Raw genomic sequence first — 144,179 nt, 5'->3', positions numbered from 1 at the left:
TATTTTATTAACGTACAATAGGTTCGTCGGACGCTTCAAATCCCGTAAAGAGCGCGAGGCTGAGCTCGGAGCCAGAGCCAGAGAGTTCACCAACGTGTACATCAAGAACTTCGGAGAGGACATGGACGACGAGAAGCTGAGGGAGCTGTTCGGGAAATATGGTAAGTGTCTTCCACGTGTCGTTGTTCCACGCCCGGGGGGGGGGGGGGGGGTGTGTTCATTAGGAAGCAAACAGCACCAAGCGAGGAGGGAGGGACCTACCTGATTAATGTCCCAATAAGTAAATGTTTTGTCACGGCACTATAATGGAATCTAGCCCAGATTGTCGATTTGTTCCTCGTGTAGTTAATTGTCGGTTCCGTAGAGTTAGAATTTGATGCCGTTTTTTTTGTGTTGGGCTCTACTGTTCCAGGACCGGCCCTGAGCATCAGGGTGATGACGGACGACAGCGGGAAGTCCCGGGGGTTCGGCTTCGTCAGCTTTGAGAGGCACGAGGATGCTCAGAGGGTGAGTTGTACCGTACATTTCCTGATTATCGCTTATCTGGCGGTTGAATAAGAGCTACGTGTCCTGTAAAAGACGGGGATTTTTGACCTCATGTATCCGTTACATTCTCAGGCTGTAGACGAGATGAACGGGAAGGATTTTAACGGCCGTCAGGTCTACGTGGGCCGAGCCCAGAAGAAGGGAGAGCGCCAGACGGAGTTGAAACGCAAGTTCGAACAGATGAAGCAGGACCGCATGACCCGCTACCAGGGGGTCAACCTGTACGTCAAGAATCTGGACGATGGCCTCGACGACGAGCGTCTGAGGAAGGAGTTCTCTCCTTTCGGTACCATCACCAGCGCCAAGGTAACCTTCCTACAACCTTCCCCACCTTCCTACAACCTTCCCCACCTTCCTACAACCTTCCCCACCTTCCTACAACCTTCCCCACCTTCCTACAACCTTCCCACACCTTCCTACAACCTTCCCACACCTTCCTACAACCTTCCCACACCTTCCTACAACCTTCCCACAACCTTCTACACCTTCCTACACCCTTCTACACATTCCTACACCCTTCTACACCTTCCTACAACCTTCCCACACCCTTCATACACCTTCCTACACCCTTCTACACCTTCCTACACCTTTCCCACACCCTTCCCACAACCTTCTACCCCTTCCTACACCCTTCCTACACCTTCCCACAACCTTCCTAAGTCAACATCACCCTCTGATTGAGCCATTACGGTAGTGTGGTGGTACGCCTGTTGCCTGTCTCTATATAGCGGTGTGGTCTATAGGCCCCTGTCTCTATATAGCGGTGTGGTCTATAGGCCCCTGTCTCTATATAGCGGTGTGGTCTTTAGGCCCCTGTCTCTATATAGCGGTGTGGTCTTTAGGCCCCTGTCTCTATATAGCGGTATGGTCTATAGGCCCCTGTCTCTATATAGCGGTGTGGTCTATAGGCCCCTGTCTCCTATATAGCGGTGTGGTCTATAGGCCCCTGTCTCTATATAGCGGTGTGGTCTATAGGCCCCTGTCTCCTATATAGCGGTGTGGTCTATAGGCCCCTGTCTCTATATAGCGGTGTGGTCTATAGGCCCCTGTCTCTATATAGCGGTGTGGTCTATAGGCCCCTGTCTCTATATAGCGGTGTGGTCTATAGGCCCCTGTCTCTATATAGCGGTGTGGTCTATAGGCCCCTGTCTCTATATAGCGGTGTGGTCTTTAGGCCCCTGTCTCTATATAGCGGTGTGGTCTATAGGCCCCTGTCTCTATATAGCGGTGTGGTCTATAGGCCCCTGTCTCCTATATAGCGGTGTGGTCTATAGGCCCCTGTCTCTATAGCGGTGTGGTCTATAGGCCCCTGTCTCTATATAGCGGTGTGGTCTATAGGCCCCTGTCTCTATATAGCGGTATGGTCTATAGGCCCCTGTCTCTATATAGCGGTGTGGTCTATAGGCCCCTGTCTCTATATAGCGGTATGGTCTATAGGCCCCTGTCTCTATATAGCGGTGTGGTCTATAGGCCCCTGTCTCTATATAGCGGTATGGTCTATAGGCCCCTGTCTCTATATAGCGGTGTGGTCTATAGGCCCCTGTCTCTATATAGCGGTGTGGTCTATAGGCCCCTGTCTCTATATAGCGGTGTGGTCTATAGGCCCCTGTCTCTATATAGCGGTGTGGTCTATAGGCCCCTGTCTCTATATAGCGGTGTGGTCTATAGGCCCCTGTCTCTATATAGCGGTGTGGTCTATAGGCCCCTGTCTCCTATATAGCGGTGTGGTCTATAGGCCCCTGTCTCTATAATACGGTGTGGTCTATAGGCCCCTGTCTCTATATAGCGGTGTGGTCTATAGGCCCCTGTCTCTATATAGCGGTGTGGTCTATAGGCCCCTGTCTCCTATATAGCGGTGTGGTCTATAGGCCCCTGTCTCTATATAGCGGTGTGGTCTATAGGCCCCTGTCTCTATATAGCGGTATGGTCTATAGGCCCCTGTCTCCTATATAGCGGTGTGGTCTATAGGCCCCTGTCTCTATATAGCGGTATGGTCTATAGGCCCCTGTCTCCTATATAGCGGTGTGGTCTATAGGCCCCTGTCTCTATATAGCGGTGTGGTCTATAGGCCCCTGTCTCTATAATACGGTGTGGTCTATAGGCCCCTGTCTCTATATAGCGGTGTGGTCTATAGGCCCCTGTCTCTATATAGCGGTGTGGTCTATAGGCCCCTGTCTCCTATATAGCGGTGTGGTCTATAGGCCCCTGTCTCTATATAGCGGTGTGGTCTATAGGCCCCTGTCTCTATATAGCGGTGTGGTCTATAGGCCCCTGTCTCTATATAGCGGTGTGGTCTATAGGCCCCATGTCTCTATATAGCGGTGTGGTCTATAGGCCCCTGTCTCTATATAGCGGTGTGGTCTATAGGCCCCTGTCTCTATATAGCGGTATGGTCTATAGGCCCCATGTCTCTATATAGCGGTGTGGTCTATAGGCCCCTGTCTCTATATAGCGGTGTGGTCTATAGGCCCCTGTCTCTATATAGCGGTGTGGTCTATAGGCCCCTGTCTCTATAATACGGTGTGGTCTATAGGCCCCTGTCTCTATATAGCGGTGTGGTCTATAGGCCCCTGTCTCTATATAGCGGTGTGGTCTATAGGCCCCTGTCTCTATATAGCGGTGTGGTCTATAGGCCCCTGTCTCTATATAGCGGTGTGGTCTATAGGCCCCTGTCTCTATATAGCGGTGTGGTCTATAGGCCCCTGTCTCCTATATAGCGGTGTGGTCTATAGGCCCCTGTCTCCTATATAGCGGTGTGGTCTATAGGCCCCTGTCTCTATAATACGGTGTGGTCTATAGGCCCCTGTCTCTATATAGCGGTGTGGTCTATAGGCCCCTGTCTCTATATAGCGGTGTGGTCTATAGGCCCCTGTCTCCTATATAGCGGTGTGGTCTATAGGCCCCTGTCTCTATATAGCGGTGTGGTCTATAGGCCCCTGTCTCTATATAGCGGTGTGGTCTATAGGCCCCTGTCTCCTATATAGCGGTGTGGTCTATAGGCCCCTGTCTCTATATAGCGGTGTGGTCTATAGGCCCCTGTCTCCTATATAGCGGTATGGTCTATAGGCCCCTGTCTCCTATATAGCGGTGTGGTCTATAGGCCCCTGTCTCTATATAGCGGTGTGGTCTATAGGCCCCTGTCTCTATATAGCGGTGTGGTCTATAGGCCCCTGTCTCCTATATAGCGGTGTGGTCTATAGGCCCCTGTCTCTATATAGCGGTGTGGTCTATAGGCCCCTGTCTCTATATAGCGGTGTGGTCTATAGGCCCCTGTCTCCTATATAGCGGTGTGGTCTATAGGCCCCTGTCTCTATATAGCGGTGTGGTCTATAGGCCCCTGTCTCTATATAGCGGTGTGGTCTATAGGCCCCTGTCTCTATATAGCGGTGTGGTCTATAGGCCCCTGTCTCTATATAGCGGTGTGGTCTATAGGCCCCTGTCTCCTATATAGCGGTGTGGTCTATAGGCCCCTGTCTTTCTGGTTCAGAAACCCCTTTTATTTCATGTGCCTCTCTCTAGGTGATGATGGAAGGTGGTCGCAGCAAGGGCTTCGGCTTCGTGTGCTTCTCCTCCCCGGAGGAGGCCACCAAGGCCGTGACGGAGATGAACGGGCGCATCGTGGCCACCAAGCCGCTGTACGTGGCGCTGGCCCAGAGGAAAGAGGAGCGCCAGGCTCACCTCACCAACCAGTACATGCAGAGGATGGCCACCGTCCGGCCCGTACCCAACCCAGTCCTCAACCCCTACCAGCCTGCCCCTCCCTCCGGGTACTTCATGGCTGCCATCCCCCAGACTCAGAACCGCGCTGCCTACTACTCCACCAATCAGCTGGCTCAGCTGAGACCAGGCCCACGCTGGGCCACCCAGGGTGTCAGACCACAACGTAATGATCTACATTGTTTTTTATTTTAGTCAACAGTTTCACTCCAGACTAGAACCCAACAGCTCCATCCAGGAAGTGGTTTGATGTTTTAATTGTCCGTTCTGCTTCCAGACTTCCAGAACATGCCCAACGCCATGCGTCCGTCCGCCCCCAGGCCGCAGGCCTTCGGTGCCATGAGGCCCTCGTCCTCCCAGGTGCCACGTATGATGGCCGGCCAGAGAATGGGTGAGTTTACCTGGTTAACCCAGAGAATGGGTGAGTTTACCTGGTTAACCCAGAGAATGGGTGAGTTTACCTGGTTAACCCAGAGAATGGGTGAGTTTACCTGGTTAACCCAGAGAATGGGTGAGTTTACCTGGTTAACCCAGAGAATGGGTGAGTTTACCTGGTTATCCCAGAGAATGGGTGAGTTTACCTGGTTAACCCAGAGAATGGGTGAGTTTACCTGGTTAACCCAGAGAATGGGTGAGTTTACCTGGTTAACCCAGAGAATGGGTGAGTTTACCTGGTTAACCCAGAGAATGGGTGAGTTTACCTGGTTAACCCAGAGAATGGGTGAGTTTACCTGGTTAACCCAGAGAATGGGTGAGTTTACCTGGTTAACCCAGAGAAGGGGTGAGTTTACCTGGTTAACCCAGAGAAGGGGTGAGTTTACCTGGTTAACCCAGAGAAGGGGTGAGTTTACCTGGTTAACCCAGAGAAGGGGTGAGTTTACCTGGTTAACCCAGAGAAGGGGTGAGTTTACCTGGTTAACCCAGAGAAGGGGTGAGTTTACCTGGTTATCCCAGAGAATGGGTGAGTTTACCTGGTTATCCCAGAGAATGGGTGAGTTTACCTGGTTAACCCAGAGAATGGGTGAGTTTACCTGGTTATCCCAGAGAATGGGTGAGTTTACCTGGTTAACCCAGAGAATGGGTGAGTTTACCTGGTTATCCCAGAGAATGGTTGTTTTTTCTCGGTTAACCCAGAGAATGGGTGAGTTTACCTGGTTATCCCAGCCCTGTATATACCGTTATGGTTTTCACAACCACCTTTCAGCTACTATTTACTCGATTTATACCGTCGGTTGAAGGATTTAAGCCTTGAGACATGGGGTGTGTGTGTGTGTGTGTGTGTGTCATTCAGAGGGTGAACGGGCAAGACAAAATATTTAAGTGCCTTTGAACAGGGGTATGGTAGTAGGTGCCAGGCGCCCCGGTTTGAACAGGGGTATGGTAGTAGGTGCCAGGCGCCCCGGTTTGAACAGGGGTATGGTAGTAGGTGCCAGGCGCCCCGGTTTGAACAGGGGTATGGTAGTAGGTGCCAGGCGCCCCGGTTTGAACAGGGGTATGGTAGTAGGTGCCAGGCGCCCCGGTTTGAACAGGGGTATGGTAGTAGGTGCCAGGCGCCCCGGTTTGTGTTTGTCAAGAACTGCAACGCTGCTGGGTTTTTAATGCTCAACAGTTTCCCCTGTGTGTATCAAGAATGGTCCACCACCCAAAGGACATCCAGCCAACTTGACACAACTGTGGGAAGTGTTGGAGTCAACGTGGGCCAGCATCCCTGTGGAACGCTTTGTAGAGTCCATGTCCCGGCGAATTGAGGCTGTTCTGAGGGCAGAAGGGGGGGGGGTACAACTCAATATTACGGTGTTCTTAATGTTTAGTACGCTCACCATGTCTCGAAGTATATGACTGTCTCTTGGATTTTGACCAACGTCCTCTTCCTCCTCTCCCCTCCTCTCTCTCCCCTCTCTCTCCTGTCCTCTCCCCTCCTCTTCCTCCTCTCCCTCTCCAGCCACCCAGGCCCTGGGCCAGCGTCCTGCCGGTACGGCGGCTGCTGCAGCCCCGGTGAGGATGCCTCAGTACAAGTATGCAGCGGGCGTGAGGAACCCCCAGCAGCACATGGCCAGCCAGCCCCAGGTGCCCATGCAGCAGCCGGCTGTCCACGTCCAGGGACAGGAGCCTCTGACGGCCTCCATGCTGGCGGCTGCTCCTCCTCAGGAACAGAAGCAGATGTTGGGTGAGTCTCTTTTTACTGACCTTCCCGTCTCCTTCAGTTAAAGGTGCTTTCTCTGCATTGCAAGGTCAGGAAAATGTCCGTAATATATCTGTAGTAATAGTGGAATGATAGTTTCATAATGTTGCTTAACCGGGCGGCGTTGTGGATTGGCTGATTTTCACCGGTTGATTTCTCCCGGCCAGTTCCCGGTTGCTAAAATTCAAATATTTAGGTTAACTTCGGTTTTATGTGGTAAAATAATCGGTCATTGTGTAGAGAATCATTGTTCCGTCTAAAACCGCTGTGAAATATCTTTTCAATAATAAAATATTGTCTTTTCAGTTATTTGAAGCTGGTGCACAAAAATACTAAATTAAAACACACAAAAAAACAACTTAAGAACAGGAAGTATAGAAATAGCGACATAAGAGATCATATCTACCTCTTCTTAGACTTGCTTTCGATGAGAATGCCAGATCTATAACGCCCGTTTCTATGTGAATCTGGTCTGGTCGCCCAAAGAGTTACACACCGTTTGCAGCTTCTTCTTTTCTAAACGACGATCAACATTTTTATGTGCTCTTTGTCAATGATGTATTCTATAAAAATGTCTGAACTTATGAATTTCAGTGATTCTTATTTATTTTTTAACTGAGACAAAGAGCCCAACCTATCCGTCACGAACCACTGAAGAAGTAGCATCTGTTGTCCTGACTGCTGGCCCTGCTGAGCCTTTTTCTGGGTCCTTTACTGATGCTGAATTCTCCTCTCTCTCCCCCTCTCCTCATTCTCCAGGCGAGCGTCTGTTCCCTCTCATCCAAAACATGCACCCCAGCCTGGCTGGAAAGATCACCGGCATGCTGTTGGAGATAGACAACTCCGAGTTGCTCCACATGCTGGAGTCTCCCGAGTCTCTCCGCTCCAAGGTGGACGAGGCTGTTGCTGTGCTGCAGGCTCACCAGGCCAAGGAGTCCGCCCAGAAGCCCACCAACCCCGCCGGAGTCCCCAGCTAAGAACCGGTAAGAACTATATTTAGACTGTACATTTATTAGTTCATCTGTTTTCTTTTTAAAAGTGTTACATCGATGTTGGCACGCTACTAATGTTAACGTTTGTTTGTTTGTTTGTTTGTTTCAGAGACGGTAATCCTTTTAACTTTGCTTCACCGAAGAAAATGGTAGAAAAAATTTAAACATGGAAAAAAACCCTGAAAACTCTGAAAACATTGCAAAAAATGAATAAAGTTATTTCTTTACAAAAAATGAATACAACATCATCTGCCGGGTCTAGAGAAGATTTAAGCTAGTCCTTGTTATTAAAAGTTACAAAAGTGGACAAAAACAACAACAAAAAAATAGCAAAAACGATCTTAATTATTGAAAAATGTTTGACAAAATGTGACCATAAAATAAAAGACATTCCATTGTTTTATTTCCTCTTCCAGTATCAGTCCTCAGAATATCAGCTGTTGTGTTCAGAGATCAGATAGCTGAGTGCTTTGTCATTTGGATTGAAAACTGCTAAATAAAGATATCAAACACTTTAAAATGGCCGTCTGTTCCTTTGAGCCGGTGCACGAAGGTTCATCCTGACCTCTTTGTAGATGGCGTTCACATTATAGTCAGTCCAAAAGGCAGGATTATTACCATGATGAGCTATAGGTTTTTCCCCCACACTTTTTAGTGCACTGTAGTTGCTAATGGAAACGCTGACCTGTACTTTTGAGATGATGGTTACTGCAGAGCACTAGTGTGGAGTAGCAGGAGCTGTGGTCTGCCACTAGGTGGCGCTGTAGTTTAGTGATAATGGAAGTGACTCGTGAATGTGTGATGTGCAGCTCCAGCTGATCACCAGTTGTCTTTACAGCCTCCCAAATATGGCCTCTCTTTGTAAACTAATGAGTTTTCTTCTGAGGTGAGCCAGTGATCTGACACCTGTGACCCTCCAGTACTCTGAATGACTGGTCAGCCAGTGATCTGACATCTGTGACCCTCCACTCCAGTACTCTGAATGACTGGTCAGCCAGTGATCTGACACCTGTGACCCTCCAGTACTCTGAATGACTGGTCAACCAGTGATCTGACATCTGTGACTATATCACTAGACACCAATATCACTAGACAACTAGCCAACAGCTAGACACCAATATCACTAGACAACTAGCCGACAGGAGATTTACCTTGCAGGAGATTTACCATGCAGGAGAGTTACCTTGCAGGAGATTTATCTTTCAGGAGAGTTACCATGCAGGAGAGTTACTTTGCAGGAGAGTTACCATGCAGGAGAGTAACCTTGCAGGAGAGTAACCTTGCAGGAGAGTTACCATGCAGGAGATTTACCATGCAGGAGAGTTACCATGCAGGAGAGTTACCATGCAGGAGATTTACCTTGCAGCAGACATAGAGAAAAACCTTCCATATGCACACTGATACATGCTGTGATGCTGTGTAGACACACTGATACATGCTGTGATGCTGTGTAGACACACCGATACATGCTGTGATGCTGTGTAGACACACGGATACATGCTGTGATGCTGTGTAGACAGTGATACATGCTGTGATGCTGTGTAGACACACTGATACATGCTGTGATGCTGTGTAGACACACTGATACATGCTGTGATGCTGTGTAGACACACTGATACATGCTGTGATGCTGTGTAGACACACTGATACATGCTGTGATGCTGTGTAGACACACTGATACATGCTGTGATGCTGTGTAGACACACTGATACATGCTGTGATGCTGTGTAGACACACTGATGTGATGCTGTGTAGACACACTGATACATGCTGTGATGCTGTGTAGACACACTGATGTGATGCTGTGTAGACACACTGATACATGCTGTGATGCTGTGTAGACACTGATGTGATGCTGTGTAGACACACTGATACATGCTGTGATGCTGTGTAGACACATTGATACATGCTGTGATGCTGTGTAGACACATTGATACATGCTGTGATGCTGTGTAGACACACTGATACATGCTGTGATGCCGTGATGCTGTGTAGACACATTGATACATGCTGTGATGCTGTGTAGACACATTGATACATGCTGTGATGCTGTGTAGACACACTGATACATGCTGTGTAGACACATTGATACATGCTGTGATGACACACTGATACATGCCGTGATGCCGTGATGCTGTGTAGACACATTGATACATGCTGTGATGCTGTGTAGACACATTGATACATGCTGTGATGCTGTGTAGACACATTGATACATGCTGTGATGCTGTGTAGACACATTGATACATGCTGTGATGCTGTGTAGACACACTGATACATGCTGTGATGCCGTGATGCTGTGTAGACACATTGATACATGCTGTGATGCTGTGTAGACACATTGATACATGCTGTGATGCTGTGTAGACACACTGATACATGCTGTGTAGACACATTGATACATGCTGTGATGACACACTGATACATGCCGTGATGCCGTGATGCTGTGTAGACACATTGATACATGCTGTGATGCTGTGTAGACACACTGATACATGCTGTGATGCCGTGATGCTGTGTAGACACATTGATACATGCTGTGATGCTGTGTAGACACATTGATACATGCTGTGATGCTGTGTAGACACACTGATACATGCTGTGTAGACACATTGATACATGCTGTGATGACACACTGATACATGCCGTGATGCCGTGATGCTGTGTAGACACATTGATACATGCTGTGATGCTGTGTAGACACATTGATACATGCTGTGATGCTGTGTAGACACACTGATACATGATGTGTAGACACACTGATACATGCTGTGATGCTGTGATGCTGTGTAGCCACACTGATACATGCTGTGATGCTGTGTAGACACGCTGATGTGTAGACACACTGATGTGATGCTGTGATGCTGTGTCGACACATTGTCAAACTGTAAAAAAATGAAGCTCACAACATCATCAGATGCAGGTATACAACTCTGCATTGTGTGTCCCACAAATCAATGTCTGACCTTCAGATGAATCCTGAGGGACAACATGTCTGACCTTCAGATGAATCCTGAGGGACAACATGTCTGACCTTCAGAGGAATCCTGAGGGAGAACATGTCTGACCTTCAGATGAATCCTGAAGGAGAACATGTCTGACCTTCAGATGAATCCTGAGAGAGAACATGTCTGACCTTCAGAGGAATCCTGAGGGAGAACATGTCTGACCTTCAGATGAATCCTGAGGGACAACATGTCTGACCTTCAGATGAATCCTGAGGGACAACATGTCTGACCTTCAGAGGAATCCTGAGGGAGAACATGTCTGACCTTCAGATGAATCCTGAAGGAGAACATGTCTGACCTTCAGATGAATCCTGAGAGAGAACATGTCTGACCTTCAGAGGAATCCTGAGGGAGAACATGTCTGACCTTCAGAGGAATCCTGAGGGAGAACATGTCTGACCTTCAGAGGAATCCTGAGGGAGAACATGTCTGACCTTCAGAGGAATCCTGAGGGAGAACATGTCTGACCTTCAGATGAATCCTGAGGGAGAACATGTCTGACCTTCAGAGGAATCCTGAGGGAGAACATGTCTGACCTTCAGATGAATCCTGAAGGAGAACATGTCTGACCTTCAGATGAATCCTGAGGGAGAACATGATCCCACGTGGTAATAGGATTCCAACCAGGGACATCTGAAACACACGACCAACGTCAGAATAATACATGATGCACCAAACCGTCTGCAAGTCATCTCCAGTCCCTGTCCGACAGCACATCTGAATTACACAAATACAGTAGATAAACAAAGCACCCAAAGTCCTCCTCTGTCTATTTCCATCTCTTTGTCTCTGTCTCCCTCTCTGTTTTCATCAGCTAGTTGCTAAGGAACAGTTGAGTGACGGGCAGAACTGATATAGAATTGTTGTTTAATTGTTGACAACACTATCCATAGTTGTCACATGAGCCAACACAACAGGTGTTGACCTTACTGTGAAATGCTTACTTACAAGCCCTTAAACAACCCTGGTAGAGGTGGTATACAGACCTTACTGTGAAATGCTTACTTACAAGCCCTTAACCAACCCTGGTAGAGGTGGTATACAGACCTTACTGTGAAATGCTTACTTACAAGCCCTTAACCAACCCTGGTAGAGGTGGTATACACAGACCTTACTGTGAAATGCTTCCTCACAAGCCCTTAACCAACCCTGGTAGAGGTGGTATACAGACCTTACTGTGAAATGCTTCCTCACAAGCCCTTAACCAACCCTGGTAGAGGTGGTATACAGACCTTACTGTGAAATGCTTCCTCACAAGCCCTTAACCAACCCTGGTAGAGGTGGTATACAGACCTTACTGTGAAATGCTTCCTCACAAGCCCTTAACCAACCCTGGTAGAGGTGATATACAGACCTTACAGTGAAATGCTTCCTCACAAGCCCTTAACCAACCCTGGTAGAGGTGGTATACAGACCTTACAGTGAAATGCTTCCTCACAAGCCCTTAACCAACCCTGGTAGAGGTGATATACAGACCTTACAGTGAAATGCTTCCTCACAAGCCCTTAACCAACCCTGGTAGAGGTGATATACAGACCTTACAGTGAAATGCTTCCTCACAAGCCCTTAACCAACCCTGGTAGAGGTGGTATACAGACCTTACTGTGAAATGCTTCCTCACAAGCCCTTAACCAACCCTGGTAGAGGTGGTATACAGACCTTACTGTGAAATGCTTCCTCACAAGCCCTTAACCAACCCTGGTAGAGGTGGTATACAGACCTTACTGTGAAATGCTTCCTCACAAGCCCTTAACCAACCCTGGTAGAGGTGGTATACAGACCTTACTGTGAAATGCTTCCTCACAAGCCCTTAACCAACCCTGGTAGAGGTGGTATGCAGACCTTACTGTGAAATGCTTCCTCACAAGCCCTTAACCAACCCTGGTAGAGGTGGTATACAGACCTTACTGTGAAATGCTTCCTCACAAGCCCTTAACCAACACTGCAGTCAAGAAAATAGTGAAGCAAATATTTACTGAATAAAAGTTTAGAAAAGTAACACAATAATGAGGCAACATACAGGGGGTATAGGTACCGAGTCAATGTGTGGGGGTACAGGTACCGAGTCAATGTGTGGGGGTACAGGTACCGAGTTAATGTGTGGGGGTACAGGTACCGAGTTAATGTGTGGGGGTACAGGTACTGAGTCAATGTGTGGGGGTACAGGTACCGAGTTAATGTGTGGGGGTACAGGTACCGAGTCAATGTGTGGGGGTACAGGTACCGAGTCAATGTGTGGGGGTACAGGTACCGAGTTAATGTGTGGGGGTACAGGTACCGAGTTAATGTGTGGGGGTACAGGTACCGAGTCAATGTGTGGGGGTACAGGTACCGAGTCAATGTGTGGGGGTACAGGTACCGAGTCACAGAAGTCTAAACTGCAAAGTAGAGTTCAGGAGGAAGTCATTGTGTCAAAGTCATCCATTCTGTTACCAACATGGGATTCTATTCAAGGTTGTTGTGAAGGGGGAGAAATCATGAGCAGAGCGTCCAACCCTGAATACCAGCCTCCTCCACTGTTTAAATGCCCAAACACACAGCCCATCAGGACACACCTCTCTGCTGCTGTGACGGCAGATCTCCTCCTCTTCGTCTGAAAAGGAGTAAGGATCGGACCAAGATGCGGCGTGGTAAGTGTTCATGACAAATTTTAATAAGAAAAGCCTGAACACTATGAAATACAAAACAATAAACGATAACATGAAATAAACCAAACCGAAACAGTCCCGTGTGGTGACAAACACTGACAAGGAAACAAACACCCACAAACCAACAGGGAAACCCAGACTACCTAAGTATGATTCTCAATCAGAGACAACTAACGACACCTGCCTCTGATTGAGAACCATACTAGGCCGAAAACAGAAACCTAAACATACAAAACACAAAACATAGACTGCCCACCCCAACTCACGCCATGACCAACACTAAATAAAGACTAAACATAGACTGCCCACCCCAACTCACGCCCTGACCAACACTAAATAAAGACTAAACATAGACTGCCCACCCCAACTCACACCCTGACCATACTAAATAAAGACTAAACATAGACTGCCCACCCCAACTCACACCCTGACCATACTAAATAAAGACTAAACATAGACTGCCCACCCCAACTCACGCCATGACCAACACTAAATAAAGACTAAACATAGACTGCCCACCCCAACTCACACCCTGACCAACACTAAATAAAGACAACATAGACTGCCCACCCCAACTCACACCCTGACCAACACTAAATAAAGACAACATAGACTGCCCACCCCAACTCACACCCTGACCAACACTAAATAAAGACAACATAGACTGCCCACCCCAACTCACGCCCTGACCATACTAAATAAAGACAACATAGACTGCCCACCCCAACTCACGCCCTGACCATACTAAATAAAGACTAAACATAGACTGCCCACCCCAACTCACGCCCTGACCAACACTAAATAAAGACAACTTAGACTGCCTACCCCAACTCACGCCCTGACCACACTAAATAAAGACAAAACATAGACTGCCCACCCCAACTCACGCCCTGACCATACTAAATAAAGACTAAACATAGACTGCCCACCCCAACTCACGCCCTGACCATACTAAATAAAGACTAAACATAGACTGCCCACCCCAACTCACGCCCTGACCAACACTAAATAAAGACTAAACATAGACTGCCCACCCCAACTCACACCCTGACCAACACTAAATAAAGACTAAACATAGACTGCCCACCCCAACTCACGCCCTGACCAACACTAAATAAAGACTAAACATAGACTGCCCACCCCAACTCACACCCTGCCTGCTGACCCCTTTGAGTCCTTCAACCCGTCTCTATTGATCAGACTGAGTCCTTCAGGTAAACCCATCTCTATTGATCAGACTGAGTCCTTCAGGGAAACCCATCTCTATTGATCAGACTGAGTCCTTCAGGGAAACCCATCTCTATTGATCAGACTGAGTCCTTCAGGGAAACCCATCTCTATTGATCAGACTGAGTCCTTCAGGTAAACCCATCTCTATTGATCAGACTGAGTCCTTCAGGTAAACCCATCTCTATTGATCAGACTGAGTCCTTCAGGCAAACCTATCTCTATTGATCAGACTGAGTCCTTCAGGTAAACCCATCTCTAGTGATCAGACTGAGTCCTTCAGGTAAACCCATCTCTATTGATCAGACTGAGTCCTTCAGGTAAACCCATCTCTAGTGATCAGATTGAGTCCTTCAGGTAAACCCATCTCTAGTGATCAGACTGAGTCCTTCAGGTAAACCCGTCTCTAGTGATCAGACTGAGTCCTTCAGGTAAACCCATCTCTAGTGATCAGACTGAGTCCTTCAGGTAAACCCGTCTCTAGTGATCAGATTGAGTCCTTCAGGTAAACCCATCTCTAGTGATCAGACTGAGTCCTTCAGGTAAACCCATCTCTATTGATCAGACTGAGTCCTTCAGGTAAACCCGTCTCTATTGATCAGACTGAGTCCTTCAGGTAAACCCGTCTCTAGTGATCAGACTGAGTCCTTCAGGTAAACCCATCTCTAGTGATCAGACTGAGTCCTTCAGGTAAACCCGTCTCTATTGATCAGACTGAGTCCTTCAGGTAAACCCATCTCTATTGATCTGACTTCTCTTACTGTTATATATAGTTATTACAACTATTCACAAATAATAAGACATTTCCACTGTACAATTTCTAATGCCAGAGAAAATCACTTGTTTTCACTTAGGCTCTCTTTCAGGATGTTAGGTCTTCGTGTGTAGGCACCTTGATCTCCCTGTTCCTGTGCGTTCTCCTGATCTCCCTGTTCCTGTGCGTTCTCCTGATCTCCCTGTTCCTGTGCGTTCTCCTGATCTCCCTGTTCCTGTGCGTTCTCCTGATCTCCCTGTTCCTGTGCGTTCTCCTGATCTCCCTGTTCCTGTGCGTTCTCCTGATCTCCCTGTTCGTTCTCCTGGAACCCGTTGAGGGGTCTCTCACGCAGCCCTGTCAGCCCATCAACCAGACTGTGTCTCTGGAGAAGGAAGGCTACCCAACATGCCTAGTCATTCAAACCCCTATCTGCCCTGGCCACTGCGTCACCAAGGTACAATGAACAAACTGGCTCTAACTCTGACCACTTTCAGTGTCCTCTTTTTTTAAAGGGACTCCGGGAGAGAATGGGAACAAAAGAGGAGAAAGAGTGATCTCAAATATCCACATTATCAGTTTATTGAAGGAAACAAGTCCATATTTTTCTGAAAAGCTGCAATACAAGCCCAACACAGATAGCGCAATGCAGAATAGGGCTGTGTACAATACAGTATGTCATGTATTTTATATAAAAAAGCAAGGCATGTACTCTTCACATTTTAACTACAACAATAAAACAATACATTTTTTAACCCCCTTTTTCCTCCCCAATTTCGTGCTATCCAATTGCGATCTTGTCTCATTGCCTCCCCCGAGCCCGTTGGGGAGTTGCAGCTAAGGTTGCATCCTCCGAAACATGACCAGCCAAACCGCACACCTTAACACCCGCACGCTTAACCCGGAAGCCAGCTGCACCAACGTGTCGGAGGAAACACCGTCCACTGGCAACCGAAGTCAGCCTGCAGGCGCCCGGGCCGCCACAAGGAGTCGCTAGAGCGCGATGAGCCAAGTAAATCCCCCCCTGGCCAAACCCTCCCCTAGCGGGACAATGCTGGGAAAATTGTGTGCCGGTAACTTGGGACTCCCGGTCGCGGCCGGTTATGGCACAGCCTGGAATCAAACCCGGGTCTGTAGTGACGCCTTAGACCACTGCGCCACTCGGGAGGCCCGTAAAGGTATAATTTTAACAAAGAAGAGAACACTGTTAAAGCTTCGTTTCGATCCGATAATTTGAACAAGGAGTTGATAGGAGTTATACATAGTGAATCGTACAGATACAGTCCATTAGTGGTTAGAGTGTAGAGGCGGCAGGGTAGCCTAGTGGTTAGAGTTGATAGGAGTTATACATAGTGAATCGTACAGATACAGTCCATTAGTGGTTAGAGTGTAGAGGCGGCAGGGTAGCCTAGTGGTTATAGTGTAGAGGAGGCTGGGTAGCCTAGTGGTTAGAGTGTAGAGGCGGCAGGGTAGCCTAGTGGTTAGAGTTGATAGGAGTTATACATAGTGAATCGTACAGATACAGTCCATTACCCTAGTGGTTAGAGTGTAGAGGAGGCAGGGTAGCCTAGTGGTTAGAGTGTAGAGGAGGCAGGGTAGCCTAGTGGTTAGAGTTGATAGGAGTTATACATAGTGAATCGTACAGATACAGTCCATTACCCTGCATCTGTCCTACCTGGAGCCTTCTACTACACTATCAGTCATGGTCATAGTGTTGGTGACCTGACTCTGCTCCTCGTCACCCATGAGCTTGCCGAAGCAGGGGAAGGCCAGAGTGTCCTTAGCTCCCTTTCTCATGAACACATAGAGTAGGGGATCCACAAGGGGGCTGAATCTCTCAAAGAGGGTCCCGATCTTTACATTTGTTCGGCCTGTTACCCCTGATATCAGATATTGTATGATGAGGGGTAGGAACAGGACTGTGTAATTGCCCAGCACAAGGGCCAGGGTACCAATAATCCGTCTCTGTTCGACAGCTGGCACAGAGATGGAGACGGACAGAGCTTTCAACGTGCCCACGAGGAAGAATACGAGCAGTGGAAAGGGTATGAGGAGGTTAACTGCAAACAGAATCAGTTTCCTCTCGAAAGTCGGTGTGAGGTACAACATGCAGATTTGGATGAAAGGGATAACCCAGATAAAGGAGGACATTATGAGCGAGTATTTGATGTTACGACGAAAACGGTACCAGAGAGGAAATGCAATCACAAGATATCTCTCCAGAGCAACACATACCATGAAACTAATGCTTGCACTGATACCAAAGAAATCAATCAAAAGTACAATCATTTTCCAGGTACCAGACGGGTTGAACGGCCTCATGCAGATCTGAACGAGATCTGCAATAAGAAGGTTGATAACGTAGACCGGAGCGATGTGATCAGCTCGGATCAGGAAGTACATGGCATAAATGGACAGACAGATCAGAGGAAAGCCGATGGAGAACGTTGTCCACTGTACGACGGTTTCAACGATGCTCCAAGTGGACGGGACGTCGTCCGTGACATTGTAGAGGTTTTCTCCAGCCATCCTTGGCGATGCTTGTTGTTGCAGGAACAGGTTGATGGCAGGGTTCTTCACATTCCCGAGTTCAAGGGCCTTAATATTTTCCTGTTGTGCTCCTACACTCAGAGAAAACAAAGTGAAAAGGCTGCTGTTTTACTCTATAACATCTAAGATTCCAGTCATGATTCTTTAAAACAGGTCTAGTTTTGAGCTCAACGATGCATCTTTACTCTAAATCTAAAAGCATTTCCCTTCTAAAGAAACAGGAAGTATGCTCAATATACTTCTACGTTCTGCGTATTTTTAGTAAAAACTGAACATGTAACACAAAGTAGAGCTGTCAAAGTGCCTATAGACATGAACCTTCTCACATTGTGTAAATGTTAGGACGCCTTAAAACGTCTCTTCTTTATGCAATGAACTAATCAATTGAGCCGTTACTACGTTTTTTAAATGAATATCATATAATAGAAAAAAACGAAGTCATCACGTGAAGCACAAGAACAGTTGAAATAGCCATTTAGCAACCATGTGGAATCTACAGTATTGTCTTACCTGGTGGGTCAATTAGATTAACTGGCGTTCGTCTTGTAGCGCCTATCAAATCAACTAATTATCAGGAAGTGGAAATGCAAGTTAGAAACGTGCCATTCTTTTTTACAGCACAGATACAGATACTCACAGATACTCACAGATACAGATACAGCACAGATACTCACAGATACAGCACAGATACTCACAGATACAGCACAGATACTCACATGTACTCACAGATACTCACAGATACAGCACAGATACTCACATGTACTCACAGATACTCACAGATACAGCACAGATACTCACAGATACAGCACAGATACTCACATGTACTCACAGATACTCACAGATACAGCACAGATACTCACATGTACTCACAGATACTCACAGATACAGCACAGATACTCACAGATACAGCACAGATACTCACATGTACTCACAGATACTCACAGATACAGCACAGATACTCACTGATACTCACAGATACAGATACAGCACAGATACTCACAGATACAGCACAGATACTCACATATACTCACAGATACAGCACAGATACAGCACAGATACTCACAGATACAGATACAGCACAGATACTCACAGATACTCACGGTGCACACCCAGTGACAATACAGCATGTACGTCTGAGCCTTAAATACTGTGAGACAGGAAGTCCACCACTCCAGGATGTCAAAAGTCATTGCACAATTTGTGTTACTGTAGCATTTGTCTTCGATAGCTGATTGGTCAGGGAGATCATGTGACATTACTACCAGTGGTTAAAAGATCCCGGACCTAATCTATTCCACACTAAGTTTCTACTTCGATGTATTTCAGAATGACAACAGGAATGTGACATCTGACCTGTAACATAATACACTTCATGCACACATCTTATAATATGCATTAGAGGTCGCTTTCAGCTTCCTGTGTGAACCGGAAGTGCCTTAAAATGACGTCATAGGTGCCGTTTCAAAGGGTTAAAAAGGTCAGATCTTTTCAAAACTTAATATGTGTGATTAGGCAACCCCCATGAACTGTAAGTCAGTCATTTCTCCCAACAGATGTCTAAGAAAAGCTCTCTCACACACACACACACACACACACACACACACACACACACACACACACACACACACACACACAGCAAGGATGGAGTGACAAAGTGCGGTGCTTAAAGACACACAGAGCCTGCAATGGCATTTCCATTATCTCTAGGCTGTGCCGAGTTCAACGAGATGCCCCGCTTGACCGTAGCTCGCTCTGAGTGCAGCGACCGTGAAAAAAGTAGGCCCAAAATGAAGCCTGGCCCTAAATGTCATTTGCTTTTGGGTGACAGTGAGAGAACCGTTAGGGTGAGAAGCACAATTCGACCTCAGGTACGTTCCTGAGGTCCTCCCGATCCGTGCAAGCCTAACCTTGGCCGTGTGGCATTAACCCTTAACAGTAAAACAGGGTTTTTTTGGTCTCACAGATTACAATGACTTCTCTCCCCATAGGAATACATTGCCTGCTCCTCTAAAGTCAACCTGAAGCCTATGTAGGTTATGAATGCCTTATGAACCTGTCTTCAATGACAGTCCATCAAGCCACTATGAGGTCTACCTGTGTCGATTCTAAGCTTCCTGTAGCAACCGGAAGTGGTTAAAATCACCCTAAAAGTGTATATCCATACCCTGCCTGCAGTTTGACAGACATAGTGCATTCAAGCCTGTGTAAATCAGTCAGTTCTTAACGTAAAGACTTAAAACTCAGGATTCTGTAAAAGCATACCCCAATGAGGATATGTGTTTACTTATAGCTTCCTGTGCCAACCGGAAGTGCCATAATTGGTGTCACAGGGGCTGTTTCGAAGGGTTAAAAAAGTCAGATCTGTCCAAAACTTCATATGTGTGATTAGGCAACCCCCATGAACTGTAAATCAGTCATTTTTTCCCATAAAATTTCAAAGGAAAACTCAATCACACACACACACAGCTTGGAAGGAGGGACCCATTGGGGTGCGTAGAGACATACACTGCCTGCATTAGTTAACCTTGTTTGAACTATTAACCTTTTGTAACTAGGGGGCAGTATTTTCATTTTTGGTTAAAAAACGTTCCCGTTTTAAACAAGATATTTTGTCACGAAAATATGCTCGACTATGCATATAATTAACAACTTTGGATAGAAAACACTTTAACGCAAAGATATTGTCTGTGAGTGCAACAGAACTGATGTGACAGGCGAAACCCAGATAAAAATCCAATCAGGAAGTGAAACCGCCTCATGCCAATGACTCCTTATATGGCTGTGAATGAGCTACGAATGAGCTTACGTTTTCCACGTATTCCCCAAGGTGTCTACAGCATTGTGACGTCTTTTTACGCATTTATGTTGAAGAATAGCTGTAAGGGACCATATATAGCAAGTGGTCACATAATGGCTCCCGCAGAAAATCTTGCGTAAAGTACACAAGTAGCCATTTTTCCAATCGCTTCTTATGAGAAACCAATTGTCCCGACGGGTATATTATCGAATTGTTATATGAAAAACACCTTGAGGATTGATTCTAAACAACGTTTGCCATGTTTCTGTCGATATTATGGAGCTAATTTGGAAAACAGTACAGCGTTGTAGTGACCGCATTTTCCGGTCGATTTCTTAGCCAAACGTGACGAACAAACGGGAGCTATTTCGCCAACAAAAATAATATTTTTGGAAAAAATTAACATTTGCTCTCTAACTGGTCTCCTGAGTGAAAACATCCGAAGTTCTTCAAAGGTAAATGATTTAATTTGGTTGCTTTTCTTATTTTTATTATGCCATGATAAACTTACACAAATGCTTGTCTGCTTGTCTGGCATATTTCGAAAAACGGTCTAGAAAGCACTTTTTAAGGGTGTGAAGTTTTTTCAAAATTTTTGCTATTTTTGACTTTTGACTTCCGGTGCCGTTTCAAAGGGTTAAAAAGGTCAGATCTTTCCAAAACTTCCTATGTGTGATTAGGCCTCAACCCCCATGAACTGTAAGTCAGTCATTTCTCCCAACAGATGTCTAAGAAAAGCTCTCTCACACACACACACATACACACACACACACACACACACACACACACAGCAAGGATGGAGTGACAAAGTGCGGTGCTTAAAGACACACAGAGCCTGCAATGGCATTTCCATAATCTCTAGGCTGTGCCGAGTTCAACGAGATGCCCCGCTTGACCGTAGCTCGCTCTGAGTGCAGCGACCGTGAAAAAAGTAGGCCCAAAATGAAGCCTGTCATTTCTCCCATAACATTTAAAAGAAAAACTAAATCACACACAGCTTGGAAGGAGGGACCCATTGGGGTGTTAGGGTTAGGGTTGGGTTAGGGTTAGGGTTAGGGGTTAGGGTTAGGGGTTAGGAGGGAAGGAGGGACCCATTGGGTAGTAGAGACATACACTGCCTGCATTAGTTAACCTTGTTCGAACTATTAACCCTTTGTAACTAGGGGGCAGTATTTTCATTTTTGGATAAAAAACGTTCCCGTTTTAAACAAGATATTTTGTCACGAAAAGATGCTTGAATATGCATATAATTAACAACTTTAGATAGAAAACACTTTGAAGTTTCCAAAACTGCAAAGATATTGTCTGTGAGTGCAACAGAACTTATGTTACAGGCGAAACCCAGATAAAAATCCAATCAGGAAGTGAAACCGCCTCATGCCAATGACTCCTTATATGGCTGTGAATGAGCTACGAATGAGCTTACGTTTTCTACGTATTCCCCAAGGCATTGTGACGTCTTTTTACGCATTTATGTTGAAGAATAGCCTAGACCAGTTAACCCACTGTTCCTAGACCAGTTAACCCACTGTTCCTAGACCAGTTAACCCACTGTTCCTAGACCAGTTAACCCCCTGTTCCTAGACCAGTTAACCCCCTGTTCCTAGACCAGTTAACCCACTGTTCCTAGACCAGTTAACCCCCTGTTCCTAGACCAGTTAACCCACTGTTCCTAGACCAGTTAACCCACTGTTCCTAGACCAGTTAACCCACTGTTCCTAGACCAGTTAACCCACTGTTCCTAGACCAGTTAACCCACCGTTCCTAGACCAGTTAACCCCACTGTTCCTACACCAGTTAACCCACTGTTCCTAGACCAGTTAACCCACTGTTCCTAGACCAGTTAACCCACTGTTCCTAGACCAGTTAACCCCCTGTTCCTAGACCAGTTAACCCCCTGTTCCTAGACCAGTTAACCCACCGTTCCTAGACCAGTTAACCCACTGTTCCTAGACCAGTTAACCCCACTGTTCCTAGACCAGTTAACCCACTGTTCCTAGACCAGTTAACCCACTGTTCCTAGACCAGTTAACCCACTGTTCCTAGACCAGTTAACCCACTGTTCCTAGACCAGTTAACCCACTGTTCCTAGACCAGTTAACCCCACTGTTCCTAGACCAGTTAACCCACTGTTCCTAGACCAGTTAACCCACTGTTCCTAGACCAGTTAACCCCCTGTTCCTAGACCAGTTAACCCCTTGTTCCTAGACCAGTTAACCCCCTGTTCCTAGACCAGTTAACCCACCGTTCCTAGACCAGTTAACCCACTGTTCCTAGACCAGTTAACCCACTGTTCCTAGACCAGTTAACCCCACTGTTCCTAGACCAGTTAACCCACTGTTCCTAGACCAGTTAACCCACTGTTCCTAGACCAGTTAACCCCCTGTTCCTAGACCAGTTAACCCCCTGTTCCTAGACCAGTTAACCCACCGTTCCTAGACCAGTTAACCCCCTGTTCCTAGACCAGTTAATCCCCTGTTCCTAGACCAGTTAACCCACTGTTCCTAGACCAGTTAACCCCCTGTTCCTAGACCAGTTAATCCCCTGTTCCTAGACCAGTTAACCCCCTGTTCCTAGACCAGTTAACCCACTGTTCCTAGACCAGTTAACCCCCTGTTCCTAGACCAGTTAACCCACTGTTCCTAGACCAGTTAACCCCCTGTTCCTAGACCAGTTAACCCACCGTTCCTAGACCAGTTAACCCCCTGTTCCTAGACCAGTTAAACAGTTACAACATACGTACAGGTACCGAGTTAATGTGTGGGGGTACAGGTACCGAGTCGATGTGTGGGGGTACAGGTACCGAGTCGATGCGCAGGGGGACAGGTACCGAGTTGATGTGTGGGGGTACAGGTACCGAGTCGATGCGCGGGGTACAGGTACCGAGTCTATGCGCGGGGGTACAGGTACCGAGTCGACGCGAGGGGGTACAGATACCGAGTCGATGCGCGGGGGTACAGGTACCGAGTCGATGCGCGGGGGTACAGGTACCGAGTCGATGCGCGGGGGTACAGGTACCGAGTCGATGCGCGGGGGTACAGGTACCGAGTCGATGCGCGGGGGTACAGGTCCGAGTCGATGCGAGGGGGTACAGGTACCGAGTCGATGTGCGTGGGTACAGGTTAATGGAAGCAATTTGAACATGTAGGTAGGGCTAAAGTGACTATTCATAGATAATAAACAGCGAGTGGCAGCAGTGTAAAAACAATTGTTAATTGTTCTGCAGTCTTATGGCAGTAGTAGAGAGAACAGTCTTTGACTTGGGTGACTGGAGTCTTTGACAATATTTTGGTCCTTCCTCTGACAACGCCTGGGTTGAGGTCCTGGATGGCAGGAAGGTTGGCCCCAGTGATGTACTGGGCCGTACGCACCACCCTCTGTAGCGCCTTATGTTCGTATGCCGAGCAGTTACCATACCAGGCGGTGATGCAACCGGTGAGGATGCTCTCGATGGTGCAGCTGTAGAACTTTTTGAGGATCTGGGGACCCATGCCAAATCTTTTCAGTTTCCTGATGGGGAAAAGGCGTGGTCGTGCCCTCTTCACAACCTTCTTGGTATGTTTGAACCATTATGGTTTGTTGGTGATGTGGACACCAAGGAACTTGAAGCTCTCGACCCGCTCCGCTACAACCCCATCGATGTTAAAAAAAAAGGTGGGCCCTTTTCTTCACAAGATTTGACTTCACGCTGACCTATCGTCCAGGTTCTAAGAACACCAAGGCCGATGCCCTGTCACGTCTCTACAATTTGTCAGTCTTCGATAGCTGATTGGTCAGGGAGATCATGTGACATTACTACCAGTGGTTAAAAGATCCCGGACCTAATCCATTCCACACTAAGTTTCTACTTCGATGTATTTCAGAATGACAACAGGAATGTGACATCTGACGTGTAACATAATACACTTCATGCACACATCTTATAATATGCATTAGAGGTCGCTTTCAGCTTCCTGTGTAAACCGGAAGTGCCTTAAAATGATGTCATAGGTGCTGTTTCGAAGGGTTAAAAAGGTCAGATCTTTTCAAAACTTCATATGTGTGATTAGGCAACCCCCATGTACTGTAAGTCAGTCATTTCTCCCAACAGATGTCAAAGAAAAGCTCTCTCACACACACACACAGACACACACACACAGCAAGGATGGAGTGACCAAGTGCGGTGCTTAAAGACACACAGAGCCTGCAATGGCATTTCCATATTCTCAAGGCCTTTGCCGAGTTCAACGAGATGCCCCACTTGACCGTAGCTCGCTCTGAGTGCAGCGACCGTGAAAAAACGTAGGCCCAAAATGAAGCCTGGCCCTAAATGTCATTTGCTTTTGGGTGACAGTGAGAGAACCGTTAGGGTGAGAAGCACAATTCGACCTCAGGTACGTTCCTGAGGTCCTCCCGATCCGTGCAAGCCTAACCTTGACCGTGTGGCATTAACCCTTAACAGTAAAACAGGGTTTTTTTGGTCTCACAGATTACAATGACTTCTCTCCCCATAGGAATACATTGCTTGCTCCTCTAAAGTCAACCTGAAGCCTATGTAGGTTATGAATGCCTTATGAACCTGTCTTCAATGACAGTCCATCAAGCCACTATGAGGTCTACCTGTGTCGATTCTAAGCTTCCTGTAGCAACCGGAAGTGGTTAAAATCACCCTAAACGTGTATATCCATACCCTGCCTGCAGTTTGACAGACATAGTGCATTCAAGCCTGTGTAAATCAGTTCTTAACGTAAAGACTTAAAACTCAGGATTCTGTAAAAGCATACCCCAATGAGGATATGTGTTTACTTATAGCTTCCTGTGCCAACCGGAAGTGCCATAATTGGTGTCACAGGGGCTGTTTCGAAGGGTTAAAAAAGTCAGATCTGTCCAAAACTTCCTATGTGTGATTAGGCAACCCCCATGAACTGTAAATCAGTCATTTTTTCCCATAAAATTTCAAAGGAAAACTCAATCACACACACACACAGCTTGGAAGGAGGGACACATTGGGGTGCGTAGAGACATACACTGCCTGCATTAGTTAACCTTGTTTGAACTATTAACCTTTTGTAACTAGGGGGCAGTATTTTCATTTTTGGTTAAAAAACGTTCCCGTTTTAAACAAGATATTTTGTCACGAAAATATGCTCGACTATGCATATAATTAACAACTTTGGATAGAAAACACTTTAACGCAAAGATATTGTCTGTGAGTGCAACAGAACTGATGTGACAGGCGAAACCCAGATAAAAATCCAATCAGGAAGTGAAACCGCCTCATGCCAATGACTCCTTATATGGCTGTGAATGAGCTACGAATGAGCTTACGTTTTCCACGTATTCCCCAAGGTGTCTACAGCATTGTGACGTCTTTTTACGCATTTATGTTGAAGAATAGCTGTAAGGGACCATATATAGCAAGTGGTCACATAATGGCTCCCGCAGAAAATCTTGCGTAAAGTACACAAGTAGCCATTTTTCCAATCGCTTCTTATGAGAAACCAATTGTCCCGACGGGTATATTATCGAATTGTTATATGAAAAACACCTTGAGGATTGATTCTAAACAACGTTTGCCATGTTTCTGTCGATATTATGGAGCTAATTTGGAAAACAGTACAGCGTTGTAGTGACCGCATTTTCCGGTCGATTTCTTAGCCAAACGTGACGAACAAACGGGAGCTATTTCGCCAACAAAAATAATATTTTTGGAAAAAATGAACATTTGCTCTCTAACTGGTCTCCTGAGTGAAAACATCCGAAGTTCTTCAAAGGTAAATGATTTAATTTGGTTGCTTTTCTTATTTTTATTATGCCATGATAAACTTACACAAATGCTTGTCTGCTTGTCTGGCATATTTCGAAAAACGGTCTAGAAAGCACTTTTTAAGGGTGTGAAGTTTTTTCAAAATTTTTGCTATTTTTGACTTTTGACTTCCGGTGCCGTTTCAAAGGGTTAAAAAGGTCAGATCTTTCCAAAACTTCCTATGTGTGATTAGGCCTCAACCCCCATGAACTGTAAGTCAGTCATTTCTCCCAACAGATGTCTAAGAAAAGCTCTCTCACACACACACACATACACACACACACACACACACACACACACACACACACACAGCAAGGATGGAGTGACAAAGTGCGGTGCTTAAAGACACACAGAGCCTGCAATGGCATTTCCATAATCTCTAGGCTGTGCCGAGTTCAACGAGATGCCCCGCTTGACCGTAGCTCGCTCTGAGTGCAGCGACCGTGAAAAAAGTAGGCCCAAAATGAAGCCTGTCATTTCTCCCATAACATTTAAAAGAAAAACTAAATCACACACAGCTTGGAAGGAGGGACCCATTGGGGTGTTAGGGTTAGGGTTGGGTTAGGGTTAGGGTTAGGGGTTAGGGTTAGGGGTTAGGAGGGAAGGAGGGACCCATTGGGTAGTAGAGACATACACTGCCTGCATTAGTTAACCTTGTTCGAACTATTAACCCTTTGTAACTAGGGGGCAGTATTTTCATTTTTGGATAAAAAACGTTCCCGTTTTAAACAAGATATTTTGTCACGAAAAGATGCTCGAATATGCATATAATTAACAACTTTGGATAGAAAACACTTTGAAGTTTCCAAAACTGCAAAGATATTGTCTGTGAGTGCAACAGAACTTATGTTACAGGCGAAACCCAGATAAAAAAATCCAATCAGGAAGTGAAACCGCCGCATGCCAATGACTCCTTATAGGGCTGTGAATGAGCTACGAATGAGCTTACGTTTTCTACGTATTCCCCAAGGTGTCTACAGCATTGTGACGTCTTTTTACGCATTTATGTTGAAGAATAGCCTAGACCAGTTAACCCACTGTTCCTAGACCAGTTAACCCACTGTTCCTAGACCAGTTAACCCACTGTTCCTAGACCAGTTAACCCCCTGTTCCTAGACCAGTTAACCCCCTGTTCCTAGACCAGTTAACCCACTGTTCCTAGACCAGTTAACCCCCTGTTCCTAGACCAGTTAACCCACTGTTCCTAGACCAGTTAACCCCCTGTTCCTAGACCAGTTAACCCACTGTTCCTAGACCAGTTAACCCACTGTTCCTAGACCAGTTAACCCACTGTTCCTAGACCAGTTAACCCACTGTTCCTAGACCAGTTAACCCACCGTTCCTAGACCAGTTAACCCCACTGTTCCTTGACCAGTTAACCCACTGTTCCTAGACCAGTTAACCCACTGTTCCTAGACCAGTTAACCCACTGTTCCTAGACCAGTTAACCCCCTGTTCCTAGACCAGTTAACCCCCTGTTCCTAGACCAGTTAACCCACCGTTCCTAGACCAGTTAACCCACTGTTCCTAGACCAGTTAACCCCACTGTTCCTAGACCAGTTAACCCACTGTTCCTAGACCAGTTAACCCACTGTTCCTAGACCAGTTAACCCACTGTTCCTAGACCAGTTAACCCACTGTTCCTAGACCAGTTAACCCCCTGTTCCTAGACCAGTTAACCCACTGTTCCTAGACCAGTTAACCCACTGTTCCTAGACCAGTTAACCCCCTGTTCCTAGACCAGTTAACCCCTTGTTCCTAGACCAGTTAACCCCCTGTTCCTAGACCAGTTAACCCACCGTTCCTAGACCAGTTAACCCACTGTTCCTAGACCAGTTAACCCACTGTTCCTAGACCAGTTAACCCCACTGTTCCTAGACCAGTTAACCCACTGTTCCTAGACCAGTTAACCCACTGTTCCTAGACCAGTTAACCCCCTGTTCCTAGACCAGTTAACCCCCTGTTCCTAGACCAGTTAACCCACCGTTCCTAGACCAGTTAACCCCATGTTCCTAGACCAGTTAATCCCCTGTTCCTAGACCAGTTAACCCACTGTTCCTAGACCAGTTAACCCCCTGTTCCTAGACCAGTTAATCCCCTGTTCCTAGACCAGTTAACCCCCTGTTCCTAGACCAGTTAACCCACTGTTCCTAGACCAGTTAACCCCCTGTTCCTAGACCAGTTAACCCACTGTTCCTAGACCAGTTAACCCCCTGTTCCTAGACCAGTTAACCCACCGTTCCTAGACCAGTTAACCCCCTGTTCCTAGACCAGTTAAACAGTTACAGATTTCCAATTGTTGTGAAAACTTGAAATCGGCCCTTCCGATTAATCGGTCGACCTCTAATATGCACACACCTTTTTGGGTGAAGAAGCTGTTAGTTTTATATTCACAGACTTGATGTGCTGGAGTACAGGCAGCTACTTGAGAATAAAACAAACTTACTAGTGATATTCCACCAGACTTTTATAGGTCAGTCACAATGTCTAGGTCCGTCAGACTTAACACCAATATGTTGAGACAATGATGAAACGTGATAACAGTCCTCCACCACACACACACAAATGCAACAAATGAAATATTGTGCAAATACTTCAGAAAAATGACTTCCTTGTCACTAATGTTGAAATTGTGGGGTTACATACAGTGCCTGTCAAAAGTTTGGACACACCTACTCATTCAAGGGTTTTTCTTCATTTTTACTATTTTCTACATTGTAGAATAAATGGATGACATCAAAACTATGAAAGAACACATATAGAATCATGTAGTAACCAACAACAAAAAAGTTGTAAATAAATATTTTATATTTGAGATTCTTCAAAGTAGCCACCCTTTGCCTTGATGACAGCTTTACACACTCTTGGCATTCTCTCAACCAGCTTCATGAGGTAGTCACCTGGAATGCATTTCAATTGACAGGTGTGACTTGTTAAAAGTTCATTTGTGGAATTTATATCCTTCTTAATGCATTTGAATGCGTTTGAACCAATCAGTTGTGTTGTGACAAGGTAGAGGTGGTGTACAGACCTTACTGTGAAATGCTTCCTCACAAGCCCTTAACCAACCCTGGTAGAGGTGGTGTACAGACCTTACAGTGAAATGCTTCCTCACAAGCCCTTAACCAACCCTGGTAGAGGTGGTATACAGAACTTACAGTGAAATGCTTCCTCACAAGCCCTTAACCAACCCTGCAGTTAAGAAAATAGTGAAGCAAATATTTACTGAATAAACTAAAGTTTAGAAAAGTAACACAATAATGAGGCAACATACAGGGGGTACAGGTACCGAGTCAATGTGTGGGGGTACAGGTACCGAGTCAATGAGTGGGGGTACAGGTACCGAGTTAATGTGTGGGGGTACAGGTACCGAGTCAATGTGTGGGGGTACAGGTACCGAGTTAATGTGTGGGGGTACAGGTACCGAGTTAATGTGTGGGGGTACAGGTACCGAGTTAGTGTGTGGGGGTACAGGTACCGAGTCGATGCGCGGGGTACAGGTACCGAGTCAATGTGTGGGGGTACAGGTACCGAGTTAATGTGTGGGGGTACAGGTACCGAGTTAATGTGTGGGGGTACAGGTACCGAGTCAATGTGTGGGGGTACAGATACCGAGTTAATGTGTGGGGGTACAGGTTAGTCAATGTGTGGGGGTACAGATACCGAGTCAATGTGTGGGGGTACAGATACCGAGTCAATGTGTGGGGGTACAGGTACCGAGTTAATGTGTGGGGGTACAGGTACCGAGTTAATGTGTGGGGGTACAGGTACCGAGTCAATGTGTGGGGGTACAGGTACCGAGTTAATGTGTGGGGGTACAGGTTAGTCAATGTGCGGGGGTACAGGTACCGAGTCAATGTGTGGGGGTACAGGTACCGAGTCAATGTGTGGGGGTACAGGTTAGTCAATGTGTGGGGGTACAGGTACCGAGTCAATGTGTGGGGGTACAGATACCGAGTTAATGTGTGGGGGTACAGGTTAGTCAATGTGTGGGGGTACAGGTACCGAGTCAATGTGTGGGGGTACAGGTACCGAGTCAATGTGTGGGGGCACAGGTACCGAGTCAATGTGTGGGGGTACAGGTACCGAGTCAATGTGTGGGGGTACAGGTACCGAGTTAATGTGTGGGGGTACAGGTACCGAGTTAATGTGTGGGGGTACAGGTACCGAGTTAATGTGTGGGGGTATAGGTACCGAGTCAATGTGTGGGGGTACAGGTACCGAGTCAATGTGTGGGGGTACAGGTTAGTCAATGTGTGGGGGTACAGGTACCAAGTCAATGTGTGGGGGTACAGGTACCGAGTCGATGCGCGGGGTACAGGTACCGGGTCAATGTGTGGGGGTACAGGTACCGAGTCAATGTGTGGGGGTACAGGTACCGAGTTAATGTGTGGGGGTACAGGTACCGAGTTAATGTGTGGGGGTACAGGTACCGAGTTAATGTGTGGGGGTACAGGTACCGAGTCGATGCGCGGGGTACAGGTACCGAGTCAATGTGTGGGGGTACAGGTACCGAGTCAATGTGTGGGGGTACAGGTACCGAGTTAATGTGTGGGGGTACAGGTACCGAGTTAATGTGTGGGGGTACAGGGACCGAGTCAATGTGTGGGGGTACAGATACCGAGTTAATGTGTGGGGGTACAGGTTAGTCAATGTGTGGGGGTACAGATACCGAGTCAATGTGTGGGGGTACAGATACCGAGTCAATGTGTGGGGGTACAGGTACCGAGTTAATGTGTGGGGGTACAGGTTAGTCAATGTGCGGGGGTACAGGTACCGAGTCAATGTGTGGGGGTACAGGTACCGAGTCAATGTGTGGGGGTACAGGTTAGTCAATGTGCGGGGGTACAGGTATCGAGTCAATGGGTGGGGGTACAGATACCGAGTTAATGTGTGGGGGTACAGGTTAGTCAATGTGTGGGGGTACAGGTACCGAGTTAATGTGTGGGGGTACAGGTACCGAGTTAATGTGTGGGGGTACAGGTACCGAGTTAATGTGTGGGGGTACAGGTACCGAGTCGATGCGCGGGGTACAGGTACCGAGTCGATGTGTGGGGGTACAGGTACCGAGTTAATGTGTGGGGGTACAGGTACCGAGTTAATGTGTGGGGGTACAGGTACCGAGTTAATGTGTGGGGGTACAGGTACCGAGTCAATGTGTGGGGGTACAGATACCGAGTTAATGTGTGGGGGTACAGGTTAGTCAATGTGTGGGGGTACAGATACCGAGTCAATGTGTGGGGGTACAGATACCGAGTCAATGTGTGGGGGTACAGGTACCGAGTTAATGTGTGGGGGTACAGGTACCGAGTTAATGTGTGGGGGTACAGGTACCGAGTCAATGTGTGGGGGTACAGGTACCGAGTTAATGTGTGTGGGTACAGGTTAGTCAATGTGCGGGGGTACAGGTACCGAGTCAATGTGTGGGGGTACAGGTACCGAGTCAATGTGTGGGGGTACAGGTTAGTCAATGTGTGGGGGTACAGGTACCGAGTCAATGTGTGGGGGTACAGATACCGAGTTAATGTGTGGGGGTACAGGTTAGTCAATGTGTGGGGGTACAGGTACCGAGTCAATGTGTGGGGGTACAGGTACCGAGTCAATGTGTGGGGGCACAGGTACCGAGTCAATGTGTGGGGGTACAGGTACCGAGTCAATGTGTGGGGGTACAGGTACCGAGTTAATGTGTGGGGGTACAGGTACCGAGTTAATGTGTGGGGGTACAGGTACCGAGTTAATGTGTGGGGGTATAGGTACCGAGTCAATGTGTGGGGGTACAGGTACCGAGTCAATGAGTGGGGGTACAGGTTAGTCAATGTGTGGGGGTACAGGTACCAAGTCAATGTGTGGGGGTACAGGTACCGAGTCGATGCGCGGGGTACAGGTACCGGGTCAATGTGTGGGGGTACAGGTACCGAGTCAATGTGTGGGGGTACAGGTACCGAGTTAATGTGTGGGGGTACAGGTACCGAGTTAATGTGTGGGGGTATAGGTACCGAGTTAATGTGTGGGGGTACAGGTACCGAGTCGATGCGCGGGGTACAGGTACCGAGTCAATGTGTGGGGGTACAGGTACCGAGTCAATGTGTGGGGGTACAGGTACCGAGTTAATGTGTGGGGGTACAGGTACCGAGTTAATGTGTGGGGGTACAGGGACCGAGTCAATGTGTGGGGGTACAGATACCGAGTTAATGTGTGGGGGTACAGGTTAGTCAATGTGTGGGGGTACAGATACCGAGTCAATGTGTGGGGGTACAGATACCGAGTCAATGTGTGGGGGTACAGGTACCGAGTTAATGTGTGGGGGTACAGGTTAGTCAATGTGCGGGGGTACAGGTACCGAGTCAATGTGTGGGGGTACAGGTACCGAGTCAATGTGTGGGGGTACAGGTTAGTCAATGTGCGGGGGTACAGGTATCGAGTCAATGGGTGGGGGTACAGATACCGAGTTAATGTGTGGGGGTACAGGTTAGTCAATGTGTGGGGGTACAGGTACCGAGTTAATGTGTGGGGGTACAGGTACCGAGTTAATGTGTGGGGGTACAGGTACCGAGTTAATGTGTGGGGGTACAGGTACCGAGTCGATGCGCGGGGTACAGGTACCGAGTCGATGTGTGGGGGTACAGGTACCGAGTTAATGTGTGGGGGTACAGGTACCGAGTTAATGTGTGGGGGTACAGGTACCGAGTCAATGTGTGGGGGTACAGATACCGAGTTAATGTGTGGGGGTACAGGTTAGTCAATGTGTGGGGGTACAGATACCGAGTCAATGTGTGGGGGTACAGATACCGAGTCAATGTGTGGGGGTACAGGTACCGAGTTAATGTGTGGGGGTACAGGTACCGAGTTAATGTGTGGGGGTACAGGTACAGAGTCAATGTGTGGGGGTACAGGTACCGAGTTAATGTGTGGGGGTACAGGTTAGTCAATGTGCGGGGGTACAGGTACCGAGTCAATGTGTGGGGGTACAGGTACCGAGTCAATGTGTGGGGGTACTGAGTCAATGTGTGGGGGTACAGGTACCGAGTCAATGTGGGGGGTACAGATACCGAGTTAATGTGTGGGGGTACAGGTTAGTCAATGTGTGGGGGTACAGGTACCGAGTCAATGTGTGGGGGTACAGGTACCGAGTCAATGTGTGGGGGCACAGGTACCGAGTCAATGTGTGGGGGTACAGGTACCGAGTCAATGTGTGGGGGTACAGGTACCGAGTTAATGTGTGGGGGTACAGGTACCGAGTTAATGTGTGGGGGTACAGGTACCGAGTTAATGTGTGGGGGTATAGGTACCGAGTCAATGTGTGGGGGTACAGGTACCGAGTCAATGTGTGGGGGTACAGGTACCGAGTCAATATGTGGGGGTACAGGTTAGTCAATGTGTGGGGGTAGAGGTACCGAGTCAATGTGTGGGGGTACAGGTACCGAGTCAATGTGTGGGGGTACAGGTACCGAGTCAATGTGTGGGGGTACAGGTTAGTCAATGTGTGGGGGTACAGGTACCGAGTCAATGTGTGGGGGTACAGATACCGAGTTAATGTGTGGGGGTACAGGTTAGTCAATGTGTGGGGGTACAGGTACCGAGTCAATGTGTGGGGGTACAGGTACCGAGTTAATGTGTGGGGGTACAGGTACCGAGTTAATGTGTGGGGGTACAGGTACCGAGTTAATGTGTGGGGGTATAGGTACCGAGTCAATGTGTGGGGGTACAGGTACCGAGTCAATGTGTGGGGGTACAGGTTAGTCAATGTGTGGGGGTACAGGTACCAAGTCAATGTGTGGGGGTACAGGTACCGAGTCGATGCGCGGGGTACAGGTACCGGGTCAATGTGTGGGGGTACAGGTACCGAGTCAATGTGTGGGGGTACAGGTACCGAGTTAATGTGTGGGGGTACAGGTACCGAGTTAATGTGTGGGGGTACAGGTACCGAGTTAATGTGTGGGGGTACAGGTACCGAGTCGATGCGCGGGGTACAGGTACCGAGTCAATGTGTGGGGGTACAGGTACCGAGTCAATGTGTGGGGGTACAGGTACCGAGTTAATGTGTGGGGGTACAGGTACCGAGTTAATGTGTGGGGGTACAGGGACCGAGTCAATGTGTGGGGGTACAGATACCGAGTTAATGTGTGGGGGTACAGGTTAGTCAATGTGTGGGGGTACAGATACCGAGTCAATGTGTGGGGGTACAGATACCGAGTCAATGTGTGGGGGTACAGGTACCGAGTTAATGTGTGGGGGTACAGGTTAGTCAATGTGCGGGGGTACAGGTACCGAGTCAATGTGTGGGGGTACAGGTACCGAGTCAATGTGTGGGGGTACAGGTTAGTCAATGTGCGGGGGTACAGGTATCGAGTCAATGGGTGGGGGTACAGATACCGAGTTAATGTGTGGGGGTACAGGTTAGTCAATGTGTGGGGGTACAGGTACCGAGTTAATGTGTGGGGGTACAGGTACCGAGTTAATGTGTGGGGGTACAGGTACCGAGTTAATGTGTGGGGGTACAGGTACCGAGTCGATGCGCGGGGTACAGGTACCGAGTCGATGTGTGGGGGTACAGGTACCGAGTTAATGTGTGGGGGTACAGGTACCGAGTTAATGTGTGGGGGTACAGGTACCGAGTTAATGTGTGGGGGTACAGGTACCGAGTCAATGTGTGGGGGTACAGATACCGAGTTAATGTGTGGGGGTACAGGTTAGTCAATGTGTGGGGGTACAGATACCGAGTCAATGTGTGGGGGTACAGATACCGAGTCAATGTGTGGGGGTACAGGTACCGAGTTAATGTGTGGGGGTACAGGTACCGAGTTAATGTGTGGGGGTACAGGTACCGAGTCAATGTGTGGGGGTACAGGTACCGAGTTAATGTGTGGGGGTACAGGTTAGTCAATGTGCGGGGGTACAGGTACCGAGTCAATGTGTGGGGGTACAGGTACCGAGTCAATGTGTGGGGGTACAGGTTAGTCAATGTGTGGGGGTACAGGTACCGAGTCAATGTGTGGGGGTACAGATACCGAGTTAATGTGTGGGGGTACAGGTTAGTCAATGTGTGGGGGTACAGGTACCGAGTCAATGTGTGGGGGTACAGGTACCGAGTCAATGTGTGGGGGCACAGGTACCGAGTCAATGTGTGGGGGTACAGGTACCGAGTCAATGTGTGGGGGTACAGGTACCGAGTTAATGTGTGGGGGTACAGGTACCGAGTTAATGTGTGGGGGTACAGGTACCGAGTTAATGTGTGGGGGTATAGGTACCGAGTCAATGTGTGGGGGTACAGGTACCGAGTCAATGAGTGGGGGTACAGGTTAGTCAATGTGTGGGGGTACAGGTACCAAGTCAATGTGTGGGGGTACAGGTACCGAGTCGATGCGCGGGGTACAGGTACCGGGTCAATGTGTGGGGGTACAGGTACCGAGTCAATGTGTGGGGGTACAGGTACCGAGTTAATGTGTGGGGGTACAGGTACCGAGTTAATGTGTGGGGGTATAGGTACCGAGTTAATGTGTGGGGGTACAGGTACCGAGTCGATGCGCGGGGTACAGGTACCGAGTCAATGTGTGGGGGTACAGGTACCGAGTCAATGTGTGGGGGTACAGGTACCGAGTTAATGTGTGGGGGTACAGGTACCGAGTTAATGTGTGGGGGTACAGGGACCGAGTCAATGTGTGGGGGTACAGATACCGAGTTAATGTGTGGGGGTACAGGTTAGTCAATGTGTGGGGGTACAGATACCGAGTCAATGTGTGGGGGTACAGATACCGAGTCAATGTGTGGGGGTACAGGTACCGAGTGAATGTGTGGGGGTACAGGTTAGTCAATGTGCGGGGGTACAGGTACCGAGTCAATGTGTGGGGGTACAGGTACCGAGTCAATGTGTGGGGGTACAGGTTAGTCAATGTGCGGGGGTACAGGTATCGAGTCAATGGGTGGGGGTACAGATACCGAGTTAATGTGTGGGGGTACAGGTTAGTCAATGTGTGGGGGTACAGGTACCGAGTTAATGTGTGGGGGTACAGGTACCGAGTTAATGTGTGGGGGTACAGGTACCGAGTTAATGTGTGGGGGTACAGGTACCGAGTCGATGCGCGGGGTACAGGTACCGAGTCGATGTGTGGGGGTACAGGTACCGAGTTAATGTGTGGGGGTACAGGTACCGAGTTAATGTGTGGGGGTACAGGTACCGAGTCAATGTGTGGGGGTACAGATACCGAGTTAATGTGTGGGGGTACAGGTTAGTCAATGTGTGGGGGTACAGATACCGAGTCAATGTGTGGGGGTACAGATACCGAGTCAATGTGTGGGGGTACAGGTACCGAGTTAATGTGTGGGGGTACAGGTACCGAGTTAATGTGTGGGGGTACAGGTACAGAGTCAATGTGTGGGGGTACAGGTACCGAGTTAATGTGTGGGGGTACAGGTTAGTCAATGTGCGGGGGTACAGGTACCGAGTCAATGTGTGGGGGTACAGGTACCGAGTCAATGTGTGGGGGTACTGAGTCAATGTGTGGGGGTACAGGTACCGAGTCAATGTGGGGGGTACAGATACCGAGTTAATGTGTGGGGGTACAGGTTAGTCAATGTGTGGGGGTACAGGTACCGAGTCAATGTGTGGGGGTACAGGTACCGAGTCAATGTGTGGGGGCACAGGTACCGAGTCAATGTGTGGGGGTACAGGTACCGAGTCAATGTGTGGGGGTACAGGTACCGAGTTAATGTGTGGGGGTACAGGTACCGAGTTAATGTGTGGGGGTACAGGTACCGAGTTAATGTGTGGGGGTATAGGTACCGAGTCAATGTGTGGGGGTACAGGTACCGAGTCAATGTGTGGGGGTACAGGTACCGAGTCAATATGTGGGGGTACAGGTTAGTCAATGTGTGGGGGTAGAGGTACCAAGTCAATGTGTGGGGGTACAGGTACCGAGTCGATGCGCGGGGTACAGGTACCGGGTCAATGTGTGGGGGTACAGGTACCGAGTCAATGTGTGGGGGTATAGGTACCGAGTTAATGTGTGGGGGTACAGGTACCGAGTTAATGTGTGGGGGTACAGGTACCGAGTTAATGTGTGGGGGTACAGGTACCGAGTCGATGCGCGGGGTACAGGTACCGAGTCAATGTGTGGGGGTACAGGTACCGAGTCAATGTGTGGGGGTACAGGTACCGAGTTAATGTGTGGGGGTACAGGTACCGAGTTAATGTGTGGGGGTACAGGGACCGAGTCAATGTGTGGGGGTACAGATACCGAGTTAATGTGTGGGGGTACAGGTTAGTCAATGTGTGGGGGTACAGATACCGAGTCAATGTGTGGGGGTACAGATACCGAGTCAATGTGTGGGGGTACAGGTACCGAGTTAATGTGTGGGGGTACAGGTTAGTCAATGTGCGGGGGTACAGGTACCGAGTCAATGTGTGGGGTTACAGGGTCCAAGTCAATGTGTGGGGGTACAGGTTAGTCAATGTGTGGGGGTACAGGTACCGAGTCAATGTGTGGGGGTACAGATACCGAGTTAATGTGTGGGGGTACAGGTTAGTCAATGTGTGGGGGTACAGGTACCGAGTCAATGTGTGGGGGTACAGGTACCGAGTCAATGTGTGGGGGTACAGGTACCGAGTCAATGTATGGGGGTACAGGTACCGAGTCAATGTTTGGGGGTACAGGTACCGAGTTAATGTGTGGGGGTACAGGTACTGAGTTAATGTGTGGGGGTACAGGTACCGAGTTAATGTGTGGGGGTATAGGTACCGAGTCAATGTGTGGGGGTACAGGTACCGAGTCAATGTGTGGGGGTACAGGTACCGAGTCAATGTGTGGGGGTACAGGTTAGTCAATGTGTGGGGGTACAGGTACCGAGTCAATGTGTGGGGGTACAGGTACCGAGTCGATGCGCGGGGTACAGGTACCGAGTCGATGCGCGGGGGTACAGTTACAGAGTCGATGCGCGGGGGTACAGGTACCGAGTCGATGCACGGGGTACAGGTACCGAGTCGATGCGAGGGGGTACAGGTACCGAGTCGATGCGCGGGGGTACAGGTACCGAGTCGATGCGCTGGGGTACAGGTACTGAGTCGATGTGCGGGGATACAGGTTAATGGAAGCAATTTGAACATGTAGGTAGGGCTAAAGTGACTATTCATAGATAATAAACAGCGAGTGGCAGCAGTCTAAAAACAATTGTTAATTGTTCTGCAGTCTTATGGCAGTAGTAGAGAGAACAGTCTTTGACTTGGGTGACAATATTTTGGGCCTTCCTCTGACAACGCCTGGGTTGAGGTCCTGGATGGCAGGAAGGTTGGCCCCAGTGATGTACTGGGCCATACGCACCACCCTCTGTAGCGCCTTACGTTCGTATGCCGAGCAGTTACCATACCAGGCGGTGATGCAACCGGTGAGGATGCTCTCGATGCTGCAGCTGTAGAACTTTTTGAGGATCTGGGGACCCATGCCAAATCTTTTCAGTTTCCTGATGGGGAAAAGGCGTGGTCGTGCCCTCTTCACAACCTTCTTGGTATGTTTGAACCATGATGGTTTGTTGGTGATGTGGACACCAAGGAACTTGAAGCTCTCGACCCGCTCCGCTACAACCCCATCGATGTTAAAAAAAAAGGTGGGCCCTTTTCTTCCCAAGATTTGACTTCACGCTGACCTATCGTCCAGGTTCTAAGAACACCAAGGCCGATGCCCTGTCACGTCTCTACAATTTGGGAGAGGGTCCTGTCCCAGAATGCACCTATAATCCCATCCTTCCGAGTCGTAGCTCCTGTAGTCTGGGACGTAGATGTGGACATCCGCCAGGCTCTGGAGAGGGAGCCCGCACCCGCTAACTGTCCTCCCGAGCGCATCTACGTTCCCACGGGGATAAGGGACCCGCTGCTTACCTGGGCACACACAGCTGTCGTGGCTGGACATCCAGGTATTTCTCACACTACCCAATCCATCTCTGAGAAATACTGGTGGCCCACAGTGCAGGATGTCACTACCCAATCCATCTCTGAGAAATACTGGTGGCCCACAGTGCAGGATGTCACTCGCTACTTCAACTCCTGTTCCCTATGTGCCCAAACCAAATCCTCACGGAACACTCCAACAGGGAAACTCCTTCCCCTTCCCGAGCCTCAGTGTCCCTGGTCTCATCTATCCATTGACTTTGTTACTGTTCTCCCCTCCTCTGACGGTTTCACCACCATTTTGACGGTTGTGGATAGATGTTCTAAATCCTGTTGTTTAATCTTTCTCTCTGGTCTCCCTACTGCTCTCCAGGTCACTGAGGCTCTGTTCCAGCAGGTCTTCTGGCATTATGGCATTCTGGAGGACATTGTCTCTGACCATGGCCCCCAATTCACATTACGGGTGTGGAAAGCCTTTATAGAGAAGCTCAGGGTCACAGTCAGCCTCACTTCCAGGTACCGGCCTCAGTCCAATGGGCAGGTGGAGAGGATGAACCAGGAGCTAGGGAGGTTCCCGAGGAGTCACTGTCAGGACCGGCAGGGAGAGTGGGCTCGATTCAGCACTATCGGGGCGTGGACTCTACAAGGTGTCGAAAGCGTTCCACAGGGATGCTGGCCCATGTTGACTCCAATGTTTCCCACAGTTGTGTCAAGTTGGCTGGATGTCCTTTGGGTGGTGAACTATTCTTGACACAAACAGGAAACTGTTGAGCGTGAAAAAACCCAGCAGCGTTGCAGTTCTTGACACAAACCGGTGCCACAAAGGCACTTAAATATTTTATCTTGCCCATTCGCCCTCTGAATGGCACACATATATAATCCATGCCACAATTGTCTCAAGACTTAAACATCTTTTAACCTGTCTCTTCCCCTTCATCTACACTGATTGAAGTGGATTTTAGTTGCAGTAGTTTATGTGCCGGGGGGCTAGGGTTAGTCTGTTATATCTGGAGTATTTTTCCTGTCTTATCAGGTGTCCTGTGTGAATATAAGTATGCTCTCTCTAATTCTCTATTTCTCTCTTTCTTTGTTTCTCTCTCTCGGAGGACCTGAGACCTGGGACCTTGCCTCAGGACTACCTGGCATGATGACTCCTTGCTGTCCCCAGTCCACCTGGCCGTGCTGACCTGTTGCACCCTCGACAACCACTGTGATTACTATTATTTGACCCTGCTGGTCATTTATGAACATTTGAACATCGTGGCCATGTTCTGTTATAATCTCCACCCGGCACAGCCAGAAGAGGACTGGCCCACCCCTCATAGCCTGGTTCCTCTCTAGGTTTCTTCCTAGGTTTTGGCCTTTCTAGGGAGTTTTCCCTAGCCACTGTGCTTCTACACCTGCATTGCTTCCTGTTTGGGTTTTTAGGCTGGGTTTCTGTACAGCACTTTGAGATATTAGCTGATGTAAGAAGGGCTATATAAATACATTTGATTCGATTTGATTTAACAAGTGACATCAATAAGGGATCATAGCTTTCATCTGGAGTCACCTGGTCAGTCTATGTCATGGAAAGAGCAGGTGTTCCTAATGTTTTGTATACCTGTATATTTAAGCAACGAGGCCAATGGGATATGGATGCCTGATGAAGACCTAGGGGTGGAAACGTTGTTATAAATAAATATCACCTGGGAGCGCGAGCAGCAGTGTGCAGTGTTTTCCTTTCTGTTTTCCATATTGACAATATACCACGGGTGAGGGCTGTTCTTATGCACGACGCAACGCCGAGTGCCTGGACACAGCCCTTAATTATAAACTGGGTGGTTCAAGCCCTGAATATTGATTGGCTGACAGCTGTGGTATATCAGACCGTATAACACGGGTATGACAAAACATTTATATTTCCTGCTCTAATTACGTTGGTAACCAGTTTACAATAGCAATAAGGGAATGAGGGATACCTAGTCAATTGTTCAACTGAAATGTGTCTTCCACATTTAACCCCTCTGAATCGGGGAGGTGCGGGGGGCTGCCTTAATCGACATCTACGTCATCGGCGCCCACCTCGCGGGTTTGTGATATATGGCCAATATACCACGGCTAATCGCTGTGTCCAGGCACCCCGCGTTACCACACCTCCTTGGGCCTTATTGCTTAAATATATACGGCTCTGCTTTGTGAGTATTCAAGTTTTTATGGATCAAAGGTGAGACTGATATTCTTTCTGGTGTTTACAGAACAACTGGTGCTGTGAGTCCAGGATATCAGGACCTGTTTAGACAAAGCAGTGGTAACAGTAGAGCAAAGGGTCGTAATATATGGGGAAAAAGGAATGTCTGTATAAAGAGTTACCTGATACATGGAACACATTAAGGCATAAATGTATAAAAAGTGTGTATTGATATTTTAGCGAATGGAGATCCTAATAAAATACTACATTTTTACTTTCAGCTAGAAAACTCATCAACAGTAAACTCTGTTTATTCCAGGTCAGTTATTATAAAGACGGACTGTGCTGCAAGTTAACACCAGGGGGGGGTCCTCTCTCTACTCTCTAGTTTTAACTACTGGATATGTTGGCCCTTCTGATAGACAGGCCTGTCAGATTTATGTCTGTAACATGGACAACCAAATTCCTTGAAGCCTGAAAGTTTTCCCGAAAGCATCTCTCAACTCTTGACAGTTATGAGAAGCATGTGAATAATGTAAATCATGATGGTAGGTGCAATGAAAGGACAGTAGTTCTTGATGATCGTTCTGTGTAAATTAAAGTATCACTGTATGTATTTAAAAAGGACCATGACTATTTCAAAGTTTGCTCTCTATGGGACTTTTCATGATTGATGTAAGGGTATTACTTATTTTTCATATGAAAGTTGAGCCAAACTCCAGACTTACGATGACTTGGTCGAGATCTCGCGAGAATGTGTGAACTTTCTGTTTGGACGAGAACTCGACCCGTCTTTTGATCAGCTCAGAACGGAAGAAGGTGGGACGCGACGGAAAAGTAAATTAAAGAAGGATTTCTCGAGGGGGTGGGCATGTTGAAGAGAAATAATGTTTTGTTGACATTTGACCAGGACAGACGGCATTACAGTTATTAAACGGTACGTTAACAACACTTGAAGGTGATTTTTCCTGTCTTTCCTTTCTGAACAGTCCATACAGTTGTTAGCTAGCTAGCTAGCTAAACATCCATCTGGCCGATTCTTCTCTGTCTGCCTCTTGTAGCGACACTGTTTTCATTTTACAGATATGTAACACAATCAATACCCTATTTGTATCTTAATTGGGGTTAGTTATATCCATGTTTGTTTGGTCAGACGGTGGATTTAAATTGTTATCCAACAAGCTATTGACATGACTCTACTGTGCTACCATTTTGAGGGGGCATATGCTCCTAAATATTTTTCTGTGCTATCTGGAATTTTTATTTGGGAGAAACAGTGTCCAGCGCCCAGGTAATAATTGTTGTAATTGTATCGACTTTATGTGCCGGTATGTTTTTTTGTGGTACTGTTGATGACGCGCTGGGCTCAGGACCAGAAGGTTGAGGGTTCGAGCCTCACAAACCTGCCTGTTTCATTACTTCGGTGTCGGACGTGAACGGACGGTTGCATCAACTAACTACCGTGTGTTTTTTTTGGGCCGGTGAGCGCGTCCCTGTAACAGTATGTTTTAACTAGTACTTGTATTCCGCTATGCTCTCTTTAGCCCTCATGTGGGTGGGATCTAACCCATTCATAGATGCTAAGTAAACTACATAGCCAAAAGTATGTGGACACCTGCTCGTTGAACATCATATTTCAAAATCATGGGCATTCATTTGGAGTTGCTTTCCACTAGATGTTGGAACATTGCTGTGGGCTGCAGGGACTTGTTTCCATTAAGCCACAAGAGCATTAGTGAGGTTGGGCACTGATGTTGGGCGATTAGGCCTCCTGGCTCGCAGTCTGCGTTACAATTCATCCCAAAGGTGTTGGATGGGGTTGAGGTCAGGGCTCTGTGCAGGCCAGTCAAGTTCTTCCACACGGTTCTCCACAAACCATTTCTGTATGGACCTCGCTTTGAGCACGGGGGCATTGTCATGCTGAAACAGGAAAGGGCCTTCCCCAAACTGTTGCCACAAAGTTGGAAGCACAGAATTGTCTAGAATGTCATTTTATGCTGTAGCGTTAAGATTTCCCTTCACTGGAACTAAGGGGCCGGAACCATGAAAAACAGCCCCAGACCATTATTCCTCCTCCACCAAACTTTACAGTTGGCACTATGCATTGGGGCAGGTAGCGTTCTACTGGCATCCACCAAACCCTGATTTGTTCGTTGGACTGCCAGATGGTGAAGCGTGATTCATCGCTCCAGAGAACGCTTTTTCACTTCTCCAGAGTCCAATGACGGTGAGTTTTACACCAATCCAGCCGACGCTTGGGGTCATGATGATCTTAAGTTGCTTCGCCATGGAAACCATTTCACTGAAGCTCCCGACAAATAGTTATTGTCCCGACTTTGCTTCCTGAGACAGTTTGGAACTCTGTAGGGAATATTTTAACTGAGGACACACTTTACAGGCTTCCGCACTCTGCGGTCCCGTTCTGTGAGCTTGTGTGGCCTACCACTCTGCGGTCCCGTTCTGTGAGCTTGTGTGGCCTACCACTCTGCGGTCCCGTTCTGTGAGCTTGTGTGGCCTACCACCCTGCGGTCCCGTTCTGTGAGCTTGTGTGTCCTACCACCCTGCGGTCCCGTTCTGTGAGCTTGTGTGGCCTACCACTCTGCGGTCCCGTTCTGTGAGCTTGTGTGGCCTACCACTCTCCTGTCCCGTTCTGTGAGCTTGTGTGTCCTACCACTCTCCTGTCCCGTTCTGTGATCTTGTGTGGCCTACTACTCTGCAGTCCCGTTCTGTGAGCTTGTGTGGCCTACCACTCTGCGGTCCCGTTCTGTGAGCTTGTGTGGCCTACCACTGCGGTCCCGTTCTGTGAGCTTGTGTGGCCTACCACCCTGCGGTTGAGCCGTTGTTGCTCGTAGACTTTTTCCACGTTCAGAATAACAGCGCTTGCAGTTGACCGGCGCAGAAATGTGATGAACTGTCTTATTGGGAAGGTGGCACCCTGTGTCTTATTGGGAAGGTGGCACCCTGTGTCTTATTGGGAAGGTGGCACCCTGTGTCTTATTGGGAAGGTGGCACCCTGTGTCTTATTGGGAAGGTGGCACCCTGTGTCTTATTGGGAAGGTGGCACCCTGTGTCTTATTGGGAAGGTGGCACCCTGTGTCTTATTGGGAAGGTGGCACCCTGTGTCTTATTGGGAAGGTGGCACCCTGTGTCTTATTGGGAAGGTGGCACCCTGTGTCTTATTGGGAAGGTGGCACCCTGTGTCTTATTGGGAAGGTGGCACCCTGTGTCTTATTGGGAAGGGGGCACGTTGAAAGTCATTGAGCTCTTCAGTAAGGCCAAATAGCCGACTCTACTAATTTGAAGGGGTGTGGTTATGTGGTTATGAAGCGATCGGTACGGGCGCCGCCCACCTGCCTATGTACTTTTGTGTGACAGAATTTTTGGAACGCGAAGCGAATGGCGCTCCGTAGTGCCGATTTGCGCAGATTGTGAAATCACTGTGGAGACCCCTTAAGAGGCGCTGTAAAACTGTCCTTGTGGAAGGAGGGAGTTGTGTAACAACCCAGGTTTATAAATGTGGATATCCACTCTCTCTTTATAAATGTGTTTTGTTTGTTGTTGTTGTGGCACAGTTGCTGGCTCGCTGGGCTTGGGACCAGAAGGCTGAGGGTTCGAGCCTGTTCCACTACATGATGACTTCTTGGCTGTCCCACAGCCTCGGTAGTGTGGTGACAGAAGGAAAGGGGGAGGTTCTTCAGGAGATGAGCTTCAAAAGTAAACTCGGCTAAATTTTTTTTTTTTTAAACGTCCTTTTTTCAGGTCCCTGTCTTTCAAAGATCATTCGTAAAAATCCAAATAACTTCACAGATCGTCATTGTAAAGGGTTATAACACTGTTTCCCATGCTTGTTCAATGAACCATAAACAATTAATGAACATGCACCTGTGGAACGGTAATTAAGACACTAACAGCTTACAGACGGTAGGCAATTAATTGTCGCAGGGCGTGGGCGTCAGAGGGCAGGGCGTGGGCGTCAGAGGGCAGGGCGTGGGCGTCAGAGGGCAGGGCGGGGCGTCAGAGGGCAGGGCGGGGCGTCAGAGGGCAGGGCGGGGCGTCAGAGGGCAGGGCAGGGCATCAGAGGGCAGGGCAGGGCATCAGAGGCCCAGTGTGTAAAATCCTAACCGGGATGTGTTGAGATTAAACAGGTTCTTTATATAGGCCTGCTAGGGGCCAAGCTGCTGCTAGTTTATCTGTTTGCCGTTAAACAGCTCTAAATGTGTCCAGGCACAGCACTGCCTGCCTGGTTACAGGGCTGCTATTTCTAATCAACTCCCATTGTATTTTTCACATGCTTCACCTGTAAACAACAGGTGTAAACAACAGGTGTAAACAACAGGTGGAGACTCAGTGAAATGCTTACGGGTCCATTTCCATCAAGAGAAAATGGAAATAGTGACACCGTGAATAACGAATATAAATAACGTGGCTATATACAGGAAGTACCAGGTAATAACATGGCTATATACAGGAAGTACCAGGTAATAACATGGCTATATACAGGAAGTACCAGGTAATAACATGGCTATATACAGGAAGTACCAGGTAATAACATGGCTATATACAGGAAGTACCAGGTAATAACATGGCTATATACAGGGAGTACCAGATAATAACATGGCTATATACAGGGAGTACCAGGTAATAACGTGGCTATATACAGGGAGTACCAGGTAATAACGTGGCTATATACAGGGAGTACCAGGTAATAACGTGGCTATATACAGGGAGTACCAGGTGATAACGTGGCTATATACAGGGAGTACCAGGTAATAACGTGGCTATATACAGGGAGTACCAGGTAATAACGTGGCTATATACAGGGAGTACCAGGTAATAACGTGGCTATATACAGGGAGTACCAGGTAATAACGTGGCTATATACAGGGAGTACCAGGTAATAACGTGGCTATATACAGGGAGTACCAGGTGATAACGTGGCTATATACAGGGAGTACCAGGTAATAACGTGGCTATATACAGGGAGTACCAGGTAATAACGTGGCTATATACAGGGAGTACCAGATAATAACGTGGCTATATACAGGGAGTACCAGGTGATAACGTGGCTATATACAGGGAGTACCAGGTGATAACGTGGCTATATACAGGGAGTACCAGGTAATAACGTGGCTATATACAGGGAGTACCAGGTAATAACGTGGCTATATACAGGGAGTACCAGGTAATAACGTGGCTATATACAGGGAGTACCAGGTAATAACGTGGCTATATACAGGGAGTACCAGGTAATAACGTGGCTATATACAGGGAGTACCAGGTAATAACGTGGCTATATACAGGGAGTACCAGGTGATAACGTGGCTATATACAGGGAGTACCAGGTAATAACGTGGCTATATACAGGGAGTACCAGGTGATAACGTGGCTATATACAGGGAGTACCAGGTGATAACGTGGCTATATACAGGGAGTACCAGGTGATAACGTGGCCTGCCCCGACCCTCGTCCCTGCCTGTCAGTGTGGTTCAGGGTCGGCCTGCCCTGCCTGCTTCCCTTGGGCTGTGGATGAAAACATCCACCATGTGTTAGTTTGGCAGCTGAAAAGTTGTCCTGTGAGTGGCTGGCTGGCTGAATGACCGGTGGTTGGCTGGCTGGCTGGCTGACTTAGGCTGGTGGCACTGGAGCTAAATTAGAATGAAACATTCGTTTGTTGTTTTGAAAGGCCAGCTGGTCTAGCTTTTCAAGGGGGCAGAGATGGCATCCTGTCAAAAGAACAAATGAAGGAAAGAGAATGACATGATTTGAATTGAATTGAAGCCACTACATTCACCCAAATATTACTACCCTTCTCATATTGCATAGCTTAAGTCCACTCTCTCAGCACGAGGTCCTGGTCTGTAGTAGAAGTTCCTCCCCTCCCCGGCCCGGTGACGCGGTCTGTAGTAGAGGTCCCTCCCCGGCCCGGTGACGCGGTCTGTAGTAGAGGTCCCTCCCCGGCCCGGTGACGCGGTCTATAGTAGAGGTCCCTCCCCGGCCCGGTGACGCGGTCTGTAGTAGAGGTCCCTCCCCGGCCCGGTGACGCGGTCTGTAGTAGAGGTCCCTCCCCGGCCCGGTGACGCGGTCTGTAGTAGAGGTCCCTCCCCGGCCCGGTGACGCGGTCTGTAGTAGAGGTCCCTCCCCTCCCCGGCCCGGTGACGCGGTCTGTAGTAGAGGTCCCTCCCCTCCCCGGCCCGGTGACGCGGTCTGTAGTAGAGGTCCCTCCCCGGCACGGTGACGCGGTCTGTAGTAGAGAGGTCCCTCCCCGGCACGGTGACGTGGTCTGTAGTAGAGGGCACGGTGACGTGGTCTGTAGTAGAGGTCACTCCCCTCCCTGGCCCGGTGACGCGGTCTGTAGTAGAGGTCCCTCCCCTCCCCGGCACGGAGATGTGGCCTGTAATTGTGACTTTACTTTCTCCAGACTGACGTTTTGCTTGTTCGATTGCCTTCCGGAGGGAATAACTACGCTGTTTGTATTCGGCCATGTTTACAGTCGCCTTGCCATGATTAAATGCGGTGGTACGTGCTCTCAGTTTTGCGTGAATGCTGCCATCAATCCACAGTTTCTGGTTAGCGAAGGTTTTAAGTCACAGTGGGTACAATGTCTCCTATACACTTCCTTATAAACTCACTCACCGAGTCAGCGTATACATCGATGTTATTGTCTGAGGCCACCCGGAACATATCCCAGTCCACGTGATCAAAACAATCCGATTTGGAATTCGATTTGGTCAGACCATCGTTGGGTAGACCTAAGCACGGGCGCATCCTGTTTCAGTTTCTGCCTATAGGAGGAGAGCAACAAGATGGAGTCATGGTCAGATTTGCCAAAAGGAGGGCGGGAGAAGGCCGTTGTATGCGCCGCGGAAGTTAGAGTAGCAGTGGTCGAGCGTGTTACTCGCTCATGTACTGCGATCGATATGCTGATAGAATTTAGGAAGCCTTGTTCTCAAATTAGCTTTGTTAAAATCCCCAGCTACAATAAATACAGCCTCGGGATATATGGTTTCCTGTTTGCATAGAGTCCAGTGTATACACACGGCTGTAACTATAACCGAGGACAGTTCTCTTGGGAGATGATACAGTCTGCATTTTATTGTGAGGAATTCTAGGTCAGGTGAACAAAAAGGACTGGAGTTCTTGTATGTTGTTACAATTACCCCATGAGTCGTTAATCATAAAACATACACCCCCTTCTTCTTACCAGAGAGCTGTTTGTTCCTGTCGGCGCGATGCACTGAAAACCCCGTTGGCTGTACAGACTCCGACAGCATGTCCCCAGCTAGCCACGTCTCCGTGAAAGAGAGTATGTTACAATTCAGGATATGTCTTTGGAAAGCAACTCTTGTCCTGATTTCGTTGACTTTTTTAAAAGTAGCGACTGGACATTAGCGAGTAATATACTGGGAAGCGGTGGGTGGTGTGCGTGCCTCCAAAGCCTCACTAGAAGACCGCTCCGGCACCCTCTCTTTCGACGGCGTTGTTTTGGGTCGACCTCTGGAATCAGTTGTAGTGTGATTGTGAAAGAGGCCTCTAGCCTACATGGATTTATATTTTAATGCGAATAATCATCTCAGTTTTCATTTCAACCATCCTTTTTATACGTTGCTTGGCAAAGACACACTGCCAACTTTGTATTTTGTAGTCCACATTGTTCTGTTCGGCTCTACCAGAGGCTCTACCAGAGAGACCGATAACCTTGTGGTTCTATGTTGAGCAGAGATCTGTGTATTACCTAGTGGTTTCCACGTTCTGATTCCGCTATATTACTGCCCCGCAGAACACAATGTTACTCTGAGACACAAGCCTGGCTTCATCCACTCTGTTTCTCAACCCTAGTCCCATTTCATTTGAATACAATTCAGGAAATCATTTGAAATTCAATTTCCTGTTAACTTTTATTTCCCTACTTGATTTACTCCAGCCCTTGTCCTAACCTAAACCGTGGACCTCAGTGCAGTACTCTGTTTCCCAGGCTAATGTATCGTTGTTTTGTCCTAACCTAAACCGTGGACCTCACAGTGCAGTACTCTGTTTCCCAGGCTAATGTATCGTTGTTTTGTCCTAACCTAAACCGTGGACCTCACAGTGCAGTACTCTGTTTCCCAGGCTAATGTATCGTTGTCTCGTCCTAACCTAAACCGTGGACCTCACAGTGCAGTACTCTGTTTCCCAGGCTAATATATCGTTGTCTCGTCCTAACCTAAACCGTGGACCTCACAGTGCAGTACTCTGTTTCCCAGGCTAATATATCGTTGTTGACAGATTGTTTGTAGTGGATTTCAAGGTGGGTGTTCCACTGAACCGTAAAGTGAGCGATCCAAGCAGCTATCTGGGTACAGCTGTGGGTCTGCTGAGAGCAGGATGAGAGCGGTGGTGTCTGGGAAATATTACCAAATCTTATTATAGAGTCCAAGTTGGCCCGAGAAGTGCTCTCCTTTTTGAATCTGTAACTTTGGGCCACCTTGAAAATGTTGTGACCTGTAAGGCAGAGATATTCCTGAACAGGCATGGTAATGATGGGGATTCAGACTGCTGTTTACAGAGGACCATATTACCTCCATATTGTGGCTCTCTCACTACAGAAGCAACAACATTGAGCCTATTTTGAGCTATTTAACAACTGGCAGAGAGACGAGGGTTGAAGATAGTTCTGGCAGGGTTTAAGGTCTCTTTTCCAGGACTGGGCCAAACAGGGGAACAGAACCTAATCTAGGGCTGGGTGATATAGTCTGGGCCAAACAGAACCTAATCTAGGGCTGGGTGATATAGTCTGGGCCAAACAGAACCTAATCTAGGGCTGGGTGATATAGTCTGGGCCAAACAGAACCTAATCTAGGGCTGGGTGATATAGCCTGGGCCAAACAGAACCTAATCTAGGGCTGGGTGATATAGCCTGGGCCAAACAGAACCTAATCTAGGGCTGGGTGATATAGTCTGGGCCAAACAGAACCTAATCTAGGGCTGGGTGATATAGTCTGGGCCAAACAGAACCTAATCTAGGGCTGGGTGATATAGCCTGGGCCAAACAGAACCTAATCTAGGGCTGGTTGATATAGCCTGGGCCAAACAGAACCTAATCTAGGGCTGGGTGATATAGCCTGGGCCAAACAGAACCTAATCTAGGGCTGGGTGATATAGTCTGGGCCAAACAGAACCTAATCTAGGGCTGGGTGATATAGTCTGGGCCAAACAGAACCTAATCTAGGGCTGGGTGATATAGCCTGGGCCAAACAGAACCTAATCTAGGGCTGGGTGATATAGCCTGGGCCAAACAGAACCTAATCTAGGGCTGGGTGATATAGTCTGGGCCAAACAGAACCTAATCTAGGGCTGGGTGATATAGTCTGGGCCAAACAGAACCTAATCTAGGGCTGGGTGATATAGCCTGGGCCAAACAGAACCTAATCTAGGGCTGGTTGATATAGCCTGGGCCAAACAGAACCTAATCTAGGGCTGGGTGATATAGCCTGGGCCAAACAGAACCTAATCTAGGGCTGGGTGATATAGTCTGGGCCAAACAGAACCTAATCTAGGGCTGGGTGATATAGTCTGGGCCAAACAGAACCTAATCTAGGGCTGGGTGATATAGCCTGGGTCAAACAGAACCTAATCTAGGGCTGGGTGATATAGCCTGGGCCTAACAGAACCTAATCTAGGGCTGGGTGATATAGTCTGGGCCAAACATAACCTAATCTAGGGCTGGGTGATATAGGCCAAAAATCGGATTTTTATTTTTTAGAGTTATGGACACCTACTCATTCCAGGGTTTTTCTTTATTTTTACTATTTTCTACATTGTAGAATAATAATGAAGACATCAAAACTATGAAATAACACATATGGAATCATGTAGTAACCAAAAAAGTGTGTAACAAATCAAAATATATGTTATATTCTTCAAAGTAGCCACCCTTTGCCTTGATGACAGCTTTGCACATTCTTGGCATTCTCTCAACCAGCTTCACCTGGAATGCTTTTCCAACAGTCTTGAAGGAGTTCCCACATATGCTGAGCACTTGTTGGCTGCTTTTCCTTCACTCTGCTGTCCAACTTGTGGTACTTCTGAAGGCTCTCTTCCTCCGGCCTTACATATCCTCTGGAACAGGTGTCAGCTTCAAGGGATAACCTAAAGGCCTTGGCACGTCAACGTACGCCTGCTCAAATGTGCCTCAGTGTAAAGATGAGGCCTACTGTCTGTGATATGATGAGGCCTACTGTCTGTGATATGATGAGGCCTACTGTCTGTGATATGATGAGGCCTACTGTCTGTGATATGATGAGGCCTACTGTCTGTGACATGAGTTCTCAGTGTGTGGGCATTTGAGCTGCTGGTCTGTATTTTTTTTTTGGAGGGGGTGGTTACTTTTCCCACATTGACTTATCTGTCTTTTACTGAGGGTTATTTTTAACAGCTTGGGTGGGGTTGAGTAGTTCGGGGGTTCCCCCTGGCCTGATCTGCATGACACAATTTATAGGAGCTGTTAGCTGTGTGTTTATCCTGCGTCTTTGGCTGTCCCTGACTTTGCGGAAGGTGCGTTTCTTTGCGGGAGGAGCGTTTCTTTGCGGGAGGAGCGTTTCTTTGCGGGATCAGTCAAGTTTACCTCTCCCTCCCTCGTTCCTCTCCTCATCCCTCTGTTTCTCCCCCTCTTACATTCTTCCCCAGCGGACCAGGGCCATGTATGCCTGGGTGCTTACCTCATTTCCTCTCCTTTACAGCCGGGGAGGGGAGAGGGAGGGGAGGGGAGGGGAGAGGACTACTTGGCAGGTGTCCACGTCCTTCAGTAATTCTGATAATACAGTCAGATAGTATGTCTGAGTTATACTGTACAGTCTGACAGGCAGATAGTACATCTGAGTTATACTGTACAGTCTGACAGGCAGATAGTACATCTGAGTTATACTGTACAGTCTGACAGGCAGATAGTATATCTGAGTTATACTGTACAGTCTGACAGGCAGATAGTATATCTGAGTTATACTGTACAGTCTGACAGTCAGATAGTACATCTGAGTTATACTGTACAGTCTGACAGTCAGATAGTACATCTGAGTTATACTGTACAGTCTGACAGTCAGATAGTACATCTGAGTTATACTGTACAGTCTGACAGTCAGATAGTACATCTGAGTTATACTGTACAGTCTGACAGTCAGATAGTACATCTGAGTTATACTGTACAGTCTGACAGTCAGATAGTACATCTGAGTTATACTGTACAGTCTGACAGTCAGATAGTACATCTGAGTTATACTGTACAGTCTGACAGGCAGATAGTACATCTGAGTTATACTGCACGTAACAAGCTACTTGGCAGTTGATATTACAGTCCGTTCAGAAAGTAAGACCCCTCCCCCTTTTCCACATTTTGTTATGTTTTTCTAAAATGGATTAAATAAAATAAAAGTCAATTTACACACAATACCCCATGATGACATCACAATACCCCATGATGACATCACAATACCCCATGATGACATCACAATACCCCATGATGACATCACAATACCCCATGATGACATCACAATACCCCATGATGACATCACAATACCCCATGATGACATCACAATACCCCATGATGACATCACAATACCCCATGATGACATCACAATACCCCATGATGACATCACAATACCCCATAATGACATCACAATACCCCATCATGACATCACAATACCCCATGATGACAAAGCAAAAACAGGTTAAGACATTTTTGCTAATGTATAAAACATAAACCGAAGTACCTTATTTAGATACGTTTTCAGACCCTTTGCTATGAGACTCAATTGAGCTCCGGTGCATCCTGTTCTCCATTGATCATCATTGAGATGTTTCTACAACCTGATTGGAGTCCACCTGTGGTAAATTTCAATGGATTGGACATGATTTGGAAAGGCACACACCTGTCTATATAAAGGCCCCACAGTTGACAGTGCTTGTCAGAGTAAAAACCAAGCCATGAGGTCAAAGGAATTGTCCGTAGAGCTCCGAGACAGGATTGTGTCGAGGCACAGATCTTGGGGAAGGGTACCAAAACATTTCTGCAGCATTGAAGGTCCCCAAGAACAAAATGGCCTCCATTCTTAAATGGAAGGAGTTTGGAACCACCAAGACTTCCTAGAGCTGGCCGCCTGGACAAACTAAGCAATAGAGGGAGAAGAGTTCCAGAGTTCCTCTGTGGAGATGGGAGAACCTTCCAGAAGGACAACCATCTCTGCAGCACTCCACCAATCAGGCCTTTATGGTAGAGAGGCCAGACGGAAGCCACTTTTCAGTAAAAGGCACATGACAGCCTGTTTGGAGTTTGCCAAAAGGCACCTAAAGGACTCTCAGACCATGAGAAACAAGATTATCTGATGAAACCAAGATTGAACTCTTTGGCCTGAATGCCAAGCGTCACGTCTGGAGGAAACCTGGCACCAACCCTACGATGAAGCATGGTGGTAGCATCATGCTGTGGGGAGGTTTTTCAGCGGCAGGGACTGGGAGACTAGTCAGGATTGAGGCAAAGATCAACAGAGCAGAGAGATCCTTGATGAAAACCTGCTCCAGAGCGTCCAGGACCTCCAGCTGGGTCAAAGGTTCACCTTCTAACAGGACAATAACCCGAAGCACGCAGCCAAGACAACGCAGGAGTGGCTTCGGGACAAATCTCTGAATGTCATTAAGTGGCCCAGCCAGAGCCCGGATTTGAACCCTATCGAATATCTCTGGAGAGACCTGAAAAATAGCTGTGCAGCGATTCTCTCCATCCAACCTGACAGAGCTTGAGGATCTGCAGAGAAGAATGGAAGAAACTCCCCAAATACAGGTGTGCCGAGCTTATAGCGTCATACCCAAGAAGACCAGATTCGGTAATCGCTGCCAAAGGTGCTTTCCGAATGCACTGTATTTCAGTTTTTCAACTGATTGCTGAGACCCCAGATCTAATCAAATGTTATTAGTCTCATGTGCCGAATATAACACCTTACAATGAAATGCTTACTTATGAGCCCCTAACCAACAATGCCGTTTAAAAAAAATACAGATAAGAATTAAAAGTAACAAGTAATTACAGAGCAGCAGTAAAATAACAATAGTGAGACTATATACAGGGTATTACGGTCAATGTGTCAATGTGGAGGCTATATACAGGGGGCACCGGTATAGAGTCAATGTGGAGGCTATATACAGGGTGTACCGGTACAGAGTCAATGTGGAGGTTATATACAGGGTGTACCGGTACAGAGTCAATGTGGAGGCTATATACAGGGGGCACCGGTATAGAGTCAATGTGGAGGCTATATACAGGGTGTACCGGTACAGAGTCAATGTGGAGGCTATATACAGGGTGTTACGGTACAGAGTCAATGTGGAGGCTATATACAGGGTGTTACGGTATAGAGTCAATGTGGAGGCTATATACAGGGTGTACCGGTACAGAGTCAATGTGTGGGGGCACCGTTTAGTTGAGGTAATATGTACATGTAGGTAGATGTGCAAGGCTAACCCGGAGCGCCTGGTAGCTGGGTTAACCCGGAGCGCCTGGTAGCTGGGCTAACCCGGAGCGCCTGGTAGCTGGGTTAACCCGGAGCGCCTGGTAGCTGGGTTAACCCGGAGCGCCTGGTAGCTGGGTTAACTCGGAGCGCCTGGTAGCTGGGTTAACTCGGAGCGCCTGGTAGCTGGGCTAACCCGGAGCGCCTGGTAGCTGGGCTAACCCGGAGCGCCTGGTAGCTGGGCTAACCCGGAGCGCCTGGTAGCTGGGTTAACCCGGAGCGCCTGGTAGCTGGGTTAACCCGGAGCGCCTGGTAGCTGGGTTAACCCGGAGCGCCTGGTAGCTGGGCTAACCCGGAGCGCCTGGTAGCTGGGCTAACCCGGAGCGCCTGGTAGCTGGGCTAACCCGGAGCGCCTGGTAGCTGGGCTAACCCGGAGCGCCTGGTAGCTGGGCTAACCCGGAGCGCCTGGTAGCTGGGCTAACCCGGAGCGCCTGGTAGCTGGGTTAACCCGGAGCGCCTGGTAGCTGGGTTAACCCGGAGCGCCTGGTAGCTGGCCTTGCTTCAAGATTGGTCAGTGAGTAGTGGAGCTGAGAGGGACTGATCAACTCCATCCCTAGACCACATCAGTCAGTCTACTGTTATCTTACGGCTAGGCTCGACAACATCCGCTGAAAAGGCAGAGCGTGAAATTGAAAAATATTTTTTTGAAATATTTAAATTAAATCTTAACTTCTTGTTAATCTACCCATCGTGTCTGATTTTTGTAAAAAGGCTTTACAGTGAAAACACACCATATGATTATGTTAGGTCAGAGCCTAGTCACAAAAACACATACAGCCATTTTTTTCCAGCCAAAGAGAGGAGTCACAAAAAGCAGAAATAGAGAAAATTAATCACTAACCTTTGATCTTCATCAGATGATACTCATAGGACTTCATGTTACACAATACACGTGTGTTTTGTTCGATAAAGTTCATATCCAAAAATCTCAGTTTACATTGGTGCGTTATGTTCAGTAATGTTGTGCCTCGAAAACATCCTGGCGAATTTGCAGAGAGCCACATTAATTTACAGAAATACTCATCATAAATGTATCTTTCATTAACAAGTTATGTGCAAAGAATTAAAGATATACTTCTCCTTAATGCAACCGCTGTGTCAGATTTCAAGAAAGCTTTATGGAAAGAGCACACCATGCAATAATCTGAGTACAGCGCTCGGACACAAAAACAAGCCATACAGATTCCCGCCATGTTGTGGAGTCAGTAAAAGTCAGAAATAGCGTTATAAATATTCACTTACCTTTGATGATCTTCATCAGAATGCACTCCCAGGAATCCCAGTTACACAATAAATGTTTGTTTTGTTCGATAAAGTAAATTTATGTCCAAATACCTCCCTTTTGTTAGCGCGTTTAGTTCACAAATCCAAACTTCAAAGTCGAGGCGACAGTTCAAAGTCCAAAAAGAAATATTACAGTTTGTAGAAACGTATAGATGTATAGAATCCATCTTTAGGATGTTTTTATCATAAATCTTCAATAATGTTTCAACCGGACAATTCCTTTGTCTTTATAAATGCAGTGGAACGCAGGTCGCTCTTTCGGCCATGCACGTGACCAGCACGTGACATGCACGTGGCCTTCTGCCAAACAGCTATTATTCTCTCCCCCTTCACAGTAGAAGCCTGAAACAAGGTTCTAAAGACTGTTGGCATCTAGTGGAAGCCTTAGGCAGTTTACTCTAGGCACGCTTTTCATCCGAACGTGGAAATGCTGCCCCCTATCCCAAACAGGCCTGTCTGTCCCCACTAAAACCCTAATGCCCAGGCCTGTCTGTCCCCACTAAAACCCTAATGCCCAGGCCTGTCTGTCCCCACTAAAACCCTAATGCCCTGGCCTGTCTGTCCCCACTAAAACCCTAATGCCCAGGCCTGTCTGTCCCCACTAAAACCCTAATGCCCTGGCCTGTCTGTCCCCACTAAAACCCTAATGCCCTGGCCTGTCTGTCCCCACTAAAGCCCTAATGCCCTGGCCTGGCTGTCCCCACTAAAACCCTAATGCCCTGGCCTGTCTGTCCCCACTAAAACCCTAATGCCCAGGCCTGTCTTTCCCCACTAAAACCCTAATGCCCTGGCCTGTCTGTCCCCACTAAAACCCTAATGCCCAGGCCTGGCTGTCCTGTCTGTCCCCACTAAAGCCCTAATGCCCTGGCCTGTCTATCCCCACTAAAGCCCTAATGCCCAGGCCTGGCTGTCCTGTCTGTCCCCACTAAAGCCCTAATGCCCTGGCCTGTCTGTCCCCACTAAAACCCTAATGCCCAGGCCTGTCTTTCCCCACTAAAACCCTAATGCCCTGGCCTGTCTGTCCCCACTAAAACCCTAATGCCCAGGCCTGGCTGTCCTGTCTGTCCCCACTAAAGCCCTAATGCCCTGGCCTGTCTGTCCCCACTAAAACCCTAATGCCCAGGCCTGGCTGTCCTGTCTGTCCCCACTAAAGCCCTAATGCCCTGGCCTGTCTATCCCCACTAAAGCCCTAATGCCCAGGCCTGGCTGTCCTGTCTGTCCCCACTAAAGCCCTAATGCCCTGTCCTGTCTGTCCCCACTAAAGCCCTAATGCCCTGGCCTGTCTGTCCCCACTAAAGCCCTAATGCCCAAGCCTGCCTGTCCGGTCTGTCCCCACTTCCCACTAATACCCTGGCCACGTGCCACTCCTTTCCCCACAGCAGCACAGGAATGTGCAGAAGGGCTGAATTGACCAGAGCATGATCAGAATGTGGCCACTTTGCTCTCTCCAGTTAGGTTACGACTGTGGTCTGCTGTTTGTTCTGAGGGTTTAGTGTTGCTGAGCCTGGCTGGGGCTGCTGGTCCATAACCCTGGACTATCGTGACAGACACGACATCAATTTACAGTGGTATCTCTCCTGTTTGATACGGCCATGTTGGTGCTTTCATTATGACACCGTCGTTGTGTTTCTGGACTGGGCCTGTCAGTCTGGTTTCATTATGTCTCCCTGGCCGTATCGTTGTGGTTCTGGACTGGTCCTGTCAGTCTGGTTTCATTATGTCTCCCTGGCCGTATCGTTGTGGTTCTGGACTGGGCCTGTCAGTCTGGTTTCATTATGTCTTCCTGGCCGTATCGTTGTGGTTCTGGACTGGGCCTGTCAGTCTGGTTTCATTATGTCTCCCCGGGCCGTATCGTTGTGGTTCTGGACTGGGCCTGTCAGTCTGGTTTCATTATGTCTACCTGGCCGTATCGTTGTGGTTCTGGACTGGGCCTGTCAGTCTGGTTTCATTATGTCTCCCTGGCCATATCGTTGTGGTTCTGGACTGGGCCTGTCAGTCTGGTTTCATTATGTCTCCCTGGCCGTATCGTTGCGGTTCTGGACTGGGCCTGTCAGTCAGGTTTCATTATGTCTCCCTGGCCGTATCGTTGTGGTTCTGGACTGGGCCTGTCAGTCTGGTTTCATTATGTCTCCCTGGCCGTATCGTTCTGGACTGGGCCTGTCAGTCTGGTTTCATTATGTCTCCCTGGCCGTATCGTTGTGGTTCTGGACTGGGCCTGTCAGTCTGGTTTCATTATGTCTCCCTGGCCGTATCGTTGCGGTTCTGGACTGGGCCTGTCAGTCTGGTTTCATTATGTCTCCCCGGCCGTATCGTTGTGGGTCTGGACTGGGCCTGTCAGTCTGGTTTCATTATGTCTCCCTGGCCGTATCGTTGTGGTTCTGGACTGGGCCTGTCAGTCTGGTTTCATTATGTCTCCCTGGCCGTATCGTTGCGGTTCTGGACTGGGCCTGTCAGTCAGGTTTCATTATGTCTCCCTGGCCGTATCGTTGCGGTTCTGGACTGGGCCTGTCAGTCAGGTTTCATTATGTCTCCCTGGCCGTATCGTTGTGGTTCTGGACTGGTCCTGTCAGTCAGGTTTCATTATGTCTCCCTGGCCGTATCGTTGTGGTTCTGGACTGGGCCTGTCAGTTTGGTTTCATTATGTCTCCCTGGCCGTATCGTTGTGGTTCTGGACTGGGCCTGTCAGTCTGGTTTCATTATGTCTCCCCGGGCCGTATCGTTGTGGTTCTGGACTGGGCCTGTCAGTCTGGTTTCATTATGTCTCCCTGGCCGTATCGTTGTGGTTCTGGACTGGGCCTGTCAGTCTGGTTTCATTATGTCTCCCCGGCCGTATCAGTGTGGTTCTGGACTGGGCCTGTCAGTCTGGTTTCATTATGTCTCCCTGGCCGTATCGTTGTGGTTCTGGACTGGGCCTGCCAGTCTGGTTTCATTATGTCTCCCTGGCCGTATCGTTGTGGTTTTGGACTGGGCCTGTCAGTCTGGTTTCATTATGTCTCCCTGGCCGTATCGTTGCGGTTCTGGACTGGGCCTGTCAGTCTGGTTTCATTATGTCTCCCCGGGCCGTATCGTTGTGGTTCTGGACTGGGCCTGTCAGTCTGGTTTCATTATGTCTCCCTGGCCGTATCGTTGTGGTTCTGGACTGGGCCTGTCAGTTTGGTTTCATTATGTCTCCCCGGGCCGTATCGTTGTGGTTCTGGACTGGGTCTGTCAGTCTGGTTTCATTGTGTCTCCCTGGCCGTATTGTTGTGGACGGGAGGTCTGGGGGGGGGGTGGACGGGAGGTCTGGGGGGGGGGTGGACGGGAGGTCTGGGGGGGAGGTGGACGGGAGGTGTCTGGGGGGGGAGGTGGACGGGAGGTGTCTGGGGGGGGAGGTGGACGGGAGGTGTCTGGGGGGGGAGGTGGACGGGGAGGTCTGGGGGGGAGGTGGACGATGGGTCTGGGGGGGGGGGTGGACGGGAGGTCTGGGGGGAGGTGGACGGGGAGGTCTGGGGGGGGGGGTGGATGATGGGTCTGGGGGGAGGTGGACGGGAGGTCTGGGGGGGAGGTGGACGGGAGGTCTGGGGGGGAGGTGGACGGAAGGTCTGGGGGGGTGGACACGGGGAGGTCTGGGCTGGGAGGTGGACACGGGGAGGTCTGGGCTGGGAGGTGGACGGGAGGTCTGGGGGGGAGGTGGACGATAGGTCTGGGGGGGAGGTGGACGGGAGGTCTGGGGGGAGGTGGACGATAGGTCTGGGTGGGGAGGTGGACGGGAGGTCTGGGGGGGAGGTGGACGGGGAGGTCTGGGCTGGGAGGTGGACGATAGGTCTGGGGGGAGGTGGACGGGAGGTCTGGGGGGGAGGTGGACGATAGGTCTGGGGGGGAGGTGGACGATAGGTCTGGGTGGGGAGGTGGACGGGAGGTCTGGGGGGGAGGTGGACGATAGGTCTGGGGGGGAGGTGGACGATAGGTCTGGGTGGGGAGGTGGACGGGAGGTCTGGGGGGGAGGTGGACGATAGGTCTGGGTGGGGAGGTGGACGGGAGGTCTGAATGGGGAGGTGGACGGGAGGTCTGGGTGGGGAGGTGGACGGGAGGTCTGGGGGGGAGGTGGAAGATAGGTTTGGGGGGGAGGTGGACGGGAGGTCTGGGGGGAGATGGACGATAGGTCTGGGGGGGAGGTGGACGGGATGAGCTCTCCGCTTGTTGAAGGCTGTTGATGCTAGATCTTATCGTCCTGCAGTAGTATGGTAATCATTCTCCCGAGGCACGCTGGGCTTCATTATTAGTTGCTGTTCCTGCGTCACGCGTCCATATTTTGGAAAACATATTTTCCTGTTTATTTAAGCGGCAGATTAAGACTGGATTCCAGGAACACACACGCAGCAGAGCCGTCTGGAGAGTAACGGCAGGAAGCAGGAGTTGTTCCTCACCGGTGAGACTTAGTAACTTAGTTGTAGTCACCATCTGGTTACCTAGAAGTACAAACGTAGTTGTGTTTTCGGGTTATTACATGAACTTATATCCGGAAGTTTTCTAAACTACCCACAATGCACTTTTTTTTTCTCAACGTCATATGGAGGATCTAGTCTGTGCTACAGAGTTCGTATGCTAGCTCGGTAGCTAGCTCACGCTGGCTAACTATTTGCATTCCAGACCAAGTGTTGGCGGTGGTGAGCGACAGTCCTACCATTCACAGGAAGTGTGATGTAAAACCAGGAACAGGTAGGCAGCAGGCTCGACCTTGTGGCTGTGTTATCTAGTGGGAACCCTTTAACACAGCAGGCTTTGGTTCCTCCTTGTGGCTGTGTTATCTAGTGGGAACCCCTTTAACACAGCAGGCTCTGGTTCCTCCTTGTGGCTGTGTTATCTAGTGGGAACCCTTTAACAGAGCAGGCTCTGGTTCCTCCTTGTGGCTGTGTTATCTAGTGGGAACCCCTTTAACACAGCAGGCTCTGGTTCCTCCTTGTGGCTGTGTTATCTAGTGGGAACCCTTTAACACAGCAGGCTCTGGTTCCTCCTTGTGGCTGTGTTATCTAGTGGGAACCCTTTAACAGAGCAGGCTCTGGTTCCTCCTTGTGGCTGTGTTATCTAGTGGGAACCCTTTAACACAGCAGGCTCTGGTTCCTCCTTGTGGCTGTGTTATCTAGAGCTGAGAGCAGAATGGGTTGAACCACAGAACTAGAGCTGAGAGCAGAATGGGTTGGACCACAGGTCTAGAGCTGAGAGCAGAATGGGTTGGACCACAGAACTAGAGCTGAGAGAGCAGAATGGGTTGGATCACAGAACTAGAGCTGAGAGAGCAGAATGGGTTGGACCACAGAATTAGAGCTGAGAGCAGAATGGGTTGGACCACAGAACTAGAGCTGAGAGCAGAATGGGTTGGACCACAGAACTAGAGCTGAGAGAGCAGAATGGGTTGGACCACAGGACTAGATCTGAGAGCAGACTGGGTTGGACTAGAGCTGAGAGCAGACTGGGTTGGACCACAGGACTAGAGTTGAGAGCAGACTGGGTTGGACTAGAGTTGAGAGCAAACTGGGTTGGACCACAGGACTAGAGCTGAGAGCAGAATGGGTTGGACCACAGGACTAGAGCTGAGAGCAGAATGGGTTGGACCACAGGACTAGAGCTGAGAGCAGACTGGGTTGGACCACAGAACTAGAGCTGAGAGAGCAGAATGGGTTGGACCACAGGTCTAGAGCTGAGAGAAGAATGGGTTGGACCACAGGGCTAGAGCTGAGAGCAGAATGGGTTGGACCACAGGACTAGAGCTGAGAGCAGAATGGGTTGGACCACAGAACTAGAGCTGAGAGAGCAGAATGGGTTGGATCACAGAACTAGAGCTGAGAGAGCAGAATGGGTTGGACCACAGGTCTAGAGCTGAGAGCAGAATGGGTTGGACCACAGAACTAGAGCTGAGAGAGCAGAATGGGTTGGATCACAGAACTAGAGCTGAGAGAGCAGAATGGGTTGGACCACAGAATTAGAGCTGAGAGCAGAATGGGTTGGACCACAGAACTAGAGCTGAGAGAGCAGAATGGGTTGGACCACGGGACTAGATCTGAGAGCAGACTGGGTTGGACTAGAGCTGAGAGCAGACTGGGTTGGACCACAGGACTAGAGTTGAGAGCAGACTGGGTTGGACCACAGGACTAGAGCTGAGAGCAGAATGGGTTGGACCACAGGACTAGAGCTGAGAGCAGAATGGGTTGGACCACAGGACTAGAGCTGAGAGCAGACTGGGTTGGACCACAGAACTAGAGCTGAGAGAGCAGAATGGGTTGGACCACAGGACTAGAGCTGAGAGAGCAGACTGGGTTGGACCACAGAACTAGAGCTGAGAGAGCAGAATGGGTTGGACCACAGAACTAGAGCTGAGAGCAGAATGGGTTGGACCACATAACTAGAGCTGAGAGAGCAGAATGGGTTGGACCACAGGACTAGATCTGAGAGCAGAATCGGTTGGACCACAGAACTAGAGCTGAGCGAGCAGACTGGAGCAGAATGGGTTGGACCACAGGACTAGAGCTGAGAGCAGACTGGGTTGGACTAGAGTTGAGAGCAGACTGGGTTGGACCACAGGACTAGAGCTGAGAGAGCAGAATGGGTTGGACCACAGGTCTAGAGCTGAGAGCAGAATGGGTTGGACCACAGGGCTAGAGCTGAGAGCAGAATGGGTTGGACCACAGGACTAGAGCTGAGAGCAGAATGGGTTGGACCACAGGGCTAGAGTTGAGAGCCGAATGGGTTGGACCACAGGGCTAGAGTTGAGAGCAGAATGGGTTGGACCACAGAACTAGAGCTGAGAGCAGAATGGGTTGGACCACAGGTCTAGAGCTGAGAGCAGAATGGGTTGGACCACAGAACTAGAGCTGAGAGAGCAGAATGGGTTGGATCACAGAACTAGAGCTGAGAGAGCAGAATGGGTTGGACCACGGGACTAGATCTGAGAGCAGACTGGGTTGGACTAGAGTTGAGAGCAGACTGGGTTGGACCACAGGACTAGAGCTGAGAGCAGAATGGGTTGGACCACAGGACTAGAGCTGAGAGCAGAATGGGTTGGACCACAGGACTAGAGCTGAGAGCAGACTGGGTTGGACCACAGAACTAGAGCTGAGAGAGCAGAATGGGTTGGACCACAGAACTAGAGCTGAGCGAGCAGAATGGGTTGGACCACAGGACTAGAGCTGAGAGAGCAGACTGGGTTGGACCACAGAACTAGAGCTGAGAGAGCAGAATGGGTTGGACCACAGAACTAGAGCTGAGAGCAGAATGGGTTGGACCACAGAACTAGAGCTGAGAGAGCAGAATGGGTTGGACCACAGGACTAGAGCTGAGAGAGCAGACTGGGTTGGACCACAGAACTAGAGCTGAGAGAGCAGAATGGGTTGGACCACAGAACTAGAGCTGAGAGAGCAGAATGGGTTGGACCACAGGACTAGATCTGAGAGCAGAATTGGTTGGACCACAGAACTAGAGCTGAGCGAGCAGACTGGAGCAGAATGGGTTGGACCACAGGACTAGAGCTGAGAGCAGACTGGGTTGGACCACAGAACTAGAGCTGAGAGAGCAGAATGGGTTGGACCACAGAACTAGATCTGAGAGAGAAGACTGGGTTGGACCACAGGACTAGAGTTGAGAGCAGACTGGGTTGGACCACAGGACTACAGTTGAGAGCAGACTGGGTTGGACTAGAGTTGAGAGCAGACTGGGTTGGACCACAGGACTAGAGCTGAGAGCAGACTGGGTTGGACCACAGAACTAGAGCTGAGAGCAGAATGGGTTGGACCACAGGACTAGAACTGAGAGCAGACTGGGTTGGACCACAGGGCTAGAGCTGAGAGCAGAGAGCAGAATGGGTTGGACCACAGGACTAGAACTGAGAGCAGACTGGGTTGGACCACAGGGCTAGAGCTGAGAGCAGAGAGCAGAATGGGTTGGACCACAGAACTAGAGCTGAGGGAGAAGACTGGGTTGGACTAGAGCTGAGGGAGAAGACTGGAGCAGTATGGGTTGGACCTCTCTCTCCCTCAACTCTCTCAGGCACCTTTTCTCAGGCCAGTGCCCAGCTGGTTCTAGTTTATCGTCTTAATAAAGCTGTGTGAGGAGTTTGAATAAGCTCCTCTCTGCTGACTTCCGTTCTTGTCCAGATGAGCTGAGTGTTTGATTCTGCGAGGCTTCTGCAACCCTGTCTGGAGACGGGCTAGCTAGTTGACCTGTCCCAAACCCCCATCAGAATAACACAGTACAACGCTACATCTGCTCCTGGCGAAGAACACGTACCAGTACAGCTGTCAGGATATTCTGACTGAAATGCAATATCCTCTATTCTCCCTCCTTTTGGCAAGCGCTGTCCTTCTCACTCCTCGTTTTAAGAGAATCCTCTTGTGCTATTTCGCCGTAGTAGTTAGGGTTCCGAGCAGCCCCTAAAGGAGGAAGTGCACCATGGTCTTTTTGAAGTGGGTTAGGAAGTAATATCCTGGAGGAAGAGCTGAGGGCTGCTCTTGTCAGAAGGCTGTTTTGTAGAGGACTATAGGGTAATTCCACAGTAAAGGACTGTAGCTTAATTCCACAGTAAAGGACTGTAGCTTAATTCCACAGTAAAGGAATCTAGGGTAATTCCACAGGTAAAGGGCTATAGGGTAATTCCACAGTAAAGCGCTATAGGGTAATTCCACAGTAAAGGACTGTAGGGTGATTCCACAGTAAAAGACTGTAGGGTGATTCCACAGTAAAGGACTGTAGGGTGATTCCACAGTAAAAGACTGTAGGGTGATTCCACAGTAAAGGACTGTAGGGTGATTCCACAGTAAAAGACTGTAGGGTGATTCCACAGTAAAAGACTGTAGGGTGATTCCACAGTAAAGGACTGTAGGGTAATTCCACAGTAAAGGACTGTAGGGTGATTCCACAGTAAAGGACTGTAGGGTGATTCCACAGTAAAAGACTGTAGGGTGATTCCACAGTAAAAGACTGTAGGGTGATTCCACAGTAAAAGACTGTAGGGTGATTCCACAGTAAAGGACTGTAGGGTGATTCCACAGTAAAAGACTGTAGGGTGATTCCACAGTAAAAGACTGTAGGGTGATTCCACAGTAAAAGACTGTAGGGTGATTCCACAGTAAAAGACTGTAGGGTGATTCCACAGTAAAAGACTGTAGGGTGATTCCACAGTGAAGGACTGTAGGGTGATTCCACAGTCTCCCTCTGAATGGTACACATACACAATCCAAATGTGTCAAGGCTTATAAATCCTTCTTTAACCGGTCTCTTCCCCTTCATCTACAATGATTTTAACCGGTCTCTTCCTCTTCATCTACACTGATTTTAACCTGTCTCCTCCTCTTCATCTACACTGATTTTAACCGGTCTCTTCCTCTTCATCTACACTGATTTTAACCTGTCTCCTCCTCTTCATCTACACTGATTTTAACCGGTCTCTTCCTCTTCATCTACAATGATTTTAACCGGTCTCTTCCTCTTCATATACACTGATTTTGAAGTGGATTTAACAAGAGACGTCTAACGGATCACAGCCTTCACCTGGTCAGTCTGTAATGGAAAGAGATGTTGTCTGTCTTTAAAGGAATGTGGGTTTTTGGTAACGGGATTTCAAGGCACAGTGTAGAAGGCAGAGACATTTCTCCAACTAAATAGAAGTGATGATATTAGTTAACAGGTCTTTTAAAACGATGGCCTACCTTCAAACTCAGTGCCTCTGCTTGACATCATGGGAAAATCAAAAGAAATCAGCCAAGACTTCAGAAAAACAATTGTAGACCCCCACAAGTCTGGTTCATCCTTGGGAGCAATTTCCAAATGCCTGAAGGTACCACATTCATCTGTATAAACAATAGTATGCAAGTATAAACACCATGCGACCACGCAGCCGTCATACCACTCAGGAAGGAGACGCGTTCTGTCTCCTAGAGATGAACGTACGTTGGTGCGAAAAGTGCAAATCAATCCCAGAACAACAGCAAAGGACCTTGTGAAGATGCTGGAGGAAATTGGTACAAAAGTATCTATATCCACAGTAAAACGAGTCCCATATCGACATAACCTGAAAGGCCGCTCAGCAAGGAAGAAGCCACTGCTCCAAAACCGCCATAAAAAAGCCAGACTACGGTTTGCAACTGCACATGGGGACAAAGATCGTACTTTTTGGAGAAATGTCCTCTGGTCTGATGAAACAAAAATTACCATCGTTACAGTGCCTTGCGAAAGTATTCGGCCCCCTTGAACTTTGCGACCTTTTGCCACATTTCAGGCTTCAAACATAAAGATATAAAACTGTATTTTTTTGTGAAGAATCAACAACGAGTGGGACACAATTTTATTGGATATTTCAAACTTTTTTAACAAATCAAAAACTGAAAAATTGGGCGTGCAAAATTATTTGTTTTGGGAATTGTTTTACTAGGATTAAATGTCAGGAATTGTGGAGAGTTTCAATGTATTTGGTTAAGGTGTATGTAGTGTGTGGATATTACACTGGAGCTTAGAGAGACGGTAGTGTGGGGTATTACGGTAGTGTGGGGGAGTACGGTAGTGTGGGGTATTACGGTAGTGTGGGGGAGTACGGTAGTGTTGGGGAGGTACACTAGACGGTAGTGTGGGGGAGTACACTAGACGGTAGTGTGGGGTATTACGGTAGTGTGGGGGAGTACGGTAGTGTGGGGGAGGTACACTAGACGGTAGTGTGGGGTGGAGATGGTGTTTAAATACTTAATAACAGCTTGTTCCTTCTCTCCTCAGACGGACAGAACAAGGATCCTCAGAGACTCAGGAAAGGACTGACGAGAACCACCATGGCTTAAACCCTGTGTTCCCCACTAGACCCCTGACCCCCCCCCCCCCCCCCCTCCAGTCTCTCCCGGCCTCCCTAACCCTGTCCATGTGAGGGGTTGGGCAGCGCCCCCCTGTCCCCCCCCGAATCCCTCTGGAGCCATGATGAACCTCCAGAAGCACCAAACCATGGGCTCTGACCGGGACCTTCAGTCCTCCTCCTCAGTCAGCCTGCCCTCCGTCAAGAAGGCCCCCAAGAAGAGACGTCTGTCCATGGGGAACCTGTTCAGACGGCGCCGAGACCCCAAGAGGAAGTCCATGGAGCTCCATGGAGAAGGAGGGGTGGATGGTATCGCCAGCATAGACAGCATCCACTCAGACCTCACGCTGAATGATAAGAACTCTGCCTTCTCAGTGGCCGGAGCTGCCTGCACCTCCTCCCTCGGGGCGTCCTCCTCCTCCTCCTCCTCCTCCTCTTCCTCCCGGGGTCGAGAGCTGCTGGAGTGCCCTCTGTGCCTTCTACGTCACTCTAGGGACAGTTTCCCGGACATCATGACCTGCCACCACCGCTCCTGTGCGGATTGCCTGCGCCAGTACTTGCGAATAGAGATCAGTGAGTCGCGCGTCAACATCAGCTGTCCAGAGTGCTCTGAGCGGTTCAATCCCCACGACATACGCATCATCCTGGGAGACCAGCCCCTCATGGAGAAGTACGAGGAGTTCATGTTGAGACGATGGCTGGTGACCGACCCTGACTGTCGCTGGTGCCCCGCCCCAGACTGTGGGTAAGAACCTCAGCTCAGACACACAGGGCAGACTGTGGGTAAGAACCTCAGCTCAGACACACAGGGCAGACTGTGGGTAAGAACCTCAGCTCAGACACACAGGGCAGACTGTGGGTAAGAACCTCAGCTCAGACACACAGGGCAGACTGTGGGTAAGAACCTCAGCTCAGACACACAGGGCAGACTGTGGGTAAGAACCTCAGCTCAGACACACAGGGCAGACTGTGGGTAAGAACCTCAGCTCAGACACACAGGGCAGACTGTGGGTAAGAACCTCAGCTCAGACACACACAGGGCAGACTGTGGGTAAGAACCTCAGCTCAGACACACACAGGGCAGACTGTGGGTAAGAACCTCAGCTCAGACACACAGGGCAGACTGTGGGTAAGAACCTCAGCTCAGACACACAGGGCAGACTGTGGGTAAGAACCTCAGCTCAGACACACAGGGCAGACTGTGGGTAAGAACCTCAGCTCAGACACACAGGGCAGACTGTGGGTAAGAACCTCAGCTCAGACACACAGGGCAGACTGTGAACCTCAGCTCAGACACACAGGGCAGACTGTGGGTAAGAACCTCAGCTCAGACACACAGGGCAGACTGTGAACCTCAGCTCAGACACACAGGGCAGACTGTGGGTAAGAACCTCAGCTCAGACACACAGGGCAGACTGTGAACCTCAGCTCAGACACACAGGGCAGACTGTGGGTAAGAACCTCAGCTCAGACACACAGGGCAGACTGTGAACCTCAGCTCAGACACACAGGGCAGACTGTGGGTAAGAACCTCAGCTCAGACACACAGGGCAGACTGTGGGTAAGAACCTCAGCTCAGACACACAGGGCAGACTGTGAACCTCAGCTCAGACACACAGGGCAGACTGTGGGTAAGAACCTCAGCTCAGACACACAGGGCAGACTGTGAACCTCAGCTCAGACACACAGGGCAGACTGTGGGTAAGAACCTCAGCTCAGACACACAGGGCAGACTGTGGGTAAGAACCTCAGCTCAGACACACAGGGCAGACTGTGGGTAAGAACCTCAGCTCAGACACACAGGGCAGACTGTGAACCTCAGCTCAGACACACAGGGCAGACTGTGAACCTCAGCTCAGACACACAGGGCAGACTGTGGGTAAGAACCTCAGCTCAGACACACAGGGCAGACTGTGGGTAAGAACCTCAGCTCAGACACACAGGGCAGACTGTGGGTAAGAACCTCAGCTCAGACACACAGGGCAGACTGTGGGTAAGAACCTCAGCTCAGACACACAGGGCAGACTGTGGGTAAGAACCTCAGCTCAGACACACAGGGCAGACTGTGGGTAAGAACCTCAGCTCAGACACACAGGGCAGACTGTGGGTAAGAACCTCAGCTCAGACACACAGGGCAGACTGTGGGTAAGAACCTCAGCTCAGACACACAGGGCAGACTGTGGGTAAGAACCTCAGGTCAGACACACAGGGCAGACTGTGGGTAAGAACCTCAGCTCAGACACACAGGGCAGACTGTGGGTAAGAACCTCAGCTCAGACACACAGGGCAGACTGTGGGTAAGAACCTCAGCTCAGACACACAGGGCAGACTGTGAACCTCAGCTCAGACACACAGGGCAGACTGTGAACCTCAGCTCAGACACACAGGGCAGACTGTGGGTAAGAACCTCAGCTCAGACACACAGGGCAGACTGTGGGTAAGAACCTCAGCTCAGACACACAGGGCAGACTGTGGGTAAGAACCTCAGCTCAGACACACAGGGCAGACTGTGGGTAAGAACCTCAGCTCAGACACACAGGGCAGACTGTGGGTAAGAACCTCAGCTCAGACACACAGGGCAGACTGTGAACCTCAGCTCAGACACACAGGGCAGACTGTGGGTAAGAACCTCAGCTCAGACACACAGGGCAGACTGTGAACCTCAGCTCAGACACACAGGGCAGACTGTGGGTAAGAACCTCAGCTCAGACACACAGGGCAGACTGTGAACCTCAGCTCAGACACACACAGGGCAGACTGTGGGTAAGAACCTCAGCTCAGACACACAGGGCAGACTGTACACCTCAGCTCAGACACACACAGGGCAGACTGTGAACCTCAGCTCAGACACACACAGGGCAGACTGTGAACCTCAGCTCAGACACACACAGGGCAGACTGTGAACCTCAGCTCAGACACACACAGGGCAGACTGTGAACCTCAGCTCAGACACACACAGGGCAGACTGTGAACCTCAGCTCAGACACACAGGGCAGACTGTGGGTAAGAACCTCAGCTCAGACACACAGGGCAGACTGTACACCTCAGCTCAGACACACACAGGGCAGACTGTGAACCTCAGCTCAGACACACACAGGGCAGACTGTGAACCTCAGCTCAGACACACACAGGGCAGACTGTGAACCTCAGCTCAGACACACACAGGGCAGACTGTGAACCTCAGCTCAGACACACACAGGGCAGACTGTGAACCTCAGCTCAGACACACACAGGGCAGACTGTGAACCTCAGCTCAGACACACAGGGCAGACTGTGGGTAAGAACCTCAGCTCAGACACACACAGGGCAGACTGTGAACCTCAGCTCAGACACACACAGGGCAGACTGTGAACCTCAGCTCAGACACACATAGGGCAGACTGTGAACCTCAGCTCAGACACACACAGGGCAGACTGTGAACCTCAGCTCAGACACACACAGGGCAGACTGTGAACCTCAGCTCAGACACACACAGGGCAGACTGTGAACCTCAGCTCAGACACACACAGGGCAGACTGTGAACCTCAGCTCAGACACACACAGGGCAGACTGTGAACCTCAGCTCAGACACACACAGGGCAGACTGCGGGTCAGAACCTCAGCTCAGACACACACAGGGCAGACTGCGGGTCAGAACCTCAGCTCAGACACACACAGGGCAGACTGCGGGTCAGAACCTCAGCTCAGACGCACACAGGGCAGACTGCGGGTCAGAACCTCAGCTCAGACGCACACAGGGCAGACTGCGGGTCAGAACCTCAGCTCAGACACACTGGGCAGACTGTGGGTCAGAACCTCAGCTCAGACGCACACAGGGCAGACTGCGGGTCAGAACCTCAGCTCAGACACACTGGGCTGGTCCACAGACATTTCTGGATCAGATGAGATCATGTTGCCAATATTAGCACAGTTGGCAATGGACTTGAAATCATTTTGTGGTCTAAGCCCCAGTAGTAGAGACGAGTATAAATTCAGCCTTCTGTTGTCCCTGAAACCAGGGATGTTCTCATCTCAGTGTCCAAAATGAAATGAACACTTTCGGCCATTAGACAGACCTACTAAAGATCTAGCTGCTGCGGGTGTTTCAGTAGGGCCCTGAGCTCTGTTTGTCCCTGTGTTTCAGTAGGGCCCTGAGCTCTGTTTGTCCCTGTGGGGGTCCCAGTGTTTCAGTAGGGCCCTGAGCTCTGTTTGTCCCTGTGGGGGGTCCCAGTGTTTCAGTAGGGCCTGAGCTCTGTTTGTCCCTGTGGGGGGTCCCAGTGTTTCAGTAGGGCCCTGAGCTCTGTTTGTCCCTGTGGGGGTCCCAGTGTTTCAGTAGGGCCCTGAGCTCTGTTTGTCCCTGTGGGGGTCCCAGTGTTTCAGTAGGGCCCTGAGCTCTGTTTGTCCCTGTGGGGGTCCAGTGTTTCAGTAGGGCCCTGAGCTCTGTTTGTCCCTGTGGGGGTCCCAGTGTTTCAGTAGGGCCCTGAGCTCTGTTTGTCCCTGTGGGGGGTCCCAGTGTTTCAGTAGGGCCCTGAGCTCTGTTTGTCCCTGTGGGGGTCCCAGTGTTTCAGTAGGGCCCTGAGCTCTGTTTGTCCCTGTGGGGGGTCCCAGTGTTTCAGTAGGGCCCTGAGCTCTGTTTGTCCCTGTGGGGGTCCCAGTGTTTCAGTAGGGCCCTGAGCTCTGTTTGTCCCTGTGGGGGGTCCCAGTGTTTCAGTAGGGCCCTGAGCTCTGTTTGTCCCTGTGGGGGTCCCAGTGTTTCAGTAGGGCCCTGAGCTTTGTTTGTCCCTGTGGGGGGTCCCAGTGTTTCAGTAGGGCCCTGAGCTCTGTTTGTCCCTGTGGGGGTCCCAGTGTTTCAGTAGGGCCCTGAGCTCTGTTTGTCCCTGTGGGGGTCCCAGTGTTTCAGTAGGGCCCTGAGCTCTGTTTGTCCCTGTGGGGGTCCCAGTGTTTCAGTAGGGCCCTGAGCTCTGTTTGTCCCTGTGGGGGGTCCCAGTGTTTCAGTAGGGCCCTGAGCTCTGTTTGTCCCTGTGGGGGTCCCAGTGTTTCAGTAGGGCCCTGAGCTCTGTTTGTCCCTGTGGGGGGTCCCTGTGTTTCAGTAGGGCCCTGAGCTCTGTTTGTCCCTGTGGGGGGTCCAGTGTTTCAGTAGGGCCCTGAGCTCTGTTTGTCCCTGTGGGGGTCCCAGTGTTTCAGTAGGGCCCTGAGCTCTGTTTGTCCCTGTGGGGGTCCCAGTGTTTCAGTAGGGCCCTGAGCTCTGTTTGTCCCTGTGGGGGTCCCAGTGTTTCAGTAGGGCCCTGAGCTCTGTTTGTCCCTGTGGGGGTCCCAGTGTTTCAGTAGGGCCCTGAGCTCTGTTTGTCCCTGTGGGGGTCCCAGTGTTTCAGTAGGGCCCTGAGCTCTGTTTGTCCCTGTGGGGGTCCCAGTGTTTCAGTTGGGCCCTGAGCTCTGTTTGTCCCTGTGGGGGTCCCAGTGTTTCAGTAGGGCCCTGAGCTCTGTTTGTCCCTGTGGGGGTCCCAGTGTTTCAGTAGGGCCCTGAGCTCTGTTTGTCCCTGTGGGGGGTCCCAGTGTTTCAGTAGGGCCCTGAGCTCTGTTTGTCCCTGTGGGGGTCCCAGTGTTTCAGTAGGGCCCTGAGCTCTGTTTGTCCCTGTGGGGGTCCCAGTGTTTCAGTAGGGCCCTGAGCTTTGTTTGTCCCTGTGGGGGGTCCCAGTGTTTCAGTAGGGCCCTGAGCTCTGTTTGTCCCTGTGGGGGTCCCAGTGTTTCAGTAGGGCCCTGAGCTCTGTTTGTCCCTGTGGGGGTCCCAGTGTTTCAGTAGGGCCCTGAGCTCTGTTTGTCCCTGTGGGGGTCCCAGTGTTTCAGTAGGGCCCTGAGCTCTGTTTGTCCCTGTGGGGGGTCCCAGTGTTTCAGTAGGGCCCTGAGCTCTGTTTGTCCCTGTGGGGGTCCCAGTGTTTCAGTAGGGCCCTGAGCTCTGTTTGTCCCTGTGGGGGGTCCCTGTGTTTCAGTAGGGCCCTGAGCTCTGTTTGTCCCTGTGGGGGGTCCAGTGTTTCAGTAGGGCCCTGAGCTCTGTTTGTCCCTGTGGGGGTCCCAGTGTTTCAGTAGGGCCCTGAGCTCTGTTTGTCCCTGTGGGGGTCCCAGTGTTTCAGTAGGGCCCTGAGCTCTGTTTGTCCCTGTGGGGGTCCCAGTGTTTCAGTAGGGCCCTGAGCTCTGTTTGTCCCTGTGGGGGTCCCAGTGTTTCAGTAGGGCCCTGAGCTCTGTTTGTCCCTGTGGGGGTCCCAGTGTTTCAGTAGGGCCCTGAGCTCTGTTTGTCCCTGTGGGGGGTCCCTGTGTTTCAGTAGGGCCCTGAGCTCTGTTTGTCCCTGTGGGGGGTCCAGTGTTTCAGTAGGGCCCTGAGCTCTGTTTGTCCCTGTGGGGGTCCCAGTGTTTCAGTAGGGCCCTGAGCTCTGTTTGTCCCTGTGGGGGTCCCAGTGTTTCAGTAGGGCCCTGAGCTCTGTTTGTCCCTGTGGGGGGTCCCAGTGTTTCAGTAGGGCCCTGAGCTCTGTTTGTCCCTGTGGGGGTCCCAGTGTTTCAGTAGGGCCCTGAGCTCTGTTTGTCCCTGTGGGGGTCCCAGTGTTTCAGTAGGGCCCTGAGCTTTGTTTGTCCCTGTGGGGGGTCCCAGTGTTTCAGTAGGGCCCTGAGCTCTGTTTGTCCCTGTGGGGGTCCCAGTGTTTCAGTAGGGCCCTGAGCTCTGTTTGTCCCTGTGGGGGTCCCAGTGTTTCAGTAGGGCCCTGAGCTCTGTTTGTCCCTGTGGGGGTCCCAGTGTTTCAGTAGGGCCCTGAGCTCTGTTTGTCCCTGTGGGGGTCCCAGTGTTTCAGTAGGGCCCTGAGCTCTGTTTGTCCCTGGGTTTCAGTAGGCCCTGAGCTCTGTTTGTCCCTGTGGGGGTCCCAGTGTTTCAGTAGGGCCCTGAGCTCTCTGGAGAGGAGAGTGTGTCGGCCTGTAACCTTCAGCTGTGTGTCTGGTCCTCTACCTGCCTGCTGCCTGGCCTGCCTCAGTGGAACAATAGAGTAGAGTAGGGTAGGGCTGGCCTGCCTCAGTGGAACAATAGAGTAGGGTAGGCCTGGCCTGCCTCAGTGGAACAATAGAGTAGGGCTGGCCTGTCTCAGTGGAACAATAGAGTAGAGTAGGGTAGGGCTGGCCTGCCTCAGTGGAACAATAGAGTAGGGTAGGCCTGGCCTGCCTCAGTGGAACAATAGAGTAGGGTAGGCCTGGCCTGCCTCAGTGGAACAATAGAGTAGGCCTGGCCTGCCTCAGTGGAACAATAGAGTAGGCCTGGCCTGCCTCAGTGGAACAATAGAGTAGGCCTGGCCTGCCTCAGTGGAACAATAGAGCAGGGTAGTGCTGGCCTGCCTCAGTGGAACAATAGAGTAGGATAGGGCTGGCCAGGCATGTGGCCCTGCAGTATGCTGCCTGGCCTGCCTCAGTGGAACAATAGAGCAGGGTAGGGCTGGCCTGCCTCAGTGGAACAATAGAGCAGGGTAGGGCTGGCCAGGCATGCGGCCCTGCAGTGTGCTGACGGCTGTGTTTAGCTTTAAACCCATTGTGTCTATAACCTACTAAACATAGCCAATATGCAGGGATAATGTATTGGGTCTATAGCCTACTGAGCATAGCCAATATGCAGGGATAATGTATTGGGCCTACTGAGCATAGCCAATATGCAGGGATAATGTATTGGGCCTATAGCCTACTGAGTATAGCCAATATGCAGTGGTAATGTATTGGGCCTATAGCCTACTGAGCATAGCCAATATGCAGTGATAATGTATTGGGAGTGCTGAGCTTAACCAATATGCAGGGATAATGTATTGGGTCTATAGCCTACTGAGCATAGCCAATATGCAGGGATAATGTATTGGGCCTGCTGAGCATAGCCAATGTGCAGGGATAATGTATTGGGCCTATAGCCTACCGAGCATAGCCAATATGCAGGGATAATGTATTGGGCCTGCTGAGCATAGCCAATGTGCAGGGATAATGTATTGGGCCTATAGCCTACCGAGCATAGCCAATATGCAGGGATAATCGAGACAAAGATGAACGGACTGAAGCACAGAGAGATCATTGATGAAAACCTGCTCCAGAGCGCTCCGTTACCTCCGACATGGACGAAGGTTCACCTTCCAACAAGGAAAACGACCCTGAGCAGATGGCGGTCGGTGCAGATACATTTTCTTGGTAGCTGAAGAAATGATTGGATTTCCTGACCCAAATATGACCATTTGATCATTTCTAAGGTTTGTCACGAACCGGCTTAAAGCCCGTAACAAAGGGAGACAACGTGGAGATAAGGAGTAACAAAATATATATTTATTAACTAAACCAACTAAGGAAAATATACAATGGTGTGTGTAATCAGTAATCAGTAGTGTAAGTGAGTGTTTAGCATGAATGTGATAATGCAGGGTGTTGAAAGGTGCCAAAGCAAACAAACAAAAGGCCACCAAGAACCACAACACAATCTACAAATGTGTCTGCATGAAGAGAGTCTCCCCCATGAATGTGGAAGAGGTCTATTTATCCTGGGAGACACCTGGCCCAGGTGTTTCCCATTAAGCTGACGACCCTCCCAACTCCGCCCACCGGCATCCTAATAAGGAAACAAGAACAAAGACAGAATACGGCAGACAGAGTGGGAGGGTCGTCACAGGTTATAAAACCCCGTATGAATACGGGTTAGTTTGTTTTACTATAGTAACAGATTACTTTCTGCAAGTTGTTCACCTCTAAAAAAACAATTCAGTTACAGCGACAACACTAGATCCGCTAGCTAGCTTAAAAACTAGCTTGTCTAGTGTTACATGGAAACTTCCAGAACCAAAAGAAATGGAGAAATCATCAGATGGACAATTAACAGCAAAAGTTGGTTTTGGGTACTCTTCTTCAGAATGTAACTGGGGGGGGGGATACTGCTATGGGGGATGGAGTTTCAATGAGTATGGACAACAATGGTCACAACTTGCACCCCTCCAGTCCCCAGCTCAGGCCGTTCGTTACCTTACGGTCCCAGTACTCTGGTCAAGCCCCAGGGGGAAAAGATGAGGCCAAGGAGGGTATGTCACTTCTTGAGATGCAAAACAATATTGTGATGCTTTTTGACAGCAACGATAGATGAAAGGGAACATGACTTGGAGGGAAATGGTTAGGGAGAATACGATGAAAATTTAGGCCATGAAAAAAAAAAATATCTGACTATCTTTGGAGAAGTGAAACCCCTCAAAAGTGGAAGTTATCTGGCAGGAATATGAGAAGAGGACGAAACTCGAGCAAAAGGTGAACGAGGAGGAGAGATCCCAGCGCAGGTGGAACCTGAGGCTCCATGGAATTTCAGAGCAGGCTGGTGAGGACATCAAATGCAGAGTTGTTGTCATCTGTGGAGCTGACATTCCAGAGTTGTTGACATCTGTGGAGCTGTCATTCCAGAGTTGTTGACATTCCAGAGTTGTTGACATCTGTGGAGCTGTCATTCCAGAGTTGTTGACATCTGTGGAGCTGTCATTCCAGAGTTGTTGACATTCCAGAGTTGTTGACATCTGTGGAGCTGTCATTCCAGAGTTGTTGACATCTGTGGAGCTGACATTCCAGAGTTGTTGACATCTGTGGAGCTGACATTCCAGAGTTGTCGACATCTGTGGAGCTGACATTCCAGAGTTGTTGACATCTGTGGAGCTGACATTCCAGAGTTGTCGACATCTGTGGAGCTGTCATTCCAGAGTTGTTGACATTCCAGAGTTGTTGACATCTGTGGAGCTGACATTCCAGATTTGTTGACATCTGTGGAGCTGTCATTCCAGAGTTGTTGACATCTGTGGAGCTGTCATTCCAGAGTTGTTGTCATCTGTGGAGCTGACATTCCAGAATCAAAAGCCAAACTTCAGGAAAATGTGGACATCGTTCATCGTTTGGGAAGACTCGAGGATCAAGACGAGACCGAGGGAAAACCATCATCCGGTTCACCAACAGATGTACACGTGATCTTCTCTGGAGGCGAGCGAAGAACAGATCTACACGTGATCTTCTCTGGAGGCGAGCGAAGAACAGATCTACACGTGATCTTCTCTGGAGGCCAGCGAAGAACAGATCTACACGTGATCTTCTCTGGAGGCGAGCGAGGCGAGCGAAGAACAGATCTACACGTGATCTTCTCTGGAGGCCAGCGAAGAACAGATCTACACGTGATCTTCTCTGGAGGCGAGCGAAGAACAGATCTACACGTGATCTTCTCTGGAGGCCAGCGAAGAACAGATCTACACGTGATCTTCTCTGGAGGCGAGCGAAGAATTGTGAGTTTCAGGAAAAAGGCTTTTTTTATCGGTGCAAGTGATCATAGATGGGAAAGAAATGCGGCCAAATCAGAACATTTAAGAGAGAGCCGAACTCGGACAGAACTGGAAAGCCAAAAAACTGCTCTAATTACCCGTTGAAAAGCAGCCTTTTATTATAAAAAATGTAGACCAACACTTGAATGAGAAAAGGCTGACCTGAGAACTGGCTAATCTAAACACTAACTATGGGTGACTAACTAACTGCTTATTGTAAGGTCTACACAATGCCTCCCCCTTGTGGGAGTAAGAATTATTTTTTTGTGAACTTTTTATTTAACTTGGCAAGTCGGTTTAAGAACAAATTCTTATTTACAAAGACGGCTTCCCCCGGACGACGCTGGACCAATTGTACGCCGCCCTGTGGGGACGCCCTGTGGGACGCCCAACCGCGGCCGGATGCTATGCAGCCCGGAGGAATGTGTCAGTAACTTTATGACCAGTATTTGTTGGTTTTATTTTGTTGGAGGTTGTTAATAAGGGGGTGAAATCCTTTAGAGTTACGTATCCTTAGGAAAAGCTGATATTAGCATAACAAGGTTGTTGGTTGAAGTTTGTCTTAATCTCTTTGTTCAATTAACCTTTCTGATCTCCCCATCCCGGATCCGGGTTCGTGAATACAGACTCAAGCTCATTACCATAACGCAACGTTAACTATTCATGAAAATCGCAAATGAAATGAAATAAATATGCTAGCTCTCAAGCTTAGCCTTTTGTTAACAACACTGTCATCTCAGATTTTCAAAATATGCTTCTCAACCATTGCAAAACAAGCATTTGTGTAACAGTATTGATGGCTAACGTAGCATTTAGCATTAGCATTCAGCTGGCAACATTTACACAAAAAAACAGAAAAGCATTCAAAAAAATCATTTACCTTTGAAGAACTTCAGATGTTTTCAATGAGGAGACTCTCAGATAGCAAATGTTCAGTTTTTCCTGAAAGATTATTTGTTTAGGACAAATCGCTCCGTTTTCTGCGTCACGTTTAGCTATGAAAAAACCCCTGTATCCAGGATTGTGTAAATCTATCAGCAAGCTCATTAGCATAACACAACGTTAACTATTTATGAAAATCGCAAATGAAATGAAATAAATATGCCATCTCTCAAGCTTAGCCTTTTGTAAACAACACTGTCATCTCAGATTTTCAAAATATGCTTCTCAACCATAGGAAAACAATAATTTGTGTAAAAGTAGCTAGCTAGAGTTAGCATTTCGCGTTAGCATTTAGCGTTAGCATTAGCGTTAGCATCCAGCACGCAACATTAACAAAAACATAAAAGCCTTCAAATAAAATCATTTACCTTTGAAGAACTTCTGATGTTTTCAATGAGGATACTCTCAGTTAGATAGCAGATGCTCAGTTTTTCCAAAAAGATTCCTTGTGTATTAGAAATAGCTCCGTTTTATACATCACATTTGGCTACCAAAAAAAATCCATAAATTCAGTCCTCAAAACGCAAACTTTTTTCCAAATTAACTCCATAATATCGACTGAAAACATGGCAAACGTTGTTTAGAATCAATCCTCAAGGTGTTTTTCACATATCTCTTCATTGATACATCGTTCTTGGACACATGCTTTCTCTCCTGAATCCCAGGAGAAAATGCCCGCACCTGAAGATTACGCACAAATTTAGACAAAGGACACCGGGCGGACCTCTGGAAAATGTAGTCTCTTATGGCCAATCTTCCAATGATATGCCTACAAATACGTCACAATGCTGCTAAGACCTTGGGCGAACGACAGAAAGTGTAGGCTCATTCCTTGCGCAATCACAGCCATATAAGGAGAGAATGGAAAACAGAGCTTCAGAAATTCTGCTAATTCCTGGGTGATGCATCATCTTGGTTTCGCCTGTAGAATGAGTTTTGGGGCACTTACAGACAAAATCTTTGCAGATTCTGAAACTTCAGAGTGTTTTCTTTCCAAAACTGTCAAGAATATGCATAGTCGAGCATCTTTTCGTGACAAAATAGCGCGCTTAAAACGGGAACGTTTTTTATCCAAAAATGAAATAGCGCCCCTAGAGCTCTAAGAGGTTAATGTCAGGCTATTTTCCTGTATTGCAAACGATTTAATGCAGACTTTTACTTTCTACAAGAGACTCATGCTTGTTCTTCCGATCTAGCTTTTTGGAAAAATCAATGGGGTAACGATATCTGGTTATCATATGGCAACAACCACTCTGCAGGTGTAGCAGTTTTAAGAGGTGTATTTAAAGGGAAGGTCATCAGTAGTAAGACTCCCCACTCTGCAGGTGTAGGAGTTTTAAGAGGTGCATTTAAAGGGGAGGTCATCAGTAGTAAGACTCCCCACTCTGCAGGTGTAGGAGTTTTAAGAGGTGCATTTAAAGGGGATTAAAGGGGAGGTCATCAGTAGTAAGACTCCCCACTCTGCAGGTGTAGGAGTTTTAAGAGGTGCATTTAAAGGGGATTAAAGGGGAGGTCATCAGTAGTAAGACTCCCCACTCTGCAGGTGTAGGAGTTTTAAGAGGTGCATTTAAAGGGGATTAAAGGGGAGGTCATCAGTAGTAAGACTCCCCACTCTGCAGGTATAGCAGTTTTAAAAGGTGCATTTAAAGGGAAGGTCATCAGTAGTTAGAATCACCACTCTGGATGTTGGTTAATTTTAACAGTGAAATGTTTTTATTAGGGAATATTTATGCATCCAACAACAAACAAAACAGCAGGATTTTATTTCAAGAAGAGATTAATAGAGTTAAAGGTGTATTTCATCAAAAATGATCTCAGGTGGAGATTTTAATTCTGTTTCTAATGTGCTGATTGACAGATATCCACCGCCTCCTAACAGATCCAGCATAGTTAATCCTGAGTTTTTATCATCTATTTCTTGGGATTAATCAATATTTGGAGATCTACATATCCTGATAAAAAGGACTTCACTTGGTGTAACAAGGACATGTCCAGACTGCCAGGAGTTGACTTCTAATTCATTAGATAACACTGTAGTCAAGGTATCCATTGAACCATCCAATTCTTACCGATCATAAAGTTATATTCTTGTCTTTAAATATGAATGGATCTGAAGTTAATAAACAGAGTTATTGGAAACTCAGTAGTAGACTGTTGGAAGATGATCATTTCAAGATGGATGCCAAACATATTATACAAGACAATTGGAGGGAAGCCCAACTATTTAAGTCTTATGGAAAATATGGTGAATGAATGAAGTGTGAGATGAGACAAACACAGCCACGAAGAGAGGTAAAGAAATGGCTGAACTTTAAAAGATTGAGGGAAGATGAACTTGTTAAGGAAAAACGTTCTCTAATCTCTATGGAGGACCTTGATGAAGAAGGAAAGGCTCAGTTATTCTCTTTACAACTAGAAATGGACCCAATGTATGAAGAGAGAGCAGAAGGAGATGGTTGGAGGAAGGTGGGGGAAAAAACACAACCGTTACAATTTTAGAGAAGTTCAGCATTTCCATCTATTCATTAATATAGATGACAAAGAAAATGAAAACACCAAAGATATTTCAAAACTTGTTTCAGAATTCTATGGTAACCTTTATCCCAGTAATGCCTGTCCTACTAGTGACATATCTGCCTGTCCTGACTCTGTCAAAGACTATGCAAAATTCATAGACTTCCAAAAGTCTAGTGATTTTAAGTGAAAAGAGAACAAATCTCCAGGGAATGGTGGCATTATCAGTGAATTCTATAAATATTTTCAGAAGGATATTGTTGAATTTAATGTTTTTAAAGAGGCAGTTGATTTATGGGTCCTGCCTGTTTCAATGACAACAAGGCCTCATTTCTGTAATACCCAAACCAAACAAAGATCCTGTGATGTCAGACAATTGGAGACCAAATCACATGAATGAACAATGATGGAAAGCTGCTTGTATCCGTCTTTGCAGAAAGACTTTAAAAAAAGGTCTTGACCAAATCATTGATGAAACCCAGTCTGGTTTTATGAAGGGCAGACACATATGTCATAATATTAGACCAGTATTGGACTTGATAGACGACAATGAGAACATTGTGGAAGATGGCTTTGTTTTATTTTCAGACTTTTAAAAGGCTTTTGATACAGTTAAACATTATTTTATTTTTGAGACTCTTTCGAGTTTTGTTTTGTTTTGGTCAATATAATTAAGACACTTTACAATTATAGTAACAGCTCTGTTAAATTATCCCACGGAACTTCAGAGATTCAACACTGGGTGCGGAATTAAACAAGGGTGTCCAATTTCTCCTTATTTTTATTGGTCACAAGTTACGGCACTTCATATCAATAAGGATAGTTTTAGGGGTGTTATGACACTTCATATCAATAAGGATAGTTTTAGGGGTGTTATGACACTTCATATCAATAAGGATAGTTTTAGGGGTGTTATGACACTTCATATCAATAAGGACTGTTTTAGGGGTGTTATGACACTTCATATCAGTAAGGACAGTTCTAGGGATGTTATGACACTTAATATCAATAAGGACAGTTTTAGGGGTGTTATGACACTTCATATCAATAAGGATCAATAAGGATAGTTTTAGGGGTGTTATGACACTTCATATCAATAAGGATAGTTTTAGGGTTGTTATGACACTTCATATCAATAAGGACTGTTTTAGGGGTGTTATGACACTTAATATCAATAAGGACTGTTTTAGGGGTGTTATGACACCTCATATCAATAAGGACTGTTTTAGGGGTGTTATGACACCTCATATCAATAAGGACTGTTTTAGGGGTGTTATGACACCTCATATCAATAAGGACTGTTTTAGGGGTGTTATGACACCTCATATCAATAAGGACTGTTTTAGGGGTGTTATGACACCTCATATCAATAAGGACTGTTTTAGGGGTGTTATGACACTTCATATCAATAAGGATAGTTTTAGGGGTGTTATGACACTTCATATCAATAAGGATCAATAAGGATAGTTTTAGGGGTGTTATGACACTTCATATCAATAAGGATCAATAAAGATAGTTTTAGGGGTGTTATGACACTTCATATCAATAAGGATAGTTTTAGGGGTGTTATGACACTTCATATCAATAAGGATAGTTTTAGGGGTGTTATGACACTTCATATCAATAAGGATAGTTTTAGGGGTGTTATGACACTTCATATCAATAAGGATAGTTTTAGGGGTGTTATGACACTTCATATCAATAAGGATAGTTTTAGGGGTGTTATGACACTTCATATCAATAAGGATAGTTTTAGGGGTGTTATGGCACTCCATATCAATAAGGATAGTTTTAGGGGTGTTATGGCACTCCATATCAATAAGGATAGTTTTAGGGGTGTTATGACACTTCATATCAATAAGGATAGTTTTAGGGGTGTTATGACACTTCATATCAATAAGGATAGTTTTAGGGATGTTATGACACTTCCTATCAATAAGGATAGTTTTAGGGGTGTTATGACACTTCATATCAATAAGGATAGTTTTAGGGGTGTTATGACACTTCATATCAATAAGGATAGTTTTAGGGGTATTCAGATACCAGATAAAGAGAGAACATGTTCATAATTGGCTGACGCCATTTTTTTGTTGAAAGATCATAATGAAGTCAGGAAAGCTATTGAGTGTATTAATGTCTTCTCACATGTATCGGGTTTCTCTCTGAATATTAGGACATGTGAATGATTTGTGTTGATGAGATGCGGCTCAGGCTGGTTGGTGTCTGGCACGACAACTTGCTGCCTCTGACTCGCTGAACATTTCTCAAGTATTGGACAACGTTTCCTGTAATGTCGACTACCAACAACAGCTCTGTAGTGAGACTGTTCTGTATTACTGTCCTGTTACACCGTGCAGTTGAACCCGCTGCTGGTCAGAGGGGATTTGGGAACGTCAGTCAGTCCAGAGTCCAGCCTGTGGAGAGGGACTGAGAGGTGAACACACACATGTTGGAGTAGCCAGCTCTGGGAGGGAGGGGGCCAATGGTTCCAGCTGGGCTGGGTGGGGCTGTGAGTCAAGAGTAGAGGGACTGACTGAGAGGAGAACATACACATGTTGGAGCAGACCGCTCTGGGAGGGAGGGGGCCAATGGTTCCAGCTGAACTTTAGCCCTGCTGGGCTGGGTGGGGATGTGAGTCAAGAGTAGAGGGACTGACTGAGAGGAGAACATACACATGTTGGAGCAGACCGCTCTGGGAGGGAGGGGGCCAATGGTTCCAGCTGGGCTGGGTGGGGCTGTGAGTCAAGAGTAGAGGGCTGGAGCAGGAGAGCGACTGACTCCACTATGGGCCAAACCCCCACACTCAACACTCCGTGTCTCCCTATGGACCAAACCCCCACACTCAACCCTCCGTGTCTCCCTATGGACCAAACCCCCCACACTCAACCCTCCGTGTCTCCCTATGGACCAAACCCCCCACACTCAACCCTCCGTGTCTCCCTATGGACCAAACCCCCCACTCTCAACCCTCCCTGTCTCCCTATGGACCAAACCCACACACTCAATCCTCCCTGTCTCCCTATGGACCAAACCCCCCACACTCAACCCTCCCTGGCTCCATATGGACCAAACCCCCACACTCAACCCTCCCTGTCTCCCTATGGACCAAACCCCCACACTCAACCCTCCCTGTCTCCCTATGGACCAAACCCCCCACACTCAACCCTCCCTGTCTCCCTATGGACCAACCCCCCCACACTCAACCCTCCCTATGGACCAAACCCCCCACACTCAACCCTCCCTGTCTCACACAAGCTTCATAATGTTTTTAACATGAGACAGTTCTGTCAGGCCTTTTTAAACACACATTTCCCCCCCCTAAACCTGCTGACTGAGTAAGAATGGACTTTGGCTGGAGCTGTGGCTGCTGTCTCTCTGCCATTGACCTGCTGGAGAGACGAGGCCTCACTCAGTGGTGTGAGAGGGCAGATGGTCCTTCCATTAGCCTACTGTCTCTAAATCCATCACATTGACATTTACATTTTGACATTTTGTTGTTGTTGTCATTTAGCAGATGCTCTTATCCAGAGCGACGTACAGAAGCAATTAGGGTGAAGTGCCTTGCTCAAGGGCACATGGATATATTTTTGTTCACCTAGTCTGCTCGTGGATTCGAACCAGCAACCTTTTGGTTACTGGCCCAACGCTCTTATCCGCTAAGCTACCTACCGCCCTATATTATTACATCATCAGCGTGATGCTGCAGGCTGGCCCGGCTCCTATATTATTACATTGTCAGCGTGATGCTGCAGGCTGGCCTGGCTCCTATATATTACATCGTCAACGTGATGCTGCAGGCTGGCCTGGCTCCTATATATTACATCGTCAGCGTGATGCTGCAGGCTGGCCTGGCTCCTATATATTACATCGTCAACATGATGCTGCAGGCTGGCCTGGCTCCTATATATTACATCGTCAGCGTGATGCTGCAGGCTGGCCCGGCTCCTATATATTACATTGTCAGCGTGATGCTGCAGGCTGGCCTGGCTCCTATATATTACATCGTCAGCGTGATGCTGCAGGCTGGCCTGGCTCCTATATATTACATTGTCAACGTGATGCTGCAGGCTGGCCTGGCTCCTATATATTACATCATCGGGCGTGATGCTGCAGGCTGGCCTGGCTCCTATATATTACATCATCGGGCGTGATGCTGCAGGCTGGCCTTGGCTCCTATATATTACATCGTCAGCGTGATGCTGCAGGCAGTCTCCTCTGTCTCTATAGCCGTTGGTCTCTGTAGTTCCTCCAGTCTCTTTCCTCTGTCTTTATAGCCGTTGGTCTCTATAGTTCCCCCAGTCTCTCTACTCTGTCGCTATAGTTCCTACAGTCTCTCTCCTCTGTCTCTATAGTTCCTCCAGTCTCTCTCCTCTGTCTTTATAGCTGTTGGTCTCTATAGTTCCCCAGTCTCTCTCCTCTGTCTCTATAGTTCCCCCAGTTTCTCTCCTCTGTCTCTATAGTTCCTCCAGTCTCTCTCCTCTGTCTCTATAGTTCCTCCAGTCTCTCTCCTCTGTCTTTATAGCTGTTGGTCTCTATAGTTCCCCAGTCTCTCTCCTCTGTCTCTATAGTTCCCCCAGTCTCTCTCCTCTGTCTCTATAGTTCCTCCAGTCTCTCTCCTCTGTCTCTATAGTTCCTCCAGTCTCTCTCCTCTGTCTCTATAGCCGTTGGTCTCTATAGTTCATCCAGTCTCTCTCCTCTGTCTCTATAGTTCCTCCAGTCTCTCTCCTCTGTCTCTATAGTTCCTCCAGTCTCTCTCCTCTGTCTCTATAGTTCCCCCAGTCTCTCTCCTCTGTCTCTATAGTTCCTCCAGTCTCTCTCCTCTGTCTTTATAGCTGTTGGTCTCTATAGTTCCCCAGTCTCTCTCCTCTGTCTCTATAGTTCCCCCAGTCTCTCTCCTCTGTCTCTATAGTTCCTCCAGTCTCTCTCCTCTGTCTCTATAGTTCCTCCAGTCTCTCTCCTCTGTCTCTATAGTTCCCCCAGTCTCTCTCCTCTGTCTCTATAGTTCCCCCAGTCTCTGTCCTCTGTCTCTATAGTTCCTCCAGTCTCTCTCCTCTGTCTCTCTAGTTCCTCCAGTCTCTCTCCTCTGTCTCTATAGTTCCTCCAGTATCTCTCCTCTCTCTTTATAGCCGTTGGTCTGGCGCTTGGTCGTACGCCGTTCAGTCCTCCTTGCTTGGCTGTTTTCAGACTGCTGCTGTTAAGTTGTTGGCAGCCACATTTCCTTTGGAACTTTCCCTTCCCTCAGCAGAGCAGTTAGAGCTACTCAGACATTCATCTGGCTCTTAATGTTGAATCCTACTGCTGTTTGTTACAGTCCACACAGTCAGTCTGGCTCTTAGTGTTGAATCCTACTGCTGTTTGTTACAGTCCACACAGTCAGTCTGGCTCTTAGTGTTGAATCCTCCTGCTGTTTGTTACAGTCCACACAGTCAGTCTGGCTCTTAGTGTTGAATCCTACTGCTGTTTGTTACAGTCCACACAGTCAGTCTGGCTCTTAGTGTTGAATCCTCCTGCTGTTTGTTACAGTCCACACAGTCAGTCTGGCTCTTAGTGTTGAATCCTACTGCTGTTTGTTACAGTCCACACAGTCAGTCTGGCTCTCAGTGTTGAATCCTACTGCTGTTTGTTACAGTCCACACAGTCAGTCTGGCTCTTAGTGTTGAATCCTACTGCTGTTTGTTACAGTCCACACAGTCAGTCTGGCTCTTAGTGTTGAATCCTCCTGCTGTTTGTTACAGTCCACACAGTCAGTCTGGCTCTTAGTGTTGAATCCTACTGCTGTTTGTTACAGTCCACACAGTCAGTCTGGCTCTTAGTGTTGAATCCTACTGCTGTTTGTTATTGTCCACACAGTCAGTCTGGCTCTTAGTGTTGAATCCTACTGCTGTTTGTTACAGTCCACACAGTCAGTCTGGCTCTTAGTGTTGAATCCTACTGCTGTTTGTTACAGTCCACACAGTCAGTCTGGCTCTTAGTGTTGAATCCTACTGCTGTTTGTTACAGTCCACACAGTCAGTCTGGCTCTTAGTGTTGAATCCTACTGCTGTTTGTTACAGTCCACACAGTCAGTCTGGCTCTTAGTGTTGAATCCTACTGCTGTTTGTTACAGTCCACACAGTCAGTCTGGCTCTTAGTGTTGAATCCTACTGTTGTTTGTTACAGTCCACACAGTCAGTCTGGCTCTTAGTGTTGAATCCTACTGCTGTTTGTTACAGTCCACACAGTCAGTCTGGCTCTTAGTGTTGAATCCTCCTGCTGTTTGTTACAGTCCACACAGTCAGTCTGGCTCTTAGTGTTGAATCCTACTGCTGTTTGTTACAGTCCACACAGTCAGTCTGGCTCTTAGTGTTGAATCCTCCTGCTGTTTGTTACAGTCCACACAGTCAGTCTGGCTCTTAGTGTTGAATCCTCCTGCTGTTTGTTACAGTCCACACAGTCAGTCTGGCTCTTAGTGTTGAATCCTCCTGCTGTTTGTTACAGTCCACACAGTCAGTCTGGCTCTTAGTGTTGAATCCTACTGCTGTTTGTTACAGTCCACACAGTCAGTCTGGCTCTTAGTGTTGAATCCTCCTGCTGTTTGTTACAGTCCACACAGTCAGTCTGGCTCTTAGTGTTGAATCCTCCTGCTGTTTGTTACAGTCCACACAGTCAGTCTGGCTCTTAGTGTTGAATCCTACTGCTGTTTGTTACAGTCCACACAGTCAGTCTGGCTCTTAGTGTTGAATCCTCCTGCTGTTTGTTACAGTCCACACAGTCAGTCTGGCTCTTAGTGTTGAATCCTACTGCTGTTTGTTACAGTCCACACAGTCAGTCTGGCTCTTAGTGTTGAATCCTCCTGCTGTTTGTTACAGTCCACACAGTCAGTCTGGCTCTTAGTGTTGAATCCTACTTACAAAATCTACCAGCCGGTCACATTTTTTTTTTACCAGCCCAAATATTTGTTCGCCCATAATTACATCAAAAAACAACAAACTTTACAACAAAAAAACAGAAATGTATTAGTAAGAAGTAATGTGGTATATTACTCAATTTAATTACTTTTTTTGTCTTTTAATAAAAATATCGGAGACAATGTTTAGCTGGTGAAACTGACAGTCTTAACGGCCAACAGCTAAACTGACCTGTATTTGACGGGTGTTAAATGTAACCTGCCTCTGATCCAGCCTGGAGACTTTCTGACAGGCTGTTGTCTTTCTGGCCAGGTGAGAACGACTGATCCGTTCTCATCGAAGCCACAAAGTTCAGGGCTGACCGTGGTACTGCAGGCTAGCTCAGTGCTGCCCCCCTCATTGAATAATTCCAGTTGAAGGTCGACCAGGGTACTGCAGGCTAGCTCAGTGCTGCCCCCCTCTCATCGAAGCCACAAAGTTCAGGGCTGACCGTGGTACTGCAGGCTAGCTCAGTGCTGCCCCCCTCATTGAATAATTCCAGTTGAAGGTCGACCAGGGTACTGCAGGCTAGCTCAGTGCTGCCCCCCTCTCATCGAAGCCACAAAGTTCAGGGCTGACCGTGGTACTGCAGGCTAGCTCAGTGCTGCCCCCCTCTCATTGAATAACTCCAGTTGAAGGCCTACCGTGGTACTGCAGGCTAGCTCAGTGCTGCCCCCCTCTCATTGAATAACTCTAGTTGAAGGCCGACCAGGGTACTGCAGGCTAGCTCAGTGCTGCCCCCCTCTCATTGAATAACTCCAGTTGAATGCCGACCAGGGTACTGCAGGCTAGCTCAGTGCTGCCCCCCTCTCATTGAATAACTCCAGTTGAAGATCGACCGTGGTACTGCAGGCTAGCTCAGTGCTGCCCCCCTCTCATTGAATTACTCTAGTTGAAGGCCGGCCAGGGTACTGCAGGCTAGCTCAGTGCTGCCCCCCTCTCATTGAATAACTCCAGTTGAAGGTCGACCAGGGTACTGCAGGCTAGCTCAGTGCTGCCCCCCTCTCATTGAAGCCACAAAGTTCAGGGCTGACCGTGGTACTGCAGGCTAGCTCAGTGCTGCCCCCTTCATTGAATAATTCCAGTTGAAGGTCGACCAGGGTACTGCAGGCTAGCTCAGTGCTGCCCCCCTCTCATTGAATAACTCTAGTTGAAGGCCGACCAGGGTACTGCAGGCTAGCTCAGTGCTGCCCCCCTCTCATTGAATAACTCCAGTTGAAGGTCGACCGTGGTACTGCAGGCTAGCTCAGTGCTGCCCCCCTCTCATTGAATAACTCCAGTTGAAGGTCGACCGTGGTACTGCAGGCTAGCTCAGTGCTGCCCCCCTCTCATTGAATAACTCCAGTTGAAGGTCGACCGTGGTACTGCAGGCTTTGTTAGCAGAAAACAGGATCCCCCCATTATAGTGAAGAAGAAAATGGCCATCTTCATGGTCAATCTTTTGTGTGAATAAATACAAATTTCAAAGACAATCATGGTGCCAATAACTGCTTCTAATACACCAGATGTATGTCCTTGCATTGATTGTTTTCAAAATTGCACACAGAAGTTCTAAGGATAATTTAGTAGCTAGTGGCAGCCTGCAGTACCCTGGACGGCCTTCAACCGGAGTTATTCAATGAGAGGGGGGCAGCACTGAGCTAGCCTGCAGTACCCTGGAGAGAGAGAGAGAGGCAGGCAGGGGACCACTGTCTGAGGGTCCTGTCTGAGGGTCCTGTCTGAGGGTCCTGTCTGAGGGTTCTCAGGGAAAGAGAGAGAGAGGCAGACAGGCAGGGGACAACTGTCTGGGCTGAATTAGTACAAGCTAGATTTTTTGGAAGCTGAATGAATGAACATCGCTAGAAACAGGGGGTGTTCTGACGACTCAGGCAGAGACTCCTGGACATTGAGCACAGAGAGCGTTGTGTCCCCTTCTGTCCAGGAAGATAGAACCCTGACCTGTTTCTCCCTCTGGTTTTGTAGGTATGCAGTCATTGCCTTTGGCTGTGCCAGCTGTCCTAAGATCACGTGTGGACGTGAGGGGTGTGGCACGGAGTTCTGTTACCACTGTAAGCAGCTGTGGCACCCCAACCAGACGTGTGATGCGGCCCGGCAGCAGAGAGCCCAGAGCCTGAGGCTACGTACCTTCAGCTCCTCGTCTCTTAGCTACAGCCAGGAGAGTGGTGCTGCAGGTAACACACACTCACACAAGATGATCAACACTCACACAAGATGATCAACACGCACACAAGATGATCAACACGCACACAAGATGATCAACACGCACACAAGATGATCAACACGCACACAAGATGATCAACACGCACACAAGATGATCAACACGCGCACAAGATGATAAACACGCGCACAAGATGATAAACACGCGCACAAGATGATAAACACGCGCACAAGATGATAAACACGCGCACAAGATGATAAACACGAGCACAAGATGATAAACACGCACAAGATGATAAACACGCACAAGATGATCAACACGCACACAAGATGATCAACACGCACACAAGATGATAAACGCACACAAGATGATAAACGCACACAAGATGATAAACGCACACAAGATGATCAACACGCACACAAGATGATCAACACGAGCACAAGATGATAAACACGCGCACAAGATGATAAACACGCGCACAAGATGATAAACACGCGCACAAGATGATAAACACGCGCACAAGATGATAAACACGCGCACAAGATGATAAACACGCGCACAAGATGATAAACACGCGCACAAGATGATAAACACGAGCACAAGATGATAAACACGAGCACAAGATGATAAACACGCACAAGATGATAAACACGCACACAAGATGATAAACGCACACAAGATGATAAACGCACACAAGATGATCAACACGCACACAAGATGATCAACACGCACACAAGATGATCAACACGCACACAAGATGATCAACACGCACACAAGATAATAAACGCACACAAGATGATGAACACGCACACAAGATGATGAACACGCACACAAGATGATGAACACGCACACAAGATGATGAACACGCACACAAGATGATGAACGCGCACACAAGATGATAAACGCGCACACAAGATGATAAACACGCACTCCAGTTTAGGTTTAAGAGAGAGAAACACACTCCAGTTGAGGTTTAGGTCTAAGAGAATGCTTTAGACCAAATACAAACTTTGAAAACAAGTATGTAAATCTGTAACTTGCTAAAGTTACTTGAATGACTTTAAAACCAGTCGTCTATGTTTAACCGTATGCGAGCAGTCTGCTGCTAAAGGTCTGGCGGAAAGTAACCAAGCGGAGACTCTCTTCGGTGAAAACCACGCCGCTGGTATAGTGAACGATAGGAAGTTGTTCAATGGACGAGCAAATAAACAGGAAGGTGAACGGTCTCCATGACGACCTGGAGAAGCTGCTCATAGAACATCGATTTGGAGCAGAAAACTAAAGACATCTGTGATTGGTATTGACCCGGGGGGTCCAAGAATGGATAGTATTGTGGAAAAAATTAGAACGACCCAACGAACCGGTTGTACCCAGACGTACAGTATCTATAATAGTCCTGTCTGATGAGGACAACGAAGACACAGCAGAAAAGATGAGGGAGCTGCTGGCCAACGGGCTGTGAGCTGGTGTCAGCTGCTCACCAAGGGGCTGTGCTGTGAGCTGGTGTCAGAGCTGTTCACCAAGGGGCTGTAAGCTGGTGTCAAAGCTGTTGGCCAACGGGCTGTGAGCTGGTGTTGTGCTGTGAGCTGGTGTCAGAACTGCTCACCAAGGGGCTGTGCTGTGAGCTGGTGTCAGAGCTGCTGGCCAACGGGCTGTGAGCTGGTGTCAGAGCTGTTGGCCAACGGGCTGTGAGCTGATGTCAGAGCTGTTCACCAAGGGGCTGTGCTGTGAGCTGGTGTCAGAGCTGCTCACCAAGGGGCTGTGCTGTGAGCTGGTGTCGGAGCTGCTCACCAAGGGGCTGTGCTGTGAGCTGGTGTCGGAGCTGCTCACCAAGGGGCTGTGCTGTGAGCTGGTGTCAGCTGCTCACCAAGGGGCTGTGCTGTGAGCTGGTGTCAGAGCTGCTCACCAAGGGGCTGTGCTGTGAGCTGGTGTCAGAGCTGCTGGCCACCGAAAGGATGAGAGAAGAGAGGCCCGGGACCCAGGAGTCTGGCCACTGAAAGGATGAGAGAAGAGAGGCCGGGACCCAGGAGTCTGGCCACCGAAAGGATGAGAGAAGAGAGGCCCGGGACCCAGGAGTCTGGCCACTGAAAGGATGAGAGAAGAGAGGCCGGGACCCAGGAGTCTGGCCACTGAAAGGATGAGAGAAGAGAGGCCGGGACCCAGGAGTCTGGCCACTGAAAGGATGAGAGAAGAGAGGCCGGGACCCAGGAGTCTGGCCACTGAAAGGATGAGAGAAGAGAGGCCGGGACCCAGGAGTCTGGCCACTGAAAGGATGAGTGAAGAGAGGCCGGGACCCAGGAGTCTGGCCACTGAAAGGATGAGAGAAGAGAGGCCGGGACCCAGGAGTCGTGAAGGTTACATTTCAGGGGGGGTCAACGATAAAGTGGATGTCCTCCCAGCTGAAGCAACATCTGAAGAGCAACCAAACATTTTGAGAGGGTGTTTATCAGATCGGCCAAGTCCCACACAGATTGAGTCATAACGCCACTTCAGAACCTCTCTCCTACCAGAGATCCCGGCTGGGAGAGATGTCTACATTTCGGGGAATGGAAGGATGATTCAACGGTCTCCTGATCCCGAGGGGCGAACACAGGGGGCCGGGGAAGCTGGACCTCCTGATCCCGAGGGGCGAACACAGGGGGCCGGGGAAGCTGGACCTCCTGATCCCGAGGGGCGAACACAGGGGGCCGGGGAAGCTGGACCTCCTGATCCCGAGGGGCGAACACATGGGGCCGGGGAGGCTGGACCTCCTGATCCCGAGGGGCGAACACAGGGGACCGGGGAGGCTGGACCTCCTGATCCCGAGGGGCGAACACAGGGGGCCGGGGAGGCTGGACCTCCTGATCCCGAGGGGCGAACACAGGGGGCCGGGGTGGCTGGACCTCCTGATCCCGAGGGGCGAACACAGGGGGCCGGGGAGGCTGGACCTCCTGATCCCGAGGGGCGAACACAGGGGGCCGGGGAAGCTGGACCTCCTGATCCCGAGGGGCGAACACAGGGGGCCGGGGAAGCTGGACCTCCTGATCCCGAGGGGCGAACACAGGGGGCCGGGGAGGCTGGACCTCCTGATCCCGAGGGGCGAACACAGGGGGCCGGGGAGGCTGGACCTCCTGATCCCGAGGGGCGAACACAGGGGGCCGGGGAAGCTGGACCTCCTGATCCCGAGGGGCGAACACAGGGGGCCGGGGAAGCTGGACCGCCTGATCCCGAGGGGCGAACACAGGGGGCCGGGGAAGCTGGACCTCCTGATCCCGAGGGGCGAACACAGGGGGCCGGGGAAGCTGGACCTCCTGATCCCGAGGGGCGAACACAGGGGGCCGGGGAAGCTGGACCTCCTGATCCCGAGGGGCGAACACATGGGGCCGGGGAGGCTGGACCTCCTGATCCCGAGGGGCGAACACAGGGGGCCGGGGAGGCTGGACCTCCTGATCCCGAGGGGCGAACACAGGGGGCCGGGGAGGCTGGACCTCCTGATCCCGAGGGGCGAACACAGGGGGCCGGGGTGGCTGGACCTCCTGATCCCGAGGGGCGAACACAGGGGGCCGGGGAGGCTGGACCTCCTGATCCCGAGGGGCGAACACAGGGGGCCGGGGAGGCTGGACCTCCTGATCCCGAGGGGCGAACACAGGGGGCCGGGGAAGCTGGACCTGCAGGCTGGGAACCATCTGCCCAGTCAGTCCGTAAGTGCTAAACAAATTTCTTGAATTCACAGGAATGTTAATGGATGGATGACCACAAACTGTACACTAACAACATTACTACTGCAAGCCTTAAACCCAGGCCTTAAACCCAGGCCTTAAACCCAGGCCTTAAACCCAGGCCTTAAACCCAGGTCTTAAACCCAGGTCTTAAACCCAGGCCTTGAACCCAGGCCTTAAACCCAGGTCTTAAACCCAGGCCTTAAACCCAGGTCTTAAACCCAGGCCTTAAACCCAAGCCTTAAACCCAGGCCTTAAACTAAACCCAGGCCTTAAACCTAGGTCTTAAACCCAGGCCTTAAACCCAGGCCTTAAACCCAGGCCTTGAACCCTGACTTTGTTTATTTGAATGAAACTCCACTGTTGACCTGGATGGTGATTCTTGGTCTGGACACAACGTTCATATGAGAGTCCCTAAAGCTTCAGGTTGTGTCAGATTTCTTGTTAGGAACAAATGATTGGAACAATATAGAGTAAACATTGTGGACCAGTCAATGGGTGGAATAATTGGTGTAAGATTTGAACACAGTGTGTTGCAACATTTTTTTATTTTATCTTGTGATTTACCACTGGGAGGGTTCTACAAGGGGACCTGACTCACCTGGTGCAGGTGTCTTCTGGACACTGATGATTTACCATTGGGAGGGTTCTACAAGGGGACCTGACTCACCTGGTGCAGGTGTCTTCTGGACACTGATGATTTACCACTGGGAGGGTTCTACAAGGGGACCTGACTCACCTGGTGCAGGTGTCTTCTGGACACATTTACCACTGGGAGGGTTCTACAAGGGGACCTGACTCGCCTGGTGCAGGTGTCTTCTGGACACTGATCTACCACTGGGAGGGTTCTACAAGGGGACCTGACTCACCTGGTGCAGGTGTCTTCTGGACACTGATGATCTACCACTGGGAGGGTTCTACAAGGGGACCTGACTCACCTGGTGCAGGTGTCTTCTGGACACTGATGATTTACCACTGGGAGGGTTCTACAAGGGGACCTGACTCACCTGGTGCAGGTGTCTTCTGGACACTGATGATTTACCACTGGGAGGGTTCTACAAGGGGACCTGACTCACCTGGTGCAGGTGTCTTCTGGACACTGATGATTTACCACTGGGAGGGTTCTACAAGGGGACCTGACTCACCTGGTGCAGGTGTCTTCTGGACACTGATCTACCACTGGGAGGGTTCTACAAGGGGACCTGACTCACCTGGTGCAGGTGTCTTCTGGACACTGATGATTTACCACTGGGAGGGTTCTACAAGGGGACCTGACTCACCTGGTGCAGGTGTCTTCTGGACACTGATGATTTACCACTGGGAGGGTTCTACAAGGGGACCTGACTCACCTGGTGCAGGTGTCTTCTGGACACTGATGATCTACCACTGGGAGGGTTCTACAAGGGGACCTGACTCACCTGGTGCAGGTGTCTTCTGGACACTGATGATTTACCACTGGGAGGGTTCTACAAGGGGACCTGACTCACCTGGTGCAGGTGTCTTCTGGACACTGATGATTTACCACTGGGAGGGTTCTACAAGGGGACCTGACTCACCTGGTGCAGGTGTCTTCTGGACACTGATGATTTACCACTGGGAGGGTTCTACAAGGGGACCTGACTCACCTGGTGCAGGTGTCTTCTGGACACATTTACCACTGGGAGGGTTCTACAAGGGGACCTGACTCACCTGGTGCAGGTGTCTTCTGGACACTGATGATTTACCACTGAGAGGGTTCTACAAGGGGACCTGACTCACCTGGTGCAGGTGTCTTCTGGACACTGATGATTTACCACTGGGAGGGTTCTACAAGGGGACCTGACTCACCTGGTGCAGGTGTCTTCTGGACACTGATGATTTACCACTGGGAGGGTTCTACAAGGGGACCTGACTCACCTGGTGCAGGTGTCTTCTGGACACTGATGATTTACCACTGGGAGGGTTCTACAAGGGGACCTGACTCACCTGGTGCAGGTGTCTTCTGGACACTGATGATTTACCACTGGGAGGGTTCTACAAGGGGACCTGACTCACCTGGTGCAGGTGTCTTCTGGACACTGATGATCTACCACTGGGAGGGTTCTACAAGGGGACCTGACTCACCTGGTGCAGGTGTCTTCTGGACACTGATGATTTACCACTGGGAGGGTTCTACAAGGGGACCTGACTCACCTGGTGCAGGTGTCTTCTGGACACATTTACCACTGGGAGGGTTCTACAAGGGGACCTGACTCGCCTGGTACAGGTGTCTTCTGGACACTGATTTACCACTGGGAGGGTTCTACAAGGGGACCTGACTCACCTGGTGCAGGTGTCTTCTGGACACTGATGATTTACCACTGGGAGGGTTCTACAAGGGGACCTGACTCACCTGGTGCAGGTGTCTTCTAGACACTGATGATTTACCACTGGGAGGGTTCTACAAGGGGACCTGACTCACCTGGTGCAGGTGTCTTCTGGACACTGATCTACCACTGGGAGGGTTCTACAAGGGGACCTGACTCACCTGGTGCAGGTGTCTTCTGGACACTGATGATTTACCACTGGGAGGGTTCTACAAGGGGACCTGACTCACCTGGTGCAGGTGTCTTCTGGACACTGATGATTTACCACTGGGAGGGTTCTACAAGGGGACCTGACTCACCTGGTGCAGGTGTCTTCTGGACACTGATGATTTACCACTGGGAGGGTTCTACAAGGGGACCTGACTCACCTGGTGCAGGTGTCTTCTGGACACTGATGATTTACCACTGGGAGGGTTCTACAAGGGGACCTGACTCACCTGGTGCAGGTGTCTTCTGGACACTGATGATTTACCACTGGGAGGGTTCTACAAGGGGACCTGACTCACCTGGTGCAGGTGTCTTCTGGACACTGATGATTTACCACTGGGAGGGTTCTACAAGGGGACCTGACTCACCTGGTGCAGGTGTCTTCTGGACACTGATGTCTCTGGGTCTTTCTAGAAACTAGGGTACAAGTCAGGATTTCCTGTACTGGACAACTTGTTACATCTGAAGTCATTGATAATAATCAGCAATTTTTTTCATGCCATTACATTAAGAGAAACACCAGAAGAAAGATGCCCAAGGCCCCTGCTCATCTACATGAACGTGCCTTAGGCATGCTGCAAGGAGGCATGAGGACTGCAGATGTGGCCAGGGCAATAAATTGCAATGTCTGTACTGTGAGACGCCAAAGACAGCGCTTCAGGGAGACAGGACGGACAGCTGATCGTCCTCGCAGTGGCAGACCACGTGTAACAACACCTGCACAGGATCGATACATCCGAACATCACACCTGCGGGACAGGTACAGGATGGGAACAACTGCCCGAGTTACACCAGGAACGCACAATCCCTCCATCAGTGCTCAGACTGTCCGCAATAGGCTGAGAGAGGCTGGACTGAGGGCTTGTAGGCCTGTTGTAAGGCAGGTCCTCACCAGACATCACCGGCAACAGCGTCGCCTATGGGCACAAACCCACCGTCGCTGGACCAGACAGGACTGGCAAAAAGTGCTCTAAAATGGATTAAATTCGTTTTTTTTTCCCCCTCGTCAATCTACACACAATACTTAATGACAAAGCAAAACAGGTTTTTAGAAATGTTAGCAAATGTATTAAAAAATAAAAAAACAGAAATACCTTATTTAAGGTCCCACAGTAGTCAGTGCATGTCAGAGCAACAACCAAGCCATGAGGTCGAAGGAATTGTCCGTAGAGCTCCGAGACAGGATTGTGTCGAGGCACAGATCTGGGGAAGGGTATCAAAATATTTCTGCAGCATTGAAGGTCCCCAAGAACAAAATGGCCTCCATTATTCTTAAATGGAAGAAGTTTGGAACCACCAAGACTAGAGCTGTCCGCACAGCCAAACTGAGCAATCTGTGGAGAAGGGCCTGTACAAATATTTACACATGTTAAGTTTGCTGAAAATAAACGTAGTTTATCTCTCCTGGCTCCTGTGGAAGGAACCATGGAATGAAGCCCTGTGAAATAAGACGCTGGTGAAATGATTTTATATTATGTTATGTTATTATGTTTAGGTTTTATGGAACCGTCTTCTATGTCAGAGAAGAACAAACAAAATGTTTTCAACTGGGATACATTCATTCAGAAAGTATTCAGACCCCTTGACGTTTTTCACATTTTGTTACGTTACAGCCTTATCCTAAAATAGATTACATAGTCTTTCCCTTCCCCTCCTTTCCCACCGAGCTCCTTGTGTGGCCAGATGAGAACCCGGAATACTGCCTCTGGCAATAGAAGTAGGTAGGTTGAGAATGTTCTAGATGAAGAAGAGGGTGTATGTGCTGTCTGGGATTTAAGGGGGAGGTGTGGTCCACTGTTTCTGTTTTAACAACAAACACGGCGTTTCTATTCCTTCATCCCCAGCCGATGACATCAAGCCCTGTCCGCGCTGCGCTGCTTACATCATCAAGATGAACGACGGCAGTTGTAACCACATGACCTGCGCCGTCTGTGGCTGTGAGTTCTGCTGGCTCTGCATGAAGGAGATCTCTGACCTGCACTACCTGAGGTGAGAGGCAGAGGGGTGAGGAGTCTGTCAACACTCAGGGAGTCATACATCACTATCTATACAGGAACCACAGGGTTCTGCCTCTGAATAGCCAGAGTTCTGCTAGACTATATGCCCTAGACTGTCCCCTGGTCAGCCTGTCATAGTTGGGTTGTTATCATCTCTGTCCCCTGGTCAGCCTGTCAGGGTTGGGTTGTTATCATCTCTGTCCCCTGGTCAGCCTGTCAGGGTTGGGTTGTTATCATCTCTGTCCCCTGGTCAGCCTGTCAGGGTTGGGTTGTAATCATCTCTGTCCCCTGGTCAGCCTGTCAGGGTTGGGTTGTTATCATCTCTGTCCCCTGGTCAGCCTGTCAGGGTTGGGTTGTTATCATCTCTGTCCTCTGGTCAGCCTGTCAGGGTTGGGTTTTAATCATCTCTGTCCCCTGGTCAGCCTGTCAGGGTTGGGTTGTAATCATCTCTGTCCCCTCCCCAGCCTGTCAGGGTTGGGTTGTTATCATCTCGGTTGGGTTGTAATCATCTCGGTTGGGTTGTAATCATCTCGGTTGGGTTGTAATCATCACTGTCCCCTCCCCAGCCTGTCAGGGTTGGGTTGTAATCATCTCTGTCCCCTGGTCAGCCTGTCATGGTTGGGTTGTTATCATCTCTGTCCCCTCCCCAGCCTGTCAGGGTTGGGTTGTTATCATCTCTGTCCTCTGGTCAGCCTGTCAGGGTTGGGTTGTAATCATCTCTGTCCCCTGGTCAGCCTGTCAGGGTTGGGTTGTTATCATCTCTGTCCCCTGGTCAGCCTGTCAGGGTTGGGTTGTTATCATCTCTGTCCCCTGGTCAGCCTGTCAGGGTTGGGTTGTAATCATCTCTGTCCCCTGGTCAGCCTGTCAGGGTTGGGTTGTTATCATCTCTGTCCCCTGGTCAGCCTGTCAGGGTTGGGTTGTTATCATCTCTGTCCCCTGGTCAGCCTGTCTGGGTTGGGTTGTTATCATCTCTGTCCCCTGGTCAGCCTGTCAGGGTTGGGTTGTAATCATCTCTGTCCCCTGGTCAGCCTGTTATCATCTCTGTCCCCTGGTCAGCCTGTCAGGGTTGGGTTGTTATCATCTCTGTCCCCTGGTCAGCCTGTCATGGTTGGGTTGTTATCATCTCTGTCCCCTGGTCAGCCTGTCAGGGTTGGGTTGTTATCATCTCTGTCACCTGGTCAGCCTGTCAGGGTTGGGTTGTAATCATCTCTGTCCCCTGGTCAGCCTGTCAGGGTTGGGTTGTTATCATCTCTGTCCCCTGGTCAGCCTGTCAGGGTTGGGTTGTTATCATCTCTGTCCCCTGGTCAGCCTGTCAGGGTTGGGTTGTTATCATCTCTGTCCCCTGGTCAGCCTGTCAGGGTTGGGTTGTAATCATCTCTGTCCCCTGGTCAGCCTGTCAGGGTTGGGTTGTAATCATCTCTGTCCCCTGGTCAGCCTGTCAGGGTTGGGTTGTTATCATCTCTGTCCCCTGGTCAGCCTGTCAGGGTTGGGTTGTAATCATCTCTCTCCGTCCTCCCCAGCCCGTCAGGATGTACCTTCTGGGGCAGGAAGCCGTGGAGCAGGAAGAAGAAGATTCTGTGGCAGCTGGGCACGCTGGTGGGCGCTCCGGTGGGCATCGCTCTGATCGCTGGCATCGCCGTCCCCGCCATGATCATAGGCATCCCTGTGTACGTGGGGAGGAAGGTGAGCTGACCCTAAACACACGGCAGACTGAGGTCATCAGATGACATCAGCCGTCGTGTTGACAGATAGATGACCAGACAACAGAGAAGCCGTTCATCAGTAATGGGTCTGTGCTGTAAACGGGATGATCAGGTGGAAGTCTAGTCGTCTGTACAACCAGAAAGTTGATAATCAGCTCGTGGACTAAAGATGGAGGAATGTACTGGAGAACTTAACCTACAGCGTTGTTTCCAACAACTACTGTGTACGAGTCAATGATTACACAGGCTTGTTTTATATGAACACAGAATAATACAGATAGTTGTTTTATATGAATATAGAATAATACAGATAGTTGTTTTATATGAATATAGAATAATACAGATAGTTGTTTTATATGAATATAGAATAATACAGATAGTTGTTTTATATGAACACAGAATAATACAGATAGTTGTTTTATATGAATATAGAATAATACAGATAGTTGTTTTATATGAATATAGAATAATACAGATAGTTGTTTTATATGAACACAGAATAATACAGATAGTTGTTTTATATGAACACAGACAGAATAATACAGTGAGTTGTTTTATATGAACACAGAATAATACAGTTGTTTTATATGAATATAGAATAATACAGATAGTTGTTTTATATGAACACAGAATAATACAGTTAGTTGTTTTATATGAACACAGACAGAATAATACAGTTGTTTTATATGAACACAGAATAATACAGTTGTTTTATATGAATATAGAATAATACAGATAGTTGTTTTATATGAACACAGAATAATACAGTTAGTTGTTTTATATGAATATAGAATAATACAGATAGTTGTTTTATATGAACACAGAATAATACAGTTGTTTTATATGAACACAGAATAATACAGTTGTTTTAATGAACACAGACAGAATAATAGTTGTTTTATATGAACACAGACAGAATAATAGTTGTTTTAATGAACACAGACAGAATAATACAGTTGTTTTAATGAACACAGACAGAATAATACAGTTGTTTTATATGAACACAGAATAATACAGTTAGTTGTTTTATATGAACACAGACAGAATAATACAGTTGTTTTATATGAATATAGACAGAATAATACAGTTAGTTGTTTTATATGAACACAGAATAATACAGTTAGTTGTTTTATATGAACACAGAATAATACAGTTGTTTTATATGAACACAGAATAATACAGTTAGTTGTTTTATATGAACACAGAATAATACAGTTGTTTTATATGAACACAGAATAATACAGTTGTTTTATATGAACACAGAATAATACAGTTGTTTTATATGAACACAGAATAATACAGTTGTTTTAATGAACACAGACAGAATAATACAGTTAGTTGTTTTATATGAACACAGAATAATACAGTGAGTTGTTTTATATGAACACAGAATAATACAGTTGTTTTAATGAACACAGACAGAATAATACAGTTGTTTTATATGAACACAGAATAATACAGTTGTTTTATATGAACACAGAATAATACAGTTGTTTTATATGAACACAGACAGAATAATACAGTTAGTTGTTTTATATGAACACAGAATAATACAGTTGTTTTAATGAACACAGACAGAATAATACAGTTGTTTTATATGAACACAGAATAATACAGTTGTTTTATATGAACACAGAATAATACAGTTGTTTTATATGAACACAGAATAATACAGTGAGTTGTTTTATATGAACACAGAATAATACAGTTGTTTTAATGAACACAGACAGAATAATACAGTTGTTTTATATGAACACAGAATAATACAGTTGTTTTATATGAACACAGAATAATACAGTTGTTTTATATGAACACAGACAGAATAATACAGTTAGTTGTTTTATATGAACACAGAATAATACAGTGAGTTGTTTTATATGAACACAGAATAATACAGTTGTTTTAATGAACACAGACAGAATAATACAGTTGTTTTATATGAACACAGAATAATACAGTTGTTTTATATGAACACAGAATAATACAGTTGTTTTATATGAACACAGAATAATACAGTTGTTTTAATGAACACAGACAGAATAATAGTTGTTTTATATGAACACAGAATAATACAGTTGTTTTAATGAACACAGACAGAATAATAGTTGTTTTATATGAACACAGACAGAATAATAGTTGTTTTATATGAACACAGACAGAATAATACAGTTGTTTTAATGAACACAGACAGAATAATACAGTTGTTTTATATGAACACAGACAGAATAATAGTTGTTTTAATGAACACAGACAGAATAATACAGTTGTTTTAATGAACACAGACAGAATAATAGTTGTTTTAATGAACACAGACAGAATAATACAGTTGTTTTAATGAACACAGACAGAATAATACAGTTGTTTTATATGAACACAGAATAATACAGTTAGTTGTTTTATATGAACACAGAATAATACAGTTGTTTTATATGAACACAGACAGAATAATACAGTTGTTTTATATGAACACAGAATAATACAGTTAGTTGTTTTATATGAACACAGAATAATACAGTTAGTTGTTTTATATGAATATAGAATAATACAGATAGTTGTTTTATATGAACACAGAATAATACAGTTGTTTTATATGAACACAGAATAATACAGTTAGTTGTTTTATATGAACACAGACAGAATAATACAGTTAGTTGTTTTATATGAACACAGACAGAATAATACAGTTGTTTTATATGAACACAGAATAATACAGTTAGTTGTTTTATATGAACACAGAATAATACAGTTGTTTTATATGAACACAGACAGAATAATACAGTTGTTTTATATGAACACAGAATAATACAGTTAGTTGTTTTATATGAACACAGAATAATACAGTTAGTTGTTTTATATGAATATAGAATAATACAGATAGTTGTTTTATATGAACACAGAATAATACAGTTGTTTTATATGAACACAGAATAATACAGTTAGTTGTTTTATATGAATATAGAATAATACAGATAGTTGTTTTATATGAACACAGAATAATACAGTTGTTTTAATGAACACAGACAGAATAATACAGTTGTTTTAATGAACACAGACAGAATAATACAGTTGTTTTATATGAACACAGACAGAATAATACAGTTGTTTTAATGAACACAGACAGAATAATACAGTTGTTTTAATGAACACAGACAGAATAATAGTTGTTTTATATGAACACAGACAGAATAATACAGTTGTTTTATATGAACACAGACAGAATAATAGTTGTTTTAAATGAACACAGACAGAATAATACAGTTGTTTTAATGAACACAGACAGAATAATACAGTTGTTTTAATGAACACAGACAGAATAATACAGTTGTTTTATATGAACACAGAATAATACAGTTGTTTTATATGAACACAGAATAATACAGTTAGTTGTTTTATATGAATATAGAATAATACAGATAGTTGTTTTATATGAACACAGAATAATACAGTTAGTTGTTTTATATGAATATAGAATAATACAGATAGTTGTTTTATATGAACACAGAATAATACAGTTGTTTTATATGAACACAGAATAATACAGTTAGTTGTTTCATATGAATATAGAATAATACAGATAGTTGTTTTATATGAACACAGAATAATACAGTTGTTTTAATGAACACAGACAGAATAATACAGTTGTTTTAATGAACACAGACAGAATAATAGTTGTTTTATATGAACACAGAATAATACAGTTAGTTGTTTTATATGAACACAGAATAATACAGTTAGTTGTTTTATATGAATATAGAATAATACAGATAGTTGTTTTATATGAACACAGAATAATACAGTTGTTTTATATGAACACAGAATAATACAGTTAGTTGTTTTATATGAATATAGAATAATACAGATAGTTGTTTTATATGAACACAGAATAATACAGTTGTTTTAATGAACACAGACAGAATAATACAGTTGTTTTAATGAACACAGACAGAATAATACAGTTGTTTTATATGAACACAGACAGAATAATACAGTTGTTTTAATGAACACAGACAGAATAATACAGTTGTTTTAATGAACACAGACAGAATAATACAGTTGTTTTAATGAACACAGACAGAATAATACAGTTGTTTTAATGAACACAGACAGAATAATAGTTGTTTTATATGAACACAGACAGAATAATACAGTTGTTTTATATGAACACAGACAGAATAATAGTTGTTTTAAATGAACACAGACAGAATAATACAGTTGTTTTAATGAACACAGACAGAATAATAGTTGTTTTATATGAACACAGACAGAATAATAGTTGTTTTAATGAACACAGACAGAATAATACAGTTGTTTTAATGAACACAGACAGAATAATACAGTTGTTTTATATGAACACAGAATAATACAGTTAGTTGTTTTATATGAACACAGACAGAATAATACAGTTGTTTTATATGAATATAGACAGAATAATACAGTTAGTTGTTTTATATGAACACAGAATAATACAGTTAGTTGTTTTATATGAACACAGAATAATACAGTTGTTTTATATGAACACAGAATAATACAGTTGTTTTATATGAACACAGACAGAATAATACAGTTAGTTGTTTTATATGAACACAGAATAATACAGTTGTTTTATATGAACACAGAATAATACAGTTGTTTTAATGAACACAGACAGAATAATACAGTTGTTTTATATGAACACAGAATAATACAGTGAGTTGTTTTATATGAACACAGAATAATACAGTTGTTTTAATGAACACAGACAGAATAATACAGTTGTTTTATATGAACACAGAATAATACAGTTGTTTTATATGAACACAGAATAATACAGTTGTTTTATATGAACACAGACAGAATAATACAGTTAGTTGTTTTATATGAACACAGAATAATACAGTTGTTTTAATGAACACAGACAGAATAATACAGTTGTTTTATATGAACACAGAATAATACAGTTGTTTTATATGAACACAGAATAATACAGTTGTTTTATATGAACACAGAATAATACAGTGAGTTGTTTTATATGAACACAGAATAATACAGTTGTTTTAATGAACACAGACAGAATAATACAGTTGTTTTATATGAACACAGAATAATACAGTTGTTTTATATGAACACAGAATAATACAGTTGTTTTATATGAACACAGAATAATACAGTTGTTTTAATGAACACAGACAGAATAATAGTTGTTTTATATGAACACAGAATAATACAGTTGTTTTAATGAACACAGACAGAATAATAGTTGTTTTATATGAACACAGACAGAATAATAGTTGTTTTATATGAACACAGACAGAATAATACAGTTGTTTTAATGAACACAGACAGAATAATACAGTTGTTTTATATGAACACAGACAGAATAATAGTTGTTTTAATGAACACAGACAGAATAATACAGTTGTTTTAATGAACACAGACAGAATAATAGTTGTTTTAATGAACACAGACAGAATAATACAGTTGTTTTAATGAACACAGACAGAATAATACAGTTGTTTTATATGAACACAGAATAATACAGTTAGTTGTTTTATATGAACACAGACAGAATAATACCGTTGTTTTATATGAACACAGACAGAATAATACAGTTGTTTTATATGAACACAGAATAATACAGTTAGTTGTTTTATATGAACACAGACAGAATAATACAGTGAGTTGTTTTATATGAACACAGACAGAATAATACAGTGAGTTGTTTTATATGAACACAGACAGAATAATACAGTGAGTTGTTTTATATGAACACAGACAGAATAATACAGTGAGTTGTTTTATATGAACACAGACAGAATAATACAGTGAGTTGTTTTATATGAACACAGACAGAATACTACAGTTGTTTTATATGAACACAGAATAATACAGTTGTTTTATATGAACACAGACAGAATAATACAGTTAGTTGTTTTATATGAACACAGACAGAATAATACAGTGAGTTGTTTTATATGAACACAGACAGAATAATACAGTTGTTTTATATGAACACAGAATAATACAGTTGTTTTATATGAACACAGACAGAATAATACAGTTAGTTGTTTTATATGAACACAGAATAATACAGTTAGTTGTTTTATATGAACACAGAATAATACAGTTAGTTGTTTTATATGAACACAGACAGAATAATACAGTTGTTTTATATGAACACAGAATAATACAGTTAGTTGTTTTATATGAACACAGAATAATACAGTTAGTTGTTTTATATGAACACAGAATAATACAGTGAGTTGTTTTATATGAACACAGAATAATACAGTTAGTTGTTTTATATGAACACAGAATAATACAGTGAGTTGTTTTATATGAACACAGAATAATACAGTTAGTTGTTTTATATGAACACAGAATAATAGTTAGTTGTTTTATATGAACACAGACAGAATAATACAGTTGTTTTAATGAACACAGACAGAATAATACAGTTGTTTTAATGAACACAGACAGAATAATACAGTTGTTTTAATGAACACAGACAGAATAATACAGTTGTTTTAATGAACACAGACAGAATAATACAGTTGTTTTAATGAACACAGACAGAATAATACAGTTGTTTTAATGAACACAGACAGAATAATACCGTTGTTTTATATGAACACAGAATAATAACGTTAGCCAATAGATGGAACCACTGCATCACTCGTGTTTTCAGTAAGTCGGGAGTCATGGTTCTCCTCACAGTACGGTGACCCCTGACCTAACCCTGTCTGTCAGATCTTTGACCCCTGACCTGTAACCCCCATCTGTCAGATCCATGACCCCTGACCTCTAACCCCCATCTGTCAGATCCATGACCCCTGACCTCTAACCCCCATCTGTCAGATCCATGACCCCTGACCTGTAACCTCCATCTGTCAGATCCATGACCCCTGACCTGTAAACCCCCATCTGTCAGATCCATGACCCCTGATCTTTAACCTCCATCTATCAGATCCATAACCCCTGACCTGTAAACCCCCATCTGTCAGACCCATGACCCCTGATCTTTAACCTCCATCTGACTGTCAGATCCATGACCCCTGACCTGTAACCTCCATCTGTCTGTCAGATCCATGACCCCTGACCTGTAACCTCCATCTGTCTGTCAGATCTATAACCTCTGACCTCTAACCCAGTCTGTCTGATCTATAACCCCTGTATGTCCGTCTGTCTGGTCTATAACCTCTGACCCGTCTGCCTGTCAGATCTATAACCCCTGACCTTTAACCCCTCTATGTCTGTTAGATCTATAACAGCTATGAGGGGAAGGACATCTCTCCTCACAGGAGGAACCTGGTGATAGCAGGAGGAGTCACTCTGTCTGATCTATAACCTCTTACCTCTAACCCGTCTGTCTGTCTGTCTGTTAGATCTATAACCGCTATGAGGGGAAGGACATCTCTCCTCACAGGAGGAACCTGGTGATAGCAGGAGGAGTCACTCTGTCTGACCTATAACCTCTGACCTCTAACCCGTCTGTCTGTCTGTTAGATCTATAACCGCTATGAGGGGAAGGACATCTCTCCTCACAGGAGGAACCTGGTGATAGTAGGAGGAGTCACTCTGTCTGTCATCATGTCTCCTGTGGTGGCAGCCGTCTCTGTCGGTCAGTATACTGTATTCTGTCTGTCATCATGTCCCCTGTGGTCAGTATACTGTACTCTGTCTGTCATCATGTCTCCTGTGGTGGCAGCCGTCTCTGTCGGTCAGTATACTGTATTCTGTCTGTCATCATGTCCCCTGTGGTCAGTATACTGTACTCTGTCTGTCATCATGTCTCCTGTGGTGGCAGCCGTCTCTGTCGGTCAGTATACTGTATTCTGTCTGTCATCATGTCCCCTGTGGTCAGTATACTGTACTCTGTCATCATGTCCCCTGTGGTCAGTATACTGTACTCTGTCTGTCATCATGTCCCCTGTGGTCAGTATACTGTACTCTGTCTGTCATCATGTCCCCTGTGGTCAGTATACTGTACTCTGTCTGTCATCATGTCCCCTGTGGTCAGTATACTGTATTCTGTCTGTCATCATGTCCCCTGTGGTCAGTATACTGTACTGTCTGTCATCATGTCCCCTGAGTAGTGACCGACTGCTCTTAGGAGACACAGGGGTCTCTGGTTGTTTAGATGAGCTAGTAGTGACCGACTGCTCTTAGGAGACACAGGGGTCTCTGGTTGTTTAGATGAGCTAGTAGTGACCGACTGCTCTTAGGAGACACAGGGGTCTCTGGTTGTTTAGATGAGCTAGTAGTGACCAACTGCTCTTAGGAGACACAGGGGTCTCTGGTTGTTTAGATGAGCTAGTAGTGACCGACTGCTCTTAGGAGACACAGGGGTCTCTGGTTGTTTAGATGAGCTAGTAGTGACCGACTGCTCTTAGGAGACACAGGGGTCTCTGGTTGTTTAGATGAGCTAGTAGTGACCGACTGCTCTTAGGAGACACAGGGGTCTCTGGTTGTTTAGATGAGCTAGTAGTGACCGACTGCTCTTAGGAGACACAGGGGTCTCTGGTTGTTTAGATGAGCTAGTAGTGACCGACTGCTCTTAGGAGACACAGGGGTCTCTGGTTGTTTAGATGAGCTAGTAGTGACCGACTGCTCTTAGGAGACACAGGGGTCTCTGGTTGTTTAGATGAGCTAGTAGTGACCGACTGCTCTTAGGAGACACAGGGGTCTCTGGTTGTTTAGATGAGCTAGTAGTGACCGACTGCTCTTAGGAGACACAGGGGTCTCTGGTTGTTTAGATGAGCTAGTAGTGACCGACTGCTCTTAGGAGACACAGTGGTCTCTGCTGGTTGTCTGGTGTCCCTCCCCAGGGTGTGAGGTGGTTAACTGTCTCTCTCTCTGTGTGTCCAGGCATCGGCGTGCCCATCATGCTGGCGTACGTGTACGGCGTGGTGCCCATCTCTCTGTGTCGCAGCGGGGGCTGTGGCGTCTCCACTGGTAATGGGAAAGGAGTCCGCATCGAGTTCGATGACGAGAACCAGATGACCGCAGGGAGTGGGGCGCAAGCTACTGGTACGTCTCTCCACACACACACACACACACACACACACACACACACACACACACACACACAGAGACACACACACACACACTGTGAGTAACCTGGTGTTTAGTCTGAATGAGTTGTGTTAGCTGACTCATTGTGACTGGACTCTGATGACCTCTGACCCTCCTAGAGGAGGAGAATGTTCAAAAGGTGAGGTTGGACTACAGACCTTCTAGAAAAGACGAGAGGGGAGAGAACCAACAGGAGAAAGACCTTGTTACAGACCTTCTAGAAAAGACGAGGACAGAGAAGGGAGAGAACCAACAGGAGAAAGACCTTGTTACAGACCTTCTAGAAAAGACGAGGACATAGAAGAGAGAGAACCAACAGGAGAAAGACCTTGTTATACAGACCTTCTAGAAAAGACGAGAAGGGAGAGAACCAACAGGAGAAAGACCTTGTTACAGACCTTCTAGAAAAGACGAGGCCAGAGAAGGGAGAGAACCAACAGGAGAAAGACCTAGTCTTTTAGTTTATAGAGCGGCTCTGATGAACTCCTGCTCTCTCCCCTGTCTCCTCAGACACGACCTCTGTGGCGGACACCAGGAACAACCCCAGCATCGGAGAAGGTAGCGTGGGGGGCATGACGGGCAGTCTGAGTGCCAGCGGGAGCCACGTGGACCGGATGGGCGCCATGAGGGACAACCTGAGTGAGAACGCCTCCACCATGGCCCTGGCTGGGGCCAGCATCACCGGATCTCTGTCTGGCAGCGCCATGGTCAACTACCTGAACAGGTCAGTACTTTTGGATTGGATTGAACCTTTATTCAACCAGGTTAGTCTCGTTGAGATAAAAACAGATTATTTTTTTTCCAAGAGAGATTTGAACCAAGATGGGTCAGTAGTGTGATAGGTGTTGTTTTACAGGGTCAGTAGTGTGATAGGTGTTGTTTTACAGGGTCAGTAGTGTGATAGGTGTTGTTTTACAGGGTCAGTAGTGTGATGGGTGTTGTTTTACAGGGTCAACCGTAGTAGTATGATAGGTGTTATTTTACAGGGTCAGTCATAGTAGTGTGATCGATGTTGTTTTACAGGGTCAGTCATAGTAGTATGATAGGTGTTGTTTTACAGGGTCAGTCATAGTAGTATGATAGGTGTTGTTTTACAGGGTCAGTCATAGTAGGATGATAGGTGTTGTTTTACAGGGTCAGTCATAGTAGTATGATAGGTGTTGTTTTACAGGGTCGTATTAGTATGATAGGTGTTGTTTTACAGGGTCAGTCATAGTAGTGTGATAGGTGTTGTTTTACAGGGTCAGTGGTATGATAGGTGTTGTTTTACAGGGTCAGTGGTATGATAGGTGTTGTTTTACAGGGTCAGTGGTATGATAGGTGTTGTTTTACAGGGTCAGTCATAGTAGTATGATAGGTGTTGTTTTACAGGGTCAGTCATAGTAGTATGATAGGTGTTGTTTTACAGGGTCGTATTAGTATGATAGGTGTTGTTTTACAGGGTCAGTCATAGTAGTGTGATAGGTGTTGTTTTACAGGGTCAGTGGTATGATAGGTGTTGTTTTACAGGGTCAGTGGTATGATAGGTGTTGTTTTACAGGGTCAGTGGTATGATAGGTGTTGTTTTACAGGGTCAGTCATAGTAGTATGATAGGTGTTGTTTTACAGGGTCGTATTAGTATGATAGGTGTTGTTTTACAGGGTCAGTCATAGTAGTATAATAGGTGTTGTTTTACAGGGTCAGTCATAGTAGTATAATAGGTGTTGTTTTACAGGGTCAGTCATAGTAGTATGATAGGTGTTGTTTTACAGGGTCAGTAGTATGATAGGTGTTGTTTTACAGGGTCAGTCATAGTAGTATGATAGGCGTTGTTTTACAGGGTCGTATTAGTATGATAGGTGTTGTTTTACAGGGTCAGTCATAGTAGTATGATAGGTGTTGTTTTACAGGGTCGTATTAGTATGATAGGTGTTGTTTTACAGGGTCAGTCATAGTAGTATAATAGGTGTTGTTTTACAGGGTCAGTCATAGTAGTATGATAGGTGTTGTTTTACAGGGTCAGTAGTATGATAGGTGTTGTTTTACAGGGTCAGTCATAGTAGTATGATAGGCGTTGTTTTACAGGGTCGTATTAGTATGATAGGTGTTGTTTTACAGGGTCAGTCATAGTAGTATGATAGGTGTTGTTTTACAGGGTCGTATTAGTATGATAGGTGTTGTTTTACAGGGTCAGTCATAGTAGTATGACAGGTGTTGTTTTACAGGGTCAGTCATAGTAGTATGATAGGTGTTGTTTTACAGGGTCAGTCATGATATGTTTTGTTTTACAGGGTCGTATTAGTATGATAGGTGTTGTTTTACAGGGTCGTATTAGTATGATAGGTGTTGTTTTACAGGGTCAGTCATAGTAGTATGATAGGTGTTGTTTTACAGGGTCGTATTAGTATGATAGGTGTTGTTTTACAGGGTCAGTCATAGTAGTGTGATAGGTGTTGTTTTACAGGGTCAGTGGTATGATAGGTGTTGTTTTACAGGGTCAGTGGTATGATAGGTGTTGTTTTACAGGGTCAGTCATAGTAGTATGATAGGTGTTGTTTTACATGGTCAGTAGTATGATAGGTGTTGTTTTACAGGGTCAGTCATAGTAGTGTGATAGGTGTTGTTTTACAGGGTCAGTGGTATGATAGGTGTTGTTTTACAGGGTCAGTCATAGTAGTATGATAGGTGTTGTTTTACAGGGTCAGTCATAGTAGTATGACAGGTGTTGTTGTACAGGGTCAGTCATAGTAGTATGATAGGTGTTGTTTTACAGGGTCACTCATAGTAGTATGATAGGTGTTGTTTTACAGGGTCAGTCATGGTAGTATGATAGGTGTTGTTTTACAGGGTCAGTCATAGTAGTATGATAGGTGTTGTTTTACAGGGTCGTATTAGTATGATAGGTGTTGTTTTACAGGGTCAGTCATAGTAGTGTGATAGGTGTTGTTTTACAGGGTCAGTGGTATGATAGGTGTTGTTTTACAGGGTCAGTCATAGTAGTATGATAGGTGTTGTTTTACAGGGTCAGTCGTAGTATGACAGGTGTTGTTGTACAGGGTCAGTCATAGTAGTATGATAGGTGTTGTTTTACAGGGTCAGTCATAGTAGTATGATAGGTGTTGTTTTACAGGGTCAGTCATAGTAGTGTGATAGGTGTTGTTTTACAGGGTCAGTCATAGTAGTATGATAGGTGTTGTTTTACAGGGTCAGTCATAGTAGTATGATAGGTGTTGTTTTACAGGGTCAGTCATAGTAGTGTGATAGGTGTTGTTTTACAGGGTCAGTCATAGTAGTATGATAGGTGTTGTTTTACAGGGTCAGTCATAGTAGTATGATAGGTGTTGTTTTACAGGGTCAGTCATAGTAGTATGATAGGTGTTGTTTTACAGGGTCGTATTAGTATGATAGGTGTTGTTTTACAGGGTCAGTCATAGTAGTATAATAGGTGTTGTTTTACAGGGTCAGTCATAGTGGTATGATAGGTGTTGTTTTACAGGGTCAGTAGTATGATAGGTGTTGTTTTACAGGGTCAGTCATAGTAGTATGATAGGCGTTGTTTTACAGGGTCGTATTAGTATGATAGGTGTTGTTTTACAGGGTCAGTCATAGTAGTATGATAGGTGTTGTTTTACAGGGTCAGTCATAGTAGTATGATAGGTGTTGTTTTACAGGGTCAGTCATGATAGGTGTTGTTGTACAGGGTCAGTCCCAGCAGTATGGTAGGTCCAGTGTAATGTGTTGTTGTACAGGGTCAGTCCCAGCAGTATGATAGGTCCAGTGTAATGTGTTGTTGTACAGGGTCAGTCCCAGCAGTATGGTAGGTCCAGTGTAATGTGTTGTTGTACAGGGTCAGTCCCAGCAGTATGATAGGTCCAGTGTAATGTGTTGTTGTACAGGGTCAGTCCCAGCAGTATGATAGGTCCAGTGTAATGTGTTGTTGTACAGGGTCAGTCCCAGCAGTATGATAGGTCCAGTGTAATGTGTTGTTTTACAGGGTCAGTCCCAGCAGTATGATAGGTCCAGTGTAATGTGTTGTTGTACAGGGTCAGTCCCAGCAGTATGATAGGTCCAGTGTAATGTGTTGTTGTACAGGGTCAGTCCCAGCAGTATGATAGGTCCAGTGTAATGTGTTGTTGTACAGGGTCAGTCCCAGCAGTATGATAGGTCCAGTGTAATGTGTTGTTTTACAGGGTCAGTCCCAGCAGTATGATAGGTCCAGTGTAATGTGTTGTTGTACAGGGTCAGTCCCAGCAGTATGATAGGTCCAGTGTAATGTGTTGTTGTACAGGGTCAGTCCCAGCAGTATGATAGGTCCAGTGTAATGTGTTGTTGTACAGGGTCAGTCCCAGCAGTATGATAGGTCCAGTGTAATGTGTTGTTGTACAGGGTCAGTCCCAGCGGTATGATAGGTCCAGTGTAATGTGTTGTTGTACAGGGTCAGCCCCAGTGGTATGATAGGTCCAGTGTAATGTGTTGTTGTACAGGGTCAGCCCCAGTGGTATGATAGGTCCAGTGTAATGTGTTGTTGTACAGGGTCAGTCCCAGCAGTATGATAGGTCCAGTGTAATGTGTTGTTGTACAGGGTCAGTCCCAGCAGTATGATAGGTCCAGTGTAATGTGTTGTTGTACAGGGTCAGTCCCAGCAGTATGATAGGTCCAGTGTAATGTGTTGTTGTACAGGGTCAGTCCCAGCAGTATGATAGGTCCAGTGTAATGTGTTGTTGTACAGGGTCAGTCCCAGCAGTATGATAGGTCCAGTGTAATGTGTTGTTGTACAGGGTCAGTCCCAGCAGTATGATAGGTCCAGTGTAATGTGTTGTTGTACAGGGTCAGTCCCAGCAGTATGATAGGTCCAGTGTAATGTGTTGTTGTACAGGGTCAGTCCCAGCAGTATGATAGGTCCAGTGTAATGTGTTGTTGTACAGGGTCAGTCCCAGCAGTATGATAGGTCCAGTGTAATGTGTTGTTGTACAGGGTCAGTCCCAGCAGTATGATAGGTCCAGTGTAATGTGTTGTTGTACAGGGTCAGTCCCAGCGGTATGATAGGTCCAGTGTAATGTGTTGTTGTACAGGGTCAGTCCCAGCAGTATGATAGGTCCAGTGTAATGTGTTGTTGTACAGGGTCAGTCCCAGCAGTATGATAGGTCCAGTGTAATGTGTTGTTGTACAGGGTCAGTCCCAGCAGTATGATAGGTCCAGTGTAATGTGTTGTTGTACAGGGTCAGTCCCAGCAGTATGATAGGTCCAGTGTAATGTGTTGTTGTACAGGGTCAGTCCCAGCAGTATGATAGGTCCAGTGTAATGTGTTGTTGTACAGGGTCAGCCCCAGTGGTATGATAGGTCCAGTGTAATGTGTTGTTGTACAGGGTCAGTCCCAGCAGTATGATAGGTCCAGTGTAATGTGTTGTAGGGTTACATGCCTTGCTCAAGGGCACATGGACATATTCTTCACTTTGTTGCCTTGGTAATTTGAACCAGTGACCTCTGTCTCAAACCGCTCGGCTACCTGCCATCAGGATCAGAAAGACCAAGTACGCATCACGCTTTCTTACCATGGCAACGCGGACTAGTGACATCAGGTGACAACCAGAAACAACTACATCTCAACAACCTGTTCATCTGTAGGTGGTTTGAACTCCTAGTGACCCCCGGTCCTGGTGCTTTAGGTTGGCTTGGAGGGAATTCCAAGACCCGATCAACTACCAGTGTTGGGTCAGTGTTGGGGTCGGCTTCCTCAACGGGTCAGTGTTGGGGTCGGCTAATGAGAGACTGGACAGGATGCCAACCTTACTGTCAGGTGGCTGTAGGTCCATCTGGCTGTATGCACCTTGTATTGTGACTGGAAAAATAAACTAAGGTCTGATCTCCTCCCCCGGTCCTGTCCTCTCTCCTCCCCCTCCCCCCTGTCCTCTCTCCTCCCCGGTCCTCTCCCCTCCCCCCTGTCCTCTCTCCTCTCCTGTCCCCCCGTGTCCCCTGCTCCAGGTTGGAGGTCCAGGCTGATGTTCAGAAGGAGAGGTGTAGTCTGAGTGGAGAGTCGGCCACCTTCAGCTTGGGGACCATCAGTGACAACGCTAGCACCAAAGCAATGGCTGGATCCCTTCTCAACTACAGGTCAGGGCCGTGTCATTTAGAAACATTAACATTTCAATGACATCTCCACAGAGGACTTGTCTCTCTCCTGTAGACCTGTGTTCAACTTGCCTCTTCCTTTCTGTCTGGTGGTGTTTTGTGTAGAGACGGGACCAGTATGGAGGTGCAGGTGGACATAGAGCCGGGTAAGTCCGCTGGTCAACTACACGACCACGCTATGGATGATGGGAGAGACGCTGGGCGCTGTGGCTGGTCCTGCCACTCTGGATGCCCCTCAGAGGGCCAGGATGGCACCGCCAAGTCCTCCTCCTCTTCCTCGGGGAAGAAGAGTAAAAGCAAGCTGAAGAAGGGAGGAGGCTGTAAGATCCAGGAGACGAGGGAGGATATGGACGCTCGTCTCCTTGAGCAGCAGAGCACCAACTCCTCAGAGTTTGACTCTCCCTACCTCAGCGGCTCTCTGCCCTCCGTAGCCGACTCTCACTCCTCCCACTTGTCAGAGTTCAGCGGCGGCTCTGACCTGGAGATCACGAAGACGTCCTGCAGCCACGGATCCTCGTCTGACTACCACAGCCGCTTCGCCACAGTCAGCCCTCTGCCTGAAGTAGAGGGAGACCGGCTGGAGGCGTTACCCTCACCCCGAGGTGTCCTCTCCCAGCCTCACTCCCCGGTCTCTTCGCCCTGTCCCGAGGTGTCCGTCTCCCCGAGGTGTCTGATAGCAGAGGAAAACATCAACCAGGTGTGTCCTACGAAGGCAGATTGTGACTGTATTACAGGAGGAGCCCTTCCCGTTGGACAGCTGCTGCAGGAGAACAACAACAACCTGCAGGCCCGTCCCTCCAGCCTGTTCCAGACCTCCTGTATTCAGACTGACATCTGACCTAAAAACACCAGTTTTTGGTTTCACAGAATAATTTTTTTTCTTTCTTCCCCAGAAGACAAAAGCTTTGAATGGACATTTCTGTCGTCCAGAAGTGTGGAGAAACCTCAGCTCAGTCAGTAGGACTTGTTTTAATAACAGCAAGGTGAAGGCTGTTGTTTCCTGTCATGTGACCCCTATTGCAGTGTTCCGACTGGCTGCTGTCCCGCCTCACAAGCAGGAGTGAAAGAGACCCGTCACTGACCCCCAGGCGGACTGTCAGTCAAGCTGGGGATCAGGACGCAACGTTCAGGAACCTTCAAGCTCTCAAAACGCCAAGTTGAACTTTAATATGAACCAGGCAATACTATCCTTCGTGTTCTCTTCAGTTTTAAAATGAGTTTATAATTAAGCCACTTCTGTTAAGTGATGATTTGTACTTATTATAATTCGATACTAGTCCGCTGGAAGGAATTTAAAAGCCTGGTAGTAGTTTATCTACGGCTAGCTGAGAGGGACAAACCATTCTATCTACGGCTAGCTGAGAGGGACAAAGTACTGGAGCAGAGTACTGTTGCTAGGTAGAAGTAGAGCTGGGTCTCTGGAAGGCCATGGTTTAAACATCCCGAAGATGGATGAATCACGCTGAGGGTTAATTATAATAGCCACAACCCACCAATGAGAGAGTCACTTCCTTGAAATTGTTTAACAAATATTTTTCAACCGTCAGTAAAATAAAATTGTGCTTTTTTTTTTTTTTCAGGCTGAAGAATCTTTCACCTCACATAATAAGATAACTTTCATATCTGTTATAACCAATGGTTTATATATACACTAGATGACTGACAGGGGGCGCTGTGTTGAAGCCACCGTGCCAAAACAATGTTTTGGAAGCTAAAGAAATGTATTTATTAATTGGTTTTAACAACATGTATTCCATTACAGACACCTTAATATTTTTACATTATATAATGTGAGCTAAACGTACAAATAAAATAATATATAACATTTTCCTTTTTAGATTCATGTTACTGTCCCCACTAAAACAAAAAAAACATTTGATTGAAACACTGTAGAATTCCATTCATTCCTATGGAGGCCTGCTCCTAATGGAGAGAGCCAATATGGCCGACCGGTGGCTTCAAAGCATCTCAATGGCCAACACATAACAACATCAGTAATCCATCCCCTACTGGGGAGAGCCAATATGGCCGACCGGTGGCTTCAAAGCATCTCAATGGCCAACACATAACATCAGTAATCCATCCCCTACTGGGGAGAGCCAATATGGCCGACCGGTGGCTTCAAAGCATCTCAATGGCCAACACATAACATCAGTAATCCATCCCCTACTGGGGAGAGCCAATATGGCCGACCGGTGGCTTCAAAGCATCTCAATGGCCAACACATAACATCAGTAATCCATCCCCTACTGGGGAGAGCCAATATGGCCGACCGGTGGCTTCAAAGCATCTCAATGGCCAACACATAACATCAGTAATCCATCCCCTACTGGGGAGAGCCAATATGGCCGACCGGTGGCTTCAAAGCATCTCAATGGCCAACACATAACATCAGTAATCCATCCCCTACTGGGGAGAGCCAATATGGCCGACCGGTGGCTTCAAAGCATCTCAATGGCCAATACATAACATCAGTAATCCATCCCCTACTGGGGAGAGCCAATATGGCCAACCGGTGGCTTCAAAGCATCTCAATGGCCAATACATAACATCAGTAATCCATCCCCTACTGGGGAGAGCCAATATGGCCGACCGATGGCTTCAAAGCATCTCAATGGCCAATACATAACATCAGTAATCCATCCCCTACTGGGGAGAGCCAATATGGCCGACCGGTGGCTTCAAAGCATCTCAATGGCCAACACATAACATCAAAAATCCAGGGTTTATATACGTTGGTTATTACTCATTGTGCCTTTTTGAAAAGGAAAAGCTGTTTTTCCTCTTTCTAATCGTCTGCATCTCTCCACCTCCTTCTAGACTTTAAAAAGCTAAAACAACAGATGTCAGATGGTCTCTCTCGACCATGCCAGGAGAGATACTAGACGAGTAGGGCTTCATAATACTGTGGTAGACTTTACACGTCTTGTTCAATTGCCTACCAAAGACAGCACTCAGGCTCTTGAGAACTCTTGTTCCTGGTAACCCTTGACGACGTCTGTTTTGTCATCCCCCAGACTACTCCACCTGGTGCAGCATGTCTACACCATGTGGTTAAACATGTCAAAATAAACACAGGAATATATACAGGCTGCTTGTTTGTTGTTGTTGTCTAATACGCTTTACAAATGCTACGCAAATAACAGGAGGCCAGAGTCTCCTGCTGTTAACCAGACTGGTTCCATAAATGTACTGCAATGCTCAGAGTGTATGTACGGGGATATCATCAGTTGACCCCTATTCCTGTCTGTGTCTCAAATGACAGTCTATTCCCCGACACAGTGCACAGGTAGTGTACTATCTAGAGAGTAGTGTGCCATCAGGGCCGCATGGCGTCTGTTCCGTGTCTCCTGCCGGTCTGTGAAGACATGTGGCTGAATGATGACATCTCTGGACTGATTTAAATGCTGCTGCCTCTCCTCCCCTCACACACGTTGTCTGTGTTTATTCCCTGATTCATTCTCTGCACTGTCCATTTCCTGTTGGTTTAATTCTCTGCACTGTCCATTTCCTGTTGGTTTAATTCTCTGCCCTGTCCATTTCCTGTTGGTTTAATTCTCTGCACTGTCCATTTCCTGTTGGTGTAATTCTCTGCACTGTCCATTTCCTGTTGGTTTAATTCTCTGCCCTGTCCATTTCCTGTTGGTTTAATTCTCTGCCCTGTCCATTTCCTGTTGGTTTAATTCTCTGCCCTTCCCATTTCCTTTCCTATACTTTAAACACTAGTGCCAGTTAGATTTTCTAATTTGTGCAGAATGACATTATCCTGTCCCCAGATCTGTGTTTGATGTGGTAATGACCAAAGGAGATGGACAGAGGACACACACAGATCTGGGACCAGGCTAGAATGGCATTTAAAGGTATCTGTATATTAGTTTGCTAATTTCCTTTTACAATGTGTGTAAAATGCATATCTAAAAAAATAAATATCTCTTAAACTTTTCCTGGTCGGTCTCCTCCCTAAGGTTGTTGTTAATGGTGGTGTCTCAATGTGGAGACTGATCGACTGAATGACTGACTCTGTGTTCTAGAGGCTTGGAGAAGGAAACTGAAATACAGTATAGAGACATGAAACTGCCGATCTAGTTTAATGAATCACAGACCAGCATGTGAGTCTTCAGCAGGTTCTACTAAGCGGACATGTGGAATTGTTTTAATAAGATGGTCATGTGGAATTGTTTTAATAAGATGGTCATATGGAATTGTTTTAAGAGGGTCATACCATGGATCATTGAGTTATTTCATTTAGAATTATATTACCCCTGTAGGTATCAAAAAACAAATAGAATTAAATTATTTAATAAAATACTACATTTGGCCTTTACTGCTATAGTCAATATTTCTCTGGGCTATCTTAAGGAATAAGGTTTTGAGGTGTCCTCTGTCTGAGATATAAGAAAGATCCGGAACTATATATTTTTTCTACATTTGAACCTCTTTTGGGGTGCATAAAACTAGGTTACCTTTAGGTTTTTAATTTTTAAAGGTTACCTTTAGGTTTTTAATTTTTAACGGTTACCAGGTTACCTTCAGATGAGAACACCCATCGTGTTCGTGAGAGTCTAACCTTTCTATAGGAGGGCCACATTAGTCTGTAAGGGAGACCTTTCTAACGTTACAGACGTGTTCGTGAGAGTCTCCCCTTTCTATAGGAGGGTCACATTAGTCTGTAGGGGAGACCTTTCTAACATTACAGAGGTGTTCGTGAGAGTCTCCCCTTTCTATAGGAGGGCCACATTAGTCTGTAGGGGAGACCTTTCTAACGTTACAGAGGTGTTAGTGAGAGTCTCCCCTTTCTATAGGAGGGCCACATTAGTCTGTAGGGGAGACCTTTCAGACGTTACAGAGGTGTTCGTGAGAGTCTCCCCTTTCTATAGGAGGGCCACATTAGTCTGTAGGGGAGACCTTTCAGACGTGTTCGTGAGAGTCTCCCCTTTCTATAGGAGGGCCACATTAGTCTGTAGGGGAGACCTTTCTAACGTGTTAGTGAGAGTCTCCCCTTTCTATAGGAGGGCCACATTAGTCTGTAGGGGAGACCTTTCAGACGTTACAGAGGTGTTCGTGAGAGTCTCCCCTTTCTATAGGAGGGCCACATTAGTCTGTAGGGGAGACCTTTCTAACGTTACAGAGGTGTTAGTGAGAGTCTCCCCTTTCTATAGGAGGGCCACATTAGTCTGTACGGGAGACCTTTCTAACGTTACAGAGGTGTTCGTGAGAGTCTCCCCTTTCTATAGGAGGGTCACATTAGTCTGTAGGGGAGACCTTTCTAACGTTACAGAGGTGTTAGTGAGAGTCTCCCCTTTCTATAGGAGGGCCACATTAGTCTGTAAGGGAGACCTTTCTAACGTTACAGAGGTGTTAGTGAGAGTCTCCCCTTTCTATAGGAGGGCCACATTAGTCTGTAGGGGAGACCTTTCTAACGTTACAGAGGTGTTAGTGAGAGTCTCCCCTTTCTATAGGAGGGCCACATTAGTCTGTAGGGGAGACCTTTCAGACGTTACAGACATTTCCCGTGATGTCTCCTGGTCGGACAAATAGCCTTGTAGCTCTGCCAGTTTTCACCGCAGGTACGGAAGGAAGGCTGACGAACGAGGATGTGGTGGATTGAGACCGAAGCCCATACAGGTACGGAAGGAAGGCTGACGAACGAGGATGCGGTGAATTGAGACCGCAGCCCATACAGGTACGGAAGGAAGGCTGACGAACGAGGATGCGGTGGATTGAGACCGCAGCCCATACAGGTACGGAAGGAAGGCTGACGAACGAGGATGCGGTGGATTGAGACCGCAGCCCATACAGGTACGGAAGGAAGGCTGACGAACGAGGATGTGGTGGATTGAGACCGCAGCCCATACAGGTACGGAAGGAAGGCTGACGAACGAGGATGTGGTGGATTGAGACCGCAGCCCATACAGGTACGGAAGGAAGGCTGACGAACGAGGATGTGGTGGATTGAGACCGCAGCCCATACAGGTACGGAAGGAAGGCTGACGAACGAGGATGTGGTGGATTGAGACCGCAGCCCATACAGGTACGGAAGGAAGGCTGACGAACGAGGATGTGGTGGATTGAGACCGCAGCCCATACAGGTACGGAAGGAAGGCTGACGAACGAGGATGTGGTGGATTGAGACCGCAGCCCATACAGGTACGGAAGGAAGGCTGACGAACGAGGATGTGGTGGATTGAGACCGCAGCCCATACAGGTACGGAAGGAAGGCTGACGAACGAGGATGTGGTGGATTGAGACCGCAGCCCATACAGGTACGGAAGGAAGGCTGACGAACGAGGATGTGGTGGATTGAGACCGCAGCCCTTCCAAAACACAAATTACATGTCCAAAAAGGATGTAACACCAGGTCTCTGACCTCCTCCCTATAGGCTGTCTCATCGTTGTCGGGGATCAGGCCTACCACCAGGTCTCTGACCTCCACCCTATAGGCTGTCTCATCGTTGTTGGGGATCAGGCCTACCACCAGGTCTCTGACCTCCTCCTATAGGCTGTCTCATCGTTGTCGGGGATCAGGCCTACCACCAGGTCTCTGACCTCCTCCTATAGGCTGTCTCATCGTTGTCGGGGATCAGGCCTACCACCAGGTCTCTGACCTCCTCCCTATAGGCTGTCTCATAGTTGTCGGGGATCAGGTCTACCACCAGGTCTCTGACCTCCTCCCTATAGGCTGTCTCATCGTTGTCGGGGATCAGGTCTACCACCAGGTCTCTGACCTCCTCCCTATAGGCTGTCTCATCGTTGTCGGGGATCAGGCCTACCACCAGGTCTCTGACCTCCTCCCTATAGGCTGTCTCATCGTTGTCGGGGATCAGGCCTACCACCAGGTCTCTGACCTCCTCCCTATAGGCTGTCTCATCATTGTCGGGGATCAGGTCTACCACCAGGTCTCTGACCTCCTCCCTATAGGCTGTCTCATCGTTGTCGGGGATCAGGCCTACCACCAGGTCTCTGACCTCCTCCCTATAGGCTGTCTCATAGTTGTCGGGGATAAGGTCTACCACCAGGTCTCTGACCTCCTCCCTATAGGCTGTCTCATCGTTGTCGGGGATCAGGCCCTACCACCAGGTCTCTGACCTCCTCCCTATAGGCTGTCTCATCGTTGTCGGGGATCAGGCCCTACCACCAGGTCTCTGACCTCCTCCCTATAGGCTGTCTCATCGTTGTCGGGGATCAGGCCTACCACCAGGTCTCTGACCTCCTCCCTATAGGCTGTCTCATCGTTGTCGGGGATCAGGCCCTACCACCAGGTCTCTGACCTCCTCCCTATAGGCTGTCTCATCGTTGTCCGGGATCAGGACCTACCACCAGGTCTCTGACCTCCTCCCTATAGGCTGTCTCATCGTTGTCGGGGATCAGGCCTACCACCAGGTCTCTGACCTCCTCCCTATAGGCTGTCTCATCGTTGTCGGGGATCAGGCCCTACCACCAGGTCTCTGACCTCCTCCCTATAGGCTGTCTCATCGTTGTCGGGGATCAGGCCTACCACCAGGTCTCTGACCTCCTCCCTATAGGCTGTCTCATCGTTGTCGGGGATCAGGCCCTACCACCAGGTCTCTGACCTCCTCCCTATAGGCTGTCTCATCGTTGTCAGGGATCAGGCCCTACCACCAGGTCTCTGACCTCCTCCCTATAGGCTGTCTCATCGTTGTCGGGGATCAGGCCCTACCACCAGGTCTCTGACCTCCTCCCTATAGGCTGTCTCATCGTTGTCGGGGATCAGGCCCTAACACCAGGTCTCTGACCTCCTCCCTATAGGCTGTCTCATCGTTGTCGGGGATCAGGCCTACCACCAGGTCTCTGACCTCCTCCCTATATAATGTCTCATCGTTGTCGGGGATCAGGCCCTACCACCAGGTCTCTGACCTCCTCCCTATAGGCTGTCTCATCGTTGTCGGGGATCAGGCCTACCACCAGGTCTCTGATCTCCTCCTATAGGCTGTCTCATCGTTGTCGGTGATCAGGCCTACCACCAGGTCTCTGACCTCCTCCCTATAGGCTGTCTCATCGTTGTCGGGGATCAGGCCCTACCACCAGGTCTCTGACCTCCTCCCTATAGGCTGTCTCATCGTTGTCGGGGATCAGGCCTACCACCAGGTCTCTGACCTCCTCCCTATAGGCTGTCTCATCGTTGTCGGGGATCAGGCCTACCACCAGGTCTCTGACCTCCTCCCTATAGGCTGTCTCATCGTTGTCGGGGATCAGGCCCTACCACCAGGTCTCTGACCTCCTCCCTATAGGCTGTCTCATCGTTGTCGGGGATCAGGCCTACCACCAGGTCTCTGACATCCTCCCTATAGGCTTTCTCATCGTTGTCGGGGATCAGGCCTACCACCAGGTCTCTGACCTCCTCCCTATAGGCTGTCTCATCGTTGTCGGGGATCAGGCCTACCACCACGTCTCTGACCTCCTCCCTATATGCTGTCTCATCGTTGTCGGGGATCAGGCCCTACCACCAGGTCTCTGACCTCCTCCCTATAGGCTGTCTCATCGTTGTCGGGGATCAGGCCCTAACACCAGGTCTCTGACCTCCTCCCTATAGGCTGTCTCATCGTTGTCGGGGATCAGGCCTACCACCAGGTCTCTGATCTCCTCCTATAGAATGTCTCATCGTTGTCGGTGATCAGGCCTACCACCAGGTCTCTGACCTCCTCCCTATAGGTTGTCTCATCTTTGTCGAAGATCAGGCCTACCACCAGGTCTCTGACCTCCTCCCTATAGGCTGTCTCATCATTGTCGGGGATCAGGCCCTACCAACAGGTCTCTAACCTCCTCCCTATAGGCTGTCTCATCGTTGTCGGGGATCAGGCCTACCACCAGGTCTCTGACCTCCTCCCTATAGGCTGTCTCATCGTTGTCGGGGATCAGGCCCTACCACCAGGTCTCTGACCTCCTCCCTATAGGCTGTCTCATCGTTGTCGGGGATCAGGCCTACCACCAGGTCTCTGACCTCCTCCCTATAGGCTGTCTCATCGTTGTCGGGGATCAGGACCTACCACCAGGTCTCTGACCTCCACCCTATAGGCTGTCTCATCGTTGTCGGGGATCAGGTCTACCACCAGGTCTCTGACCTCCTCCCTATAGGCTGTCTCATCGTTGTCGGGGATCAGGCCTACCACCAGGTCTCTGACCTCCTCCCTATAGGCTGTCTCATCGTTGTCGGGGATCAGGCCCTACCACCAGGTCTCTGACCTCCTCCCTATAGGCTGTCTCATCGTTGTCGGGGATCAGGTCTACCACCAGGTCTCTGACCTCCTCCCTATAGGCTGTCTCATCGTTGTCGGGGATCAGGCCTACCACCAGGTCTCTGACCTCCTCCCTATAGGCTGTCTCATCGTTGTCGGTGATCAGGCCTACCACCAGGTCTCTGACATCCTCCCTATAGGCTTTCTCATCGTTGTCGGGGATCAGGCCTACCACCAGGTCTCTGACCTCCTCCCTATAGGCTGTCTCATCGTTGTCGGGGATCAGGCCTACCACCACGTCTCTGACCTCCTCCCTATATGCTGTCTCATCGTTGTCGGGGATCAGGCCCTACCACCAGGTCTCTGACCTCCTCCCTATAGGCTGTCTCATCGTTGTCGGGGATCAGGCCCTAACACCAGGTCTCTGACCTCCTCCCTATAGGCTGTCTCATCGTTGTCGGGGATCAGGCCTACCACCAGGTCTCTGATCTCCTCCTATAGAATGTCTCATCGTTGTCGGTGATCAGGCCTACCACCAGGTCTCTGACCTCCTCCCTATAGGTTGTCTCATCTTTGTCGAAGATCAGGCCTACCACCAGGTCTCTGACCTCCTCCCTATAGGCTGTCTCATCATTGTCGGGGATCAGGCCCTACCAACAGGTCTCTAACCTCCTCCCTATAGGCTGTCTCATCGTTGTCGGGGATCAGGCCTACCACCAGGTCTCTGACCTCCTCCCTATAGGCTGTCTCATCGTTGTCGGGGATCAGGCCCTACCACCAGGTCTCTGACCTCCTCCCTATAGGCTGTCTCATCGTTGTCGGGGATCAGGCCTACCACCAGGTCTCTGACCTCCTCCCTATAGGCTGTCTCATCGTTGTCGGGGATCAGGACCTACCACCAGGTCTCTGACCTCCACCCTATAGGCTGTCTCATCGTTGTCGGGGATCAGGTCTACCACCAGGTCTCTGACCTCCTCCCTATAGGCTGTCTCATCGTTGTCGGGGATCAGGCCTACCACCAGGTCTCTGACCTCCTCCCTATAGGCTGTCTCATCGTTGTCGGGGATCAGGCCCTACCACCAGGTCTCTGACCTCCTCCCTATAGGCTGTCTCATCGTTGTCGGGGATCAGGTCTACCACCAGGTCTCTGACCTCCTCCCTATAGGCTGTCTCATCGTTGTCGGGGATCAGGCCTACCACCAGGTCTCTGACCTCCTCCCTATAGGCTGTCTCATCGTTGTCGGTGATCAGGCCTACCACCAGGTCTCTGACCTCCTCCCTATAGGCTGTCTCATCGTTGTCGGGGATCAGGCCCTACCACCAGGTCTCTGACCTCCTCCCTATAGGCTGTCTCATCGTTGTCGGGGATCAGGTCTACCACCAGGTCTCTGACCTCCTCCCTATAGGCTGTCTCATCGTTGTCGGGGATCAGGCCTACCACCAGGTCTCTGACCTCCTCCCTATAGGCTGTCTCATCGTTGTCGGGGATCAGGCCTACCACCAGGTCTCTGACCTCCTCCCTATAGGCTGTCTCATCGTTGTCGGGGATCAGGCCTACCACCAGGTCTCTGACCTCCTCCCTATAGGCTGTCTCATCGTTGTCGGGGATCAGGCCTACCACCAGGTCTCTGACCTCCTCCCTATATGCTGTCTCATCGTTGTCGGGGATCAGGCCCTACCACCAGGTCTCTGACCTCCTCCCTATAGGCTGTCTCATCGTTGTCGGGGATCAGGCCTACCACCAGGTCTCTGACCTCCTCCCTATAGGCTGTCTCATCGTTGTCGGGGATCAGGCCTACCACCAGGTCTCTGACCTCCTCCCTATAGGCTGTCTCATCGTTGTCGGGGATCAGGCCTACCACCAGGTCTCTGACCTCCTCCCTATAGGCTGTCTCATCGTTGTCGGGGATCAGGCCCTACCACCAGGTCTCTGACCTCCTCCCTATAGGCTGTCTCATCGTTGTCGGGGATCAGGCCTACCACCAGGTCTCTGATCTCCTCCTATAGGCTGTCTCATCGTTGTCGGTGATCAGGCCTACCACCAGGTCTCTGACCTCCTCCCTATAGGCTGTCTCATCGTTGTCGGGGATCAGGCCCTACCACCAGGTCTCTGACCTCCTCCCTATAGGCTGTCTCATCGTTGTCGGGGATCAGGCCTACCACCAGGTCTCTGACCTCCTCCCTATAGGCTGTCTCATCGTTGTCGGGGATCAGGCCTACCACCAGGTCTCTGACCTCCTCCCTATAGGCTGTCTCATCGTTGTCGGGGATCAGGCCTACCACCAGGTCTCTGACCTCCTCCCTATAGGCTGTCTCATCGTTGTCGGGGATCAGGCCTACCACCAGGTCTCTGACCTCCTCCCTATAGGCTGTCTCATCGTTGTCGGGGATCAGGCCTACCACCAGGTCTCTGACCTCCTCCCTATAGGCTGTCTCATCGTTGTCGGGGATCAGGCCTACCACCAGGTCTCTGACCTCCTCCCTATAGGCTGTCTCATCGTTGTCGGGGATCAGGCCTACCACCACGTCTCTGACCTCCTCCCTATATGCTGTCTCATCGTTGTCGGGGATCAGGCCCTACCACCAGGTCTCTGACCTCCTCCCTATAGGCTGTCTCATCGTTGTCGGGGATCAGGCCCTAACACCAGGTCTCTGACCTCCTCCCTATAGGCTGTCTCATCGTTGTCGGGGATCAGGCCTACCACCAGGTCTCTGATCTCCTCCTATAGGCTGTCTCATCGTTGTCGGTGATCAGGCCTACCACCAGGTCTCTGACCTCCTCCCTATAGGCTGTCTCATCGTTGTCGGGGATCAGGCCCTACCACCAGGTCTCTGACCTCCTCCCTATAGGCTGTCTCATCGTTGTCGGGGATCAGGCCCTACCACCAGGTCTCTGACCTCCTCCCTATAGGCTGTCTCATCGTTGTCGGGGATCAGGCCCTACCACCAGGTCTCTGACCTCCTCCCTATAGGCTGTCTCATCGTTGTCGGGGATCAGGCCTACCACCAGGTCTCTGACCTCCTCCCTATAGGCTGTCTCATCGTTGTCGGGGGTCAGGCCTACCACCAGGTCTCTGACCTCCTCCCTATAGGCTGTCTCATCGTTGTCGGGGATCAGGCCTACCACCAGGTCTCTGACCTCCTCCCTATAGGCTGTCTCATCGTTGTCGGGGATCAGGCCTACCACCAGGTCTCTGACCTCCTCCCTATAGGCTGTCTCATCGTTGTCGGGGATCAGGCCTACCACCAGGTCTCTGACCTCCTCCCTATAGGCTGTCTCATCGTTGTCGGGGATCAGGCCTACCACCACGTCTCTGACCTCCTCCCTATATGCTGTCTCATCGTTGTCGGGGATCAGGCCCTACCACCAGGTCTCTGACCTCCTCCCTATAGGCTGTCTCATCGTTGTCGGGGATCAGGCCCTAACACCAGGTCTCTGACCTCCTCCCTATAGGCTGTCTCATCGTTGTCGGGGATCAGGCCTACCACCAGGTCTCTGATCTCCTCCTATAGGCTGTCTCATCGTTGTCGGTGATCAGGCCTACCACCAGGTCTCTGACCTCCTCCCTATAGGCTGTCTCATCGTTGTCGGGGATCAGGCCCTACCACCAGGTCTCTGACCTCCTCCCTATAGGCTGTCTCATCGTTGTCGGGGATCAGGCCCTACCACCAGGTCTCTGACCTCCTCCCTATAGGCTGTCTCATCGTTGTCGGGGATCAGGCCCTACCACCAGGTCTCTGACCTCCTCCCTATAGGCTGTCTCATCGTTGTCGGGGATCAGGCCTACCACCAGGTCTCTGACCTCCTCCCTATAGGCTGTCTCATCGTTGTCGGGGGTCAGGCCTACCACCAGGTCTCTGACCTCCTCCCTATTGGCTGTCTCATCGTTGTCGGGGATCAGGCCCTACCACCAGGTCTCTGACCTCCTCCCTATAGGCTGTCTCATCGTTGTCGGGGATCAGGTCTACCACCAGGTCTCTGACCTCCTCCCTATAGGCTGTCTCATCGTTGTCGGGGATCAGGCCTACCACCAGGTCTCTGACCTCCTCCCTATAGGCTGTCTCATCGTTGTCGGTGATCAGGCCTACCACCAGGTCTCTGACCTCCTCCCTATAGGCTGTCTCATCGTTGTCGGGGATCAGGCCCTACCACCAGGTCTCTGACCTCCTCCCTATAGGCTGTCTCATCGTTGTCGGGGATCAGGTCTACCACCAGGTCTCTGACCTCCTCCCTATAGGCTGTCTCATCGTTGTCGGGGATCAGGCCTACCACCAGGTCTCTGACCTCCTCCCTATAGGCTGTCTCATCGTTGTCGGGGATCAGGCCTACCACCAGGTCTCTGACCTCCTCCCTATAGGCTGTCTCATCGTTGTCGGGGATCAGGCCTACCACCAGGTCTCTGACCTCCTCCCTATAGGCTGTCTCATCGTTGTCGGGGATCAGGCCTACCACCAGGTCTCTGACCTCCTCCCTATATGCTGTCTCATCGTTGTCGGGGATCAGGCCCTACCACCAGGTCTCTGACCTCCTCCCTATAGGCTGTCTCATCGTTGTCGGGGATCAGGCCCTAACACCAGGTCTCTGACCTCCTCCCTATAGGCTGTCTCATCGTTGTCGGGGATCAGGCCTACCACCAGGTCTCTGATCTCCTCCTATAGGCTGTCTCATCGTTGTCGGTGATCAGGCCTACCACCAGGTCTCTGACCTCCTCCCTATAGGCTGTCTCATCGTTGTCGGGGATCAGGCCCTACCACCAGGTCTCTGACCTCCTCCCTATAGGCTGTCTCATCGTTGTCGGGGATCAGGCCCTACCACCAGGTCTCTGACCTCCTCCCTATAGGCTGTCTCATCGTTGTCGGGGATCAGGCCCTACCACCAGGTCTCTGACCTCCTTCCTATAGGCTGTCTCATCGTTGTTGGGGATCAGGCCTACCACCAGGTCTCTGACCTCCTCCCTATAGGCTGTCTCATCGTTGTCGGGGATCAGGACCTACCACCAGGTCTCTGACCTCCTCCCTATAGGCTGTCTCATCGTTGTCGGGGATCAGGCCTACCACCAGATCTCTGACCTCCTCCCTATAGGCTGTCTCATCGTTGTCGGGGATCAGGCCCTACCACCAGGTCTCTGACCTCCTCCCTATAGGCTGTCTCATCGTTGTCGGGGATCAAGTCTACCACCAGGTCTCTGACCTCCTCCCTATAGGCTGTCTCATCGTTGTCGGGGATCAGGCCTACCACCAGGTCTCTGACCTCCTCCCTATAGGCTGTCTCATCGTTGTCGGTGATCAGGCCTACCACCAGGTCTCTGACCTCCTCCCTATAGGCTGTCTCATCGTTGTCGGGGATCAGGCCCTACCACCAGGTCTCTGACCTCCTCCCTATAGGCTGTCTCATCGTTGTCGGGGATTAGGTCTACCACCAGGTCTCTGACCTCCTCCCTATAGGCTGTCTCATCGTTGTCGGGGATCAGGCCTACCACCAGGTCTCTGACCTCCTCCCTATAGGCTGTCTCATCGTTGTCGGGGATCAGGCCTACCACCAGGTCTCTGACCTCCTCCCTATAGGCTGTCTCATCGTTGTCGGGGATCAGGCCTACCACCAGGTCTCTGACCTCCTCCCTATAGGCTGTCTCATCGTTGTCGGGGATCAGGCCTACCACCAGGTCTCTGACCTCCTCCCTATATGCTGTCTCATCGTTGTCGGGGATCAGGCCCTACCACCAGGTCTCTGACCTCCTCCCTATAGGCTGTCTCATCGTTGTCGGGGATCAGGCCTACCACCAGGTCTCTGACCTCCTCCCTATAGGCTGTCTCATCGTTGTCGGGGATCAGGCCTACCACCAGGTCTCTGACCTCCTCCCTATAGGCTGTCTCATCGTTGTCGGGGATCAGGCCTACCACCAGGTCTCTGACCTCCTCCCTATAGGCTGTCTCATCGTTGTCGGGGATCAGGCCTACCACCAGGTCTCTGACCTCCTCCCTATAGGCTGTCTCATCGTTGTCGTGGATCAGGCCCTACCACCAGGTCTCTGACCTCCTCCCTATAGGCTGTCTCATCGTTGTCGGGGATCAGGCCTACCACCAGGTCTCTGATCTCCTCCTATAGGCTGTCTCATCGTTGTCGGTGATCAGGCCTACCACCAGGTCTCTGACTTCCTCCCTATAGGCTGTCTCATCGTTGTCGGGGATCAGGCCCTACCACCAGGTCTCTGACCTCCTCCCTATAGGCTGTCTCATCGTTGTCGGGGATCAGGCCTACCACCAGGTCTCTGACCTCCTCCCTATAGGCTGTCTCATCGTTGTCGGGGATCAGGCCTACCACCAGGTCTCTGACCTCCACCCTATAGGCTGTCTCATCGTTGTCGGGGATCAGGCCTACCACCAGGTCTCTGACCTCCTCCCTATAGGCTGTCTCATCGTTGTCGGGGATCAGGCCTACCACCAGGTCTCTGACCTCCTCCCTATAGGCTGTCTCATCGTTGTCGGGGATCAGGCCTACCACCAGGTCTCTGACCTCCTCCCTATAGGCTGTCTCATCGTTGTCGGGGATCAGGCCTACCACCACGTCTCTGACCTCCTCCCTATATGCTGTCTCATCGTTGTCGGGGATCAGGCCCTACCACCAGGTCTCTGACCTCCTCCCTATAGGCTGTCTCATCGTTGTCGGGGATCAGGCCCTAACACCAGGTCTCTGACCTCCTCCCTATAGGCTGTCTCATCGTTGTCGGGGATCAGGCCTACCACCAGGTCTCTGATCTCCTCCTATAGGCTGTCTCATCGTTGTCGGTGATCAGGCCTACCACCAGGTCTCTGACCTCCTCCCTATAGGCTGTCTCATCGTTGTCGGGGATCAGGCCCTACCACCAGGTCTCTGACCTCCTCCCTATAGGCTGTCTCATCGTTGTCGGGGATCAGGCCCTACCACCAGGTCTCTGACCTCCTCCCTATAGGCTGTCTCATCGTTGTCGGGGATCAGGCCCTACCACCAGGTCTCTGACCTCCTCCCTATAGGCTGTCTCATCGTTGTCGGGGATCAGGCCTACCACCAGGTCTCTGACCTCCTCCCTATAGGCTGTCTCATCGTTGTCGGGGGTCAGGACCTACCACCAGGTCTCTGACCTCCTCCCTATAGGCTGTCTCATCGTTGTCGGGGATCAGGCCTACCACCAGGTCTCTGACCTCCTCCCTATAGGCTGTCTCATCGTTGTCGGGGATCAGGCCTACCACCAGGTCTCTGACCTCCTCCCTATAGGCTGTCTCATCGTTGTCGGGGATCAGGCCTACCACCAGGTCTCTGACCTCCTCCCTATAGGCTGTCTCATCGTTGTCGGGGATCAGGCCTACCACCAGGTCTCTGACCTCCTCCCTATAGGCTGTCTCATCGTTGTCGGGGATCAGGCCTACCACCAGGTCTCTGACCTCCTCCCTATAGGCTGTCTCATCGTTGTCGGGGATCAGGCCTACCACCAGGTCTCTGACCTCCTCCCTATAGGCTGTCTCATCGTTGTCGGGGATCAGGCCTACCACCAGGTCTCTGACCTCCTCCCTATATGCTGTCTCATCGTTGTCGGGGATCAGGCCCTACCACCAGGTCTCTGACCTCCTCCCTATAGGCTGTCTCATCGTTGTCGGGGATCAGGCCCTAACACCAGGTCTCTGACCTCCTCCCTATAGGCTGTCTCATCGTTGTCGGGGATCAGGCCTACCACCAGGTCTCTGATCTCCTCCTATAGGCTGTCTCATCGTTGTCGGTGATCAGGCCTACCACCGGGTCTCTGACCTCCTCCCTATAGGCTGTCTCATCGTTGTCGGGGATCAGGCCCTACCACCAGGTCTCTGACCTCCTCCCTATAGGCTGTCTCATCGTTGTCGGGGATCAGGCCCTACCACCAGGTCTCTGACCTCCTCCCTATAGGCTGTCTCATCGTTGTCGGGGATCAGGCCCTACCACCAGGTCTCTGACCTCCTCCCTATAGGCTGTCTCATCGTTGTCGGGGATCAGGCCTACCACCAGGTCTCTGACCTCCTCCCTATAGGCTGTCTCATCGTTGTCGGGGATCAGGACCTACCACCAGGTCTCTGACCTCCTCCCTATAGGCTGTCTCATCGTTGTCGGGGATCAGGCCTACCACCAGGTCTCTGACCTCCTCCCTATAGGCTGTCTCATCGTTGTCGGGGATCAGGCCCTACCACCAGGTCTCTGACCTCCTCCCTATAGGCTGTCTCATCGTTGTCGGGGATCAGGTCTACCACCAGGTCTCTGACCTCCTCCCTATAGGCTGTCTCATCGTTGTCGGGGATCAGGTCTACCACCAGGTCTCTGACCTCCTCCCTATAGGCTGTCTCATCGTTGTCGGGGATCAGGCCTACCACCAGGTCTCTGACCTCCTCCCTATAGGCTGTCTCATCGTTGTCGGGGATCAGGCCTACCACCAGGTCTCTGACCTCCTCCCTATAGGCTGTCTCATCGTTGTCGGGGATCAGGCCTACCACCAGGTCTCTGACCTCCTCCCTATAGGCTGTCTCATCGTTGTCGGGGATCAGGCCTACCACCAGGTCTCTGACCTCCTCCCTATAGGCTGTCTCATCGTTGTCGGGGATCAGGCCTACCACCAGGTCTCTGACCTCCTCCCTATAGGCTGTCTCATCGTTGTCGGGGATCAGGCCTACCACCAGGTCTCTGACCTCCTCCCTATAGGCTGTCTCATCGTTGTCGGGGATCAGGCCCTACCACCAGGTCTCTGACCTCCTCCCTATAGGCTGTCTCATCGTTGTCGGGGATCAGGCCTACCACCAGGTCTCTGATCTCCTCCTATAGGCTGTCTCATCGTTGTCGGTGATCAGGCCTACCACCAGGTCTCTGACTTCCTCCCTATAGGCTGTCTCATCGTTGTCGGGGATCAGGCCCTACCACCAGGTCTCTGACCTCCTCCCTATAGGCTGTCTCATCGTTGTCGGGGATCAGGCCTACCACCAGGTCTCTGACCTCCTCCCTATAGGCTGTCTCATCGTTGTCGGGGATCAGGCCTACCACCAGGTCTCTGACCTCCTCCCTATAGGCTGTCTCATCGTTGTCGGGGATCAGGCCCTACCACCAGGTCTCTGACCTCCTCCCTATAGGCTGTCTCATCGTTGTCGGGGATCAGGTCTACCACCAGGTCTCTGACCTCCTCCCTATAGGCTGTCTCATCGTTGTCGGGGATCAGGCCTACCACCAGGTCTCTGACCTCCTCCCTATAGGCTGTCTCATCGTTGTCGGGGATCAGGCCTACCACCAGGTCTCTGACCTCCTCCCTATAGGCTGTCTCATCGTTGTCGGGGATCAGGCCTACCACCAGGTCTCTGACCTCCTCCCTATAGGCTGTCTCATCGTTGTCGGGGATCAGGCCTACCACCAGGTCTCTGACCTCCTCCCTATAGGCTGTCTCATCGTTGTCGGGGATCAGGCCTACCACCAGGTCTCTGACCTCCTCCCTATAGGCTGTCTCATCGTTGTCGGGGATCAGGCCTACCACCAGGTCTCTGACCTCCTCCCTATAGGCTGTCTCATCGTTGTCGGGGATCAGGCCTACCACCAGGTCTCTGACCTCCTCCCTATAGGCTGTCTCATCGTTGTCGGGGATCAGGCCCTACCACCAGGTCTCTGACCTCCTCCCTATAGGCTGTCTCATCGTTGTCGGGGATCAGGCCTACCACCAGGTCTCTGATCTCCTCCTATAGGCTGTCTCATCGTTGTCGGTGATCAGGCCTACCACCAGGTCTCTGACTTCCTCCCTATAGGCTGTCTCATCGTTGTCGGGGATCAGGCCCTACCACCTGGTCTCTGACCTCCTCCCTATAGGCTGTCTCATCGTTGTCGGGGATCAGGCCTACCACCAGGTCTCTGACCTCCTCCCTATAGGCTGTCTCATCGTTGTCGGGGATCAGGCCTACCACCAGGTCTCTGACCTCCTCCCTATAGGCTGTCTCATCGTTGTCGGGGATCAGGCCTACCACCAGGTCTCTGACCTCCACCCTATAGGCTGTCTCATCGTTGTCGGGGATCAGGCCTACCACCAGGTCTCTGACCTCCTCCCTATAGGCTGTCTCATCGTTGTCGGGGATCAGGCCTACCACCAGGTCTCTGACCTCCTCCCTATAGGCTGTCTCATCGTTGTCGGGGATCAGGCCTACCACCAGGTCTCTGACCTCCTCCCTATAGGCTGTCTCATCGTTGTCGGGGATCAAGCCTACCACCACGTCTCTGACCTCCTCCCTATATGCTGTCTCATCGTTGTCGGGGATCAGGCCCTACCACCAGGTCTCTGACCTCCTCCCTATATGCTGTCTCATCGTTGTCGGGGATCAGGCCCTACCACCAGGTCTCTGACCTCCTCCCTATAGGCTGTCTCATCGTTGTCGGGGATCAGGCCCTAACACCAGGTCTCTGACCTCCTCCCTATAGGCTGTCTCATCGTTGTCGGGGATCAGGCCTACCACCAGGTCTCTGATCTCCTCCTATAGGCTGTCTCATCGTTGTCGGTGATCAGGCCTACCACCGGGTCTCTGACCTCCTCCCTATAGGCTGTCTCATCGTTGTCGGGGATCAGGCCCTACCACCAGGTCTCTGACCTCCTCCCTATAGGCTGTCTCATCGTTGTCGGGGATCAGGCCCTACCACCAGGTCTCTGACCTCCTCCCTATAGGCTGTCTCATCGTTGTCGGGGATCAGGCCCTACCACCAGGTCTCTGACCTCCTCCCTATAGGCTGTCTCATCGTTGTCGGGGATCAGGCCTACCACCAGGTCTCTGACCTCCTCCCTATAGGCTGTCTCATCGTTGTCGGGGATCAGGACCTACCACCAGGTCTCTGACCTCCTCCCTATAGGCTGTCTCATCGTTGTCGGGGATCAGGCCTACCACCAGGTCTCTGACCTCCTCCCTATAGGCTGTCTCATCGTTGTCGGGGATCAGGCCCTACCACCAGGTCTCTGACCTCCTCCCTATAGGCTGTCTCATCGTTGTCGGGGATCAGGTCTACCACCAGGTCTCTGACCTCCTCCCTATAGGCTGTCTCATCGTTGTCGGGGATCAGGTCTACCACCAGGTCTCTGACCTCCTCCCTATAGGCTGTCTCATCGTTGTCGGGGATCAGGCCTACCACCAGGTCTCTGACCTCCTCCCTATAGGCTGTCTCATCGTTGTCGGGGATCAGGCCTACCACCAGGTCTCTGACCTCCTCCCTATAGGCTGTCTCATCGTTGTCGGGGATCAGGCCTACCACCAGGTCTCTGACCTCCTCCCTATAGGCTGTCTCATCGTTGTCGGGGATCAGGCCTACCACCAGGTCTCTGACCTCCTCCCTATAGGCTGTCTCATCGTTGTCGGGGATCAGGCCTACCACCAGGTCTCTGACCTCCTCCCTATAGGCTGTCTCATCGTTGTCGGGGATCAGGCCTACCACCAGGTCTCTGACCTCCTCCCTATAGGCTGTCTCATCGTTGTCGGGGATCAGGCCCTACCACCAGGTCTCTGACCTCCTCCCTATAGGCTGTCTCATCGTTGTCGGGGATCAGGCCTACCACCAGGTCTCTGATCTCCTCCTATAGGCTGTCTCATCGTTGTCGGTGATCAGGCCTACCACCAGGTCTCTGACTTCCTCCCTATAGGCTGTCTCATCGTTGTCGGGGATCAGGCCCTACCACCAGGTCTCTGACCTCCTCCCTATAGGCTGTCTCATCGTTGTCGGGGATCAGGCCTACCACCAGGTCTCTGACCTCCTCCCTATAGGCTGTCTCATCGTTGTCGGGGATCAGGCCTACCACCAGGTCTCTGACCTCCTCCCTATAGGCTGTCTCATCGTTGTCGGGGATCAGGCCCTACCACCAGGTCTCTGACCTCCTCCCTATAGGCTGTCTCATCGTTGTCGGGGATCAGGTCTACCACCAGGTCTCTGACCTCCTCCCTATAGGCTGTCTCATCGTTGTCGGGGATCAGGTCTACCACCAGGTCTCTGACCTCCTCCCTATAGGCTGTCTCATCGTTGTCGGGGATCAGGCCTACCACCAGGTCTCTGACCTCCTCCCTATAGGCTGTCTCATCGTTGTCGGGGATCAGGCCTACCACCAGGTCTCTGACCTCCTCCCTATAGGCTGTCTCATCGTTGTCGGGGATCAGGCCTACCACCAGGTCTCTGACCTCCTCCCTATAGGCTGTCTCATCGTTGTCGGGGATCAGGCCTACCACCAGGTCTCTGACCTCCTCCCTATAGGCTGTCTCATCGTTGTCGGGGATCAGGCCTACCACCAGGTCTCTGACCTCCTCCCTATAGGCTGTCTCATCGTTGTCGGGGATCAGGCCTACCACCAGGTCTCTGACCTCCTCCCTATAGGCTGTCTCATCGTTGTCGGGGATCAGGCCCTACCACCAGGTCTCTGACCTCCTCCCTATAGGCTGTCTCATCGTTGTCGGGGATCAGGCCTACCACCAGGTCTCTGATCTCCTCCTATAGGCTGTCTCATCGTTGTCGGTGATCAGGCCTACCACCAGGTCTCTGACTTCCTCCCTATAGGCTGTCTCATCGTTGTCGGGGATCAGGCCCTACCACCAGGTCTCTGACCTCCTCCCTATAGGCTGTCTCATCGTTGTCGGGGATCAGGCCTACCACCAGGTCTCTGACCTCCTCCCTATAGGCTGTCTCATCGTTGTCGGGGATCAGGCCTACCACCAGGTCTCTGACCTCCACCCTATAGGCTGTCTCATCGTTGTCGGGGATCAGGCCTACCACCAGGTCTCTGACCTCCTCCCTATAGGCTGTCTCATCGTTGTCGGGGATCAGGCCTACCACCAGGTCTCTGACCTCCTCCCTATAGGCTGTCTCATCGTTGTCGGGGATCAGGCCTACCACCAGGTCTCTGACCTCCTCCCTATAGGCTGTCTCATCGTTGTCGGGGATCAAGCCTACCACCACGTCTCTGACCTCCTCCCTATATGCTGTCTCATCGTTGTCGGGGATCAGGCCCTACCACCAGGTCTCTGACCTCCTCCCTATAGGCTGTCTCATCGTTGTCGGGGATCAGGCCCTAACACCAGGTCTCTGACCTCCTCCCTATAGGCTGTCTCATCGTTGTCGGGGATCAGGCCTACCACCAGGTCTCTGACCTCCTCCTATAGGCTGTCTCATCGTTGTCGGTGATCAGGCCTACCACCAGGTCTCTGACCTCCTCCCTATAGGCTGTCTCATCGTTGTCGGGGATCAGGCCCTACCACCAGGTCTCTGACCTCCTCCCTATAGGCTGTCTCATCGTTGTCGGGGATCAGGCCCTACCACCAGGTCTCTGACCTCCTCCCTATAGGCTGTCTCATCGTTGTCGGGGATCAGGCCCTACCACCAGGTCTCTGACCTCCTCCCTATAGGCTGTCTCATCGTTGTCGGGGATCAGGCCTACCACCAGGTCTCTGACCTCCTCCCTATAGGCTGTCTCATCGTTGTCGGTGGTCAGGACCTACCACCAGGTCTCTGACCTCCTCCCTATAGGCTGTCTCATCGTTGTCGGGGATCAGGACCTACCACCAGGTCTCTGACCTCCTCCCTATAGGCTGTCTCATCGTTGTCGGGGATCAGGCCTACCACCAGGTCTCTGACCTCCTCCCTATAGGCTGTCTCATCGTTGTCGGGGATCAGGCCCTACCACCAGGTCTCTGACCTCCTCCCTATAGGCTGTCTCATCGTTGTCGGGGATCAGGTCTACCACCAGGTCTCTGACCTCCTCCCTATAGGCTGTCTCATCGTTGTCGGGGATCAGGTCTACCACCAGGTCTCTGACCTCCTCCCTATAGGCTGTCTCATCGTTGTCGGGGATCAGGCCTACCACCAGGTCTCTGACCTCCTCCCTATAGGCTGTCTCATCGTTGTCGGGGATCAGGCCTACCACCAGGTCTCTGACCTCCTCCCTATAGGCTGTCTCATCGTTGTCGGGGATCAGGCCTACCACCAGGTCTCTGACCTCCTCCCTATAGGCTGTCTCATCGTTGTCAGGGATCAGGCCTACCACCAGGTCTCTGACCTCCTCCCTATAGGCTGTCTCATCGTTGTCGGGGATCAGGCCTACCACCAGGTCTCTGACCTCCTCCCTATAGGCTGTCTCATCGTTGTCGGGGATCAGGCCTACCACCAGGTCTCTGACCTCCTCCCTATAGGCTGTCTCATCGTTGTCGGGGATCAGGCCCTACCACCAGGTCTCTGACCTCCTCCCTATAGGCTGTCTCATCGTTGTCGGGGATCAGGCCTACCACCAGGTCTCTGATCTCCTCCTATAGGCTGTCTCATCGTTGTCGGTGATCAGGCCTACCACCAGGTCTCTGACTTCCTCCCTATAGGCTGTCTCATCGTTGTCGGGGATCAGGCCCTACCACCAGGTCTCTGACCTCCTCCCTATAGGCTGTCTCATCGTTGTCGGGGATCAGGCCTACCACCAGGTCTCTGACCTCCTCCCTATAGGCTGTCTCATCGTTGTCGGGGATCAGGCCTACCACCAGGTCTCTGACCTCCTCCCTATAGGCTGTCTCATCGTTGTCGGGGATCAGGCCTACCACCAGGTCTCTGACCTCCACCCTATAGGCTGTCTCATCGTTGTCGGGGATCAGGCCTACCACCAGGTCTCTGACCTCCTCCCTATAGGCTGTCTCATCGTTGTCGGGGATCAGGCCTACCACCAGGTCTCTGACCTCCTCCCTATAGGCTGTCTCATCGTTGTCGGGGATCAGGCCTACCACCAGGTCTCTGACCTCCTCCCTATAGGCTGTCTCATCGTTGTCGGGGATCAAGCCTACCACCACGTCTCTGACCTCCTCCCTATATGCTGTCTCATCGTTGTCGGGGATCAGGCCCTACCACCAGGTCTCTGACCTCCTCCCTATAGGCTGTCTCATTGTTGTCGGGGATCAGGCCCTAACACCAGGTCTCTGACCTCCTCCCTATAGGCTGTCTCATCGTTGTCGGGGATCAGGCCTACCACCAGGTCTCTGACCTCCTCCTATAGGCTGTCTCATCGTTGTCGGTGATCAGGACTACCACCAGGTCTCTGACCTCCTCCCTATAGGCTGTCTCATCGTTGTCGGGGATCAGGCCCTACCACCAGGTCTCTGACCTCCTCCCTATAGGCTGTCTCATCGTTGTCGGGGATCAGGCCCTACCACCAGGTCTCTGACCTCCTCCCTATAGGCTGTCTCATCGTTGTCGGGGATCAGGCCCTACCACCAGGTCTCTGACCTCCTCCCTATAGGCTGTCTCATCGTTGTCGGGGATCAGGCCTACCACCAGGTCTCTGACCTCCTCCCTATAGGCTGTCTCATCGTTGTTGGTGGTCAGGACCTACCACCAGGTCTCTGACCTCCTCCCTATAGGCTGTCTCATCGTTGTCGGGGATCAGGCCTACCACCAGGTCTCTGACCTCCTCCCTATAGGCTGTCTCATCGTTGTCGGGGATCAGGCCTACCACCAGGTCTCTGACCTCCTCCCTATAGGCTGTCTCATCGTTGTCGGGGATCAGGCCTACCACCAGGTCTCTGACCTCCTCCCTATAGGCTGTCTCATCGTTGTCGGGGATCAGGCCTACCACCAGGTCTCTGACCTCCTCCCTATAGGCTGTCTCATCGTTGTCGGGGATCAGGCCTACCATCAGGTCTCTGACCTCCTCCCTATAGGCTGTCTCATCGTTGTAGGGGGATCAGGCCTACCACCAGGTCTCTGACCTCCTCCCTATAGGCTGTCTCATCGTTGTCGGGGATCAGGCCTACCACCAGGTCTCTGACCTCCTCCCTATAGGCTGTCTCATCGTTGTCGGGGATCAGGCCCTACCACCAGGTCTCTGACCTCCTCCCTATAGGCTGTCTCATCGTTGTCGGGGATCAGGCCCTAACACCAGGTCTCTGACCTCCTCCCTATAGGCTGTCTCATCGTTGTCGGGGATCAGGCCTACCACCAGGTCTCTGATCTCCTCCTATAGGCTGTCTCATCGTTGTCGGTGATCAGGCCTACCACCAGGTCTCTGACCTCCTCCCTATAGGCTGTCTCATCGTTGTCGGGGATCAAGCCTACCACCACGTCTCTGACCTCCTCCCTATATGCTGTCTCATCGTTGTCGGGGATCAGGCCCTACCACCAGGTCTCTGACCTCCTCCCTATAGGCTGTCTCATTGTTGTCGGGGATCAGGCCCTAACACCAGGTCTCTGACCTCCTCCCTATAGGCTGTCTCATCGTTGTCGGGGATCAGGCCTACCACCAGGTCTCTGACCTCCTCCTATAGGCTGTCTCATCGTTGTCGGTGATCAGGACTACCACCAGGTCTCTGACCTCCTCCCTATAGGCTGTCTCATCGTTGTCGGGGATCAGGCCCTACCACCAGGTCTCTGACCTCCTCCCTATAGGCTGTCTCATCGTTGTCGGGGATCAGGCCCTACCACCAGGTCTCTGACCTCCTCCCTATAGGCTGTCTCATCGTTGTCGGGGATCAGGCCCTACCACCAGGTCTCTGACCTCCTCCCTATAGGCTGTCTCATCGTTGTCGGGGATCAGGCCTACCACCAGGTCTCTGACCTCCTCCCTATAGGCTGTCTCATCGTTGTTGGTGGTCAGGACCTACCACCAGGTCTCTGACCTCCTCCCTATAGGCTGTCTCATCGTTGTCGGGGATCAGGCCTACCACCAGGTCTCTGACCTCCTCCCTATAGGCTGTCTCATCGTTGTCGGGGATCAGGCCTACCACCAGGTCTCTGACCTCCTCCCTATAGGCTGTCTCATCGTTGTCGGGGATCAGGCCTACCACCAGGTCTCTGACCTCCTCCCTATAGGCTGTCTCATCGTTGTCGGGGATCAGGCCTACCACCAGGTCTCTGACCTCCTCCCTATAGGCTGTCTCATCGTTGTCGGGGATCAGGCCTACCATCAGGTCTCTGACCTCCTCCCTATAGGCTGTCTCATCGTTGTAGGGGGATCAGGCCTACCACCAGGTCTCTGACCTCCTCCCTATAGGCTGTCTCATCGTTGTCGGGGATCAGGCCTACCACCAGGTCTCTGACCTCCTCCCTATAGGCTGTCTCATCGTTGTCGGGGATCAGGCCCTACCACCAGGTCTCTGACCTCCTCCCTATAGGCTGTCTCATCGTTGTCGGGGATCAGGCCCTAACACCAGGTCTCTGACCTCCTCCCTATAGGCTGTCTCATCGTTGTCGGGGATCAGGCCTACCACCAGGTCTCTGATCTCCTCCTATAGGCTGTCTCATCGTTGTCGGTGATCAGGCCTACCACCAGGTCTCTGACCTCCTCCCTATAGGCTGTCTCATCGTTGTCGGGGATCAGGCCCTACCACCAGGTCTCTGACCTCCTCCCTATAGGCTGTCTCATCGTTGTCGGGGATCAGGCCCTACCACCAGGTCTCTGACCACCTCCCTATAGGCTGTCTCATCGTTGTCGGGGATCAGGCCCTACCACCAGGTCTCTGACCTCCTCCCTATAGGCTGTCTCATCGTTGTCGGGGATCAGGCCTACCACCAGGTCTCTGACCTCCTCCCTATAGGCTGTCTCATCGTTGTCGGGGATCAGGACCTACCACCAGGTCTCTGACCTCCTCCCTATAGGCTGTCTCATCGTTGTCGGGGATCAGGCCTACCACCAGGTCTCTGACCTCCTCCCTATAGGCTGTCTCATCGTTGTCGGGGATCAGGCCCTACCACCAGGTCTCTGACCTCCTCCCTATAGGCTGTCTCATCGTTGTCGGGGATCAGGTCTACCACCAGGTCTCTGACCTCCTCCTATAGGCTGTCTCATCGTTGTCGGTGATCAGGCCTACCACCAGGTCTCTGACCTCCTCCCTATAGGCTGTCTCATCGTTGTCGGGGATCAGGCCCTACCACCAGGTCTCTGACCTCCTCCCTATAGGCTGTCTCATCGTTGTCGGGGATCAGGCCCTACCACCAGGTCTCTGACCTCCTCCCTATAGGCTGTCTCATCGTTGTCGGGGATCAGGCCCTACCACCAGGTCTCTGACCTCCTCCCTATAGGCTGTCTCATCGTTGTCGGGGATCAGGCCTACCACCAGGTCTCTGACCTCCTCCCTATAGGCTGTCTCATCGTTGTCGGTGGTCAGGACCTACCACCAGGTCTCTGACCTCCTCCCTATAGGCTGTCTCATCGTTGTCGGGGATCAGGCCTACCACCAGGTCTCTGACCTCCTCCCTATAGGCTGTCTCATCGTTGTCGGGGATCAGGCCTACCACCAGGTCTCTGACCTCCTCCCTATAGGCTGTCTCATCGTTGTCGGGGATCAGGCCTACCACCAGGTCTCTGACCTCCTCCCTATAGGCTGTCTCATCGTTGTCGGGGATCAGGCCCTACCACCAGGTCTCTGACCTCCTCCCTATAGGCTGTCTCATCGTTGTCGGGGATCAGGCCTACCACCAGGTCTCTGACCTCCTCCCTATAGGCTGTCTCATCGTTGTCGGGGATCAGGCCTACCACCAGGTCTCTGATCTCCTCCTATAGGCTGTCTCATCGTTTTTGGTGATCAGGCCTACCACCAGGTCTCTGACCTCCTCCCTATAGGCTGTCTCATCGTTGTCGGGGATCAGGCCCTACCACCAGGTCTCTGACCTCCTCCCTATAGGCTGTCTCATCGTTGTCGGGGATCAGGCCCTACCACCAGGTCTCTGACCACCTCCCTATAGGCTGTCTCATCGTTGTCGGGGATCAGGCCCTACCACCAGGTCTCTGACCTCCTCCCTATAGGCTGTCTCATCGTTGTCGGGGATCAGGCCTACCACCAGGTCTCTGACCTCCTCCCTATAGGCTGTCTCATCGTTGTCGGGGATCAGGACCTACCACCAGGTCTCTGACCTCCTCCCTATAGGCTGTCTCATCGTTGTCGGGGATCAGGCCTACCACCAGGTCTCTGACCTCCTCCCTATAGGCTGTCTCATCGTTGTCGGGGATCAGGCCCTACCACCAGGTCTCTGACCTCCTCCCTATAGGCTGTCTCATCGTTGTCGGGGATCAGGTCTACCACCAGGTCTCTGACCTCCTCCCTATAGGCTGTCTCATCGTTGTCGGGGATCAGGTCTACCACCAGGTCTCTGACCTCCTCCCTATAGGCTGTCTCATCGTTGTCGGGGATCAGGCCTACCACCAGGTCTCTGACCTCCTCCCTATAGGCTGTCTCATCGTTGTCGGGGATCAGGCCTACCACCAGGTCTCTGACCTCCTCCCTATAGGCTGTCTCATCGTTGTCGGGGATCAGGCCTACCACCAGGTCTCTGACGTCCTCCCTATAGGCTGTCTCATCGTTGTCGGGGATCAGGCCTACCACCAGGTCTCTGACCTCCTCCCTATATGCTGTCTCATCGTTGTCGGGGATCAGGCCCTACCACCAGGTCTCTGACCTCCTCCCTATAGGCTGTCTCATCGTTGTCGGGGATCAGGCCTACCACCAGGTCTCTGACCTCCTCCCTATAGGCTGTCTCATCGTTGTCGGGGATCAGGCCTACCACCAGGTCTCTGACCTCCTCCCTATAGGCTGTCTCATCGTTGTCGGGGATCAGGCCTACCAACAGGTCTCTGACCTCCTCCCTATAGGCTGTCTCATCGTTGTCGGGGATCAGGCCTACCACCAGGTCTCTGACCTCCTCCCTATAGGCTGTCTCATCGTTGTCGGGGATCAGGCCCTACCACCAGGTCTCTGACCTCCTCCCTATAGGCTGTCTCATCGTTGTCGGGGATCAGGCCTACCACCAGGTCTCTGATCTCCTCCTATAGGCTGTCTCATCGTTGTCGGTGATCAGGCCTACCACCAGGTCTCTGACCTCCTCCCTATAGGCTGTCTCATCGTTGTCGGGGATCAGGCCCTACCACCAGGTCTCTGACCTCCTCCCTATAGGCTGTCTCATCGTTGTCGGGGATCAGGCCTACCACCAGGTCTCTGACCTCCTCCCTATAGGCTGTCTCATCGTTGTCGGGGATCAGGCCTACCACCAGGTCTCTGACCTCCTCCCTATAGGCTGTCTCATCGTTGTCGGGGATCAGGCCTACCACCAGGTCTCTGACCTCCTCCCTATAGGCTGTCTCATCGTTGTCGGGGATCAGGCCTACCACCAGGTCTCTGACCTCCTCCCTATAGG

At 49.1% G+C, this 144,179-nt stretch overlaps 3 protein-coding genes, 1 long non-coding RNA gene and 1 other non-coding gene across 7 annotated transcripts in view; 3 read left to right on the top strand and 2 right to left on the bottom strand.

Moving 5' to 3' along the window:
- Positions 1-7,957, top strand: part of pabpc1a (poly(A) binding protein, cytoplasmic 1a) — a 10,063-nt gene extending 2,106 nt beyond the window's left edge. The window contains exons 4-11 of one of the 2 annotated variants that reach the window (XM_036938245.1): positions 22-161; positions 413-507; positions 619-852; positions 4,066-4,429; positions 4,541-4,654; positions 6,206-6,430; positions 7,205-7,428; positions 7,547-7,957. In XM_036938245.1, the coding sequence (XP_036794140.1) occupies positions 22-161; positions 413-507; positions 619-852; positions 4,066-4,429; positions 4,541-4,654; positions 6,206-6,430; positions 7,205-7,422 (1,390 nt within the window). In that variant the 3' untranslated portion in view covers positions 7,423-7,428; positions 7,547-7,957. Of the gene's footprint in view, positions 1-21; positions 162-406; positions 508-618; positions 853-4,065; positions 4,430-4,540; positions 4,655-6,205; positions 6,431-7,204; positions 7,429-7,546 lie in introns of both variants that reach the window. The other variant, XM_036938238.1, reaches the window with a different exon arrangement.
- Positions 4,727-5,608, bottom strand: LOC118937726. Its single transcript, XR_005035129.1, has 2 exons — positions 5,415-5,608; positions 4,727-5,354 (listed from the first exon to the last, which is right to left on the bottom strand). It is a non-coding gene; the product is annotated as an uncharacterized LOC118937726 (long non-coding RNA).
- On the top strand, positions 6,990-7,072 carry LOC118944179. Its single transcript, XR_005039490.1, has one exon. It is a non-coding gene; the product is annotated as a small nucleolar RNA SNORD72 (small nucleolar RNA).
- A 7,673-nt stretch (positions 7,958-15,630) lies between the features above and the next one.
- On the bottom strand, positions 15,631-18,798 carry LOC110525149 (ovarian cancer G-protein coupled receptor 1). Its single transcript, XM_036938231.1, has 3 exons — positions 18,712-18,798; positions 18,132-18,185; positions 15,631-17,692 (listed from the first exon to the last, which is right to left on the bottom strand). Exons 1-3 carry the CDS (start codon positions 18,746-18,748, stop codon positions 16,743-16,745), a joined length of 1,041 nt encoding a protein of 346 aa, XP_036794126.1. The 5' UTR covers positions 18,749-18,798; the 3' UTR covers positions 15,631-16,742.
- Positions 18,799-42,032: 23,234 nt separating this feature from the next.
- On the top strand, positions 42,033-118,779 carry LOC110525147 (E3 ubiquitin-protein ligase RNF19A). Of its 2 annotated transcripts, none has more exons than XM_036938224.1 (10): positions 42,033-42,187; positions 66,801-67,615; positions 89,531-89,739; positions 97,821-97,965; positions 99,494-99,656; positions 107,159-107,273; positions 108,521-108,682; positions 109,238-109,451; positions 114,690-114,818; positions 114,942-118,779. In XM_036938224.1, the coding sequence occupies exons 2-10, from the start codon at positions 66,993-66,995 to the stop codon at positions 115,672-115,674; spliced, it is 2,493 nt and encodes an 830-aa protein (XP_036794119.1). In that variant the 5' UTR covers positions 42,033-42,187; positions 66,801-66,992; the 3' UTR covers positions 115,675-118,779. The 2 variants fall into 2 exon arrangements, with proteins under 2 accessions (XP_036794119.1, XP_036794123.1); XM_036938228.1 differs by having other exon boundaries at positions 42,033-42,208.
- Positions 118,780-144,179: the final 25,400 nt, after the last annotated feature.

The sequence above is a fragment of the Oncorhynchus mykiss genome, chromosome 2 (genome assembly GCF_013265735.2).
Source record: "Oncorhynchus mykiss isolate Arlee chromosome 2, USDA_OmykA_1.1, whole genome shotgun sequence".
In the NCBI taxonomy this organism is placed as follows: Eukaryota; Metazoa; Chordata; class Actinopteri; order Salmoniformes; family Salmonidae; genus Oncorhynchus; species Oncorhynchus mykiss.
Note: the sequence above shows the minus strand (reverse complement) of the source record. Positions and strands in the feature narration are given on the sequence as shown.

What these genes read in the sequence shown, in the direction of transcription:
- LOC110525149 (XM_036938231.1), bottom strand. Translation starts at nt 18,748, where the DNA reads ATGCTGTATTGTCACTGGGTGTGCACCGTGAGTATCT. An exon ending in GGTGTGCACCGTGAGTATCT is followed by an intron (nt 18,186 to 18,711) that starts GTGAGTATCTGT and finishes CCTGATAATTAG; the next exon opens with TTGATTTGATAGGCGCTACA. An exon ending in TAATCTAATTGACCCACCAG is followed by an intron (nt 17,693 to 18,131) that starts GTAAGACAATAC and finishes CTCTGAGTGTAG; the next exon opens with GAGCACAACAGGAAAATATT.
- LOC110525147 (XM_036938224.1), top strand. Translation starts at nt 66,993, where the DNA reads ATGATGAACCTCCAGAAGCACCAAACCATGGGCTCTGACCGGGACCTT. An exon ending in TGCCCCGCCCCAGACTGTGG is followed by an intron (nt 67,616 to 89,530) that starts GTAAGAACCTCA and finishes CTGGTTTTGTAG; the next exon opens with GTATGCAGTCATTGCCTTTG. An exon ending in TCTGACCTGCACTACCTGAG is followed by an intron (nt 97,966 to 99,493) that starts GTGAGAGGCAGA and finishes CGTCCTCCCCAG; the next exon opens with CCCGTCAGGATGTACCTTCT.